Source organism: Microtus oregoni, unplaced genomic scaffold (genome assembly GCF_018167655.1).
Source record: "Microtus oregoni isolate MIOR12 unplaced genomic scaffold, Mior012 000092F_000, whole genome shotgun sequence".
NCBI lineage: Eukaryota > Metazoa > Chordata > Mammalia > Rodentia > Cricetidae > Microtus > Microtus oregoni.
In genome coordinates this window covers 264,589-381,545 of record NW_024544601.1, presented here as the reverse complement: position 1 = coordinate 381,545, position 116,957 = coordinate 264,589, and the positions used below count along the sequence as shown (strand labels likewise).

General features: G+C 45.6%; 5 protein-coding genes and 1 pseudogene across 11 annotated transcripts; all 6 read left to right on the top strand.

Annotated features, from left to right (window-relative positions):
* Positions 1–7,234: 7,234 nt before the first annotated feature.
* On the top strand, positions 7,235–8,178 carry LOC121442546 (annotated as a pseudogene).
* Positions 8,179–17,157: 8,979 nt separating this feature from the next.
* Positions 17,158–29,818, top strand: LOC121442545 (protein-serine O-palmitoleoyltransferase porcupine-like). 3 transcript variants are annotated; one of them, XM_041644125.1, is made up of 15 exons: positions 17,158–17,290; positions 17,947–18,115; positions 19,472–19,664; positions 20,038–20,081; positions 20,332–20,513; positions 20,593–20,723; positions 20,839–20,856; positions 22,209–22,223; positions 22,318–22,443; positions 22,601–22,701; positions 24,184–24,260; positions 24,348–24,411; positions 24,518–24,603; positions 25,616–25,726; positions 29,410–29,818. In XM_041644125.1, the coding sequence occupies exons 2-15, from the start codon at positions 17,980–17,982 to the stop codon at positions 29,509–29,511; spliced, it is 1,386 nt and encodes a 461-aa protein (XP_041500059.1). In that variant the 5' UTR covers positions 17,158–17,290; positions 17,947–17,979; the 3' UTR covers positions 29,512–29,818. The 3 variants fall into 3 exon arrangements, with proteins under 3 accessions (XP_041500059.1, XP_041500060.1, XP_041500061.1); XM_041644126.1 differs by lacking the exon at positions 20,839–20,856; XM_041644127.1 differs by lacking the exons at positions 20,839–20,856; positions 22,209–22,223.
* Positions 29,819–30,751: 933 nt separating this feature from the next.
* Positions 30,752–37,292, top strand: LOC121442536 (3-beta-hydroxysteroid-Delta(8),Delta(7)-isomerase). 2 transcript variants are annotated; one of them, XM_041644117.1, is made up of 5 exons: positions 30,752–30,874; positions 33,203–33,562; positions 35,508–35,544; positions 35,668–35,798; positions 36,802–37,292. In XM_041644117.1, the coding sequence occupies exons 2-5, from the start codon at positions 33,262–33,264 to the stop codon at positions 37,023–37,025; spliced, it is 693 nt and encodes a 230-aa protein (XP_041500051.1). In that variant the 5' UTR covers positions 30,752–30,874; positions 33,203–33,261; the 3' UTR covers positions 37,026–37,292. The 2 variants fall into 2 exon arrangements, with proteins under 2 accessions (XP_041500051.1, XP_041500052.1); XM_041644118.1 differs by having other exon boundaries at positions 30,760–30,874; positions 33,244–33,562.
* A 10,413-nt stretch (positions 37,293–47,705) lies between these two features.
* On the top strand, positions 47,706–71,221 carry Tbc1d25 (TBC1 domain family member 25). The gene is made up of 6 exons (XM_041644177.1): positions 47,706–47,836; positions 49,595–49,704; positions 51,448–51,602; positions 68,562–68,689; positions 68,829–69,017; positions 69,262–71,221. The coding sequence occupies exons 1-6, from the start codon at positions 47,714–47,716 to the stop codon at positions 70,621–70,623; spliced, it is 2,067 nt and encodes a 688-aa protein (XP_041500111.1). The 5' UTR covers positions 47,706–47,713; the 3' UTR covers positions 70,624–71,221.
* A 7,259-nt stretch (positions 71,222–78,480) lies between these two features.
* LOC121442562 (RNA-binding protein 3) lies at positions 78,481–81,821 on the top strand. 4 transcript variants are annotated; one of them, XM_041644137.1, is made up of 7 exons: positions 78,481–78,607; positions 79,173–79,290; positions 79,488–79,594; positions 80,229–80,334; positions 80,426–80,519; positions 80,852–80,930; positions 81,258–81,821. In XM_041644137.1, exons 2-6 carry the CDS (start codon positions 79,188–79,190, stop codon positions 80,907–80,909), a joined length of 468 nt encoding a protein of 155 aa, XP_041500071.1. In that variant the 5' UTR covers positions 78,481–78,607; positions 79,173–79,187; the 3' UTR covers positions 80,910–80,930; positions 81,258–81,821. The 4 variants fall into 4 exon arrangements, with proteins under 4 accessions (XP_041500071.1, XP_041500070.1, XP_041500069.1 ...); XM_041644136.1 differs by having other exon boundaries at positions 80,852–80,934; XM_041644135.1 differs by having other exon boundaries at positions 80,849–80,930.
* An 11,545-nt stretch (positions 81,822–93,366) lies between these two features.
* On the top strand, positions 93,367–102,920 carry LOC121442565 (WD repeat-containing protein 13). The gene is made up of 9 exons (XM_041644147.1): positions 93,367–93,866; positions 94,497–94,737; positions 96,162–96,271; positions 96,391–96,521; positions 97,043–97,350; positions 98,112–98,292; positions 98,384–98,525; positions 100,065–100,183; positions 100,553–102,920. Exons 1-9 carry the CDS (start codon positions 93,826–93,828, stop codon positions 100,735–100,737), a joined length of 1,458 nt encoding a protein of 485 aa, XP_041500081.1. The 5' UTR covers positions 93,367–93,825; the 3' UTR covers positions 100,738–102,920.
* Positions 102,921–116,957: the final 14,037 nt, after the last annotated feature.

Here is a 116,957-nt window from a genome sequence, read left to right as displayed (position 1 = left end):
CACAGTGAAACCCTGTCTCAAAACAATAGTCTAAGTTGTTCTCTGATAGTCACAGTTATAACTCCTCAAAACACAAATTAATAAATAAATAGGCAAACAAACAAAAGTGATTTGCTGGGCATGGTGGCAAAAGCAGCTAATCCCAGCACTAGAGAGGCATAGGCAGGTGCATCATGGTGACATTAAGGTTAGCTGAATCTACATAGCTACATAACAAGTTTCAGGCTAGCCAAGACTATATAGTGAGACTATCTCAAAAATTAAAAAAGAAAGAAAGAGGGGCTGGAGAGATGGCTCAGTGGTTAAGAGTACTGACTGCTCTTCCAGAGGACCCGGGTTCAATTCCCAGCACCCACATGGCAGCTCACAACTGTCTGAAGATCAGTTCCAGGGGATCTGACACTTCACACCAATGCACATAAAATAAAGTTAAATAAACCATAAAAATATTAAAAAAAAAGAAAGAAAGAAAGAAAGAAAGAAAGAAAGAAAGAAAGAAAGAAAGAAAGAAAGAAAGAAGAGTCACAACCAGATAAGCAAATAAAGAGAAAGGGGACAGGATTTCATGGTACAGACCTATATTCTCAATTTCTAAATTCTGAGGAGGCAGAGGCAGGAGGATCACTACAACTTCTAGGCCAGTCACAGCTAAACAGAAAGACACTATCTTTTTTTAAAAAGGAAGCAAATGATTGTGTGTAGGAGCTAGGTCCAGTAATGTCAGTACTTGAGGTGGAAGACAGGAGGATTAGGCGTGCAAGATCATCTTTGGGTACATAGAAACTTTGAGAAATTGTCTCAAAAAAATCCAAGGACGGGAAGACAGAGGATACTTGATTTTTGGTCTAATTTTGCCTTTTGAAATCATCTGAATGTTTCATATACTTTAAAAGTAAATAAAATAGCCAAAGTTGAGGGCTGAAGGGAAGTTATTAGTAGTAGAAATATAAAATGGTATAAGAGCTATGGAAAACATTATGGAGCTTCCTCAAAAAATTAAAAATAGAGCTGCTGGGGCTGGAGAGATGGCTCAGTGGTTAGGAGCACTGCCTGCTATTCCAGAGGTCCTGAGTTCAATTCCCAGCAACCACATGGTGGTCTTACAACCATCTGTAGTAAGATCTGATACCCTCTTCTGGCCTGCAGGCACACATTCAGACAGAACACTGTATACATAATAAATAAATAAATTTAAAAATTAGAGCTGCTATATGATCTAGCAATCCCACTAGCATACATTTGTAATGGTATTGGAAGCAGAGACTTAAAGAAATACTTTTAAAGTCATCTTCATAGCAACAGTTTTTACAATGTCCATAAAGTAGAAACAACCCAAATGCCTCTTGATGCATGAATGGATAGACCAGGTGCCTTGTGGGTCTATGATGGTATACAGTCCAGCTTTGAAAAGGAAAGATAACTTTAGAGGACATTACACTAAGTGAAATACAACAGTCCCCAAAGTACAAATATCATGATTCCCTGAGATGCTTAGCATGGGTCAAAATCTTGGACAGAAAGTACAATGTAGGGGAGCAGGGGTGGCTGCAGAGGACCTGGGTTCAGTTCCCAGCACCCACATGGTGGCTAACAACCATCTGTAACTCCAGCTCCAGAAGATCTGATACCCTTCGCTGACCCCTCAGGATACTACATGCACCCCCAAATGCATAAAATAAAAATAAAATTTTTTTGTTTTGTTGTTGTTTTTCCAGGGTGGGGTTTCTCTGTGTATCCCTGGTCAACCTGGGACTGGTTTTCTAGACCAGACTGTTCTGAGCTCTGGTATTAAAGGCGCGTGACACGCAGCCTGGCTAGTAATTCCTTTTTATAACATACAGTGCGAATTAGCAGGGGCAGAGGCTAGAGAGGCTGTGAGGAGGTGTGTAATGGCTTAGAGTCAGTGTGTGAAGATGAGAGTTCTGAAGGTGGGCGGTGCTGTGGCTTACATAATAACTGTGCCTGCACTGCATACCTGGTCTCCAAGCTCCAGGGTAGCCGAGGCAGTAGGATCATGAACACAGGCTGGGGCAATCAAGCGCCTATCTTAAAACCAGTATGTTTTCTGAGGCTGGGGTGGAAGCTCAGTTAGGTACCATCTCCAGCACTGAAAAAGAATACACTGTACTCAGTGAAAGAGAAATACATATAAAGGATCCTAAATTGTGTGAGTACATCTCAGTCTGGGTTCTCGAAAAGAAAATGATAGAATGAATGATAGCTTATTACATTGGCTTCTATGATATGGGCAGGTGGTGACCTGTACCCTGGAGAGGCAAGAATCTAGTATCTGCTCCATCCGTGAGTTTGGGTGCCTTAGCAGTCCCAATGTGGCACTGATAGCCTGGAGATTACTGAAGAGCCACTAGTCTTCAGTCTGCTTTGGAGGCTGAAGCTGGGTTTCCATGGCATTGAAGGACAGCAGCAGCTGCAGGACAGACACAGTCACCGAGCTGATAAGCAGCACTACTTTTTTTTAATTAATTTTTTTATTTTACATGTATTGGTGTTTTGATCGCACGCATGTCTGTGTGCAGGTGTCGGATCCCCTGGAGCTGGAGTTACATACAGACAGTTATGACCTGCCATGTGGGTCCTGGGAATTGAACCCAGGTCCTCTGGAAGAGCAGCCAATGCTCTTAACCTCTGAGCTATCTCTCCAGCCCCAAAGTACTATTTCTTTCTCAGACCTCTTTTTGTCTGGTCTGCCCTTGTAGGACCCGATGTGGGAGAGACCCTTCCACACACACACTTCCAGAAAATGCCCCTCAAATTTCCAGAAAATGCTGTCTGTGGTAGTTTGAATGTAATTGGCCCCCTTTAGATCATAGGCAGTGGCACTATTAGGAGGTGTGGCTTTGTTGGAGTGGTATGGCCTTGTTAGAGGAAGTGTATCTCAGTTCACTTCCTGTTGCCTGCAGATCAAGATACAGAACTCTCAGCTCCTTCTCCAGCACCATGTCTGCCTGCATGCCACCATACTTGATAACGGACTGAACCTCTAAAACTGTAAGCCAGCCAGCCAAATGAAATGCTTCCCTTTATGAGGGGTGTCAGTGCTCATGGTGTCTTCTTCACAGCAACAGAAACTCTAAGACATCCTCACAACATACCCAGAGGATTACCTCTTATTTGATCCAAGATCAATCAAGTCAAAAATAAGATTAATTATCACAATTCCCTCATATAAAGCATTCAGAATAAACAAATTCATTGCCTGGCATGGTGACACATACCTTTAATCCCAGAATTTGAGAGGTGAAGGCAGGCTGATCTCTGTGAATTTGAAGCTAGCTTGGTCTACATGTTGAGTTCCAGGACAGTCAAGGCTATATAGTGAGACTCTGTCTCAAACGGAAGAAAAAATTTATAGATAGCAGTTGGTCAGTGGTGGCACAAACCTTTAATCCTAGCACTCCTGAGGCAGAGGCAGGAGGATCTCTGTGAGTTCAAGGCCAGCCTGGTCTACAGAGCTAGTTCCAGGATAGGATCCAAAGCTACAGAGAACCCTGTCTCAAAAAAAAAATTATAGATAGCTAGTGATTAATAGTGGCAGGGAATTGACTACTAATGGACATGAAGTTTCTTTTGAAATTAGATTGTGGTTAATTTGTTTTTGTTTTTTTTCCTGGCTTATACTTTGGGGTAAAATTAGGGCTCTGGGCATACTAGGCAAATGCTCTACTCCTGAGCTACATCTCCAGCCCCGTCCCCAACACTTTTACTTATTTATTTCATTCATTCATTCATTCATTCATTCATTCATTTATTTATTTAAGATTTCTGTCTCTTCCCCGCCACCGCCTCCCATTTCCCTCCCCCTCCCCCAATCAAGTCCCCCTCCCTCATCAGCCCAAAGAGCAATCAGGGTTCCCTGCCCTGTGGGAAGTCCAAGCACCACCCACCTCCATGCAGGTCTAGTAAGGTGAGCATCCAAACTGCCTAGGCCCCCACAAAGCCAGTATGTGCAGTAGGATCAAAACCCAGTGCCATTGTTCTTGAGTTCTCAGTAGTCCTCATTGTCTGCTATGTTCAGCAAGTCCGGTTTTATCCCAGGCTTTTTCAGACCGAGGCCAGCTGGCCTTGGTGAGTTCCCGATAGAACATCCCCATTGTCTCAGTGTGTGGGTGCACCCCTCGTGGTCCTGATTTCCTTGCTCGTGCTCTCTCTCCTTCTGCTCCTGATTTGGACCATGAGATTTCTGTCCGGTGCTTCAATGTGGGTCTCTATCTCTGTATCCTTTCATCGCCTGATCAAGGTTAATATTCAGGAGGATGCCTATATGTTTTTCTTTGGGTTCTCCTTATTTAGCTTCTCTAGGATTGCGAATTATAGGCTCAATGTCCTTTGTTTATGGCTAGAAACCAAATATGAGTGAGTACATCCCATGTTCCTCTTTTTGGGTCTGGCTTACCTCACTCAGGATAGTGTTTTCTATTTCCATCCATTTGTATGCAAAATTCAAGAAGTCCTTGTTTTTTACTGCTGAGTAGTACTCTAATATATATATATTCCATACTTTCTTCATCCATTCTTCTATTGAAGGGCATCTAGGTTGTTTCCAGGTTCTGGCTATTACAAACAATGCTGCTATGAACATAGTTGAGCATATACTTTTGTTGTATGATAGGGCCTCTCTTGGGTATATTCCCAAGAGTGGTATTGCTGGGTCCAGGGGTAGGTTGATCCCGAATTTCCTGAGAAACCGCCACACTGCTTTCCAGAGTGGTTGCACAAGTTTGCATTCCCAATATCAATGGATGAGTGTTCCCCTTACTCCACAACCTCTCCAGCAAAAGCTATCATTGGTGTTTTTGATTTTAGCCATTCTGACAGGTGTAAGATGGTATCTTAAAGTTGTCTTGATTTGCATTTCCCTGATCGCTAAGGAAGTTGAGCATGACCTTAAGTGTCTTTTGGCCATTTGAACTTCTTCTGTTGAGAATTCTCTGTTCAGCTCATTGCCCCATTTTATAATTGGGTTGATTAGCCTTTTACGGTCTAGTTTCTTGAGTTCTTTATATATTTTGGAGATCAGACCTTTGTCAGTTGCGGGGTTGGTGAAGATCTTCTCCCAGTCAGTGGGTTGCCTTTCTGTCTTAGTGACAGTGTCCTTTGCTTTACAGAAGCTTCGCAGTCTCAGGAGGTCCCATTTATTCAATGAGGCCCTTAATGTCTGTGTTGCTTCCCCAACTCCTTTTAAACATTTCATTTTAAATTGTACAACTGGAGTGTGTGTGTGTGTGTGTGTGTGTGTGTGTGTGTGTGTGTGTGTGTGAATAGTGAAAGACCCCCACAGTATAGACAAACAGCTAAGCAGCAGCAACGCCAGGCTTAAACTTTGGAGCAACACAAGTAACATTAGAGCAGGGAAGTTCGACTTGAGAACAAGGGCGGAGAAGCCAGGCAAGATATCTGCGGTCAGCCGGTCAGCCATCTGGCCCCAAGCGATAAGGAGCCAAACTAGAAACAGGAAAAATGAAAGACCCTCTGGACACCCCCCCCCAGAACCCGCAGCTGGCCTGCTCTCATGAGAACATCCTGTTCGCTTAAGACCCTCAGGACCCCCCCAGAACCCGCAGCTGGCCTGCTCTCATGAGAACATCCTGTTCGCTTAAGACCCTCAGGACCCTCTCAGGACCTGCAGCTAGCCGGCTCTCATGAGAACATCCCGTTTGCTTAGGGAAACAGGATGCCTATAGTCAGCACATGTGCCCAACTTAGAATATCAGTAATTCACAGAAGAGACAACTCCCCCTATGAAAGATCCCAGCTTGGCTGCTGTAACGTCATTTCACAAAGCTTTTGACGAACGACTGTAAGTGCAGAGTAAGGTCAGGGTCCCTGGCTGCAAAACAGGATATTTATATCCATAGATTCGGACAGGACATCAATTAACAGGATATCTGTTCCCATGCATCTGTGCTGGGAAAGGAAAAACCACCTGTGCCCCTTGCCCCATTCCAACTGACCACTAACAATGCATTTGCTTCTGTAATCTGCTTCTGCTGCCCTCTTTCCTATAAAAAGACCTTCCCCCAGTCTGCAGGTGCGCTTGTCTCCCGAGAGACTAAGTCGCCCCAGGTACCTGTGTACTGAATAAAGCCTCTTGCTATTTGCATCCGAAGAGTGACTCGCTGTTCCTTGGGAGGGTCTCCTCAGTCTGAAAGACTGCCCACCACTGGGGTCTTTCATTTGGAGGTCCCACCGAGATTTGGAGACCCCTGCCCAGGGACCACCGACTCACCACCGGGAGGTAAGCTGGCCAGCACAATTGTTTTCTGTCTGTCTTCTGTCTTTTATGTTTGCGCCTGCGTTTGTACTGGTTAGCTAATCAGATTTGTATTTGGCGGACCCGGGGAGGAGCTGACGAGCTAGTACTCCCCACTGCAGCCCTGGGAGACGTCCCAGTGGCGTTTGGGGGCCCGATTCGTGGCCCATTTGCAGTTTGTGAGTCGCGTGGAACTGGGACTGTTGGGGGCTGCCCCACTGTCTGAGGGATTCGTGACTCTTTTGGGAGACGAGGAGCCCGGGTCCTCAAAGTCTCCGTTTGAATTCTTGCTTTCGGTTTTATGCCAAAGCCGTGCTGCGAGTTTCTGTGTCTGTCTAAGTTGTATTTTGTTTGTCTGTCTAATTGTTACTGTCACCGCGGTTGAGAGAATGGGCCAATCTGTAACCACCCCTCTAAGTCTGACTCTACAGCACTGGCGAGACGTCCAAGACATTGCAAATTACCAGTCAGTGGACGTTCGGAAGAGATGCTGGGTAACTTTCTGTTCCTCGGAATGGCCCACGTTCAATGTGGGCTGGCCAAGGGATGGTACTTTTGACATCAATGTTATCTTACAGGTAAAGGCTAAAGTGATGGATCCTGGCCCTCACGGGCATCCAGACCAGGTCGCGTATATCGTGATCTGGGAGGCGATGGCTTATGACCCACCGCCCTGGGTCAAGCCTTTCGTCACCCCGAAACCCCCTCTGCACCTACTTTACCCCTTCCACTCCTTCCCACCCCAACGGGACCTCCGCCCCACTCCTCCCTGTACCCAACCCTCACCAAGTCCCCGGTGCCCAAGCCCCCTCCTCCAAAAGTCTTGCCCCCAGATGACTGGTGGACCTCCTCACGGAGGGCCCTCCCCCATATCAGGAGCCAGCTCCACGGCCTCCGAATGAGGCTGACTCAACTGAAAGAAAAGAAGAACAAGCAGCGCCAGCCTCTGCTGGTCCTTCTCCAATGGCCACACGCCTGAGGGGACGAAGAGACCAGCTGCATGCAGCGGATACAACCTCCTCACAGGCATTCCCTCTTCGCACGGGAATGAACGGCCAACTGCAGTACTGGCCATTCTCCTCCTCAGACCTCTACAACTGGAAAAATAATAACCCTCCTTTTTCTGAGGACCCCTCTAGGTTGACTGCTCTGATTGAATCTATTTTGATTACCCATCAGCCTACATGGGACGACTGCCAACAGCTGCTGCAGGCCCTGCTGACTTCGGAGGAATGGCAGAGGGTCCTCCTGGAAGCCCGGAAGGAAGTCCGGGGACCTGATGGCCGCTCCACCCAATTGCCTAATGAAATAGATTCTGCCTTTCCCCTTGAACGCCCCTCTTGGGATTTCACCACGGTGGAAGGTAGGAATCACCTAGCCCTCTATCGCCAGTTGCTCATAGCGGGTCTCCACAGGGCGGCTCGACGCCCAACGAATTTGGCTCAGGTAAAGCAGGTTATACAGGGGTCAGAGGAAACTCCCTCTGCGTTCCTTGAGAGGCTCAAAGAGGCTTACCGCAGATATTCTCCCTATGACCCTGACGACCCCGGACAGGAGACCAATATCTCCATGTCTTTTATTTGGCAGTCAGCTCCAGATATCAGACGCAAGCTGGAGCGTCTAGAGAACCTCAGGGAAAGCTCACTCAGGGATCTGCTAAAGGAAGCAGAAAAGATTTTCAATAAGAGGGAGACTCAGGAGGAGAGGGAGGACCGCCTAAGAAAAGAAGCTGAGGAGAGGGAAAAGGAAAGGGACTTAAGGAGAGGGACCGCAAGAGACATAAGGAAATGAGTAAACTTTTGGCCACCGTAGTGTCAGGGCAAAGACAGGATGGACAGGGGGGAGACAGAAGAGGGCTACCCCTCGACAAGGACCAATGTGCCTACTGGAAAGAAAAGGGGTCTTGACCCAAAGGCTGGGGCCCTGGCGGCGGCCAATAGCCTATCCTTGCGGAAATGCCTGGGACCAGACCGGACCTGACGGATCAACCCCTCCGGGATGCGGATGTCACCTGGTACACTGACGGCAGCAGCTTTCTGCGGGAAGGTGAGCGAAAGGCGGGTGCAGCGGTAACCATGGAGACCGAGGTGATCTGGGCACAGCCTCTGCCTGCGGGGACTTCTGCGCAGCGAGCAGAGCTTGTCGCCTTGACACAAGCTTTGAGGATGGCAGAAGGTAAGAAGCTCAATGTCTATACTGACAGCCGATATGCTTTTGCCACTGCTCATGTTCATGGGGAAATATACAGAAGAAGAGGGCTACTGACTTCAGAAGGAAAGGAAATTAAAAATAAAACAGAGATCTTAGCCTTGTTAAAAGCTTTATTTCTGCCTCGGAAACTGAGCATTATACATTGCCCAGGACACCAGAAAGGAGACAGCCCTGAGGCTCGAGGAAACCGGCTGGCTGATGAAGCCGCCAAACAGGTGGCCCTGCAGGCTCCGCTAGCCATACTGCCCATGCACCAAGATAAGAGAGACCCCCTCAAATATGATGAGGAGGATCTAAAGCTCCTGGCAGACATGGGAGCGGAGCAGGACCAGAAAACGGGCGAATGGACATGGAAGGGAAAAACAGTGATGCCGATGGCATACACTTATAAGATGCTTGATTACTTACATAAATTGACCCATCTAAGCCCCCGAAAGATGAAAACTTTGTTAGACCGGCAGGAAACTTTTTGCTATTTACTAGGGAGAGACAGCATCCTCCAAAAAGTTATGGACAAATGTAGAGCATGTGCACAGGTAAATGCAGGAAAAACCAAAGTGGGACAGGGGGTGCGAATCCGTGGACATCGACCAGGAGTACAATGGGAAATTGACTTTACTGAAATAAAACCAGGCATGTATGGATACCGGTACTTATTGGTATTTGTGGACACCTTTTCGGGATGGGTGGAAGCCTTCCCGACCAAGCATGAGACAGCAAAAATTGTGACCAAAAAGCTGTTGGAAGAAATCTTCCCCAGGTATGGCATGCCCCAAGTGCTGGGCACTGATAATGGGCCCGCCTTCGTCTCCCAGGTAATTCAGTTGGTGGCCAAGCTATTGGGGATTGATTGGAAATTACATTGTGCATACAGACCCCAGAGTTCAGGACAGGTAGAAAGAATGAATAGAACTATTAAGGAGACTTTGACCAAATTAACGCTTGCAACTGGCACTAGAGGCTGGGTGCTCCTACTACCCCTAGCCCTCTACAGAGCTCGCAATACACCAGGACCCCACGGGCTCACACCTTTTGAGATACTATATGGGGCGCCCCCGCCCTTCATTAATTTCTTTGACTCCAACATTTCAGACTTTGCTAATAGCCCCTCTCTGGAAGCTCATTTACAGGCACTCCAGATCATGCAGAGAGAGGTCTGGAAGCCACTTGCTGCAGCCTATAAGGAACAATTAGACAGACCAGCGGTACCTCACAGCTACCAGACTGGCGATACAGTTTGGGTCCGCAGACATCAGACTAAGAATCTGGAACCCCGCTGGAAAGGACCCTACACCGTGCTGCTAACCACTCCAACGGCACTGAAAGTTGACAGCATCGCGGCCTGGGTTCACGCCTCCCACGTAAAAGCAGCTCGTACAGAAGGAGATACAGCAGAACCGCTATGGAGGGTCCAGCGCTCTCAAAACCCTCTAAAGATAAGACTTACCCGGGGGCCCCATTGACTGGTTTATGGATCTTGTTGGGACTAGGGATGATAGTCCGGGGAGACAGCCCTCACCTGGTGGCCCCCACTTACCCCGGATTTCTGCCAGCTTGCAGCAGGATCAGAGATATGGGATATTCCTGATTTGCTACCTACACAGTTAAAGGACCGGGCAGGCAGCCGCTTTTCTCCTGGGGGAAAATTCGGCTGCGGAAGCCCTGAAGGAAGATGCTTCCTGGGGCAATTAGATTTCTATGTCTGTCCCCGGGATGGGCGGGAGCGAGACCAGGTCCGACGCTGTGGAGGATGGGAAAGCTTATTCTGTAATGCCTGGGGATGTGAAACAACCGGGGATGCGTTTTGGAAGCCTAGCTCCTCATGGGCCCCCTAATCGTTATACTTTTAATCTTGCTTTTTGGGCCTTGTATCCTAAATCGCTTGGTCCAATTCATGAAGGACAGGCTGTCTGTCATCCAGGCTCTGGTCCTGACACAACAGTATCATCAGCTTAGACAGTTTGATCCCGAAGACATGGATACCACAGCTAAATGAATAAAGGATTTTATTCAGTTTATAGAAAAAGGGGGGAATGAAAGACCCCCACAGTATAGACAAACAGCTAAGCAGCAGCAACGCCAGGCTTAAACTTTGGAGCAACACAAGTAACATTAGAGCAGGGAAGTTCGACTTGAGAACAAGGGCGGAGAAGCCAGGCAAGATATCTGCGGTCAGCCGGTCAGCCATCTGGCCCCAAGCGATAAGGAGCCAAACTAGAAACAGGAAAAATGAAAGACCCTCTGGACACCCCCCCCCCAGAACCCGCAGCTGGCCTGCTCTCATGAGAACATCCTGTTCGCTTAAGACCCTCAGGACCCCCCCAGAACCCGCAGCTGGCCTGCTCTCATGAGAACATCCTGTTCGCTTAAGACCCTCAGGACCCTCTCAGGACCTGCAGCTAGCCGGCTCTCATGAGAACATCCCGTTTGCTTAGGGAAACAGGATGCCTATAGTCAGCACATGTGCCCAACTTAGAATATCAGTAATTCACAGAAGAGACAACTCCCCCTATGAAAGATCCCAGCTTGGCTGCTGTAACGTCATTTCACAAAGCTTTTGACGAACGACTGTAAGTGCAGAGTAAGGTCAGGGTCCCTGGCTGCAAAACAGGATATTTATATCCATAGATTCGGACAGGACATCAATTAACAGGATATCTGTTCCCATACATCTGTGCTGGGAAAGGAAAAACCACCTGTGCCCCTTGCCCCATTCCAACTGACCACTAACAATGCATTTGCTTCTGTAATCTGCTTCTGCTGCCCTCTTTCCTATAAAAAGACCTTCCCCCAGTCTGCAGGCGCGCTTGTCTCCCGAGAGACTAAGTCGCCCCAGGTACCTGTGTACTGAATAAAGCCTCTTGCTATTTGCATCCGAAGAGTGACTCGCTGTTCCTTGGGAGGGTCTCCTCAGCCTGAAAGACTGCCCACCACTGGGGTCTTTCAAATAGCCCCTGTGTCAGTCATGGCACGCATGTGGAGGTCAGAGAAGAACTTATAGGAGCTGGTTCTCTGCTTCCACCACTGAGACCTGGGGATTGAACTCAGGTCGTTAGGATTGGTGGCAAGTGCTTTTACCCACTGCACCATATCACTGACCCGATTTGGAAACTCTTATATAAGTCTGTAGAGAGACTATCATTTCTTACCCTAATATAGGTGAATTTCATGGCATGGAAATGATACTGACACGGCAAGTCAATTTCAGGTGCTGGGCAGGGTCTCATGCATACTAAGCATATATGATAGCACTGATCAAGTGCTGGTAAAGAAGTTTAAAGAAATTAAGTTTAAAGAAATTCATTATCATATAAAACTTGTTAAAAAATGGTTTGTTCTGTTTTCTAAATAGAACTGTTTTGCCTGCATGTATGTGTGTACACCACATGCAGGCAGGGTCCAGGAAGGCTAGAAGAGGGGTGTTGGATCCCCAGGAACTGAAGTTTCAGACAGTGGTGAGCTGCCATTTGGGTGCTGGGAATGGAACCTGGATCTTCTATAAAAGCAAGATGGCTTAGCTCTTAACTGCTGAACCATCTCTCAAGCCCCTTCCCCCAAATTCAGGTATTTTTAAAGGGGGGATTTAAAACAGGAAAAAAAAGAACAAATGGTCTAGAGAGACTGAGGATCTGACTTGGAGACTTACATCTTCTAGCTGCAGCTCCAGGGGATCTAACACCCTCTCTTGGCTCAAGGGAACTCATACATATTTGGCTCACATATGGGTAGACATGTATAGGAACTCACTCTGTAGACCAGGCTGGCCTCAAACTCAGAGATCTGCCTGTCTCTGTCCAGGCAGCGCTGGGATTGAAAGCACGTGCCACTACAAAGGGTGGCTTTTTTTTCTGTTAATTTAAAACAAACAAACAAACCAAAATCAAGCTTCACAATGGTGACACATCTTTGTGGTCACAGATACTTGTAAAGCCAACAAAAAAGATAGCCTGAGCCTAGGAATTTGGGGCCAACCTAGCAAGATCTTATCTCTAAAAAGAAATAAATACTAGTTTTGACCTGTCAATTAAAATAAGATTTATGAGTGCTATATAGAAAGACCTTAAAAATTCCAGCAGTCAGGCAGTAGTGTAGGTAAAGGCTGGCGGAGCTGTGAGTGCTGGCCTGGTCTGCAGAGCGAATTCCAGGGTAGCGGAGCTCCCTGGAGAAACCCTGTCTTGGGAAAAAAAAACAAAGCCATCACAGGGCCACCATCAGATTAGTAATTCCCTCAGGCTAAAACCACCAATGGATACAAAACTTAAGTGTCTACTCTGGGATTGAGAAACAATTACACAATCTCCAGCCGGTATCTCCTGATGGTTGGATAACACCAAGGCAAGATAAGGAAACCTGCTGTGTAAAAAAAAAAAAAAACCTTCCCAGTGAAATACTAGGTACATGGAAAAGCAGAATCACCTCTGTGGAATCTTGCCCCAAACTCATAATCTAAATCTAATCATATCACATAAATTCATCATGAAGGACTTTCTTCCCACGAATTGGCCTTCATTCTTCATAAACAAAGCAAACAAAAACAAAACAAATGGGAAAACTCATCAAGATTATGGATCATGAAAATTAAGATCGAAGCACGTTTTCTTTTTTTTTTTTTTTTGAACTCTGGAGCTTTATTCAGTGGGTCTCTGGGTCTAGAAGAAGGTGTTAGGCCTCTTGGTAGTGAAGCGAGGCTTGTGTTGGCACCGCAGAAGGTGGGGCAGCGGGAACTTGATCTTGGAGTCATGGAACTGCTTGACAGTCGGCCTGCGACATTTGCGGGCGGCGATCTCTTCCACCTTCATGATCTGGATGGAGTGTGCACGGGCACGATGCCGGGCACCCATGTCTCGGTAGCACTGTGTGACAGCCCCAGCAGTGGTCAGGTCGCGGTACTCGCGGTACATGTTGTGTGTCCCACTGTGGGCAGGTATTCGAGAAGCACGTTTTCTTTAAAAAGGAGACCAAAACCAGAATAAAACTAATAGTATAACACAGGTCACAACTTAGACTCTCCTGTTTCTTATTCAAGCACGTGGGTGCTACGGGCAAGAGGATTGTAAATTCAAGTTTATCTTCAGCTACATATTGCATTCAGGCTGGGATATATGAGATCTTGTTTTTAAAAAAAGGGGATGGGGGGCAGCAGTCCTTTAAGCCCAGGGCTCCGGAGACAGAGGCAGGCAGATCTCTGTGAGTTCGAGGCAGCCTGATCTACAGAGAGAGTTCCAGGACAGCCAGGGCTACACAGAGTAACCCCATCTCAAACAAACAAACGAACATCAAAAGGAGGCAGATGGCTCAGAGGATAAAGGCACTAACTAGTTGCCAAGTCTGATTATCTGAGTTCAATCTCCAGGACCACGTGGTAGAAGCAGAGAACGAGATCCTGCAAGTTGGCCTTTGCCCTCCATCCATTTGTCATAACATTCTCCCCATCAATAAAATGTAATATTTTTTTCCCAAGACAGGGCTTCTCTGTGTAGCTTTGGAGCCTTTCCTCGCACTCACACTGTAGACCAGGCTGGCCTCAAACTCAGAGACCTGCCTGCTTCTGCCTCCCAAATGCTGGGATTGAAGGTGTGCGCTGATGAGGAAAAAAGCAGCTCCGCCAGCGCAAGAAATCCAATTAGGTCGAATCAAACCAAATCAGAATATCTATCGTTTTATTAAGAATGACTTACATAGATCTAATCTACATGGGAAGTAGAAAGTAGAAAAAGACAAGATTTCCTGAGTAAATCGGTAGCATGGGGACCTTGCAGGAGGATTGAAGGGGGGGAGGGGAGAGGCAGGGAGGGAAGCAGAGAAAAATGTAGAGTTCAATAAATATCAATAAAAACAATAAGAATGACTCTCTGGGTGGCCAGGCACAGGGCGGAAAGACAGTACAGCAGGGAGCCCATGCAGACCCAAAACCACAGGATTCTCCTCTAGGAGACCACTTAAATACCTTGTGGGAACGGTCCTGACCCCCTTCAGGGAGGGGTCAGGACCTGGCATGCTGGGATTTGGAGTCCAGAGCAAAGCAACTCTCAGGCCAGGGGTTGGGGCTATGCTTCCAACTTAACATACACCACTACCGCTTAGCGCAAATTTTTAATAAACTGAATGACAAGGGAAAGGGGAGCAATAAGTCAGTAGTTAAGAGTACTGGCTGCTCTTGCAGAGGACCTGGGTTCAGTTCCCAGCACCCACATGATAGCTCACAGCTGACTATAACTCCAGTCCCAGAGGATTCATGCACTCATCTGCCTGGCCTACTTGGGCACCAGGCACAGATGTGATACACAGACGTGCATGGTGGCACAACAGCCATACCCATAAAAAAGTAAATAAATAAAATAAAATGGAGCTGATTACAGCGGTGCACACCTTTAATACCAGGCAGAAGTCGCAGATCTCTGCGACTTCAGGGACACCCTGTTCTGCATAGCTAGAACAGCCAGGGTTACACAGTGAGGCCCCGCCACAAAACAAATAAAGAAGTGAATAAAAGGGATCCGGTGTGGTAGCACTCACCTCTAACCCCAAATTCTGGAGACAGAAACAGGCGAATCCCTGTGAATCCAATGCCAGCCAGGTCTACGGAGTTCCAAACTTGCCAGGGCTAGTGAGACTCTCCACTCCTTAACCCCCCCCCCCCCAAAAGGCATCCAGTTCATCTAGTTTATCATCTTGCAAATCCAGTTCAAATGTATAGACTTCCTGGAACAAGCTGCTGTGCTCCATCCCTAGCACCGAAGGAAGCAAGCACCACATAGTCTAGATGTGAAGCAGCTCACTGTTTGCACTCTGTCCATTGTCTGGTATGTTTTCTCCTTTTCATCCTTTTTATCTTTTCTTTTCTTCTTTTCTTTTTATTTTTCGAGACAGGGTTCCTCTGTGTAACAGCCCTAGCTGTCCTAGAAAACGCTCTATAGACCAGGCTGGCCTCGAACTCACAGCTATCTGCCTGTCTCTGTTTTCCAAGTGCTAGGATTAAGGGTGTGTGCCACCACCACCTGGCTCCTTTTCTTATTGATTTGTACATGTTTGTTATATGGCCCCAAAATATGGATATTAGTAGTTTCTTTTTTGACACAGGGTCTCACTATGTAGTCCTGAAAATCCTGGAACTCAGTATGTAGACCAGGCTGGTCTCGAACTCACAGAGATCCACCTGCCTCTACCTTCCTGGTACTGAGATTAAAGACATGCGCCACCACATCAGCTGTATTCTACTGTTTTTAGATTTATATATGAATATACACCACAAGAGTACTTGGGAGTTACAGATGGTTGTTGGCTACCCGTGTGGATGCTGGGAATCAAATCTAGGTCCTCTGGAAGAGCAGCAAGTGCTCCTAACCACTGAGAATCTAGCCCTGAATTCTACCTTTGAGGAAAGGACTTTAATATTTGTGCATCTGGCTTGTGTAAGCCTTCATTTGTATGTACAGAAACACATACCCTGTTAAATATTTTTCGCTTGTAAACATGACTAATAATTTAGTCCATTTAAATCAAAGTTAAAAAGTTCATCGGCTGAGCATTTACCTAGAAAGCACGGCCCCTGCGTTGCATCCCCAGACTGCAGGGACAGAGACAGGCAAAGAGTTTCTCCAAGCCAAGAACTGCTAATCCTGCCCTTTTGTTTAACAGAAAGGGACACCGCCCAGAGTGAATGGGCACAACTTCCTTAACTCCATACAGCCAGGCATTAATCTTATTAGAACCTGTTTTCCTTAGGTCCTGGGGTCAGGATGAGGTCAAGATTGACCTGGGCATGCTTCTCTGTTCACATTCACATTTGGAGCTAAGCCCCTTAATGCCCTATAAGTGCGCCTTAGGAAAAAAAAACGGGCTCTTCTTGGGGAGTTTGAGGTTTCATTAGCCTAGGAATAGAATTGAACGCCCACAACGGCAGCGGCAGCGTACTTTCGGGAGAGAGCCGTGCTGCACAAACCCTTTGTGTTGGTACAGAGAGCGGTACAGATCTTTGTCAGGGTCAATCTTTTAAGCGTTCCTTCTTAGCCTCTTTCTAGTTTACAGGAACACTTAGTTATCAGTTGAAGTCACCTTCTTTGCAGGGTCCAGTCTGGTGGCGGATTAAGCTAATCAGTTAATGATAAACCAAATGCCCACAGCTTGCCCTTAGGGGGTCGATAAGACACCTAGTGAGTGCTCCTAGGTGACAGAGTCATTACCTACAAAAGGTCCTGGCTGGTCCCTGAGGCTAAGGAAGACTGAAAATTCCTTCCTTCAGATCCTTCAAGAGATAGGAAAAGAGGAACCTCGGCTATTTGTCCAGCTGTTACTAGGGTCGTGCTAAAATCTAAACTAGAGGAACCGCAGGGGCGACCTTTTTAGCAGAGAAGGGGCTAGCTTCAACCCTTCCCTTATCTTTTCCATCTTGGTTCTTAAGGATTACAAAATAATCATTAGGAAACATTTTCTTGGAAGTTGAAAAATTCTTGTGCCTCGAACGTCTCGAACGTTTCAGAGCTGGAATAGCAACTGGCCTGAAAAGGGCACCCGCGAACCCTCCGTGCGCCGACGTGCTCCGGCGCCCCGCGCCCCTCAACCCTGCTGCTCCTCCTCGCGATGCTCTGGCTCACTCCTCCCGGTCCCCGCCCCGCTCCCGCTCTCCGATTGGAGAAACTCAGCCGCTGGCCCGCCCCGGGATTTAAAGGGCCCGCTCCGCCGCGCCGCCCTGGGAGCCACTGCTGGTCCCGGCCTTGCGGCCTGAGGGGGAGGCTGCCCGGAGGAGGTGGCGACAGTGGCAGCAGTGCACGTCCCCGGCCCCCAGGACCACGGCTTCCTTTCCATCAGGTAGGTCTCCAGTAGTGTGCGCGCGGCTCCCACGTTCCCATCCTTAAGCTGGCCTCCTGGGCAGGGATCTATACCTCCTGTCCTGGGACCTCGTCCGCATCACCTATAGGACTTCCCTCCCTGCTATGTCCCCTGCCAACACTTCCACTTTCCTGCAGTCCCTCGACCAGGGCAGGGCTTTGTTGGCCGCATTTTGCTGAGTGGGGTAAGATGAAGCTCGCGGAGGATACATCCATACAAGGAGAGATGCACACGGCCCCTAAGTGTCACAGGCTCCCCCTTTCTGCTCTCCACACTGAGTGACTACCTTGGAAACCAAGGAGCCCACTTCTTCCGCCCCATTTGATATATAGGTCTAGAATGCATATCATTCTATCATCATTGGACCAGACTGTTCGCAGCATTCAAGATACACGGGTCCTTCATTCCCTGCGGGTCACGGTGCATCTAGAACACCCGCTGATAGCACAGTTGGTGGCTCAGCTTGACGTACCTGATTCACATCCTCCCCCCCCCCCCCCCCACCCTCCCAAGCCTTCCAATACCACGCTGGGGATTTGGCAGCCCCAAACAGAAGTCCCGAGTGCTCAAGTCCAAACCTTGATTGTGGGTAGCCCCGTGGACAACTTACTGTCTCTGTGTCCTCCCTTTGGCAGATCCATCTGTCCATCCATTTGTGTGGATCCACAATGGCAACCTTCAGCCGCCAGGAATTTTTCCAGCAGCTACTGCAGGGCTGTCTCCTGCCTACTGTCCAACAGGGCCTTGACCAGATCTGGCTGCTCCTTACCATCTGCTTCGCCTGCCGCCTCCTTTGGAGGCTGGGTAAGTGCCTGCCACATTGTGTTCCACCACATTAGATTTTCTCTAATCTGCCACAATCATGAATATCAAGATAGACCTTACCCTGCCACATCCTAACTTGCCACATCCTGCCATGTCAAACCAGGCCCCTACAGGTCCAGCATATCCCACCACATCCATTAAGTTAAGCTCCATTCCACCACAACACCTTCTTGATGTACAGCCACCTCAAGCCACACTATGCCAAGCCACATCCTGTTAAACTAAGACATGACCTTCAGCATTCTTTGCACTCGGGGACTGTGGGATCCTCAGCTGTCTATATTCTAAGGTTATCTATCAATCAGATCCTTAAATGCTGGTGTTACAAGTATCATATTGCAAAGTATCATAGTTACGGGTTTAAAGAGTCTTGCCAAGTTGAAATTTTCACAGGCTGGGCTTCCAAAATGTTGACATTATGAATTTCTCTAATCAGGGCATGATGAAATTTCTGAGTTCTTAGATTCTATAGCTTCCACAATCATAGCAGGTCAATAGCCAAATGAGAAAGTTCGAATCCCCAGGATCCCTATACGATACAGAGATTTCTGAAAACCAAAGGTTCTCGTTCTTTTTCCTTTTCATCTTAAGTGAATTTTTTCCAGTTTTATTATTTTGGTACATATCAAAGCTACTGAAAAGTTGAAAGAACTTTTCAGAGACCACACACATATAAATTAATCACCAGGTTTTCCATAGCTCATATTTTGCTAGCTGGGCAATGGTGGCGCACGCCTTTAATCCCAGCACTCGGGAGGCAGAAGCAGGCAGATCTCTGTGAGTTTGAGACCAGCCTGGTCTGTAAGAGCTAGTTCCAGGACAGGCTCCAAAACCACAGAGAAACCCTGTCTCGAAAAACCAAAAAAAAAAAAAAAAAAAAAAAAAAACAAACCCAAAAACCAAAAAAAAGCTTGCTCTATCTTCCTACCTGCCCATCTTCCTGAGCCATTTCAGTAATAGTAGCATGATATTTCACCCCAAGTCCTTCAGTATATGGTCCCTGAGAACAAAAGCACACACACCCCCAGTCATAGCTTCAACCATCATCCCCCACCCCTGCAAAATTTTAATCTGGATGCAATACTGTCCAACATAAATTAATAATTTTTTTCTTTCAGGATCCCTGAAATGTCCCTGGTAGATGTTCCTTTTTAAATGCAGACCTTGCTACACTTGCAAGCTCATCAGTATCAGCTTTGGGTCCCCTTCATCCCCATCACATTCTAGGCCTTTGCCCAAAGTGGGCCCTGTTGCCCAAGTCCTCCTTTCTTTCCTGCCAGTCCACCAACCTCCCACTTCTTGTCCCCCCCTGTTTCTCTCTCCCTGTCACCTAAGGGTTACCGTCTTACCTGAAGCATGCAAGCACCGTGGCAGGTGGCTTCTTCAGCCTCTACCACTTCTTCCAGCTGCACATGGTTTGGGTCGTGCTGCTCAGCCTCCTGTGCTACCTCGTGCTGTTCCTCTGCCGACACTCCTCTCACCGAGGCGTCTTCCTCTCCATCACCATCCTCATCTACCTACTCATGGGGTATGGGTGTGCATCCTCACCCTCACCCTGAAGGCAGGCGGCTCCCCAAGGCCTCGATGAAGTGGTCCTAGATAGGATGGCATGGGCTTATAAGGAGAAAGGGAGGAGTCAGGGATCACCGTTCTCCAAAGAGACACCAGAAAGAGAGAGTGACTAGTGTCCCTGAAGGAGACTGGAACACTTGCTCCTTTCATGAGGCTGTACAGGATGGGTTGATCATGGGCTTCCCCTGGAGGGGGCGCTGGGAATTTTTTTCCCTTAGTATGTAGTATGCATCAGAAAGGCAGAACCTCTTCAATACCTTGATGCCCCCCCTGTAGTGTCCAAAGCCCTAGGAAGCATAGGGCCAAGACAGTCACCTTTTTTCCTTCAGTGAGATGCACATGGTGGACACCGTGACATGGCACAAGATGCGAGGTGGGTAGCTCTGCCCCCCTTCCCCCCCTCATCTCCTAAGAGCCCCCACCCTGATTCTTTCCTCCCTGACTTTCCCCCTTCCTAAACCACATACAGCGCAGGTCTCCCTCTCCCCTGGCATCTGTGTCTCTCTGTCTCTTTCTGCTTATCATCGTGTCTCCCTTTCCTGGCACCTCACACCTGGTACACCCTATCTTTCATTGTGACATGGTTTCTTGTCCATACACTTGACCATGGGCCCCACACATAGGGGCCCAGATGATCGTGGCCATGAAGGCGGTGTCTCTGGGCTTCGACCTGGACCAGGGCGAGGTGGGTGCAGTGCCCTCACCTGTGGAGTTCATGGGCTACCTCTACTTTGTGGGCACCATCGTCTTTGGGCCCTGGATATCCTTCCACAGCTACCTACAGGCTGTCCAAGGCCGCCCACTGGTGAGCTCCTGGGTGGCTAGGTGGGCAGGGACTGTGGGAGTCGCCATGGGGCAGTGTTCATGGATCCTTGATCCCACAGAGCCGCCGATGGCTGAAGAAGGTGGCCCGGAGCCTGGCGCTGGCCCTGCTGTGCCTTGTACTGTCCACTTGTGTGGGCCCTTACCTCTTCCCCTACTTCGTCCCCCTCGACGGTGATCGACTCTTTCGCAAGTGAGCACAGCCTTCAAGGCCCCTGTGTAGCAGTGAGGGGGTTGGGTAGAAGCCTGGGGTCTTCCCAATTCTGAGCCTGTCTCTTAATGCTTCTGTCTGTCTTCTGTTACTACAGCAAGAAACGCAAAGCCAGGTAAATGAGGGCAGGTGCTGAGGGCAAGTGGGATGACCAGGGCTGGGCCAGAGCCTTGGACCATATGGTTCCAGACATCTGAATTTGACTGACCATCTACCCCATTACTGCACAGAGACCAAGTGTCTGTCTGTGGATGTCTGTTTGACCAAGATTGGCTCAGTGACTCCGTGTATGACTGACACTCCAACACTACTGTGTCTGGATGTCCTTCTGTTGTACCAATAGAAACAAGCTATGTGACTGTAATGGAAAGCGGCAAGTGTGTATTAGTTGGTGACTCTAAGTTGCCCATGACTCCTGATAACAGAGTTGAATTGTTTGCCTGTGGCCACTGACTCTCTGAGTGTTGGGCTGAGAATCCTGACTGGCTTGCTGTGCATTGTCAGTGGTGGGCTTGTGTGGCTGTCACTGGCTAGAGTAAACCTGGGTCGGTGATTCTGGCTTATCTGTAATTCTGGTCTGCCTGTACAGCATGCAGTGTGCCTGCTTGTGATTGACTCTGCAGTTTGTCTGCCGTCTTAAACTGCTTGGTGCTATCTGCCTAAAGGATTATGACAAGCTATGAGCCTGTGCCTGTTTGACCAGGACTGTATCTGGCTGTTTGCTAGCCGTTTGATCGTATGACTCGCTACCCTTACTCACTGGCTCTTGGTTATGTCTAATACTAATGAGACTCCAAAAAGTGGCTAGGCGTTGCACGCCTTTAATCTCAGCACTTGGAAGGAAGGGCAGGCGAATTTCTGTGAGTTCAAGGCCAGCCTGGTCTACAGAGTGAGTTCCAGGACAGGAACCAAAGCTACAGAGAAACCCTGTCTCGGAAAAGAAAAGAGAATGAGACTGAAAAAAGTGAAGTCACTTGACCAGTGCCCCTGAGTTAAATTGTCGGGCACAAAGCCCAGGCCTAATTGAAGTACTTTTATGTTTTGGAATGCGGGGCACTATTCTGCTTTTGACATTGTCTGTGAAATTGACCGTGTATGTGTGCATAGTGGGCATTTAACTGTCTCTGTGTCTCACTAAGGTTTTATTTTATTGTCTTATAAGGTGACTGAATCTGGTTAGAGAGCTGAGAGGCTGAGAACATTTTTGTCTGGCCGTGTGGCCATTTTAGTGTGCAGGGCTGTGTCATATGCCAGCTCATGCATTCATTTGAGCCATGTGGAATCAATCAATCACCTGACTGTGTGTGTGTGTGTGTGTATGTGTGTGTGTGTGTGTGACCAACAGAGTCTGCCTCTTTTGCTACCGTGTTTCTGTCTTATCTATGAAGAACTCAGGCCAATTTCCAGGGTCTCTCTGACTCTCTTTTCTCTCCTCTCTGCTGCATTCCTGACCTCTGGGGGCCCTAGGGGCACCATGGTAAGGTGAGTCCACAAGGCCGCGATGTTGAGACATGGAGGGGGGGTGTCGTGTCTGGGCCTGGATGTAATACCTTCCTTCCTGGCCTTTTCTTCACAGGTGGCTGCGGGCCTACGAGAGTGCTGTCTCCTTCCACTTCAGCAACTATTTTGTGGGCTTTCTGTCTGAGGCTACAGCCACATTGGCCGGGGCTGGCTTCACGGAGGAGAAGGACCACCTGGAATGGTGGGGAGGATTTTGGGGCCCCTTCTCCCACAGGGTTTTGCCTGGAGGAAGTGTAGGGTGGTGGGAGGTGATCCTGAGAAGGAGCCAGTCAAGACGGAAGCATAGCAACCAGCTAGCTTGATACCAACTGTAATGGCATGTCTGTTTTGCCCACAAGGGACCTGACAGTCTCTAGACCATTGAATGTGGAGCTGCCCCGGTCCATGGTGGAAGTTGTCACAAGCTGGAACCTGCCCATGTCTTATTGGTTAAATAACTGTGAGTCCCTAAGTCACCACTCCAAAAAAGTTGGTAACCCAGACCCTTTCATACATTTTTACAGCAAACATTTAGTGGGCAACTGCTGCCATGGTGGGAGCTGAAGACACAGCAGCGGCTAGCTGTTAGTGTAGCCCAGTTTGCAGAGTGCTTGTCTAGTAGTCATGAGACCCAAGACACAGCAGCGGCTAGCTGTTAGTGTAGCCCAGTTTGTAAAGTGCTTGTTTAGTAGTCATGAGACTCAAGACACAGCAGCGGCTAGCTGTTAGTGTAGCCCAGTTTGTAGAGTGCTTGTCTAGTAGTCATGAGACCCAAGATTTTGATCCCTAGCACCACATAAAAACTGGGTGTGTGGTACCTGCTTGTAATCCCAGCTCTCTGGAGGTGGAGGCTGGAGGCTTGGAAGTTCAAGGTCATCCTCAGCTACACAGCTGTTTTAGGTCAGCCTTGGGTACTACATGAGGTCCTGTCTCAAAAACAAGGTATGTTAGGAACAATAACAACAAAAAAAAAAAAACTCACAACATTTGCTAACCTGGTAAAAGTGGTAATTGGGAGGGTGGATAATTAGGGAAAAAATACGCAGTAAGTCAGGTAGTGATAAATGCCGACGTGAGTAGTAACAGCGATGTTGAAAAAGGAAGGGACAGGGAGTGGTCTGGAAAGTACTTTATCCAGGGCAAGTTTTCCTGACACTTGAACAAAGATCTAAGGACACTGAAGGAGCAAGGAATGCAGATGTGTGGGGGAGGAATGTGACAGGGGGCGAGACAGCAGGTGCTAAGGCCCTGAGGTGCGAGTTTGCCTGATGTGTCGGAGAGACAGCAAGAAGGTCGTAGGGGACTGGAAACGTGACCCCAGGGTAGGGCGCGTGCAAGCCGTTCAGTTATATCCCCAGAATTGGAAGAACAAAGTGAGCACGGTGGGGTAGTAGCAGGACATGAGATCAGAGATCCTCAAGAGACTCCTGGACCATTGAGAGATAGTGTCTCCGGGCAGGGCTAGGATCAGAGGAGAGTCATTTGGGTTGGAACTGGATCCCCCTGGCCTTTTTGTAACTGGATCCCTTCGGCTAGATGAAGGCAAGTGGAGAGAGGGGTGACAGCAGCAAGGGGGCCGCTGGAGCTGCCCGGAGCAGCAAGAGTGGTGGCAACAGGCACAGGGAAATGTAGGGTTCTGGTGGATTCTGAAGGAAGAACTGATAAGATTTGCTAAGAGTGTAAGTGTATTGGGAAGGTTGAATTTTGCCCTGAGGACCTAGAAGGATGGAGAGTTGCCACTGACTAGCTAGCCTTGTGAAGTCTGGCTGAAGCAGGATGGAAGGAAGACTTGGAGTTCGTTTTCAGGCTTGTAACAGTTGAGGACATCATAGACTTTATCCTGAGGGCCCCAACAGATTGTGGTTATCTTCCTACCTGTCACTCCCTGCAAGGGCTAGTGGACATTCCGGACAATCTGAACCTGTATCTCTCTCGCCTGCAGATGTTTTCAAGAATGCTCTCCGCCTGGGGACCTTCTCAGCCGTGCTAGTCACCTACGCATCCAGTGCCCTCCTGCATGTGAGCTGGACAGACCTGGATGGAGGGAAGCTGGGCGGGGGAACCAGAGTCTCATCGCTCTCATTGTCTCCTTCCTCGACTCTCCAGGGCTTCAGTTTCCACCTGGCTGCGGTACTGCTGTCCCTGGCATTTATCACCTACGTGGAACATGGTGAGTGCAGAGCCTGGTAGAGTCCCAGTGGGAGGAAGGTTCATGGGAGGCCAGCTCCAGTGGTCCCAAAGACTAACCGCACTACCTGCCGTCCCACCCTGTCCAGTCCTCCGAAAGCGCCTGGCTCAGATCCTCAGTGCCTGCATCTTGTCGAAGCGTTGTCTGCCGGACTGTTCACATCGGCATCGCTTGGTGAGAGTTCATCATGGGTAACCTTGTACCCAACACTGCCCTTTCCAAAATGTCACTTCTGTCTCCATCTTGTATCTGTCTCCGGGTGCCCAGCCTCCTCTTCTGGTGCCTGAGCCATTCCTAAAACCTCGCCTCTATTCACTCGCATCTGTTTCTCTAACAGGCATTTATTGAGCACCTGCTGTATACACACCTGGCATTCGTTCCCCCCACTGAACATTTATTGAGCACCTGCTGGTTCTAGGTGCTGGAGACAAAGTGGTGAACAAAACAGGCCAAAGTCTTGGCCCCGTGGGACAAAGATTTTAATTGGGGAGACAGTAAAGTCAGTCAAGGCTAGTAGTAGTTTGTCAGGTTGTGAGTAGCGCTAAGCATAAGGGAAAGGGGATGGGAAGTGTGGCGGTGGTTTCCCGTTTTGTTGGGAAGATCAGGAAAGCCTCCGTAGGTGAGGCAACTTGTGAGTTCTTTAAGTAAAAGAGGTAAGGGAGGGGAGCATCTCAGGAAAAGGGGATACCCAGCATAAAGTCCCACCTCAACTTGGGAATCTTGGAGGAACAGTGAGGAGGCCAGTGTGGCCTGAGCAGAGTGATGGGGAGAGGGGAAAGACGGGCCCTCTAGGTCAGGGCGGGTTTTGTTTTGCTTTTGTTGTTGTTTTCATTCTGTTTGCCATAAGAAATGCAGACAACCTCACATTTGTCTCCCACCCGGCAACGATGCTCATCACCATAACCCCTGGCTCAAAGCCCTCACCACCATTCTTGCTCCTCTGCCTGAACACTCGCATCTCCCCCAACCTGGATGCCCTCGTGGTTACCAACACCCTCGTCCTTGGATACCTCTGAGCTCCCATAAGAGGCTCCTTGAACCATCTCTTTCCTATCTCGGGGTACCCTGGGCATCCTCATTCCTGGGACCCACAGTGCCTTGTGTCCCCCTGGGCTTCCCTGCACAGGTGGTGGTGGGGGACAGTGGGCAGGTTCAGCTGCTAAATATATCCATCTGTCCCCCACAGGGCCTGAGGGTACGAGCCTTAAACTTGCTCTTTGGGGCCCTAGCTGTCTTCCACTTGGCCTACCTGGGCTCCCTGTTTGATGTCGATGTGGACGACACCACAGAGGAGCAGGTGAGGTGGTGCCCTGGGCTGGGAGGTGGGCCAGGGATGGCACTTGGGAGAACCTTGAAGACCAAGGCAGTGAGGCCAAGCCAAGGTCCCGTGGTTTAGCTTGTACAAATGCCTTGCTCCATCTTTCCCATTGTCCCTCAAATTTAGTCACACTGCTGGCTCTTTCCTTTGAGTAAACTGCAGTATTTACTTATATACCCTCTAAAATCCATTCTTCTGAGATAGAATACAAAATCTGTTTAACTGTTAGGAACTGAACCCAGGTCCTCCCTCGTGTTATATACATTTGCTTTGCCTCCTGGCCCCAGGTTTTACTTTTGTGTATAACTTTGAGGGGTTTCATGTATTCCAGGCTGGCCTCAAACTCATTATTTACCTCCTAAGGGTTGAAATGACAGGCAGGCACCACCACAGCCCAGTTTTATGGGCTGCTAGAGATGAAACCAAGGGCTTGGTGCAAGGACATGTAAGCATTCCACTATGTTACACACTCCAGCCCTCCTGCACCCTCACCCCCCCATATCTGTGTGTGTGTGTGTGTGTGAGAGAGAGAGAGAAAGAGAGAGAGAGAGAGAGGCAGAGAGACAGAGACAGACACACACACACAGAAAAAGAGACACTCATGTAACCCAGGTTAGCCTCAAGCTCATTATTAGCCAGAAACAACCTTGAACTTCTTTCTAGTCATCCTGCACACACCTTCCATGTGCTAGATTATAGACATGTCTGTCCAGACTCAGGTTATGTGTGCTGGGGATGGATTTCAGGGCTTCCTGTATGCTACCGATCAAGCTACATCCCAGCCCTGGATTCTGCTTTAAAATTTATGTTCCTTGGAGTGATGATGCATACTTACAGGTGCCAGCGACTTGGGACACTGAGGCAGGAATGTGTGAGCCCGGGAATGTTACCACCTGGGCAACATAATTGAGACTTTATTTTTAGAAAAATCACCTTGGCTGGGTATTGGCAGCACACGCGTTTAATCCCAGCACTTGGGAGGCAGAGTCAAGTGGATCTCAGTGAGTTCGAGACCAGCCTGGTTTAAAAAATGAGTTCCAGGCCGGGCGGTGGTGGCGCACGCCTGTAATCCCAGCACTTGGGAGGCAGAAGCAGGCAGATATCTGTGAGTTTGAGACCAGCCTGGTCTATAAGAGCTAGTTCCAGGACAGGCTCCAAAACCACAGAGAAACCCTGTCTTTAAAAACCAAAAAAAAAAAAAAGTGAGTTCTAGGACAGTCAGGGCTGTTACACAGAGAAACCCTGTCTTGAAAAAACAAACAAACAAAAAACCTAAAATTTATGTTTTGCTTTGGAGACAGGGTTTCCCTGTAGTTTTGGAGTCTGTCCTGGAACTCATTCTTGTAGACCACGTTGGCCTCGAACTCACAGAGATCTGCCTGCCTCTGCCTCCCAAGTGCTGGGATTAAAGGTGTGTGCCACCACCACCCAGCCTGACTTTTAAATTCTTACCTAAAAATAAATTTTCATGGTTTTTTCCTAATTAAGAATATTTTAAAATTTTCATTCAACAGGCTCCAAAACCACAGAGAAACCCTGTCTCGAAAAACCAAAAAAAAAAAAAAAAAAATTCATTCAAAACAAAATCTTGGGTTTGCAGCCTGGCATGGCAGTGCACAACTTTAGTTCCAGCACTTGGGAGGCAGAGACAACTGGGTCTCTGTAAGTTCAAGGCCAGTTTGGTCTCTGTATTATAGTGAGTTTAGTAGAAAAACATTGACTCAAAAGAAATTTGGATTTGTTTGGTCCTGGTTTTTGTTGTTGTTGTTTCATTCCTGGATTCTGTATTAGTCCAGGCTAGTTTGAATCCTTTTTCTCAAATCTCAGCCTCCCTAGTGCCAAGATTACATGCCTTTAATCCCAGCAGCACTTTGGGAGGTAGAGGCTGATGGATCTCTGAGTTCAAGGCTAGCCTGGGATCTAGCTTGTAGATCTGGGAGTACTGCCAGGGCTACAGAGAAACTCTGTCTGGAAAAAAAAAAAGATTACATATCAGCTGTCATGCCCACTTGAGTTTCTTTTTGAGGTATATAAAAAAAGATTATCCTTGCTTCAGCCTCCCAAATACATGAGATTACAAGGCATACACCACTATGCCAGGCTTTCTTTAACATTTTTTTTGAGATTTATTTATTTATTATGTAAATGTTCTGCCTGCATGTGTCCCTGCAGGCCAGAAGAGGGCACCAGATCTTATTACAGGTGGTTGTGAGCCAACATGTCGTTGCTGGGAATTGAACTCAGGACCTCTGGAAGAATAATCAGTGCTCTTAACCACTAAACCATTTCTCCAGCCCTTCTTTAACATTTTTCAAAGCATTTTAGGAATGGGTGTGGTGATGAATGCTGCTAGTCCCAGCGCTCAGGGAGGCAGAAGCAGATAATTTTTGTGAATCTGAGGTCAGCCTAGTCTACAGTGAGTTCAAGGCCAGCCAGGGCTATGGAGAGAGAACCCATCTCAAAAAAAAAAAAAATAACAACCAAACAAAAAATACATTAGAGGTGGGACTGTAGAGCCCACAGTGGTAGAGCCCTTGTCTACCATGGTTGAAATGTGATCCTTAGCACCCAAAACAAACACAAAGTAACCATTGGAGATAGTCACTGCAAAATGCACAAACAAACATTTTAATTCATTTATTAACTGTCTTCCTCAAAGCATGTCAAACATACACACAATATATTTAATTAGTTTAGTTTCTTTCCTCCAGGTTTTTTCCCTAAGACAAGGTTTCTCTGTGTAACAGTCCTGACTGTCCTGGAACTAGCTCCATAGATCAGGCTGGCCTCACACTCACAGAGATGGGCCTGCCTCTGCCTCCCAAGTGCTGGGATTAAAGGCATGGGCCTCCACACCTTGCTCACCCCAGTTTTTTAAGCACATAGCATCTTCATTTTTTCCATTGCAAGAGTTCAACATGGTTTATTTTGTTCCTTATTGGTAGACGCTCAGATTTCCAATGATTTCATATTGCATCCAGCACATCATCTTGTTTTTATTTATTTATTTATTTATTTATTTATTTATTTATTTAGTATACAATGTTCTGTCTGTATGCCTACAGGCCAGAAGAGGGCGCCAGACCTCACCACAGATGGTTGTGAGCCACCATGTGGTTGCTGGGAATTGAACTCAGGACCTTTGGAAGAGCAGGCAATGCTCTTAACCACTGAGCCATCTCTCCAGCCCCTTGTTTTTATTTTTTTAAAATATTTATTTATTATGTATACAATGTTCTGTCTCTGTGTATGCCTGAAGGCCAGAAGAGGGCACCAGACCTCATTACAGATGGTTATGAGCCACCATGTGGTTGCTGGGAATTGAACTCAGGACCTTTGGAAGAGCAGGCAATGCTCTTAACCACTGAGCCATCTCTCCAGCCCCTCATCTTGTTTTTAAAATGGCCTTTTTGTTGCAGCTAGAAATCAAAACCCAGGGTCTCCTGCATAAAAACACACACCCTACATCAAGCTATACACTCATCCCCTTGAAATGATCTTTAAGGAATGAAAAACATTACCTGGTTACCCTTCATAAGTACCTAGACCCGTCTGTCACTTAGGTATACGAGGACATACCAAATATCCCTGGGCAAAAGATGGCTTTTCCTGAGAGACTCTGTCCTTGAATTTCAGAACCACGACCTCTTTCTCTCCTACAGGGCTACGGCATGGCATACACTGTCCACAAGTGGTCAGAGCTCAGCTGGGCCAGTCACTGGGTCACTTTTGGATGCTGGATCTTCTACCGTCTCATAGGTTGAAGCATATGACCCTCATAATTCCCTTCAAGACCCCTCCTTAGGGTACCAGCCCCCATGGGGGGATGAGGGAAGGCCCTTTCTCTACTCCTTGACCCTCTCCATTCTTGAGCCCCAACACCCCTATACATAACACGCAAACACACACAACCTTCCCTTGCCTGTCAATCCCCACCCCACTACCAGGCGGGAAGGGGGTGGTCCTCATTAGGGCCTAGAAGTGGATACTTGGGGATGCAGAGAGGAGCTGATCTAGGGCCTCCCCGCCTGCCTTCTCCCTTTTTATATGCAGTTTGTTATTGTCAAATAAAAGTAGAAATATGGAACAGGCTCATTCTTCACTGCTCAGAGGGGAAGAGGAGAGAGCAAAGAAGGAGGACCACAGATAAGGGTTTGGAAACTGAAACTCACAAGCGGGAGCAGATTATGATCTGTTTGCGGTGAATTTAAGATTGCTCATGATTGGCTGATACTGGTCCTGCTTGTGTGGAGCAGGAATAGATGTGGAGGTGGGGTGGGGTGGGGGAGAGGAGCACTAATAGTGAATGATAAAGAATTGAGTGACCCTTATTCTGATTGGTTGCTCAAATTAGGACAGACGAAGGGTTGATGCCTATAGGTCAGTAGGACTGAGTGTTGCAGGTTATAATTATGCTGATTCTGAAATGGGTGCTTTCTGACTGAATGCTGATGAGGTGTGATTGCCCACTGGTTTGGCGCCATGTTCTGTTTGGCTCTTAAGAACTGGCACGGCTGAGAGTCTCCACATCAATTGCTCAGCAGGAGTGAGGGTTTTGAATAGTTTCGATTTGAATTAGGGACTGGTGAGCGTGGCCGCTGCTGTCAGGGCTGGGGAGTTCTGAGCTCAGGTGGGCGCTAGGTTTGTGCGGAATGCGATCTACCTGTCATATTTTCTTTGCATTCGGACTGAGGATGGGCCTGGGAACTGATGCTGCCTAGAAAATTAAGAGATAGAGGGCCACGCAATGCCTATTCATTAGCAAATGTTCAAGATTTACCGCTTCGTTAGCTTCCGCGATTGATAAAGGGGCGGAGAAATTGAAGCCCAGACTAGCGTAGATTTCCTATTGGCAGAAAATGCCCACCGACCTTGGAGGATCCTGGTCTCCACCCCACTCCTGACTTAGTCTCAGCCAACAGGGAAGATGGCACCACGGGCGAGGACAGGGCCTGAGACGTACGGAGGACTCCTATTGGCAGAAGTCACCTCCTCCACTTCACTATTGGTTCGCTCCATTAGGCGGGGAGTAGCGAGGGCGGAACTGGGGCTATTTGGGAGCGCTCAGGTCTGCCTGGAAAGTCGCAAGCCTGTACTAAGAAGAGGCCCTGCGATCGTGCTGCCAAGGTGAGTGCTCTCTGCCTGCCAGCCTGCCCGAGTCCCCGACTTGTGCCCAGGCCCTCCACGACAGCCGCCTGCCTGGGAGCCCTGCCCTACCCAGCGCCTGCGTGGGACCTGGGCCCTAAAGCCATTGTCCAGACGACGGAAGACTCGCCCTCTCGTTGGGCAGCGGCAGTGGAAGGTTCTGGTTGTGATTGGTGATCTCTGGGCTCGGTTCCCCTTTTTACTGTTTAGCACCACCCGTGAGACCTGCCTTTCCTACTCCTTCAGACTTGTTGGCGGCACGGTACACTAATTTCCTGGAGTCTGGCTTTTGGAGCGTGGTGCATAGGGCTGTAGCTCTGATTGGTCATCTCTGCAGCCTCCCAACTGCTTTTCCTGGACCGTGCGGGTAGGAGTAGCTTCCAATTGAATGATCCTTGCCATTGTCTCCCGCAGCGAACCCAGGCTATCTATGTTCCTGTGTCTGTCTACGAAACTGAGCCCCAAGTGCTGGGACCTGGCTTGCTGACAGTGACTCTCCCACCAGAGTGTGACCAATGCGGGCCGTGGTCAGGACTGATCGCTGTGTGTCCTACACTAGATTGTGACCCCTGAGGGCTGAGATCAAGGCCTTTGGTTCTTTTGTTTTGTTTTGTTTTTCGAGACAGGGTTTCTCTGTGGCTTTGGAGCCTGTCCTGGAACTAGCTCTGTAGACCAGGCAGGTCTCTAACTCACAGAGATCCGCCTGCCTCTGCCTCCCGAGTGCTGGGATTAAAGGTGTGTGCCACCATCGCCCGGCTAAGGCCTTTGGTTCTTGTCACCTCCACCAGAGGTGACCAAGAGGACTAGGACCAGGACTTGTATGTGTGTCCTTTGCCATGTTGTGACCCCCCTTGAGGGCTGAGTCTGACTAATAACAAACAGGAAATACAACTCAGTGTAGCTTAGCAGTGCAGCCTGAGGATCCCTTGGAGCCTGGGGGCCTCTACTTAGGCTCAGGAGGCCTTGAAACCTGCCTGGTGTAAGAAAATGCTAGGATGTATCACCATGAAGCTAGTTAGTGAGTTTACTCCAGCAGAAAGCTGCACTTGGAAGAGTGTTCAGAGAGGAATGCACCTAGGTGCCCAGCAGAAGCTATATATCTAATTTAGGGGGCTGGGGAAGCTGTTTAGTCTCGAAGTTTGTTTGTATGTTTGTTTGAATATAGGATCTTGCTATGTAGCTCTGGCTACTCTGGAACTTTTTATGTAGACCAGGCTAGCCTGGAACTCATGGCAATCCTTCAGCCTCAGTTTCCAGAATGTTGGGATTTCAGGCATGTGTTAACCACACACTGTTATAACTACACACATTTGGCAAGGACACTGGACTTAAGTTTATTAGTCAGTTTTGACAGTTTTGTTTTTGCTGTTTCCCAGAAACGGTATAGTTCTCTTACAGGTGGACTGGTTAAGTATGTCAAAATCCCTGACACCATTACCAAGAGAGCGAGGAGGACCTTTTACCTTCTCATGCCCCCGTTTTTTCCTAGCTAGCTCTCCAGTCTTACCAGTCTCGAGCCAGGCCCATTTCTTATTGCAAGGCCTCCCAGAGACTTGGGACAAGCCTTTATTATTTATGTAGATTCGTATTTTAGTTACAGTCTTTTTAAAGATTAATTTTATTTTATATGTATGATTATTTTGCCTGCATATATTTGTATGTATCCAGAGAAGCCAGAAGAAGGTGTTGGATCCCCTGGAACTAGAGTTACAGATGGTTGTGAGCCACTGTGTGAGTGCTGGGAATTGAACCCAGGTCTCTGCAAGAACAAGTACATCTCTCCAGCCCTAGTTATATTCTTTGAAATGGCTCAAAATTAGAGTTTTTTTTCTTGTTTTTTTTTTTCCCTCTTTCTCCTTCCCATCCCTCCCTCTGAGACCGAGCGTCGTAGCCCTGGCTGACCTTGAACTCACTATGTAAACCAGGCTGGCCTCAAAGTCAACAGAGATCCACCTGCCTTCAAGTGCTGGGACTCTAAATGCCTGTGGTACCAGGTCCCGCTAAAATTGGTCTGTTTTTAATCCTCCAGTCTTATAGTAATTCTGTTAAATAATGGATCCATTATTTAACATTTTTTTGTTTGTTTTTTCCGTGTAACAGGACAGGGTTTCTCCGTTTAACAGCCCTAGCTGTCCTGGAACTCGCTCTGTAGACCAGGCTAGCCTCGAACTCACAGAAATACGCCTGCCTCGGCCTTCAGATAGGATGAAAGGCCTGCACCACCACCACCGCCCGGCTCATTTACATTTCTTATTGCAAACTATTTGGATTTGGTTTAATTATCTCACCATGTACTTTCTGTTTGCCCAGGTTTTTCTGTTCCTTTTTTCTCCCTGTTTATCTCCAAGCAGCCAGTGGCCCATAGCAGCATGACCACCAATATGGGCCCCTTACACCCATACTGGCCCAGGCACCTGAGGCTGGACAACTTTGTGCCTAATGACCTCCCGACCTGGCATATTTTGGCTGGCCTATTCTCCGTCTCTGGGGTCCTAATTGTGATCACGTGGCTGTTGTCTGCTCGAACTTCCGTTGTCCCACTTGGAACTTGGCGTCGACTGGCCCTGTGCTGGTTTACTGTTTGTACATTCATTCACCTTGTGATCGAGGGCTGGTTCTCTTTCTACCATGACATCCTTCTTGAAGACCAAGCCTTCTTATCCCAACTCTGTGAGTCCCGAGTTCTTGTACTGTGGGAGGGAATTTTTCTGGGTAGAGATTGGCTTTGATATTTAAGCACCACCCCCCATGCTTGCTTACTTTTTTCTTTCTTCCTTCCTTTCTTTCTTTTTTAGTTCTGTTAACTTCTTTTCAAAGCCTAAGCAGTTGTTATCTGTGCTGAGATTCTTTTTTGTTTTTTGGTTTTTTTAAAAGATTTATTAATTTGGGGCTCAGTGGTTAAGAACACTGGCTGTTCTTGCAGAGGACCTGGGTTCAATTATCAGCATCCATATGGTGGCTCACAACCATCTGTAACTCCTGTTCCAGGGGAACTAACACTCTCTTGTGGCCTCTGAGCTCACTGCACATATATACATACATAGAGAGATTTAAAAATAAATAAAATAGGGTTGTAGAGATGGCTCAATGGTTAAGAACATTTACTGCCTTCCTTCCAGAGGATCTGAGTTCAATTCCCAGCGCCCATATCAGGCATTTCACAAATGACTATAACTAGCTCCAGGGAATCTGACACCTCTCTGGCCTCCAAACACCTGTATACATGTGATACACACATGCGCGCACACACACACACACACACACACACACACAGCCTTAGATAGAAATAAATAAGTTAAAAAATACAATAATTTTCATTTATTCATATGAGTGCTCTTCCTGAACATGTGTGTGTGTGCACTGTTTGCATGCCTGTGGAGGCAGGGAAAAGGCACCAGATCCCTTGAAACTGAAGATAGGGATAGCTGTTCTTTTTTAAATCTTTTTTTAATTAATAATTTTAAATGTAATTTTTATGTGCAAAGGTGTTTTACCTACCTGTATGCAATTGGAACCCCAGGACTGGAGTTAAAGAATTTTTTGTTTGCTTTGTTTTTCGAGACAGGGTTTCTCTGTAGCTTTGGAGCCTGTCCTGGAACTAGCTCTTGTAGACCAGGCTGGTCTCGAACTCACAGAGATCTGCCCGCCTCTGCCTTCCAAGTCCTGGGACTAAAGGTGTGCACCATCACTGCCCGGCTTGGAGTTAAAAGAGGATTTTGAGCCACCATGTGAGTGCCCTGTCTTCCAGAAGAGCTGAACCGTCTCTCCAGCCCAAAATGCACACATGACATTCACTGCTTATTATAGACTTTTTTTTTTTTTAGTCTCATGTAGACCTGGCTGGCTTGGAACTTGCTATGTAGATTAGGCTGGCCTTGAACTCACACAGGTCGACTGCTTCTGCCTCCCGGAGAGCTTGCATTAAAGGGTATGATACCATGCCCCACCTATTTAGGGGCAGTTGTAAACCGCTATATGGACACTGAGCCCAGGTCCTCTGCAAGAGCAGCAAGTGTTTTATCCTCCACTGAGCCATCTCTCCACCTCCACAGGTTGTTTGTTTGTTTTGAGACAGATCTCACTGCATAGTTTTGGCTGGCCTGGAACTATCTCTGTTGACCAGGCTGGTCTTGAACTCACAGAAATTCTCCTGCCTCTGCCTCCCAAGTGCTGGGATTAAAGGTGTGCGCCACCACTGCCTGGCAGCCATCTTCTAGTTTTTTCCAGACAGTATCTCATGCAGTCTGTGCTGGCTTCTAAATATCTATGTAATTAAAAGATGAACTTGAACTTCTGATTCTCCTGCCTCTGCTTCTGCCTCTCAAGTGCCGGGGTTACAAACATGCAGCATCACACCTGACTCTCCCACTCCTCATCATCTCTGCCCCCTGTTATACCATGTGCCTCGAGTGCCATGCAATCCTAGCACCATCGTGTGTCAGTCTTTACACATGTTACATACACACACAGACCTTAGAATCAAAACTTTTCCCTCCATCATCCAGCTGAACAAACTGAGGCATGGGGATATTATAACGATTGTTGTCGTACAGTGATTATCACAAATATGAGTTCCTTTTCCTGACTTGATTCTTCATGTATCTGTTTGCCTCAGGGAAAGAGTATTCCAAGGGAGACAGCCGATATATCCTGTAAGTATTTTGCCTCTGTCAGTGGAAACCTGTACTGGTTTGGGGCAGTGGTGAGTTGGGGCACTAACAAGCTATTCTGTGGGCAGAGCACAATGATGCCAGTGTTCATCTTTTCTCTTGCAGTAATGATGACTTCATCGTCTCTATGGAGACTATCACAGCTTTTCTCTGGGGACCACTCAGCCTGTGGGTAGTGATTGCCTTTCTCCGCCAGCAGCCCTTCCGCTTTGTCCTACAGCTTGTGGTCTCTGTGGGTGAGGAGAAAATTTACACCTGGCACTACAAGGGTTATGGGGGAATCTCTAGATACAGGCACATCCCTGTGGGTGAGACTGCATACATATCCAGTAAGGGGTAGACATGCTGAATTATAATCTCCTTGGTATTCTGGAACATCCAAATCTCTCTCTCTCTGAGCTTACCTCTCCAGGAGGAATGTGTATTTCTCTTCTTTTTCCATCAGCATCTCCTATGAAGGTTACTTGATAAAGTTAATACTGCCCAGGATCTCTGGGTCCTCCAGGATCAGGACCTAAAGTGTTAGCTTTTCTTTCGTTTGCATATATGAGCTCTCTTTAGACTCTTTGGTCCTGAAATGCCAAGTTGTCATGAATTCTAGGTTTTTAAACTTGCCTTCAGTTCTAGATCTCTAAGGTCTCCTGAGTTGTATTCTCTATGCTCTTTCTTTTTTTTTGGGGGGGGGTGGTTTTCGAGACAGGGTTTCTCTGTACCTTTGGAGCCTGTCCTGGAACTAGCTCTTGTAGACCAGGCTGGCCTTGAACTCACAGAGATCCACCTGCCTCTGCCTCCCGAGTGTTGGGATTAAAGGCATGCGCCACCACCACCCGGCTTGAATTCTCTATGCTATTGCTTGGTGTGGAGGTACATGCTTGTAGTCCTAGCATTCAGAAGACTGAGGCAAGAGAATTGTGAGTTTGAGGTCAACCTAGGCTACATACCAACTCTCTCTCTCTCTCTCTCTCTCTCTCTCTCTCTCTCTCTCTCACACACACACACACACACACACACACACACACACACACACACACACAGTGGGGGGAGGGTTGAAGGGAATTCCGAAAGGAAGAAAAAATTACCCAAACTCTGACTTTTGAAATTTGTACTTTGTTATCTCAGATTTGCAGCTTCAGTTTCAGAATTTGTTTTGCCCTCTGAGTCCTGGCAGATGCCATGGAAGAGAGTCTGGCTTAGCTTCCTTGTCCTCACAAGGGCTTTTCCTTCTCTTGCCTCCCACAGGCCAGATATACGGGGATGTGCTGTACTTCCTGACAGAGCAGCGCGATGGCTTCCAGCATGGGGAGCTAGGCCACCCCCTTTATTTCTGGTTTTACTTTGTTATCATGAATGGCATATGGCTGGTGGTACCTGGAGTCCTCGTGCTTGATTCCATAAAGCATCTCACTCATGCCCAGAGCATGCTGGACAGCAAGGTCATGAAAACTAAAAGCAAGCATAACTAAAGAGCAGTAGAGTGGGCCGGAACACCGTTGCTGAGGCGTTCTGCCCACCTCCCAGAAGACCCAAGTCCTCCTCCCACAGGTTGGAGGGTCAGAACTATCTGATTAGTCACACTCCAGCTGAGGAGTAAGCACAAAAAGAGGCAGTCAGGAAAGGTAGAGAATGTGTGGAGCTACTGCCGGGAACCATTGGGGAAAAGATGTAAGGGGGAGGGGGTCCGTGATGGTGGCAATTTTCAAAACCAAAAAATAAAATATCTTTAATTATAACACTGAGAGACATTTAATTCCTAATCCTAGCGATGCCATGTAACTAACCCCATAGACCTCTCCCGTCCCTTGGTCATTCATAGCTTCCATCATTGCAGAAATAGCCCATGTCTGGCCTTACAAACCCTTAACACTGACTCCACACACTCCCGTGATTTACCCTATAGAACCTTGAACTCACTACACGTTCCCTCCATGATCACCCTGTGACTTATCTCATAAATCCTGCCCATAACCCTGTAGTTCCCTTATTAGCTTGGGCTGCCATAACCAAATGCTATCTAAACAGCAGACATGGAAGTTCTTAGTACTGGAGCTGGTCAGTCGAGTGTCAGAAGGTTTGGCTTTCTCTTTCTGAAGCCTCTTTCCTAGCACTGCATTCTGTGTCCTCACATCTCCCTAGGTGCCGAGCATCTGCTGTTTGCCTTTTCCTGGCGCACCATTTGCATTGGATTAGGGCCCATCATACCAGCCTCATTTTCAACTTCATCCAAACTGGCCACTTTCTACATTTCTGGGAGTAAGGACTTCAATATATGAACTTGAAGAGGACACAGTTCAGTCCCTAACATTCCTGCCCTCTGGTCTCCCTAAATTCATGTCCTTCTTGCATGCAAACTTTGTTTATCCCCATCCGTCATCCTCAAATCCTTCACTCATTCTGAAATTAACTTTTTCTGGGGTGAAGTTGGATTGCTGGAGATCAAAGAGAATCCAAAATCTTAAATAAGGCTCCACCCCTAAGCCACATTCATCACTCATGAATGAACTTTGGTTTTTTGTTGTTTTTTTTTTTTCCTTCGAGACAGGATTTCTCTGTGTAGTCCTGGCTATCCTGGAACTCACTCTATAGATGAGGCTGGCCTTGAACTCACAGAGATCCACCTACCTCCGCCTCCCAATTGCTGGGATTAAAGGCATTTCTTTTTGTTTTTTTAATTCTGTTTTGTTTTTTGAGTCACGGTCTCATTATATAACCCAAGCTAGCCTGGAACTCACTGTGTAGTTCAGGCTGGCAGCATTTCAAATGCTAGGATTGTAGGTTTGTGCCGCCAAACCTAGCTTTTTTGATTTATTGATTGATTTGGAGACAAGAAATTACTATGTATTCCAAGGTGGTTTTACCATGAAGGCTAGGCTGAAGTTGAACTGGTAATCCCGACGCCTCTGGCTCAGCCTCTCCAGTGGCGAAAGTGCAAGCATGTGCTCTCATGCTCAGCTCTTTGCATGGATTTTTTTTTCAAGACAGGGTTTCTTTGTGTAAGGGCCCTGGCTGTCCTGGAACTAGCTCTTGTAGATCAGGCTGGCCTTGAACTCACAGAGAAACGCCTCTCTCTGCCTCCTAAATGCTGGGGTTAAAGGTGTGGGCCACCACTGCCCTGTGCATAGATTTTTTTTTAAAAAAATTACCTTTATCTTATTGAGTATGGCTATTTTCTGTACACTATGTGTGTGTACTGTACAGGCCAGAAGGAGGCATCAGATCCCCTGGCACTGGAGTTAGAGATGGTTGTGAGCCACCATGTAGGTGCTAAGCAGTCAGTGCTCTTAACCCCTGAGCCATCTCTCCCTTGGCATGAATTTTTAATACTAAATTTCAACTAATATAAGGATAACCTCTTACACCAATGAAATCTTTATGCTTTTAGAGTGATGTTTTATGATCTTGGCCTTCTGTGTGATACTTAATTTAAAATAGTGATAAAACATTTTAAAAAATGATGTAATGCATTTATCATCATCCAAATCGTACAAAGAACAAAATCCAAAATAACACTGCCCTGAAAACAGATGTCCAGAAGACAGTATTTTTGCTGCTATATGTGTTAAGTATTATTAAGGAAGTATTTTATGTTCTGTGTTATCTAGAGTACTGTTCCTGTTATTTCTATCAGAAAAACATTTTAAGCATATAAATATTATAAAAAAAATAAATAAATAAATATAAGGATAAGACTTGAGGTATGATTCATTCTTAGGCAAGAACTCCTACTTGCTGTGAACCTGTGAAACCAGATGAGTTTTCTGTTTACAAAATGCAGTGGCAAAGCTGAGAATTGGGGCATGCCTTTAATCCTAGCACGAGGAGGGCAGAGGCCAACTCGTTCTGCATAGTGAATTCCAGAGCAGCCAGAGCTACATAGTGAGACCCTGCCTTGAAAAAAAACCGCAGTGGCAGGGCTGGTGGATCCCATTCCACAATGGACAACTTGTGGAATGGGATCACAGGATCCAAGTAAGTTAAAATTCCATTCAGAGTTACATTCCCTTGGCTTGATGCTCTGTCTTCCAGATAGGGGTCTAGCCTCTGAATCTGCTCAGCCCTGGATGGCAGCTTTCCCCACTAACCAAGGAATAGCCTTCTCAGAACTAAGAGGCACATCACAGCCTGAGAGACCTATTGTTCTGTCCTAAACAATTGAAGTGGGACAACATACCTTTATTTTACCCTTTCCTTGTCCCCCTCAGTCTCAGCTGGCAGTGTCTGTGCTGGTGTCGCCCCACCCGCTCCCGGATTCTGATAAAATGGCTGGTGAGATCAACGAAGTATACCCAGCCAGCGGTGATTTTTATAGATTGTCCAGCCATCCAGCCATGCCCTTGCTGTTTCCTCCATAACACTTTCTTTTTTGTTTTTTTTTTGTTTTTTTTTTTGTTTTTTTTTTTGTTTTTTTGTTTTTTTTCGAGACAGGGTTTCTCTGTGGTTTTTGGAGCCTGTCCTGGAACTAGCTCTTGTAGACCAGGCTGGTCTTGAACTCACAAAGATCCGCCTGCCTCTGCCTCCCAAGTGCTGGGATTAAAGGCGTGCGCCACCACCGCCCGGCTTCCATAACACTTTCTTGCACTCTGAAGATAAGCTGCAAATGTTCTAAACCTCCTTGTTCCTTTCTTTCAAATACTTCTTTTTTTTTAAAATTTATTTGTATTTTGTTATTCGAGGCAGGGTTTCTCTTCATAGTCCTGGCTGTCCTGGAACTCACTCTGTAGACCAGGCTGGCCTTGAACTCATAGAGATCTCAGAGTACTGCCTCCTGAGTGCTGGGGTTAAAAGTGTGTGCCACCACTGCTCAGTCAATTCTTTTTCAACTGCTCTATTCCTGATCATACTTTTCTGTTAAGGAGCAAGAAGAAAATCGGGTTACAACACTTTGTTTGCTTGCTTGCTTGCTTGTTTCCTTTTGTTTTTCAGATAGGTTTTTATGCTGTAGTCCAGGCTGGCCTGAAACTAATTACGTAGCCAGAATTGCCTAAAACTCAGGGCAGTCCTCCTGCTTCAGCCTCTTGAGTCACGGTGCGATTACAGGTATGAGCCATCACTCCCAGTAATCTTCAATGCATTTCTCAGAGATCTTAACTAAAAATCAAAGTTTACCTCTCACAAAGTTCTCCCTTTACTAGAATAAATTCAATCAAGTTTATTTATTTATTTAAAGATTTCTTATTTATTTATTATGTATACAACATTCTGCCTCCATGTATGCCCGCACCCCAGAAGAGGGCGCCAGATCTCATTACAGATGGTTGTGAGCCACCATGTGGTTGCTGGGAATTGAACTCAGGACCTCTGGAAGAGCAGGCAATGAATGCTCTTAACCACTGAGCCATCTCTCCAGCCCCTCAAGTTTATTTTTTTTTTTTTGCCTTCCGGTTTCCTTGTGTTCCTTATTTCCATGTAAGATCTCAACAGATGCACCTAGGATATCCATATTATTACTGTCTTTTTATTCTTTTTAAATTAGTTTTTACTGTTTTATGTACATGGTATTTTTGCTTGCATGTATGTCTGTGTACATGTTCATGTAGGGCCCACTGAGGTGAGAAGAAAGCATTCCATCCCCTGGAAATGGAGTTAGAGACAGATGTGAGCTGCCATGTGAATTGAACTGTGCTGTGTAGCTGGGAATTGAACCTGGGTCCTCTGGAAGAGCCCTCTCTCTTCCCCCAACAGACAGTCTCTTAAGGCAGTTGTCTTGGTCTTCCAATACAGTGTAAACTGGGTGTCTTACAAACAACAGAAACTTTTTTTTTTTGGTTTTTCGAAACAAGGTTTCTAGCTTTGGTGCCTGCCCTGGAACTAGCTCTTGTAGACCAGGCTGGCCTCGAACTCACAGATATCTGCCTGCCTCTGGCTCCTGAGTAATGGGATTAAAGGTGTGAGCCACCACCGCCCAGCTCCAGAAACTTCTTTAACACAGTTCTAGAAGCTAGTGCTAACAAGTGAGGGCCACTTTTCACTTTTTCACTGTGTCCTTACATAGTTGAAGCTTTAGAACTCTGGTCTCTTTCTTTCTTTTAATCTTTCGAGACAGGGTTTCGGGTTTCTCTGTTTAACAGCTCTGGCTAGCCTCGAACAACCTCTATAAACCAAACTGGCCTCGAACTCAGAGAGCTGCCTGCCTCTCTCTGCCTCCCAAATACTAGGATTAAAGGTTAAAGGTCTAAAGGTGTGTGCCAGCACTACCCAGCTTCTCTGGTCGGTCTCTCTCTCTCTCTCTCTCTCTCTCTCTCTCTGTCTTTTTTTTTAGGGGGGGGGGACAGGGTTTCTCTGTGTAACAGTACTGGTCATCCTGGAACTGTCTTTGTAGACCATCAGGCTGGCCTCGAACTCACAGAGATCCACCTGCCTCTGCCTCCCACGTGCTGGAATTAAAGGCGTGCGCCACCACTGCCCGGCTCTCTGGTCTCTTCTTATTTGGCCACTAAATCCTATAACCACCTCCTTGTCACACTGAAGATTAGATTTCAGTTTAGTAATGGGGTGACACAATGTTGAAACTATAAAAATCAAGGTTTTTTAAAGCATATACGTCAAAACCTTTTCTCTACCCATTATCCAGTTAGAAAACTCCCTCCACATCTTTAGATGTCACTTACAGTACCTCCATCCTTCTCAGTATCAACTCTGTACTAACAATATGCCATAGATAGAGAGGCTGTGGGATGGAGGGGTATATGTAGATAGTTGTTCATATAACTGATACTGACCTTCAACTCCTGATCTCTTGCCTCCATTTCTTTGTGTTTTTGTTTTTGGAGACAGGGTTTCTCTGTGTAGCTTTGGAGCCTGTCCTGGCACTTGCTGTGTAGAGCAGGCTGGCTTCGAATTCACAGAGATCCACCTGCCTCTGCTTCCTGAGTTCTGGGATTAAAGGTCTGTGCCACCACTGCCCGGCTGTCTCCATTTCTTTTTTCTTTCGAGACAGGGTTTCTCTGTAGATTTGGAGCCTGTCCTAGAACTAGCTCTTGTAGACCAGGCTGGCCTCAAACTCACAGAGATCCACCTGCCTCTGCCTCCCAAGTGCTGGGATTAAAGGCACACGCCACCACTGCCCGGCATATCTCCATTTCTTTTTTTTTTTTTTTTACAGTATCAAAATTCTCTGTTTATTTTCCATCTTTGTACGACTTTATTTTAACTCTATTTGGTTTATTTTTACTTTTTGAGACAGGTTTTCTATATATCTTTATCATCTTTATCCTGGAATAACTCTGTAGACCAGGCTGTCCTTGAACTCTTAGAGATCCGCCTGTCTCTGCCTCCCAGGCATAGGGATTAAAGGCTTCTGCTACCACACCTTGAAGTCTCAGAGATCAATCTCCCTCTTCCTCCCAAGTGTTGGGATTAAAATTGTGTACTACCACACCCAACTACTCTCTTCCTTTTTTTTTTGTTACTTTAAGAACTTTAACTTTTAACCTGCATATCTTTTTTTTTTTAAGTACTAGGGTTACAGGTGTTGTTCCTGGCTTCCAAGTGGTTAAGACAACAGGAATTTCCTGGGGCTGGTGGAGTAAGCTACTTGATAGGCTAAGGCAAGAGAATCTCAAGTTTAAGGTCAGCCTTGGCAACTTGGTGAGACCCTATCTCAAAAAGTAAAAAGAGAGCCAGGTATGTCCTACACTCAAGAGGCAGAGGTAAGCAAATCTTTGGGTTTTGAGGCCAGCCTGATCTGCATAGCAAGTTCCAGAACAGTCAGGGCTTTATGGATGGATCCTATCTTGCAAAACAAAAACAAGCAAAAAATGAGGGATTGGATACAAATCCATGGTAGAGTACTGAGCTAGTTTGTGCAAGGTCCTCTGTTTAATCCATAGTACAAACAGCAAAAACCATGTTTTCTCAGCTCTAGAGGCTGATGGGTCACGTTCATTTCGTCAGGTTTGATGGTTGTGAAGTTGCTCTCCTTGGCTTGCACATAGTTATGTCTCACTGTGTCTTCATAGGGTTGGCCCTCCTTGTAAACCATGTCTATGTCCTAACTGCTTCTTATCAAGACACCAGTCAGATTTTCATTAGCTCTCAACCTATTGGCCTCATTTTAACTTAATCACCTCTTTACAGGCCCTACCTCCAAATATACTTACAAAATAAGTTACTGGGAATCATTTTTATTTTAGTTTTTCTTTTCAAGACAGCGTTTTTCTGTATAACAGCCCTGGCTGTCCTGGAACTCATTCTGTAGACCAGGCCGGCCTCTGCCTCTCAAGTGCTGGGATTAAAGGTGTGTGCCACCACCGCCTGGTTTTCAACATGAATTTGCTTGGACCTGCATTACCCTGATTACTCAGCCTATATCCTCAGCACTACTACACAGAGCCAAAGAACCACTGTAAAATTCCCCACCACAAAGTCTAAATATCCCCAATCTCTAGCCCTACAGAATCCCTCACTCACAGACCTACCTCATCACAGCCCCATGGGCCCTATCACTAATTACATATCCTATTCACCTCACAGACCTTTCCCTGAATCATTTAGCTTCCTGGCCCCTAATCATTCATTCCACAGACTCACCCATCATGAACCCTATAAAACTCTCACTCCATGGGCCTTTCCATTCACCACAGAGACCCTGTCATAGTTCACTTTTCTGCCATAGTTCACTCAGCTGTACCGTTATTCCCCAAGCCCTGCTCTCTCAACAGAATACCCCACCACTCACCTTACAGGCCAGCACAACAGTGTCTGCAGATCCCCATTAGTCTACACAGCCCCTGGCACCTGACGCCACCTCATCAGTCACCTACAGATTCCTAACCACTCACGCTAAAAATCAACTACAGTTCTCTACAGACTCATGCATTATTTGCCCCATAGGCATCACTAACTCTGTCCCTTACATTTCAACGCCCGGCATTGGCTTCGCTGCAAAGACTCTCCACCAATGAACTTATCCATCACTACCCCATCACCCAGCTTCCCGTCTCTTGATCACATCTAACACTTGACCCCCACAGACGCTTGTTATGCCCTGTGTGTGGAAAGTGGGACTTCAGTTCAAGTCCTGCCTTTATTCAGGCTTTCACTGTAAATTTGGAGAAATGGGGTTGGGGAGATGGCTCAGAGATTAAGAGCACTGGCTGCTCTTCCAGAGGTCCTGAGCTCAATTCCTTGCAACCACGTGGTGGCTCATAACCATCGTAATGAGATCTGGCGCCCTCTTCTGGCCTGCAAGCATACTTGCAGGCAGAATACTATACATAATAAACCTTTTTAAAAATTTTGGAGAAATGTCTTTCTAAATAAGTACATTTCAAGAGGCAGCAGGCATGGCAGCAACAAGAATTCCACCAGCAGTCAAAATAATGCCTGGCCAGCCAAATGTTAAGACCAGAGTCCTGCATAATTTCACCCCAATTTTTTCATTTCATATGCTGTCACTTAATGCCTTGCACTATTTGAAGACATGCTCCATCTCACACACTAGACACAGTACCTCTGTACTCCCTACTGTTGGTGTTATTTTGCCTTTTGACCTTGAACTTATTTCTTCACAGCCTTCAATACTAATACTTCTCAGTGGTGAGTGATAGGTAAAATAAATACTACTGTTAATAGCATCTACATCATTGCGTTTTGAATATGGTTAAAAAGGATTGATGTAGGAAGTCTGTCTAGCATGTACACTATTATTTGTTGACTAGAAGAATGAATAGACATAATATTAGCAAGGGCCTCCTTTTTTATCTCCTTGTTTCCAGTATCTTTCTGTCTAAGCCCTCTGCACACCCAAGAAGAGACATCTTCCTTGTCAAAAAGGTGCCCCAATGCCTTCAATGCTAATGGGTTAGTTGATCATTCCTCTCTAACATAACTGAAATGAGAAGGAGACCCGGATTCTTTCCCAGCAGAAAAAAACAGTAGTGAGCCAGACGTGGTTGTGTGATTGAGTGACGGCTAGCGTGCACAAAGCCCCGAGTCTGATGAACCCAGGAAGCCAGGCATGGTGGCACAACCTGTAAAAACGCCGTTTCAGAAGCTCAAGGTTTTCTCCAGCTATATAGCAAGTTCAACGCCAGCCTGAGCTACGTGAGACCATCTCAAAAAAGAAAAAAATTTAAGGCCCCATGAGATGGCTCCATGCGTAAAAGTGCTTGCTGTCAAGACTGATGACCTGAGTTTGACCCACAGTATCAATATGGGGGAGGGAGAGAACTGACTCTTGCAAGTTCACCTCTGAGTAGCACATGCACACTGTGGTACATGCACACACATACACAATAAAATGTAATAACACACAATAAAATGTAATATATTTTTTAATTTTTCTGCTGTACATGGTGGTACACACCTTTAATTTCAGCACTCAGGAGGTACAGACAGGTAGATCTCTATGAATTCCAGGCTAGTTTGGTCTACATGGAGAGTTTCAGGACTATCAGGGCTATATAGTGAAAACCTATTTTTTTCTCAGAGGCTAAAATGCCAGGCAGTGGTGGCACATGCCTTTAATCCCTGCACTTGGGAGGCAAGGGCTGGTGGATCTGAGTTCAAGCCTGGTCTACAAAATGAGTTCCAGGACAGCCAGGACTACTAAGAGAAACTCTGTCTAGAAAATACAAGGGGGAAAAAGTGCCTAAGATGTTTTCAAGTAGCAGGGCAGTGGTGGCGCACGTCTTTAATCCCAGCACTCAGAAAGCAGAGACAGGCAGATCTCTATGAGTTCGAGGCCAGCCTGGTCTACACGAGGTAGCTCTAGGGCAGGCTCCAAAGCTACAGAGAAACCCTCTCTCATAAAACAAAACAAAACAAAAAAGATGTGTCCAAGCATTCAACCCATATTTAATAGACACATGTTTTTACTGTGATTGTATGCTGTGGGTCTCCTGTATGCTAGACTATATGATCTACCAATGAGGTACACCCCAGACAGACAGAGCTCATAACAGGCCTGACCTCAGTAAGTTGTAAGGATTAAATAAAACAAAGACAGTGTAGAGCCAGCAATTTCGAGATTAAGTCTGAAGAGTCAAAACAGCCTGGGCTACATGAATATGTCTCAAAAATGAAATTAAACCTGGAAAAAAATTTCTGGAGAAAAGTAGGACCTCCAGAAAGCATCATATGTTTGCATTGGGAAAATTACTTAATGCAATATAGCAAGAGCTCAGAATGTGTAAAACTCTTTATGGACAGTTTCTTGGATGTTTTTTTTTTTTTGGTTTTTCGAGACAGGGTTTCTCTGTGGCTTTGGAGCCTGTCCTGGAACTAGCTCTGTAGACCAGGCTGGTCTCGAACTCACAGAGATCCGCCTACCTCTGCCTCCCGAGTGCTGGGATTAAAGGCGTGCGCCACCACCGCCCGAAGTGGATGTTTGTTTTGTTTTGTTTTTTGAGACAGGGTTTCTCTGTGTAACCCTGGCTGTCCTGGAACTCACTCTGTAGCTCAAGTTAGCCTCGAACTTAGATTCGCCTGCCTTTGCCTCCGGACTGCTAGGATTAAAGTTATGCCAGTTCCTTGAATTTAAGTGAAGATTATTTATTAAGAGACTCTGGAAGGTGGGCACTGGAAGGTGGTTCACACCAGTAAGCCCCTGGAAGTCTGAGGTTAAAAGAAAACAAAATAAAGAAAAACCCTTAAGTTCGAATTAACCCGGGAAAATGAGCAAGATTCAGTAAAAACAAACAAAAGAACTAAATACAAAAATCTTGAAGATCCCCACACACACACACTTTTCAGGGGATCCATTTGAAGGGAAGTTTTTGAAACCGATGACATCATCTGTTACCCGAGGCACGTGGCAACTCTAAGCGGGTTCTGGAGCGTTGACATCACCACGCTGTGGCTTCCTCCCCGCCCTCTTTTCTTTCTTGAACCCGTCGCCGGTTCGTGAATCCGGAAGTAGACTGCCAAAACAACAGCGCCACGGGACCAGGACAGGCGGGACCTAAGCAGGCACTACCTCACAGGCAAAAAAACGCTAAATTCACGACTTTGGGGGGCGGGGTTCCTGGCAGGAGCCCTCTAGGCGCATGCTCAGAGGCGACCTCCAGGCCAGGAGGAGGGGCAGGGTTCAGAACCCTGTGCGCCTGCGCTCTGGTGCAAGGTGGGGCCGCGGGCGCCCGCACTGTAGGGTGTTCGTTAGGGTAGGGGGCAACTGTCAACTGTCACGGAGACAGAGACGACAGTTACCGGCGGGATGGCAACACCTTCCGCAGCCTCGGACTTGGCTTGCTCTGCAGCGCCCTCGCCCGTCGGGGGTGCCCAGGCGGCAGCGGCGGCAGAGGAGGAGGAGCGAGAGGTGGTACGGGTCCGAGTCAAGGTGAGGCTGGTGGCTGGTCGGCCAGCCTGCCCGGGGCACCCAATAGGCGAAAAGATGGTGGCTGCCATAGGATAGAGGGCAGGACCTGAAATCTGGGGCGTTACTGGGAGACGGGGGGGGGGGGGGGGAGGGGGGAGGTTTGAGAGCAGAATAATGGGAGAATGAAGACATGGGTCTTGGGGACATATCCTTGGGTGTGTAACTGGAAATAGAGGGGAAAGGGCTGCTAAGTGGAGGGGTGGAGTCTACGGTAGAGAGGTTGGTTGGAGGGTTCGAGGAGGGGCCTCTGGAGTCCAGAGGAATGAAGGAGGTGCTGTTGCTGTCAGAAGAGGGAGTCCTAAAGTCAGTCAACATTTTGGACAGTGCACTTTCGTGCATGTCCCCACCCCTGAGCCCACGTGCTGGGGGGGGGGGGGGCAAAAACAGTTCAGTGATATGTTTTGGACACTGGTGAGTATCTTGAGAACATAATAGGAAAAGTTAGATTCTAGGGAGTTCTTTACACAAAGTCGTGTAGGAAAATTCCTCAAAAGGGATTGAAGTCACAGAGACCTGAATAAAAGAGTCACCTATGTATATTTAAAGTGGGTGAAGAGTTCTAGGTAGAAGAGACAGTAAGAGAAAAGGCTAGGAGGTGGAGACTAGTTTGGTCTGTTCCTGTGGGTTCCCATATTGTTGGAGAAGGAGGACTGAGGGCAAAGTGATAGGACAGTCGGGAGAGAGAAGGGCAGGTAGGTGGACAGCATACTCTGAGGAAGGAACTTGTTGCAATAATTCGAGCAAGCTCACACTGGAGTGGTGGCACTGGCAGTGATGAAAAAGTCAACAGATCACTTCCGCATAATAGGCAAAGATGTAGTGAGTGAGCCAGATGAAGTAGTGGGAAGGATGTTCACAGCAAGGGAGATAAGCACACACAAAGGGCTGGAGGAAGAATGTAGTCAAGGTAACTCCCAACAGTTTGCTACTACTAGAGCATAAAGTTCAAAATAAATCTGAGTGGAGAGAGGACTATGTTGGGACCCCAGGTTTGCTGTTGAAAACTTTTGTTTCTGTTTTTGTTTTTCGAGACAGGGTTTCTCTGTATATCCCTGGCTGTTCTGGAACTCACTCTGTAGACCAGCCTGGCCTTGAACTCACAGAGATCAGCCTGCCTCTGCCTCCCTGGGTGCTTGGATTAAAGGTGTGCGCTACCACTGCCTGGAAGCTCTTGAAAAACATTTAACCATGGGGGTGTTAGAGGTAGATTTGCTAGATTGATTGCAGTATAGGAGACTGATTTTGTTGTGGTGAGACTGGACATGGTGATTCTGGCAACCATAGTTAAGGGACTCTTGAAGGATTGGACACCTGGACTATTGCGGGAGCTTTGTTCCTGCTTGTCTGTTCCTGTCTTTTTTGGGGATGGGGGAATTTTGAGACAGGGTTTCTTTGTAGCTTTGGAGCCTGTCCTGGAACTCACTCTGTAGACCAGGCTGGCCTCGAACTCACAGAGATTCACCTGTCTCTGCCTCCTGAGTGCTGGGATTAAAGGTGTGTGCCACCACTGCCTTAAAATTCTAAGGACACATCCATTCTTTCTTTGCCCAGAAACTGCCTGTGCCTTCCCCTTAAGAACAAAAACAAGAGTCTCCACTATGGCCAAGAGCATCCCATCTAAATTTGGTCCCTGTTTTCTGCCACTCTGTACCTCACCCACTCTTCTGAATGGTGCTGTGGCCCCTCATGGCCTACCCCTTCCTTGTCTTCTTTCCCCAGAAATGTGAGAGCTTCTTGTCACCTGAGTTCCGCTCTTTTGCTGTAGATCCTCAGATCACCTCACTGGACGTGCTGCAGCACATCCTCATCCGCGCCTTTGACTTGAACGGGTGAGTGGGCAGATGAAGCAGGCTGCTCATCTCAACGGCAACTGTCTGTCTTTTGTGGGTTTGGTTTTTTTCAAATAATTCCACGATGAGTATATGTATCTTGCTGGGAGTATTGGGGAAATGTCATAAGATAAACTAGCGGAAGTATTTTGGGCTACAGGGCGTGTGTTTTTAAAACTTTCAGGGAATGTTTCCAAAATGGTTCTCCAGACACGTTTTACCAGTTCAGCCTCAGCAGCAGTATAGAAAATATTTTTCCTAAATGTGGTGGTCCACACCTTTAGTCCTAGCACTCTGGAGGCAAAGACAGGCAGATCTCTGACAATTCAAGACCAGCCTGCTATACGTGGTGAGTTCCAAGACAGCCAGGGATACACAGAGAGACATTCTCTCAAAAAAAAAAGTAAGGTTTGTTTCACCAACCATGGTGATACGTACCTGTGATCACAGTACTCTGAAGGCTGAGACAGGAGAATCAAGGCCAGTCTAGGCTACATAATGAAACTATCTCAAAAGGAAGAAAGAAAATAATAAAGTTGTTTTCTTCATGCCCTCCCAAACAGTGGTTATTATAAGACATTATAAAATTTGTCAGTCTGGTAGCTGAGAGTTCGTATCTCATAGGAGCAGATGTGATGTTTATTTTGTTGTGGTAGGTTATTCTGGAGGAATATATGATTGTGCTAACAATTTTTAAAATTTATTTAACTTATTTATTTTATGTGCATTGGTGTGAGGGTGTCGGATCCCCTGGACCTGGAGTTACAGGCAGCTATGAGCTGCCTTGCGGATGCTGGGAATTGAACCTGGGTCCTCTGGAAGAGCAGCCAGTGTTCTTTACCACTAAGCCATCTCTCCAGCCCTGTGGTAACAAATTTAAATAGTATGAAATTCAGGGGGGCTGGAGAGATGGCTCAGAGGTTAAGGGCACTGACTGCTCTTCCTGAGGTCCTGAGTTCAATTCCCAGCAACCACATGGTGGCTCACAACCATCTGTAATGAGATCTGGTGCCCTCTCTGGCAAGTAGGCATATATGAAGACAGAACACTGTATACATAATAAATAAAAATCTTTAAAAAAAAAGAAATTCAGCTGGGCATGGTAGCCCATGCCTTTAATCCCAGCACTAGGAAGCAGAGGCAGGCAGGTCTCTGCGAATTTGAGGCCAGACTAGTCTACAAATCAAGATCCAGGACAGCCACGGCCATTACACAGAGAAACCATGTCTCAAAACATCAAAAAAGAAAAAAAAGTATGAAGTTGATGGATATTTAGGATGATTCTGGGTTTACAGTGATCATCACACAAAATACTTCTTTGTATTTGCACAGGTGTATCTGAAGAATAAATTCTTAGTTTTATTGTACATTTGTGCATTAACATTCTGTTGTGAAAAATAAGAAACATATAGACTGCTTTTTTTTAAATGTAGTAAGAAGGCTGCTTTCTTCCCACTTCTAACCCCCAGCTGCACTGTTAGCATCCCCAGAGGGGACCAGCATCTTACCAGTGTTCAATGTGCCCTCCAGATATAAGCAGGTGCGGATCTGTTTCTGTGTTCATGTAACAAAGTGGGTAGAAATGGCCTAACAACCTCAGGCTGCCTGTAACCCTTGGCATAGTTCCCAGCAAATAGAAGGAAGCTGTTTTCGGTACCTTTCACACTACCTTCCTTGTTTTGTAAACTGTTCCTGAAGTTGCTGGGGAACTGGGGATCCCAAGCCTTCATATCCTTTGTCCAGGAAGAAGAACTTTGGCATCAGCTACCTGGCGCGTGACCGGCTAGGACAGGAAGCTTTCCTCTCTCTCCTTTCTGATTGGGACCTCAGCACAGCTTTCGCCACTGCCTCCAAACCTTACCTGCAGTTGCGCGTAGACATTCGGCCCTCAGAGGACAGTGAGTACCCAGTGCCAGAGGACTACTACCTTGAGATCCAGCTTTTCCCATAGATAATAATCCTACCCCTTATAGTACACTCCTGGCAGGCCACAGGGACTCATTTCTTTTAAATTATGTCTGAAAACCTGGGTTCAATCATTACTAACACCCCAAAAAGTTTGTTATAATGATGGTAGTTAGATATTTTAAAACTCAAGTTCAAGGCTAGCCTTAGCTACAAAAGCAACCCTATCTCAAAACAAAACTACTACAAAATAATTCAAGTTTTGGGTTTTGAAGATTAGGAATATTCAGCCTATATTATCATATTGGCAATTAATTTGAAAACATGGTGGCACAGTAATGTTTTCAGGGCTGTTGAAGAAAAATATTCATGCTCTTGGGGAAAATCCCATTTAAGTAGGAAGTAGTGAAGTGCATGGTGTCTCCAAATAATTTTACAAAAATGTGTTTATATGTAAAAGAAATGAAATAAAGCAAATGTGATTTTAAAAAAAGTTAATGGGTTTTGGATGAGGGGCTGCAGGTGCAGGGTGTTGTGCAGTCTTGTCTTTTTTGCAGTGCTAGACATGAAAGACAGGCCCTGCTCACTCACGTTAGGCAAACCCTGTGCCATGGATGCCGTGAAGCCACACTTCAGCTCCAGTGCATTCTGGTAGTCTTTTGGTGCTAGTAGTGGGGGGGGGGGGTTGTCTGTTTGTTTTGTTTACATATAGGATATTTTGCCTGCATATATGTCTATGCACTGCATGCATGGTTGGTACCCGAGAAGGCCACAAGAGGGCATAGGATCCCCTGAACTGGAATTACAGATGGTTGTGAGCCACCTTCTGCATGCTGGAAATCAAACCCTGGTCCTCTAGAAAAGCAGCCAGTTACTTCTGAGCCATCTCTACAGCACCACTCAGTGTATTCTGTCTTTAACATTATTATGGGTTTGAATTTGGCTTTGGTTTTGAAATTTTTTGAATTAATTATGGAATATAGCCCTGGATAGCCTAGAACTTGCCATGTAAATGTGGCCGTGGCTGGCATCAAACTTACAGCGATCCTCCCATCTCTGCTTTTCCAAAGGACCTGCCTGTGTTGCCATGTTGTTAGTTTGTCTTTCTTTCTTTCTTTCTTTCTTTCTTTCTTTCTTTTTTTTTTTTTTTTTTTTTTGGTTTTTCGAGACAGGGTTTCTCAGTAGCTATGGAGCCAATCCTGGCACTAGCTCTTGTAGACCAGGCTGGCCTAGAACTCACAGAGATCCGCCTGCCTCTGCCTCCTGAGTGCTGGGATTAAAGGTGTGCGCCACCACCACCCAGCTGTTAGTTTCTTTTGTTACTAAGAATTGAATGCCAGGCCATGTTTGCTAGGCAGGTGTTATACCACCAAACTGCACATTACCTTTTTTTATTTTAAAATAGGTTTCAGTAAGTTTCCTAGGCTGACCTAAAACTTACCAGTTCTTCCACCTCAGCCTTATTAATAACTGGGAATACAAGCGTGTGCCACCACACCCAACGACATTCAACACTCAGCAAGTGTTTTTTTTTTTTTTTTTTTTTTTTTTTCCGAGACAGGGTTTCTCCATAGCTTTTGGTTCCTGTCCTGGAACTAGCTCTTGTAGACCAGGCTGGCCTCGAACTCACAGAGATCCGCCTGCCTCTGCCTCCCGAGTGCTGGGATTAAAGGCGTGCGCCACCACCGCCCGGCTTCTCAGCAACTTTTTAAATCACATTTTGATGTGTGTGTGTGTCTATGTGTCTATGCATGTGCACACTTGCACATATGTGGAGGTCAGAGAACAACTTGTTTTTTTGTTTTTTGATTTTTCGAGACAGGGTTTCTCCATAGCTTTTGGTTCCTGTCCTGGAACTAGCTCTTGTAGACCAGGCTGGCCTCAAACTCACAGAGATCCTCCTGTCTCTGTCTCCCGAGTGCTGGGATTAAAGGCATGCGCCACCACCGCCTGGCCAGAGAACAACTTGTGGTAGTCAGTTCTCTCCTATCATGTGAATCCTGGGGATCACACTCAGGTCATTAGGCTTAGCAGCAGGAGCCTTTGCCCACTGTACCATCTTGCCAACTCAGCAAGGTTTTTTTTGTCATAAAAATGTTATGAAGTCATATAGTTTGTAGCCTTAGAGAACTTTTGTACCCATTTGGGATGACTGAGGCATTTTATTCACACCATAATAATCATAAATAGCTAAATGGGCCATTTAATGAATATACTTAATTGTCATGATAATCTTAGCTAGGTGGTGGTGGCGCATGCCTTTAATCCCAGCACTTGGGAAATAGAGAAGGCAGATGTGTGTGAGTTCAAGGCCAGCTTGGTCTCTTAAAAAGAGAAATTATTAGTTTTCCATAAAATAGATGAAGAAACACGCCTAGGAGGGTATAAGATTTGGGCATGTCACATAGATGGTGGAAGACCAAGATTTAAACTTGGGCAGTTGATGATCTGGCTCCAGAGATTTTTTTTCCCCAAACAATTTGACTCTGTGATTTTTTTAGACTTGTTTAGACTGGCAAGGGCCAGGCCTGGTGAGACATAATTTTAACTGCAGAACTCAAGAGGCAAAGGCAGGCAGATCTCTATTAGTCTGAGGCTAGCCTAATCTACATAGAGAATTCCAGGATAGCCAAGGTTATGAGACAGGGTTTCTATAGCTTTGGAGCCTGTCCTGGAACTAGCTCTTGTAGACCAGGCTGGCCTCAAACTCACAGAGATCCACCTGCCTCTGCTTCCTGAGTGCTAGGATAAAAGGCGTGCACCACCACTGCCTGGCAAATAAATATTTTTTTAAAAAGAAAGAAAAGGTGTGGTTGTGAAAGATGGTTCAGCAGTTAAGAACTCAGACTGATCTTTTTTGAAGGATCTGAGTTTGGTTCCCAGCACCCCCAATCTAGCAGCTCACAACTGCCTGTAACTCCAGCTCCAAAGGGTTGATGCTCTCTTCCAGCCTCCTTGGCTCTGTGTGCGCATGCATGCACACACATATATATACACACAAACACACACATAAATAAATATAATAAAATAAATTTTAAAAAAACAGAAAATGAAAAAGAGGTTGGAGAAATAATGCCCAGTGGTAGAGGGCTTTTTTAGTATATTGATGCCCTAGGTTCAAGCTGTAGAATGGCCAATAAAATAATAACAATATCAGTAATAATAATTTAGTCAATTATGCCAACATCACTTGTTTTAAAAAAAAATCACGCTGAGATAGTTCAGCAGATAAGAGCATTTGCTGATGTTGCAGAGAATCTGGGTTCAGTTCTAGCACTCATAACAATCTATATAACTCCAGTTCTAGGGGCTCCAATTGCTCTCTTCTGACCTCCACAGGCACCAGGCAAGCAAGTGGTTCACAAACACTCATACACATAAAATATAATTTTTACTGCCGAGCGGTGGTGGCGCACGCCTTTAATCCCAGCACTCGGGAGGCAGAGGCAGGCGGATTTCTGTGAGTTCGAGACCAGCCTGGTCTACAAGAGCTAGTTCCAGGACAGGCTCCAAAACCACAGAGAAACCCTGTCTCGAAAAAAGAAAAAAAATATATAATTTTTAAATAAATAAAAAAAAGCAACACTGATTTGAAATGCCACTGTTTTTACAGATTGGGTTCCCATATATACTTAAATTTAGTCCTGGACTTCCTCTTGCATTCTGCTGACTCCATTTGTGCTACATTTAACACTACGTGTGTATGTTTTCATTTTTTATGTGTATGGAATGGGGATTTTGTCTTTGTATGTATATCTGTGTATTGTGTACATGCCTGGTGTCCTTGGAGGCCAGAAAAGGTTATCGGGATCCCCTAGAATTGGAGTTACAGATGGTTGTGAACCACCGTGTGGTCACTGGGAATAGAAGCCAGGATCTCTAGAAGGAGAAGCAAGTGGTCTTAGCCATTGAGCCATCTCTCCAGCCATATATATATTTGAGATGAGGTCTCACTGTGTAGCCCTGGCTGGCCTCAAACTCAGAGGTCCACCAGCCTCTTCCTCCCAAGAGCTGCAATTTAAAGCATGTACTACCACACAGGGATAATACTATTATTTTTAATGACAGTGATTTTGTGGTTAGTTTTAATTTTAAAAAAGCTTTTGCCAAGTTCCTGATGTTCTTTTTCTTAGCTATTCTTAAACATGAATTGGTTCTTGTGAACCTTAAAATAAGTTCATCCAGTTTCAGGAGAAAAACATTAGAACATTAGGTTGGATTGCACTGGATGTATATATTACTTTAAGGTTTGGCAAATTTGACAACTTTATAATGAAGAATGTAGTATGTATCATATATAATACCACAGACAGAAGCCCATAATGAAAAGCTTGGATGTGTCTGCAGGAAATGTGTGTGCATTCACCCAAGGTGGATTATGTAAAAACTATTTCTAGCCTCATGTTGGTCCATGTCAGGTTTTGTGTTTACAGAAATCCTTTGCCTGTTTCTAAATGTGTTTTCAATTTTCCTATTGTTTATCTGTATATAATAGAATATTTTTCCTGTCAACTACTTTTAGCCTTGATAGCTCATATGTTTTCCTCTCCCTTCTTGGCTCCTTTCTCTCCCTCCCCTCTTTGTCCTCTCCTTTTCTCTTTTCCCCCCTTCCCTGCTCCCTCTCTTGGTCTCAAATAGCCTAAGCTGGCTTCGAACTTCTGATTCTCTTTTCTCTACCTGCCAAGTACCAGGATTATAGGTGTGTGCCACAACACTGGGCTGAGTGGACTCTCTGTGCCATTCATGTTGTTGCTGTGCCCTTCTGTTTGTTTGTCAGGTATACCACCACCCCTAGCCGCTTGATATTTGAGGGGGGCTCTCACTATAAACCTTTTGCCAGCTTTGGATTCCATGTGTTCCCCATGCTGGCCTCAAACTTGTGATAGTCTTCCTAACTTCATCCTGCCAAGTTCCAGGATCACAAGCATGAGCCACTCCACACAGCTTAATTTTTTATATGAGTTTATTTGTTTTACGTCCCAGCTTGAGTTTTCCCTCCCTCCTCTCCTCCCAGTCCCTTCGCTCCCACCCCTCTTTGTTCCGCCAATCCACTCCTCCTCTGTTGCTGTTTAGGAAAAGACAGGTCTCCCATGAGTATCAATAAAACATGGCATATCAAGTTGTAGTAAAGCTAAGCACCTCTCCGTGTATTAAGGCTGGGCAAAGCCACCCAGTATGAGAAGTAAGGTTCCAAGAGCCTGTAAAAGAGTCAGAGACAGCCCCTGTTTCCGCTGTTAGGAGTCCCACAAGAGGACCAAGCTACACAACTGTAACATGCATGTAGAGGGCCTAGGTCAGTCCTATGCAGGCTCCCTGGTTGTTAGTTCATTCTCTGTGAGCCCCCATGAGCCCAGGTTAGTTGGTTCTGTGGGTTTTCTTGTGGTGTCCTTGACCCCTCTAGCTCCTACAATTCTTTCTCCCCCTCTTCTGCAGGATTTTTCCTGAACTCCACCTAATGTTTGGTTGTAGATCGGCTTCTGTTTCCATCCGTTGCCGGATGAAGCTTCGCTGATGGCAATTAGGCTAGGCACCAATCTGATCACAGGAGATGGCCAGTTCATGCTACTTACCCACTATTGCTAGGAGTCTAAGCTGGTGTTATCCTTGTAGCTTCATGGGAGATTCCCTGGTATCAGATTTTTACCTGACTCCGAAGTGCACCCCCTTTCCAGTAGTGTCTTTCAGTACTCTACCCCCCACTATCACTCATGTTCCCATCCCCACCTGCCCTCAGTCCACTCACAAAATCTCTTCTATTTCCCCTTCCCAGGGAGATCCAGGTGTCCCCCATTGAGCCCTCCTTGTTCCTAGCCTTTCTGGGTCTGTGGATTGTAGCAAGGTTATCCTTTACAGCTGATATCCACTTATGAGTGAGTACATGCCATGTTTTTCTTTCTGGGTCTGGGTTACCTCACTCAGGATGATTTTTTTCCAGTTCCCTCCATTTCCCTTTAGATTTCCTGATGTCATTGTTTTTAACAGCCGAGTAATATTCCATTGTGTAAATGTATCACATTTTCCTTATCCATTCCTCGATTGGGAAACATGTAGGTTGTTTCCAGGTTCTGTTTATTACAGATAAAGCTGCTGTGAACACAATTAAGCAAGTGTCCTTGTGGAATGACTGAACATCCTTTGGATATATGCCCAAGAGTGGTATAGCGAGGTCTTGGGGTAGATTGATTCAACAGTTTTCTGAGAAACTGCCATTCTGACTTCCAAAGGGGCTGTACAAATTTGCACTTCTATCAGCAATGGAGGAGTGTTCCCCTTGCCCCACAACCTCTCCAGCATAAGTTGTCATCAGTGTTTTTGATCTTAGCCATTCTGATAGATGTAAGATGGAATCTGAGTTGTTTTGATTTGCATTTCCCTGATAGCTAAGGATGTTCAACATTTTACGTATTTCTTGGCCATTTGAGAATATTATTATTATTATTATTATTATTATTTTATTGCTTTAAAAAATACCAATGCAAATTCCCAGTTCCTCCCCTCCTCCCACTCCCCTTCCACTCCCTCCACACACCCTTCCCCCAACCCCTGTCCAATCTTAAGAGAAGGCAAGGCACCCTGCCCTGTGGAAAATCCAAGGCCCTCCCCACTACATCTAGGTTGAGCAAGGTACTCATCCAAAGAGAATAGGGTCCCAAAAAGCCAGTACATGCAGTAGAGACAAATCCCAGTGTCATTGTCATTGGCCCCTCAGTCTGCCCCAACTGTCAGCCACATTCAGAGGGACTAGTTTGATCCCATGCTCGTTCATTCCCAGTCCAGTTGGAGTTGGTGAGCTCCCATTAGCTCAGGCACATTGTCTCAGTGGGTGAAACAACCCCTCATGGTCTTGACTTCCTTGCTCATACTCTCCCTCCTTCCCCTCTTTATCTGGACCTTGGGAACTCAGTCCAGTGCTCCTATGAGGGTTTCTGTCTCTGTTTCCATCTGTTGTTAGACAAAGGTTCTATGGTGATATTTAAGATATTAAGATATTTAAGATGGGCTGGAGAAATGGTTCAGTGTCTAAGAGCTTTGCTGTTCTTCCAAAGGTACTGAGTTCAATTCCCAGCAACCACATGGTGGCTTACAACCATCTGTAATGAGATTTGGTGCCCTCTTCTGGCCTGCAGGGATACATGCAGGCAGAACACTGGGGTCATTCTTGTGGATTCTGGGAATTCTTCTAGAGCCAGGTTTCTTGCTAACTGCAAATGGCTTCCTCAATCAAAATATCTCTTTCCTTGCTCTCATATCTGTCCTTCCTCCATCTCCTCAACTATCCCATTCCCTCAAGCTCTCCCCAACCCTCCCCTTCTCCTCTCCTCTTCCCTTTCTCCTCCTGAAACTGAGAAGCTTCTGTAAAGCAAAGGACACTGTCAATAAGACAAAAAGACAACCAACTGAATGGGAGAAAATCTTCACCAGTCCCACATCAGACAAAGGATTGTGCTCCAAAATATATAAAGAACTCAAGAAATTAGACATTAAAATTCTAAATAACCCAATTAAAAATTGGGGTATGGAGGGCTGGAGAGATGGCTCAGTGGTTAAGAGCATTGCCTGCTCTTCCAAAGGTCCTGAGTTCAATTCCCAGCAACCACATGGTGGCTCACAACCATCTGTAAGGAGGTCTGGTGCCCTCTTCTGGCCTGCAGACATACAGACAGAATATTGTATATATAATAAATAAATAAATATTAAAAAATAGGGTACTGAACTAAACAGAGAATTCTCAACAGAAGAATTTCAAATGGCCAAAGATACTTAAGGACATGTTCAACTTCCTTGCTATCAGGGAAATGCAAATCAAAACAACTTTTTTTTCCTTTTTTTATGATTAATAACTTATTTTTAAAAACCTTATTCATTTTATTTATTCATTTATTATGTATACAATGTTCTGTCTGTGTGTATGCCTGCAGGCCAGAAGAGGGCACCAGACCCCATTACAGATGGTTGTGAGCCACGATGTGGTTGCTGGGAATTGAACTCAGGACCTTTGGAAGAGCGAGCAATGCTCTTAACTTCTGAGCCATCTCTCCAGCCCCAAAACAACTTTGAAATACCATCTTACACCTGTCAGAATGACTAAGATCAAAAACACTAATGATAGTTTATGCTGGAGAGGATATGGAGTAAGGGGAACACTCATCCATTGCTGGTGGGAATGCAAACGTGTAACTACTTTGGAAATCAGTGTGGTGGTTTCTCAGAAAATTGGGAGTCAACCTACCTCAGGATCCAGCCATACCACTCTTGGGAATATACCCAAAAGATGCTCAATCATACTACAAAAGCCTTTGTTCAACTATGTTCATAGCAGCATTATTTGTAATAGCCAGAACCTGGAAACAACCTAGATGTCCCTCAATGGAAGAATGGATAAAGAAAGTGTGGCACATCTACACATTAGAGTACTACTCAGCGGTAAAAAACAATGATATCTTGAATTTTGCATGCAAATGGATGGAAATAGAAAACACTATCCTGAGTGAGATAACCCAGACCCAAAAATATGAATCTGGTATGTACTCACTCATTAGTGAATTCTAGCCATAAACAAAGGACATTGAGCCTATAGTTCTTGATCCTAGAGAAGCTAAGTAATAAGGTGAACCCAAAGAAAAACTTATATAGATCCACCTAAAAATTGGAAGCAGACAAGATCACCTGACAAAATTGGGAGCATGGGGGTGGGAGGTAAAAGGAAGGGGACAATTGAGAATCTTCTGTTGAGAATTCTGTTTAGATCTGTACCCCATTTTTAATTGGATTATTTGATTTGTTGATGTCTAGTTTCCTGAGTTCTTTATATATTTTGGAGCTCAGCCCTCTGTCGGATGTGGGGTTGGTGAAGATTTTTTTCCCATTCTGTAGGCTGTCGTTTTTGTCTTATGACTGTGTCCTTTGCTTTACAGAAGCTTCTCAGTTTCAGGATGTCCATTTATTAATTGTTAGTTTTAGTGCCTGTGCTATTGATGCTCTGTTCAGGATGTTGTCTCCCATGCCAGTGTGTTCAAGGCTATTCCTACTTCTATCAGTTTCAGTGTATCTGGATTTATGTTGAGGTCTTTGATCAACTTGGACTTGAGTTTTGCAACCAGCTTAATTTTAAGTCTTTTATTTTTAAATATTTAAAAATATATAATATATAATATTTTAAAATATTTATTATTTTATAAGTCAGGTGGTGGTAGTGCATCTCTTTAATCCCAGCACTCAGGAGGCAGAGGCAGGCGAATCTCTGTGAGTTTGAGGCCAGCCTAGTCTACAGAGTGAGTTCTAGGACTACCAGGACTACACAAAGAAACCCTGTCTGAAAAAAAAAACCCTCCAAAATATTTATTATTTTATGTGACTGTATATGTGCTTGAGTGTATGTGTGTATGTATACCATGTGCATGCAGGTATCTGGGATGACTGGAACATGACCCTGGAACTGGAATTATAGGTGGTTATAAGCCGCCTAATGTGGGTGCTGGGACCTGAACCCAGGTTCTCTGCAAGAGCACCAAGTTCTATTAACCACTGAGCTGTCTCTCCAGAATTGTCAGCTTTCTTAGTTGGTTTTAGGTATAACTTTTTTAAAGCGTTGAACCCAGGGCTTTGTATATGCTAGGCAAGCACTCTACTTCTGAGCCACCTATCCACCACTTTTTTTTAGGGTCTCTATGAGTCATTTTTCTGTTATTGTGATAAGATGCCATAACTAAGGTAACTTAAAAAGGAAAGTATTAAGAGTCTGTAGAGATGGCTCTGCAGTTAAGAGCACTGGCTGCTCTTCCAGAGGATCTTGGTTCAATTCCCAGCAACCACATGGCAGCTCACAACTTCAGTTCCAGGGTACCTAATACCCATGGAAAAACATCAAGGTGGGGAGGGTTGAAGGGAGGAGGGGAGAGGCAGGAAGGGGAGCAGAGAAAAATGTAGAGCTCAATAAATATCAATAAAAAAGGGAAAAAACATCAATGGATATTTAAAAAAAAGACTCACATTTTGGTTTTGTTTGTTTTTGAGACAGGGTCTCTTTATGTATTCCTGGCTGGCTTCACTATATAGACCAGGCTGGCCCAAGACTCACTGAGATACACCTGGCTCTGCCCCCTATCAAATGCTGGGATTAAAGGCGGCCACTATTATTCCCATCTTTTTTTTTTGTTTGTTTTTTTGAGACAGGGTTTCTCTGTGTAGCCCTGACTATCCTGGAACTCACTCTGTAGACCAGGCTGGCCTCAAACCCACAGAGAACTGCTGGCCTCTGCTGGCCTCTGCTGGCCTCTGCTTCCTGAGTGCTGGGATTAAAGGTGTGCACCACCACCGCCCGGCACTACACCCATCTTAATGGATGCATTTTTAAAGATTTGTTTTAATTTTACATGCATGTGGGTTTTTTTAAGGTTTTTCAAGACAGGGTTTCTCTGTAGCTTTGGAGCCTGTCCTGGAACTAGCTCTTGAAGACCAAGCTGGCCTCGAACTCACAGAGATCCGTCTGCCTCTGCATTCTGAGTGCTGGGATTAAAAGTGTGCACCACCACTGCCCAGCCCGTGCATGTATTCTTACATGTATGTATGTGAACCATGCACATGCCTGGCATCCAAGGAAGCCAGAAGAGGACATTGGATTCTCTAAAACTAAAGTTTTAGGCAGGTGTAAACCACCACATGGAGGCAGAGAACTGAATCCTAGGTCCTTTACAAGTGCTCTTAACCACTGAGCCATCTCTCCAGCCCCAATATTTATGCATTTTTAGATGTTTGACAGTGAATTTCTATTTGTTGTTTTGAAACAGGGTTTTGCCATATCTTAGGCCGACTGGCTTTTAATTCACTGTGTAGCCAGGCTAACCTCAAACTCAAAGCAGTCATCTGGCTTCAATCTCCTGAGTATTGTGATTATAGATATGTGCTATCATGCATGGTGGTTGCTAAACTTTGATTTTTAAATAAATAGAAGTACACTTTAATGATAAGTATAGTATAATATGCCTGGCTTGATGGTACATGTCTATAATCCCAGCACTGAGGAGGCAGAACCAGGCAGCCTTTGTGAGTTTGAGGCCAGCCTAGTGTATATAGCAAGTTTGAAACCAGCCAGGGCCGCAGCCCTGGTTGTCCTCACTATGTAGACCAGACTGGCCTCAAACTCGGCAATCTGCCTGCCTCTGTCTCCTAAGTGCAGAGATTAAAGGTATATGCCACCACACCTAGCCTAAAATGATCTGAAGTTTTGTTTAACTTTTTTGAGATTTATTTTATGTGTATGGGTGTTTTGACTGCATATATCTGTGCACCATATGTGTACAGTGCCTGTAGAAACCAGAAGAAGGGCCGGGCGATGGTGGCGTACGCCTTTAATCCCAGCACTCGTGAGGCAGAGGTAGGCGGATCTCTGTGAGTTCGAGACCAGCCTGGTCTAGAGAGCTAGTTCCAGGACAGGCTCCAAAGCCACAGAGAAACCCTGTCTCAAAAAACCAAAAAAAAAAAAAAAAAAAAAAGAAAGAAAAAAAGAAAAAAGAAACCAGAAGAAGGGATCCGATTACTTGGAATTGGAGTTACAGATGGTTGTGAATTGCCATATGGGTGCTGGGAATTGAACCCCGGTCCTCTGGAATGGCAGCTAGTGCTCTTAACCACTGAGCCATCTCTCCAGCCCCTTGGTGAGTCTTTTTTTTTTTTTTTTTTTTTGGTTTTTCGAGACAGGGTTTCTCTGTGGTTCTGGGGCCTGTCCTGGAACTAGCTCTTGTAGACCAGGCTGGTCTCGAACTCACAGAGATCCGCCTGCCTCTGCCTCCCGAGTGCTGGGATTAAAGGCATGCGCCACCACCGCCCGGCTGAGTCATTTCTTTACTTCAGAAAATTTACATTATACTTGTTGCCTGTTTAATTCTAAGATCTTCACCTGATCTTTTATTCTCTTCATTTTTTTGGTATTTGCATATTGGATCTCCCAAGCTTGAGTTCCAGGTCTTTTTACATTTTTGCCAAAATCGTGTAACCTTAATTCTTTGTTTGTTTGTTTGTTTTCCAAGGCAGGGTTTCTCTGTAGCTTTGGAGCCTGTCCTGGAACTCACTCTGTAGACCAGGCTGTCCTCGAACTCACAGAGATCCACCTGCCTTTGCCTCCCAAGTGCTGGGATTAAAGGCGTGCACCACCACTACCTGGCCTGTAACCTTAATTCTATTTTACAGTAGTTTCTTAACTTGGTAAGTAGTATAGCCTTCATCTCACCTGGAAAGTGTTAAAGGCGTGTGTCACCATGTCTAGCACGAACCCTGCCCCCCCCTTTTTTTTAAAAAATATTTATTTACTTATTTATTATGTATACAATATTCTGTGTGTGTGTATGCCAGAAGAGGGCACCAGATCTCATTACAGATGGTTGTGAGCCATCATGTGGTTGCTGGGAATTGAACTCAGGACCTTTGGAAGAGCAGGCAATGCCCTTAACTGCTGAGCCATCTCTCCAGCCCTGGAAAGTGTTTTAATGTTTTAGCAAGACCACCCTGGCAGCTGTTGGGGTGTGAGGCACACAAAAGGAGCTGGTTAGGAAGTAGCAGTCTGAGGTGTCTGGGGTAGGTGGCTCACAGAGGGTCACAAGGTGGACGAACAATGAGTTGGTGTTGAAATGTGTTTTACATATATAAGCCACAGGTCTTGGGGACTTAGGGACTGAGGGAATGGGAGGGGCCAGGGATAGGTCAAGGTTACTGGCAATTGAACAGTTGAAGGAAAAGGGAATGGCTGTACTGGGAAGGGCTCTCTGCCTCTCCTTTGTGGCCCCTTAGTTTTGTACCCTCAGAGATACTTATGCAGAGACAGTGGCTTTAGATGTGACTTTTTCCTTTAGCTCTGTGGAAGAAAGGACTATGAGTCATGAAAATGCTACTTAGGGGTGCCACTGACCTGCAAACGGCAGTGACAAAAACACATAGTAGTTGATTTGTTTCATGTAGTTATATGCTTCATAGAATTATCCATATAACGGAATTGACCATTGGATGTTGTTAGCTTTTGCAATACTGTGCTGTCAGTTGATAGCTAGTACAATTCTTTTTTGTCCTTTGGTTTTTGAGACAGGGTTTCTTTATGTAGCCCTGGCTGTCCTGGAACTCACTCTGTAGACCAGGCTGGCCTTGAACTTGGAGGTCCACATGCCTCTGCCTTCTGAGTTCTGGGAATATAGGCATGCACCACCACATTGGGCAATAAACGTAATTTTAAATTTTAAAAATGCGGCTAGAGAGATGACTAACTGGTTAAGACCAACATATTGCTCTTCCAGAGGCCCCAAGTTTGTTTCCCAGCACCCTTGTCAGATGACTCACAACTGATAATTCCAGCTCCAAGGGATAGGAGACCTCCTGAATTCCTTGGGTATCTCCACTTTACATGCACATACCCCAATGCAAGTACACATACATATATAGAATTCAAAAGAAAATAAATCCTTTTTAAAAAGAGTGCTTGCGCCGGGCGGTGGTGGCGCACGCCTTTAATCCCAGCACTCGGGAGGCAGAGGCAGGCGGATCTCTGTGAGTTCGAGGCCAGCCTGGTCTACAAGAGCTAGTTCCAGGACAGGCACCAAAGCTACAGAGAAACCCTGTCTCGAAAAACCAAAAAAATAAAAAAAGTGCTTGCTTTTCTTCCTGCGTTCAGTTCCCAGCACCCACATATAGTGGCTCACCACCTCTAGCCCCAGGGGACCCCAAGACTTCTGATTCTGCAAGCACCTACACTTATGTGTGTATACCTCCAAAAAGATACATACTCCAAAGAGACACATAATTCAAAGGAAAAGTGAAAGAAAATCTTGCTGGGCTGAAGACTGCCTTCTATGGCGCTAAAGCAGTTTAAGAGTGCTGGCTGCTCTTCCAGAAGACACAGGTTCAATTCTAAGCATCCATGTGGCAGCTCACAACTGTCTGTAACTCTAGTTCCAAGAGATCTTTTTATTTTATTTATTTTTTTATTTTTATTTTTTTTCCAAGAGATCTTGATGCCCTCTTCTGGCCTTCCTGGGCACCAGGCATGCATATGGTACACAGATATACATGCAGGCAAAAACCCATACACATAAAAATACTGTTTTTAATTTTAAATTTAAAAAAGGATTTTTGAGCCAGGTGGTGGTGGCACATGCCTTTAATCCCAGTACTTGGGAAGCAGAAGCAGATAGATCTCTGTGAGTTCGAGGCCAGCCTGGTCAGTCTGCAGAGCGAGTTCCAGGACAGGATCCAAAGCTATATAGAGAAACCCTGTCTCGAAAAAACAAAACAAAAAAAAGGATTCTTTTTTTTTTTAAAAGGTCAGGCTTGATGACACAGGGTTTTTTTTAATATTTATTTATTTATTTATTTATTATGTATACAATATTCTGTCTGTGTGTATGTCTGCAGGCCAGAAGAGGGCACCAGACCCCATTACAGATGGTTGTGAGCCACCATGTGGTTGCTGGGAATTGAACTCAGGACCTTTGGAAGAGCAGGCAATGCTCTTAACCTCTGAGCCATCTCTCCAGCCCAAAAAAAAAAAAAGGATTCTTGAACTTAGCCCACAGGTGACAATTGCTGCTGTAGCCACATCGTATCTGAAGTGAGCAGAGAGATGAGGAAGAGCTCTTAAGGGAATGGGGAGGATAATAGAATACATGTGACATGGAAACAGGAGACCAGCAAGAGGAGGCTGGGGATAGGGGAGGGCAGCGGGAAGGGGGAGGAATAAGAAGAAAGTATTTTCATAATCTGTTTATGGAAATGTCATAATGAAGCCCATTACTTTGTGTGTTAACTTAGAAAACTTAATTTAAAAAAGAAAAAGGGGATCCCAGCACTTGGGAAGCAGAGGCAGGCGGATCTCTTTGAGTTCGAGACTAGCCTGGTCTACAAGAGCTAGTTCCAGGACAGGCTCCAAAGCCACAGAGAAACCCTGTCTCGAAAAACCAAAAAAAAAAAAAAAAAAAAAAAAAAGAAAGAAAGAAAGAAAGAAAAGGAAAAGGGGGCCTAATGTAGAGATGGCTCAGAGGTTAAGAACACTGCTGTTCTTCCAAAAGACTCAGGTTCGATTCCCAGCGCCTAGATGGCAGCTCACAACTGTCTGTAATTCCAGTTCCAGGGGACCTGACACCCACGGCAAAACACCAATGCACATTAAATAAATAAATAAAATTTAAAATATTCCATATGAAACTGTAAAAAATATTAGAAGATAAGAAAGGAAACTACAGTGAACAAAACTGCAAGGGGAAATAAAGATAGAAACAGAAAAGTAAGAAATCTCTGCTGATGTCATGGACCAGGAGTGGCTACGGTCAAGCATAGAATGGTTTCCTTTGTCAAACATATACAACATCCTTCTCCACTAACACTTTTTCTAAGATATGTCTAGGCTATGGGGTAAGGTTAATGAGGCTATGATCCTAGAAATAGGAACCTACCATTTCCCAGCTATAGAATCTTGATCACTAGTTGTTCCAAACCTTTTTGGTCATTTTCTGTTAAACTGGAATGGTAATAGCACCTTCTATCATTTTGGTGGCGAGAACTATCATTGATATAAGATCTGGAGTGTATGCTCTCAGACTTTGGTGTTGTAAGGAGACTGCTTGTTTGTTCCCAGCTGCTCAGCCCCAAAATAACCACACAGAAACTGTATTAATAAGTCACTGCTTGGCCTATTAGCTCTTGCTTTTTATTGGTTAGCTCTTACATCTTAATTTAACCCATTTCTATTCATCTGTGTATTACCACATGACTGTGACTTACTCGCAAGGTTCTATCTGGCGTCTGTCTCTGGTGGGGCTACAAGGCTTCTCTCTGACTCTGCCTTCTTTCTCCCAGCTATTCTGCCCTGCGAGGTCCAAGACAGATTCTTTATTAAGCAATGGTATTCACAGCATACAGAGGGGAATCCCACATTACTTTGGGCCTGGGCTTCATATTCCACTTCTTTCTTTCACTAGGTATGGGACCTTGAACAAGTATCTATAGACCTATTTCCTCATCAAAAATAAATAAATCCAAGAGGGGTGGCCACACCTATAGTCCTTTAATTCTAGGTATTGGGGAAGCTAAGGCATAAGTTGGTTCAAGGCCTGCCTGGACTAGAATAAGTTCAGGAACAGCCTGGGTAACTTAATGAGATACTGTTTCAAAAAAAGGTTTTTTAAAGAGGTCTCATGATGTAGCTCAGCAGTAGAGCACTGCATAGAACATGTGATGCCCTGGGTTTGATTTTCCAGGACTATCCCATCCACACGCACAAATAAATATATTTTAAAAAGAATACTAGCTAGTATTTCCATAGAACTGAGTATCTGAAGGTCAGAGGACAACCTCCATCATGGCATTGAACTTGGGTTATCAGACTTGGTGGCATGTGCCTTTACTCACTGAGCCCTCTCACTGACCACCAGGTTTATTTATTTATTTTGTTTTGAGACAAGGTCTTACTATGTAGCTCTGGCTGTCCTGGAATGTGCTTTGTAGACCAGGCTGGCCTCAAACTCACAGAGATCCACCTTCCAAGTGCTGGGATTAAAGGCATGCACCACCAGGCTGTCAAGTATTTTTTAAAAATGAGATAGAATCTCCTAGCCCAAGCACTGGCCTTGAACTCTCCATCTTCCTACCTCAGCCTCCAGAGTAACCGAGATTACAGACCTGCACTCCCAGGCTCAATAGATATTATTTTTTCTTAAGGTTAATCTGTTGCTTCAGTGCCTTGCAATAAATATTACTCAAATCATTGAAATATTAAAGGCTTCCCTGCCATTTTGTGAAACATTTCTCATGTAAGAACTATTCATAGCTGATTTTTTTAACATTATTTGGATGATACAGAGAAGAGGGAATAGACATCGTTTATTAGCCGGCATGTAGCTAGGCTTTAGAGGAACCCAGCCCTGTGATCTGGGTTCACATACCTGTTCTTATAGTGCTTCACTCTGTGTGCTCAGGCCCATTGCTGGAGGACTGGGACATAATTAGCCCCAAAGATGTCATTGGATCCGATATCCTACTGGCTGAGAAGCGTTCCTCACTGACGACAGCTGCCTTGCCTTTTACACAATCCATCCTGTCTCAGGTGATTTCAGGAGACTGGGGGGCCCCAGCTGGGGTTGGAGGGAAAAGCCCATCTGGGACTCCTATTCCAGAGTGTGCTGGTTGGCATTTGCCCTAACCTGCACAGAGACCTGTAGCTTCTTTTCTTCCTTCCTTGCCAGGTGGGCCGTACATTGTCTAAGGTCCAGCAGGTGCTGAGTTGGTCATATGGGGAAGATGTCAAGCCTTTCAAGCCCCCTCTGAGCGATGCTGAGTTTCACACATACCTGAATCACGAAGGCCAGCTCTCCCGTCCTGAAGAATTGCGTTTGCGGATCTATCATGGTGGTGTGGAGCCTTCCCTTCGAAAAGTGAGCCCCCTTGGTCACTCATCACTCTGTGGTGGCTCATGAGAGACATTCAGTGGAACACACTGTCATAGGTAGGGTAGAGAGAGTCCAAGGACAGAGGTTCTATTTCAGGTAGGTCAGTGGCAGGAAGACAGACTACCACAAGGACAGAGGCCATGAGAGACAGGGTGGATGGTGACTAAAGACATGGGTATGGCAGATCCCTAGTTGAAGCTCAGCCTCATCTCCTTTTGTTTCTGGCTAGGTGGTGTGGCGGTACCTCCTGAATGTGTACCCAGATGGACTGACAGGCCGTGAGAGGATGGACTACATGAAACGGAAGAGTCGCGAGTACGAGCAGCTCAAAAGCGAGTGGGCCCAGCGAGTGAACCCTGAGGACCTGGAATTCATCCGCAGCACAGTCCTCAAGGACGTGCTTCGCACAGACAGAGCCCATCCCTACTATGCAGGGCCTGAGGATGGCCCACACCTACGGGCCCTACATGACCTGCTTACTACCTATGCTGTTACCCATCCACAGGTATCATACTGCCAGGGCATGAGTGACCTGGCATCACCCATCCTTGCTGTCATGGACCATGAAGGGCATGCTTTTGTATGCTTTTGTGGCATCATGAAGCGCCTGGCTGCCAACTTCCATCCTGATGGTCGTGCCATGGCCACCAAGTTTGCCCACCTCAAGCTGCTATTGAGACATGCTGACCCAGACTTCTACCAGTACCTACAAGAAGCAGGAGCTGATGACCTTTTTTTCTGTTACCGCTGGTTGCTGCTGGAGCTTAAGCGCGAATTTGCCTTTGATGATGCTCTCCGAATGCTAGAGGTCACCTGGAGTTCACTGCCCCCTGACCCTCCTGAACATGAAGTCGAACTTGTTGGACCTCCAAGCCAAGTGGCAGACACTGGCTTTGGTAGCCACAGGGGACGGCCAGTACGTCAGAGGCACATGCTGAGGCCTGCTGGTGGAGGAAGCAGTGCTTTTGAAGATGCTGTTGTCCACTTAGCCACATCTAGCCAGGGACCGAGTGGTGGGGGACGTCTCCTGAGACAAGCCAGTCTGGATGGTCTCCAGCAACTCAGGGATAACATGGGCCCCAGGAAGGACTTTCTAGTCCAACTAGCCCACCCAGCTACCCTCATTAGCTCTAAGTCCCTCTCTGAGCCCTTGTTAAACTCCCCAGACCCACTCCTCTCCTCTTCTTCTCGGCCTGATTCCCCATCTTCTTCATCTCCTCCATCTACACAGGAGGCTTCTCCTTCTGGTGACATAGCTGTAGGATCCCCCTTGATGCAAGATGTAGGATCTCTCAGAGATCCTGGGAAATCCCCACCACCCCCACCTCCAATGGGCCTTCCCCCACCCCAGGAGTTTGGCCGAGGGAACCCATTCATGCTCTTCCTCTGCCTGGCTATCTTGCTGGAGCACCGTGACCACATCATGCGCAATGGGCTAGATTACAATGAGCTAGCCATGCATTTTGACCGCCTGGTGCGGAAACACCATCTAGGGCGTGTCTTGCGCAGGGCCAAGGCTCTCTTTGCTGATTATTTGCAGTCTGAAGTGTGGGACTCTGAAGAGGGGGCTGAGGCCACAGCTCCATCTTGATTGTAATCCTTCCAGCTTTCCAACCCCAATGGTACTCCATTCTTTTGTCATGAGGGTCTACACAGGGAATTATTCCCTGCCTACCATCCCCAGACATGTTGGAGCCTGGGGCCCTCTCACTGGGTTTGAGTGTGTGTGGCTCAGTGTTGGCACTGCCCACGGAGGCTATGGCCTCTTCTGCATTTGTTGTTGTTTCTAAACTCTACACACACAAAGATCACTGTGGCACGTGTATTTTTCTACTTCCTGGATATTATAGAAGTTACTGTGGGCTCTTTGGTTGATGGGACTGAAATAACTCAATTGATTTAGAGCGGCTCCTGCTTTCTCTGGCACAGGGGAGTAGCTAGTGAAAACCAGGTATTGGTGAACCTGGCCCAGGGACTGCTCTAGAAAAGGCTAAATCTATGTTTGTTTGATTGCTTGGTTGGTTTTGGGGGTATATCTGCCTATCTAGAATATAAAGGTCGATTTGATATCTGTGAATGTTATTTCAGGACCAGGCACAAAAAGATGAGGAAGAGAGAGTTTCTAGCTTAAAAAGAGGCAAGGTTTAAAAAAAGGGGGGGGGGCAGGGTTCCTGCTAGAGGTTCGTGCTGAGAGATGGCTCAGAGGTTAAGAGCATTGCCTGCTCCTGAGTTCAATTCCCAGCAACCACGTGGTGGCTCACAACCATCTGTAATGGGGTCTAGTGCCCTCCTCTGGCCTGCAGGCATACACACAGACAGAATATTGTATACATAATAAATAAGCAAATAAATATTTTTTCAAAAAAGGGGGGGGGGCAGGGTTCGTGCTAGACATGGTGACACACTCCTTTAACCCCAGCACTCAGGAGGCAGAGACAGGTGAATCTCTGAGTTCAAGGCCAACCTGGTCTACAGAGAGTTCCAGGACAGCTAGAGCTATTATACACAGAAACCCTGTCTCAAAAAAACAAAAACCCAAGAAAACCACACACACACAAAGAAAAGAGGCAAGATTTACTACAAAAACTGGGAATTTGTGGCCTAAAAAAAGAAACATTTCGGCCACTCATCATTTCTAGAATCCAACTCTTTTCTGGGGGCTTGTCCAGTACATGATGCTGGCAGCCCTGGGCAGAGGTCTAAGCCTTCTACGTGCTTTGAAACCAGCTTGAGGGACTGCTATGCCATGCTTAGAGCTCTAAGCTATGTTTCCAGCAGATGGATGCCTATCCTAACCATTTCAGCATATTGCCACTAACATGGATCAGAAAAACCAAGCACTGATAAAACTTGAGCCCTAAAACAGTTTGCCTAAGTCTTTGCAAGATAATGATAAAAATCAGGTCCTTGGGACTGAGTGATGGCTCAGTTTCTAAGAATACTCATTACTCTTGCAGAGACCTGCATTCAGTTCTGAGCACTAACATGGTGGTTCACAACCATCTGTAACTCCAGTTCCAAAAGATCCAATTCTCTTAGGACCTCTGTGGTCACCAAGCGTGCACATGGAATATATACATGCATGCAAGCAAAACACTCATTTGTGTAATAAGATAAATCTAAAAAAAAGGTCAGGTCCTTGCTCAGGCTGCAGTGGTATGCACATAATCCCCAGCTACTTGGGAGATGATAGGATAATCACAAGTTCAAGTCTAGCCTGGGCTACAGAGTGAAAAATGTGTCTCATAAAAGGCAACCCCTCTTCCCTACTTACCTAATCAGAATGTGGAGGAGCTTTCTCTCAAGGAAACTGTCCTGTACTAAGGATATGATAGATGGTGGATGAGCTAACTGGGGTCCCCACATTATGACCTAGCTATGCCAGGTCTGACTAGAAGTTATGCTGCCAGAGATGATGGAACATCAAGAAAAATATCTTAGCTGCTTGTCCCCTACCACATTGCCATGTGGGTGAGGGTGACCCTTAAAAGGTTCTTATCCCCTAGTATTGGTGGGGAAGGAGTAGTCACTTGAAGACCAGGACAAGGCTATCTTTTTGTGTGCAGGGTATTCAAACAGTGGATCTACCAAGTATGCACCGAATAAGGGGCTTGGACCCCATGGGGCTATCCATAATAATAAGAATGTAAGGACTTTCTGGGGACTCTATATATTCCTTTCCGCAGTAACTAGCCAACTCCCTATGGAGTATGTTCTATTATTAATGAATTCCGGTTTTTGTTTTGAGACAGGATCTCTAGCCCTGGCTGTCCTGGAACTTGCTTATGTAGACTGGCCTCAAACTCAGCTGTCTGCCTGCCTCTGCCTCCTGAGTGCTGGGATTAAAGTTATGTGCCACCATGATTAGCTTTAATCTTATGTGTATGGTTGCCTGCATGTATGTCTCTGTACCATTTATGTGCCAGATGCTTGCAGAGGCCAGAAAATGGTGTCAGATTCCCTGGAACTGGAGTTACAGATGGTTGGAGCTCCCATTTGGCTGCTGGGAACCAAATCCAGGTCTTCTGGAAGAGTAGCCGGTACTCTTAAAACAGTGAGCCATCTCTACAGCTCCAAGTACTGATATTTAAAGGGTCATACAAGCCAATTCTGTATATGACAGCTTGGACCTTAGAATGCCTTAGAATCCATCCTGTGAGCAGGAGGCTTGGGCTCTGACAGGCAGAAACCTCTATTCTTTCTCTAGTATACTTAGACTTTCTGGTCCATTCCAAGATAGCAAGTGATATAAGCGACTAAAACCACTACTAGAGAAACAACAGAGGAAAACAGGTTCCAGAGCTGACAAGGTGGCTCAGTGGGTCCAGGTTTGCCACCCAGCCTGATAAGCTGAGTTTGATGCCCAGGAGTCACATGGTGAAAAGAGAGAACTGACTCCTGCACGTTTCCTCTGACCTCCACATGTACCCCCCCCCATTACACAAAATTGCATAATCTAATAAAAAAAGAGGTTTTTTTAGAGCCAGGCAGACGCATAAACTTTAATCCCAGCACTCGGGAGGCAGAGGCAGGTGGCTCTCTGAGTCCACCCTGGTCTACAGAGCAAGTATCAGGACAGCCAGGGCTATGCAGAGAAATTCTGTCTCAGAAAACCAAAAATGTGCACGTATATATTTTTATGTATATTATACATATGTGTTTGATATTTGTGTGTATATAATATATAAATATACACATGCATAAAATACAAATATATTTTATATTTATACACACACACATTATATATATTCACCTTGTAGACCAGGCTGGCCTCAAACTCATAGAGATCTGCCTGCCTCTGCCTCCTGAGTAGTGGGATTAAAGGTATGGACCACTACCACCCAGTCTTTTTTGTTTTGTTTTTTTGGATTTTTGAGACAGGGTTTCTCCGTAGCTTTTTTTTTTGTTTGTTTGTTTCCTGTCTTGGAACTAGCTCTTGTAGACCAGGCTGGCCTCGAACTCACAGAGATCCTCCTGCCTCTGCTTCCTGAGTGCTGGGATTAAAGGCATGTGCCACCACCGCTCGGCCAGTTTTTTTTTTTTAAGAAAACATGGGTTCCAGAAATTGTAGCACAGCTCTGAGACCCATGAGGACATAAAAAGCAGTCTTTTTTCTTTTTAATAGCAATCTTTCTTTTATTCAACTTTTAAAAATTATTTGCTTTTAATACAGTGGTGTTTTGCCAGCATGTCTGTGTGAGAGTGTTGGAGTTACTAGAACCAGAGTTACAGACAATTGTGAGCTACCATGTGGGTGCTGAAAATTGAACCTGGGTCGTTTGGAAGAGAAGCCAGTGCTCTTAACTGCTGAGCCATCTCTTTAGTTCCATAGGAGGCAGTCTTGAACTGGTATGTTTTGGGAGACAGGTGGCTGGAGGCAGCAAATACAGTCTATGTTAGGGGGAAATGCAAGTTATTATGGCTCCTACCCTTTCTCCGTGTTGCGTTGGAGAAGTTTTTGCCTGTTCTCTCTTACTGAAGAAATCTAGTGGATAAAGGCTCTTGCTGGAGGACCAGAATTCTAAACCCAGGACGCACAAGGTAGGAGAGAACATTACTTCCTGAAAGTTGTCCTCTGATGTCAACATGTGTTCTCTCTCTCTCTCACTCCCTCCCTCTCTCCCACACTCCCTATATCTCTCTTCATCTCTCATACACACACACAAAATTACAAGACAGTGAAGATTCATACAGATAAGGAAGGTATGTCTACCACAAACACATTTTAAGCTTGAGATATAGAGAGCTATAGATACAGTAATATTGATATATGTGTATCAGATCTATCTTAATTTGCTTTCTATTGCTATATTGATAAAGACGATGGGCAAAAGCAACTGAGGAGGAAAGGGTTTATTTCACCTTATAGCTTTCATCATGAAGGAAAATCAGAGCAGGCACCTGGAGCAGGGACTGACGCAGCGCTTCTCGAGAGGAAGCTGCTTTATTAGTCAGGGTTCCCTGAAGTCACAGAATTTAGGGATTACTCTCTCTATATAAAGAAGGATTAGAATGGTTTACAGGCTGCAGCCCAACCGGCTGGGAATGGAAAGTTCAAGAACCCAGTAGTTGCTCAGTCCGCAAAGCTGCCAGTCTTAGCTGGTCTTCAGCATATACTGGGGTCCTGAAGAAGTAGGCCCTAATGTTAGTAAAGGAATGGATGGTCTTGCTTGCAAGGTGAAGGTAAACAGAGAACAAAAACTTCCTTCTTCCACGTCCTTATACAGGCTTCCAGCAGAAGGCATGGCCCAGATTAAAGGAGTGTCTTCCCACCTCAAGACCCAGACATGTATCTTCCAGCCTCAAGATCTAGATTAGAAGTGGACCTTCCTACTTCAAATTAAGCAAAACTTCCCCTACTGGTGTGCCCTCCATTTTGTATTTAGTTCATTCCAGATGTGTTCACATTGTCAACCAAGAATAGCCATCACAGCTTTTACTGGCTTGCTCTCTATGCCTTGTTCAGCTCATACAACCTAGAACCATCTGCCCAGGGATGGCACTGCCCACTGTGAACTGGGCCCTCTTTCCATCAATCATTTTACAAGAAAAATGGCTTGCTTACAGGCCAATCAAATGGAAGCATTTTCTCATATGGGGTGCCCTCTGCCCAGACGACTTGTCAACTTGACCAAAACAAAACAAAACAAAAAACAAAAACAAAAAACAAAAAAACCCAATATATAACTTGAATGGAAAATGTGCCTTTTATATTAACAGTTTAAAACTTAGATACCAAGTTTTTAGGGCACAAAGAGCATCAATATTAAAGGTTGCAGGTGTGGCTAAGTGTTAGAATATTTGCTTAGAATGTACAAGCCCAATTAGAGCCTCAGCACTACGAAAAGTTGTGTATGTGTGTGTGTATTCTCTAACCATATATAATAAAACTAGCAATAACAAGACACTAGAAAAAAATAACTCCCAGTTTTGAGACACTAATCCTTAGATGAAAGACAAAAATAAATATTTAAGATAATAAAAGTATTGCATACAAAATTTGTGGAGTAAAGAAAATTTATATAGTTTTAAACACATTCATAAAGAAAGGAGGGGCCGGGCGATGGTGGTTCACGCCTTTAATCCCAGCACTCTGGAGGCAGAGGCAGGCGGATCTCTGTGAGTTCGAGACCAGCCTGGTCTACAGAGCTAGTTCTAGGACAGGCTCCAAAAAGCCACAGAGAAACCCTGTCTCGAAAAAACAAAAAAAAAGAAAAAAGAAAGAAAGGAGGGGCTGGAAAGATTGCTCAGTGGTTAAGAGCAATGGCTGCTCCTCCAGAATTTAATTCCCAGCACCCACATGATGGCTCACAAGCGTCTATAACTCCAGTTCCAGGGGATCCAATGCCCTCTTCTGGTCCCTATAAACACCAGATACATATGATGCACAGACATGGATGCAAGCAAGACACCCATACACATAAAAATAAATACATTTTTAATTTTATGCCCTATTTTATTTTTATTTTATTTTATTTTTTGTTTTTCGAGACAGGGTTTCTCTGTGGCTTTGGAGCCTGTCCTGAAACTAGCTCTGTAGACCAGGCTGGCCTCGAACTCACAGAGATCCGCCTGCCTCTGCCTCCCAAGTGCTGGGATTAAAGACGTGCACCACCACCACCTTACCCAAGGTGCCAAGGAGCAGCATCAGTGTGCAGATAGCTTAAAACCACAGATAATGTCATGGTATTATACCCAGGATCTTTACATAAAATGCAATCCCCCAAAAAACCCGCCCAATTTCTGTTTGCTTGTTTCAGTACAGGGTCTCACTATGTAGCCAAAGTTATTTTGGAACCTGTTAAAAGCCTCAACTTCACAATCCTGCCTCAGTTTCCTGGCTCAATGGCACAGTAAAAACCAGACACAATTCTCCCTTCTGCTGTGATATAAGTCAAGGAACTTTCACATACTAGGAAAGCACTCTACCACTGAGCTAAACCCTATACAAGGGTCGAGGACCTTAAACTAAAAGCAAAACAGGAAACTAAAAGCTAACAGAATAAGGTGTAGATGAGTATCTTTCAGTCTTGGCGGGGAAAGGACTTCTTTAAAAAAAAAAAAAAACAGAGAAGTTGGTTGTGATTCTAGCACTGGAGAAGCTGAAGCAAGAGCTTTATGAGTTTCAAGCTGTCCTGAGCAGTGAGGTGTAGCTTATAGGGTGAGAAATGATTAAATCAAAAATTAAATGTATTTAAGTAAGGATACTACTTAAAATTTAATAACACTATAATCCGTGAAAATCCCTGAGAAATAAGGAATAAGCCTAACAGGAACCATAGGTGAATAGCATCTGAAGGTGAACAGATCTATTTGTGTTGGGGTTGGTGGTGGAGTGGGGACAGGACTTTACAATGTTGAACAAATTCATTCTAGGAGTGAAAAATGTAGAGTCCCTGAAGGCAAGCAAGTTATTATTAGACACTTGAAGGCCAGGAAAGACCAAATTGTTAGGCAGTGGACTCAGACACTACATGCTTTGGATTTCACTACGCATTGCAAAACTCAGTCTTTTGGATCAAGAGTATTACCCTGAATAGAGAGCAAAATTGATTCAGTGGGTTGCATTTGCATGCAGCCTTTGACGACAAAATACCTGTTTTGCTGAAGCTCTATCAGGCTTAAAGAGGCTATCAGATAATGATGTGAGCTGAAGTCAGAGTTGAGAAGGACATCAAGGGAAAGGGTCCCATAACATGGCTGGGTGATGGGCAGATGATAAAGGGGTAATAGAGGTTAAGCCCTCAGAAATGTACGGTCTGACTTCAAGAACTCTGAAGGTGATAACTTTAGGGACATGGAGGGATAAAACATTGGGCCCTTGAGGGATCCGAGGTTAAAGAAGTAGAAAAGAATTTAATTGGGGATCTTGCTGTCTGGAGCCAGGAGAGGTTCTGAGAAGAAAGCTAGGGCCCCGAGCGCAGGTTATCATTAAAATCTAAAATAGAAAAAAAAAAGAAAAGAATTTAATTAAGATTGATTGCTGGCCGGGCGATGGTGGCGCACGCCTTTAATCCCAACACTCGGAGGCAGAGACGGGGATCTCTGTGAGTTCGAGACCAGCCTGGTCTACAGAGCTAGTTCCAGGACAGGCTCCAAAGCCACAAGTCTCAAAAAACCAAAAAAAAAAAAAAAAAAAAAAAAAAGATTGATTGCTGTTCATTGGCACTGATTTACTGTCAACTAAGACTTCCTATCAAAGGAGAGACATGACGTCGGGAAGGAAAAGGCTATATGGATCAAACCGTTTGTGGAAGGAAACGGGGGTGGGGGGCGGGGGGCAAGTCTAAGCTAGTATGCAGGCGCTTACTTAGGATGCACTGCGCATGTCAGAAAGTTCGTCTCTATTCCCGGAAGTGGCAAGGCGATTTGCTTCCCCCGCCTTCCTCTCCCTTTACCCAACCCCCCGCTGGCCTTAACCAATGAGCACACACGCCAGGGCGCGCTGGGGCACGTTCCGTGACGAGCCGGCTACGCACGCTTTATCAGGCGTCTTCCCGCGCGAGTGCCTCTCTGTTCTCCCCGTTCCTCAGAGCTCGCTGTGTCTCCGGCCTTTTGGCTTTTAATTTTTCCAGGTAAGCACCGTTTGTCTCGCGCATAGTGGTCGTCCCTCGCCTCAATTTCCTTGTCGGCAGGGGCGGGAGGCGAGAGTAGGAAGACTAGAGGCTGACGAGTAGGCTTGAGCTTCTCCAAGGAGGGCGAGTCCCAGGCTCGAGGGAGGAAAAAAAAAACCAAACTCCCAATTGGGAGACTGGCGTGCTGCCTCCGAATGGGAGGCTGGGTTGGTGGCGGCAGTGACCACGCGACAGTCTATGCCGACAATCTGCCGGCTGGCGTTTCCCACGTGACCTCCGCCATCTTGTTCTGCGGGGAAAGAGGAAATGCAATGCTGTTGTAGGCCTGCGCGACCGTACAAAATGACGGGTGTGGTGGCATGGGATGTGGGCACGCGCCGTAGCGGTCGTCAAATGGCGGACGGGTTCGTTCTGCTTATTAGTTCCCGCCTTTTCTGTTCCCGAGTCTTTCCATTTGATTTATTGCTCTTCCTCTTAACCCGCTTTCTGTGTTTGCTGTAATTTTCAGTCTTCCGGCGTTTGACATTTCACTATTTCCCCAATATTCCACATGTTCGCCCTATAGGATTTACATTCTGCCATGTCTTCTGAAGAGGGGAAACTCTTCGTGGGAGGGCTCAACTTCAACACCGATGAGCAGGCACTCGAAGACCACTTCAGCAGCTTTGGGCCTATCTCTGAGGGTGAGCCGTGGTCACGGGTTGAGGGTTGCCGGATAAGAGCTAGTATAGTCTGGGGATTATAATTATAACCTTAACTTCCCATGTTCCTAAGGTAAATTTAGGCTGAGAAAAAATCTAATTGCATACGGGACTTGGCCGTCTTGCTTGACACTTAAGTGTTAGGGCGTTAACATTTACATTTCTGTCCCTTCTCCCAGTGGTTGTTGTCAAGGACCGGGAGACTCAAAGATCCCGGGGTTTTGGCTTCATCACCTTCACCAACCCAGAACATGCCTCAGACGCCATGAGAGCCATGAATGGAGAGGTGAGGCCTCCTGCCTGCAGAGAAGCCTTCTCCCTGTCTGCCACTTTCTTCGTTCTTTCTGTTTTCCCTCTGTCTGCCAGGGGCAGCGTGGCCACGAAGCCCCGCAGTGTCCACTCACAGGAGCATGACATGCCTTCTGTTCTAGGGGGTGGAGGGCAGCGGCACACAGAGCCGGGCTGCCTGGGAGGCGACGACTGGTCCTGCATGAGGCCGAGAAGCCACCTGTGGATGGTTGACCTGCCCTGGGCTTAGGTAGTAGAGTCTGCAGACCTGTGGGCCTGGCCCGGAGAGGACCTCGTGAGTCTTCTGGGATGGACTCTGAAGCCTCAAACCAAGAGAGGTGTCTAGCCCTAATAGTCGGGCAGCTTAGAGGAGTGGGGAGGAGAACTCAGCCTGATTCAGTCAAGATGTAAGTAGTAGCAGGGGAGCACGGTGGATTCAGGTCGTTTGTGGGATTCTGTAGCTCCTGGTGAAGCTACTCTGGTCAGAGGAGCTTTGTTTGGAACGTGGCACCCAGAATTTGGTGCCCAGCAGGAAATTCTGGACTCTTGTCCACCTGCCTGTGCCCATTCTTCTTTGTCTCTACTCTGACTGACTGACAGGCCCTCCTTGTCTGTCTCCTTCCCACACCTAGTCTCTGGATGGGCGCCAGATCCGTGTGGACCATGCAGGCAAGTCTGCCCGGGGAACTAGAGGGGGTGCCTTTGGGGCCCATGGGCGCGGTCGCAGCTACTCTAGAGGTAAGTGCTGTGGTGACTTGATTATGAGATGAGGTAGAAAGCTATTTGTTAGCCTGTATCTGAACAACTGCTCCTAAATCTTTGCGTGTAGGTGGTGGAGACCAGGGCTATGGAAGTGGAAGATACGACAGTAGACCTGGAGGATATGGGTACGGGTATGGCCGGTCTAGAGACTACAGTGGCAGGTGGGTACTGAGAGATTGGGATACTGCTGGTACTGGAATTCTTAATAATTCTGTAGCCTAATATTCATACCCAGCTTATGCTGAAAATGGTACTTTTCACTAGTGTTCATATATTTCATGTGTTCTGATCATACTTTTTTAAAAGTATTGTGTTCCTCAGATGTAACAAAGATAATCACCCTGCTTGTTCCAGGGCCTAGTTTAACCTTCCATCACCGCAAAAAAGCTTCTATTAAAAGTTTCTATTATGAAATGGACATGTATAGTTTTTAATGTTACTTTCTGCCATGTAGAATACATTCCTGTAAATCAATCCCGCTTTTTCCCAGAAGCCAGGGTGGTTATGAGCGCTATTCAGGAGGAAATTACAGAGACAATTATGACAACTGAGATGGGGCATGCACACATAATGTAGGTGAGACCTAAATATTTGTACTGAGTCAAACTGTTCTTCAAACCCTCCTGTCCTGACCCTTTTGTTTGTCTTCTGGCCACACTACCCTTTACCTTGGTATCTTAACCTGTCTATCGACACCATTTGACTGCTCTTGCTGTTTGGTGCATGCCAGAGCTAGTTGTGGGGTGGGGGCTGGGGGTGTCCTTAAAGTAATCTGCTCTGTGGGGCATGGTAGAAATAAAGAGGTGGTGTGCAGCATCTATAGAAACTCGGGAGATGAGCATGTTATCAACCTGTTTTCTTCCTGACATCAAAATTCTACCCCTTCTTACTATTCTCAGATACACAAGGAATAGCACTTCTGATCCAGGATCGTCCTTCCAAATTGCTGTATTTATAAAGATTTTTGGAGCTGCGCTGAAACATCTATTTAGTACATCAAGTTCTATTTTTGAATTGAGCTCCCAACGTAGTTTGATAAAGACCTCTTAGAAAGCTCCATGTGTTTAAACATATTTTTCCTTTTAAAGACAAATTTTAAGACATTGGTTATGGTACCAATATTCCTTTATGCCCAAAAAAAGTTGTTTATTTCTGGCCAGAAAGGTAGTCAAGCTAATGCTTTGAAAATTAATATGTATTTAGGGACTTTTTAAAATAGTTGTACACAATGTTTATTATGGACAGAAAGTGATTTCTGAATGTACCTATGAGCAATCTGAATCAAGATCATGACTACCTAGACATGTTTTTTTATTCAAGCACTGTCCTGGTTATAGAAGAGCTTCTTTAAAATGTTTGTGAATGTCATTTTTTTAATACTGGAAGAAAAGATATTCTGTTGTGTTTGATGTGTTTAGGATGTCCTTTATGGAGCTAATTAAAACATGAAACCTGAACACAAATCAATACTGATAATGGTTTTTCCTTATTTTCCTTACATTTTAGAACTAGAGGCAAGGCAGGTGGGTAGAAGCTTGGAAATGTAGTGGTTCAGGCAGGAAAGTAAAGTTTAGATTCTGGGTGTTTGGTGAGATGAAGATTGGATACAGATAAGTCAGTTCTCTTATGACTAGAACTGGGTTTTCTGAAGTAGTCCTTTCACAACTGTTGTTTCCTTAAGTTTACTTTCCTAGCACAAGGTGTACCCTACTTGCAGAATTGTCCTGAGAGCATAAGCACGATTATCTCATGATGTGGGATACACGAAATAGTGCATGTTCCTTATATGATGGGGGCTGTAGGGATAGAGGTATACTGAACAACTTTATGTCAGGCATAAGGGAAACCTGGTTAGAAAACGGATTAAAGGAAGTTCAGGGTGGTTTCAGAGTCCTGAGTTAACGTGTGGGCTCTACTACTCCCTGCTTTTGGTGAGTCATTTGACTCCTGTTTTCCATAGCATAGAGTGTTCCACATCTGGGGAGGAAACTCAAATGACTTAAGTATATAAGGCCACTGAATACAGTCACAGAGGTTGTCTTGAATGACAAGCCATTTGTGGCTCTTTATAATTTTTTTGGAGGGGGTGTCTAACATTAGCCACATAGTTCTGCCTCTAATGTTTAGTGAAGGTTCTTTTGGATCCCATGAGTGTTAGTCCTCTATTCAAAGTTAGGATGGGAAAATTAGTTTTATCCATGGTTTCACCTGGTTAATACCAAGCCAAATAGGTTGCAGACTCCAGAACGTTATTCTAAACATTGCTTCATCCTTGGCCTGGAGGCATCGCCTCGGTCTCGCTCAACTAACAGGACAGGCCTCAAAGATGCTTCTTTCACCCACACAAATGGTCATGAATTTGCTTTGGCAGGTGGATGAAGACTCAGGAACTTCCCAGAATTCTGCCTTACCCACTGAGCCAGGCCCAGATTATGGGGCATTGTGGCTAACCCCCACCAGGTGGGTACTTGGTCCGAGGAAGCATTTTCTATGCTGGGCCTTTGGGGAAGAAAGGTGGTTGGAACTGCCTTGAAGGTGGGGGGATGGGAAGGAAATGCACTCAGTGTCACCTGGGGTAGTATTAAATAATCAGCCATAAAATGACTTCAACTGAGTGATTTTTCTGTGGGAAGGTGTCTATATATGATCAACAAAGGCCATAAATAAAATAAGCCTCTGATTCTATATAACAGTTGCTCCACTTTCCACATAGTGAACTGTATTGTAATAATTTAGCTGTGGAAAGTCTATGTCTCAGTGCTAATTGATGGGAAACAAAGGGCCCAGAAGGCCCACTGCAGAACAGAGTTTGATAAAACTCAGATTTGAGGTTCAAAACTCAAATCCCCCCTGTGTAAGGGCTTAGACCTAGAGTCAAAGTAGCAAATGCCATAGTCAAAGCACCTCGGTGCTGGAATTATAGTAATGTAATATACCATTCTGGGGACTGAGCCTATGGCTTGCTGCACACTAGGATAGCTGCGTTCTATGAACTGAGCTATATCCTTCCAGCTTCCAAAAAATAGTATTTCTAGGCCCTGCTTCTCAGTTTTCAGCATTTAAAATGGAAACTGCTTATATCAGTAGGTTGGGTTTAAATGGAAAAGTGTCTAAAATGGACATGCCCCTTGCCCACATTTTACATTGAGGGGATGTAGAATGTATTCTATTTTTCTTAAGGCATTGAATGAAAGTAAGTTCTGTGATTACTTAAGGCATGTGAAAACATTTGATGACAACTGATACCCTGATTTTTGCCTGTTTATCAAAATGAAGCCTCCTAGGCCCTTCTCAGCTGCAAGCCTCTCCCCTTCTTCAGCGAAGGCTATCCCTTATTTTCAATTCATGGTTCACAAAGATCTAAAATATACTTCAGGAGGTAAGACCGGACAAGGGTGTTTGTAACCATTACCCACTTAGCATGATTACAGTAAGGCTCTTAATGATGGTTTTTTGAGGAACTGCCCTAGATCCTGTAGATTAAAAGGCGGGACTTTACCTTGTTAAATAGTGAAATCCCAAATAAAGCTTTCTTAATATATTGGTGTTTTTCATTTGGGGGACGGTTTTGCTCGAGGTTGAATTCAAGGCAAGGCCTTGGTATGTGTGAAACCTGTCATTTTACTAATCTTGTACTGTATGAGTGGAAAATAATCAGGAATTGGGTTTCTGTGTGGTTTTTATTTACTATGTATACAGTGTTCTGCCTGCATGTATGCCTGCAGGACAGAAGAGGGCACCAAATCTCATTATGAATGGTTTTGAGCCACCATGGTGGGTACTTAAATTGAACTTAACACCTCTGAGCCATCTCTCCAACCCACGAATTTGTTATTTAACAGTAAATTAGCATGTCCTTGAGAAACCATTTGGTAAAGGAAGAATACAACATTAATGTGCATTGAAATCTAAAACTTGTGGGCTATATTTACTTTGGTTTAGTCCCCTTTGGGAATTCCCAAAAAGAAGTTATGTTTGAACACACTGGGAAAGGAGAAGAGGACACTTTAGAAAATGGGATTTTAAGACAGGCGGTGGTGGCACACACCTTTAATCCCAGCACTTGGGAGGCAGAGGCAGGCGGATCTCTGTGAGTTCGAGACCAGCCTGGTCTACAGAGCTAGTTCCAGGACAGGCTCCAAAACCACAGAGAAACCCTGTCTCGAAAAACCAAAAGAAAGAAAGAAAATGGGGTTTAGAAAAGCACTTTGAGCTGGCTGTGGTGGTGAACATTTTAAACCCAGCGCTGCTCTGATTTGATTGACAGGTGCATAGATAGTTAGGAACTATTAACAATAGAAGAGTAAGTCCTTACTAAATTAATTGCTCTTTATAGCTAGCTGTTCAGCCTGCTTCATTATAGTATTCAGGAACACCAGCCTAAGAGTGTTACTTCCCAGAGTGCCCTGGGACTTAAGCATCAAGACAATTTACCATGTCAAGAAAATACTTGAGAATTTTTTTTTTTTAATATTTATTATGTATACAATATTCTGTCTGTATGCCTGAAGGCCAGAAGAGGGCGCCAGACCTCTTTTACAGATGGTTGTGAGCCACCATGTGGTTGCTGGGAATTGAACTCAGGACCTTTGGAAGAGCAGGCAATGCTCTTAACCACTGAGCCATCTCTCCAGCCCCCAATACTTGAGAATTTTTCATGCAAGATATTGCAATGTTTTTTTGTTTGTTTTTGTATTTTGAGACCGGGTTTCTCTGTAGCTTTGGAGCCTGTCCTGGAACTAGCTCTGTAGACCAGGCTGACTTCGAACTCAGATTTGCCTGCCCCTGCCTCCCAAGTGCTGGAATTAAACGCATGTGCCACCACCACCTGATTGAAATAATGTTTCTGGTGTTTGGGATAGGGTTTCTCTGTTAGCACTCTTACCTATTCTGGAGCTCTGTAGCACAGGCTGACCTTGAATTTAGAGATGGGTCTGCCTCTGCTTTCTAGACCAGGAGCCACACTCACTCTTCAGCTAAGGATTGGAGCTCTTGAGCCCTTCACCGTGCTGGAATTGATCAATTTAAGTGAATGCAGATAAAGAGCTATAAGTTGATTAGTGGTTCTATTCTGTCTAGACTACAGAGTTCAGTCCTACAGACTTGGCTCTTAAAATCTTTATGCCTTTTCTTTGGAGGAGGATTTTTCCCCCTAGACTATAAAGAAATTTATTCTCTGTACTTTGACTAGTTTTTGTGTTAACCAGCATTTGCTGCCCATGAAGAAATGGTAATGAGGGCTGCACTAATTAATATATGAATAATTTAGAGGTTTTTTTTAATGTGTTTTCAGGCTATGATCATAGTTTTTTTTGTTTATTATGTATACAATATTCTTTCTGCAGGCCAGAAGAGGGCACCAGGCCTCATTACAGATGGTTGTGAGCCACCATGTGGTTGCTGGGAATTGAACTCAGGACCTTTGGAAGAGCAGGCACCTCTCCAGCCCGAGGTGTTTTTGGGTTTTTTTTTTTTTTTGAGACACCGTTTCTCTGTAGCTTTGTTTGGTTCCTGTCTTGGAACTCACTCTGTAGAGGCTGATCACTGCCTCCCAAGTCCTGGGATAAAAGGCCTGTTCCACCACTGCCTGTGTAAAACTTTCTAGTAGTAACCAGCAGGGAGGAACCTTCTGATCAGTACCAACTAGATTCCTCCCTGTCCTGGTATCTTCAGCAAAAAGGTCTTACCAAGAACAATGGCAAAGACATGCATTGTTGGGGCAGGTTCTGTGTACATTCCTATGAGTTGTTTGGGTTTTTTTTGTTTTGTTTTTTTTTTAAATCTATTTATTTATTATGTATACAATATTCTTCCTGTGTGTATGCCTGAAGGCCAGAAGAGGGCACCAGACCTCATTTCAGATGGTTGTGAGCCACCATGTGGTTGCTGGGAATTGAACTCAGAACCTTTGGAAGAGCAGGCAATGCTCTTAACCGCTGAGCCATCTCTCCAGCCCCTGTTTTTTTTTTTTTTTTTATTTATTTTTTGAGACAGTTTCTCCTTAGCTTTTGGAGCCTGTCCTGGAAATTGTTATTGTATACCAGGCTGGCCTCGAACTCAGAGATCCGCCTGCCTCCCGAGTGCTGAAAGGCATGTGCCACCACTGCCTGGCTCCCCTGTGAGTTCTTTATGTGGTTCAGATTTGTTCACATGAACCTTTATTGATTATCTTGTGTATGTGTGTCCTGTGACATGTATATGAAGGTTGGAAAGCATGAAGTAGGTAGTTCTTTTGCCTGCTTGGCCATCTCACTGGTCTGTAACTTTTCTGTATGGGGATGGGACACCCATGCCAACATACACATATGGAGGGTAGAGTAATTTAATCAGTTTACCTTGCACCACGTGGCTTCCTAGACTCACAGGTCCTAGGAAATCCTTTTACCCAGGGAACTCACAGGCCTTTTAAACCTCAAAACTTTAGAAATTTCCCTTGTGGTGGTTGCTATGGTGGGGTTAGAAAACAGGATTTTACTCATCCTAGTCAAGTGGTATATGTAAGTTTAAAAATTTCCATAAAGTATCCCCAGGACTTTGGGGGCTGAAGCAGTAAAATCCCTAGGTTTAAAACAAGCTAATGAAAAGTATTAAGGAATAGCATTTATCTACCACAGTGGAATGTGATGGATAACTCGTATTTCTCCCATTTTCACATGTGTCCCCTAAAGCTCTCAAGGGGATGGGAAAATGCTTCCTTCTGGAAAGGTTCACTGTATAATCATAACTGAGTTTGGGTGACATAAACAAGGCATAGCTGGGCACACACCTAATCCTAACACTGGGGAGGTAGAAACAATTCTGCTTTCTTGCTAAATTAAGCCCACGAATTTGATGAGAGCACCTGTCTCAAAAAACCTGATCCTAAAGTACAGGAGTAATGTTGTCAGCCCTAAAATATATGCATGTGAGTAACATGCACACTTGATTTGGAAAAGGGCGAAAAATAAAATTTAAGGGATGGTGTATGATGAAATTACTAGATTTTTTTTGCCTCTGCACATAAATGGTTATGAACGTATATGTTCATCTGTTTTCTTTAGGAAAATGACAGAAGTCCTACCATCCACTCTTCAATCCCAGTAATCTGTGATGACAGGCTACATAATATACCGTTTAGGAGTAGGAAGCCTGAAGTAGGCCAGGGTAATGCCTAAGAGGAGTGTGAAGAAAGCCCTAGGACATTGGTTTCTTACAAAATCAAGTACATCCTAAACTACTGAGCAAGCATCTGAGATCAGATGAGACAAATGTAAGGGGGCTGGGGATATGCAGAGGGAGAGCACCGCTAGCTGGCTACCAGAGGCCCTTAACTTTGATGGTCCAGAATAAGGAACTGCCTAATTTGGTTGAGTACTGATTCGTTGGTCTGCATCTGTGACTGTGAGCAGTGAACCTTTTCAGGCTTCAGTTTTCTCATCTTTAAAGTGCAGCACAGTTGAGTGATAGTGCACTGTGTAATATCAGCTGCTAGAGAGGCAACAGTATTCATTGGAGCCATCTTGGATTATGCAGCAAAAGTTTGTGTGAAAGGAGTTAAAGGCATTTGTTGCTCTGGTAGAGATACTGAGTTCATTTCCAAATTTTTTGCGCCCTCTTCTGAACTTCATAGGCACCACTCATGCATATGGCATGCATACAAGCAAAATGCCGTATACAGGTCTATATAAACCTTTTTTGATTTTTGGAGACGGTTTCTCTGTGTAACAGCCCTAGCTGACCTGGCACTAGCTCTGTAGACCATTCGGGCCTCGAACTCAAAAGAGCCACCTGCCTCTATTCTATCTCCCAGGTGTTGGGACTAAAGGCATGCACCACAACCAAATAACTAGATGGAGTTATGTTAAATGCTTGTCTCCTTAAGGCTGTGATAGATACATAAGAGAAATGTAGTGAGGGCTCAAGCTGGTCAGGTCCTTTAATCTTAGATAGGGACGTGGTATGCAGAGTAAATAGAGTTTGAGGCCAGAGACGGCTACACAGAATGTGTCTACAAAAAAAAAAATAAGGCTTGGACTGATGACAACTGAGTGGTGCCTATCATAGGAAAATGTGCTAACATTTGTAAAGTGTCCCAAACAATCCTTCTGAACTAGTGAATGAGAATAATTCTCTAGGTGGGATGTAGTGGCACACACCTTTAATCCCAAGATCTGGGAGGCAAAAGCAGGTGAATCTGAGTTTAGGGCCAGCCTAGTCTACACAGCAAGTTCTAAAATAGCCAGGGCTAGACAGAAACTGTCTCAAAAAAACAAAGAATTAAGTATCTCCTCTAATTACACCACAGTTCTATTGCTCTTTCCAGTTTGGGACCATTCCATGGTTCTCAAGCCACCTAGGTAGGCTTGCCTTCAAATGTACCACTCTGTCCCCTAAAGTTAGTAAATTTCAGCCAGTGATTGTCATGAAAACTACGCAGTCACTCCCCTCTTCTAGTGCAGTCCTATGCTTTTCTTTGCATTCTTAAGCTTTGCAGGTCAAAAAGGCAGGAAAGATGAAGGGAGATGAAGGGAAGGTGAATCTGGACGATAAATGACCTCTTGCACCAGTGGAGTGAGTGTTATTGTCGTGAGCATTATCTTCAAAAAGAGTTGTGGCTTACCTGTCTTCGATCTACTTTGCCTGTGATCTTAACTCATCTTACAGTAAAACTGTCCTGGATCCTGCTTAAAGTCAGGGGCCTGGAGAGATGTCTCAGTGGTTAAGAGCACTGCCTGCTCTTCCAAAGGTCCTGAGTTCAATTCCCAGCAACCACATGATGGCTCACAACCATCTTTAATGAGGTCTGGTGCCCCCTTCTGGCCTGCAGGCATACACTCAGAATATTGTGTACATAATAAATAAATATTAAAAAAAAAGATGTGGTGGCTCACACCTTTAGTACTAACATTCAGGAGGCAGAGGCAGGGGATCTCTGATCTCTGTGGAGGCCAGCCTGGTCCATACAATGCCTTCCAGTATAGCAAGAGCTACATAATAGACCCTGTCTCAAAAAAAAAAAAAAGATGGGGGGGGGCATGCCTTTAATCCCATTACTAGGGATGCAGAGGCAGTTAGGTTTAAAAAGTGACTTCTAGGGTAGCCAAGGCTGCACAGAGAAATTCTGCCTCAAAAAAAAAAAAAAACCAATAAATGAATGAATTAATGAAGGAAGAAAAAAATGGAAAGGAAGTGTGTGTGAGTTCCTGTAGAGACCATAAGAGGGCATTAGCTTCCCTAGAGCTGGAGTCCAGGGAATTATAGGCTGCCTGGCATGAGTTTAATTTGGTAAATAAAAGCAGCAAACCCACTCTTAAATGCTCAGCCATCTCTCTAATCCCTAAAAACTGAATATTGCAGAGTAAGTGTAAGAGGTGGTTGTTATTGATACAACCTCTGAACCTGAAATACCTTGACACATGTGCAGTTAAGTTTCATTAAAAACAACAGAAGCGCAGTGGTGACACATGCCTTTAATCCAAGAACTCGGGGGGGTCAAAGAGCAGGTGGGTTTCTATGAGTTTGAGGCCAGCCTGGCCTACAAAGATAGTTCCAGGATAGCTAGGGCTGTTCACACAGAAACCCTTAATTGAAAAAAAACAAATGTGAATAAAGGTGATAAAACTGAAAGGACTATGGGTGAGGGAGAAGAGTTGTTAAGGAAAAGGGTTACTGGGCAAGGAAGGGTACAGGAGGAAGCAGGTATTGGGGAGAAGCCAAAAGGAGGAGTCAAGAAAATTTATATTAACTTTATGGGTGTGAATACCACATGTGTGCAGATGCCCTGAGAGACCAGAAGTGACAATGGCTCCTTTGGAACTGGAGTTATAGACAGTTCTGAGCCACATGATTTGGGTGCTGGGATTTGAACTCAGGTACTCTACAAGAACAACAGTACTCTTGATCACTGAGCCATCTTCCTAGCCCCCAAGGGAAAAATTATATTTGAAAGTGTTATAATAAAGCTTAATATATTTTATGCTAATTTTAAATTTTTTAATTAGCCTAACCATGATAGTCAATTTAGCATCTATTCCGAATATTAGCCAAAGCTTTACATGTATTGACTCATCTAACCCTCATACCTGTGAGACAGGTTTTCTTCAGATGGAGAGACTGAGTCACGAACAGGTTGTATGACTTGCCTGAGATGATCAGAAGAGCCTCTCCTAGTGCCCACGTTATACTGTCTTTTGAAAAACTACACTGCTGCTTAAAACAATAGCAAATGTTCACACAAAAGCTAACAAACCTTTTGCATTAATGACCAAGTCACACCCGATCCTATCATTAGATTGTGGTATCTAATCTGGAGCTTCCTGAGAGACACTCTCAAAAAGCGAAAAGCCAACAAGGTGGCTCGGTGGGGAAAGGCCCTTGTAGTCAAAGCTGAGGATGAGAGCTTCGTCCCCGAAACTCAGAGCTGACAACTCTGTCATCCAGACATCCACACATGCACTGTGGTATGGGTATCCCCTCCCAAATCAATAAATGTGAAATTTAAAACACATCATAGATAGCATTCTTTATGACAAAAAGAACATGAAAATATAGTGTGGATCACAGGTGAGGAGCAGTTAAGCAGAATGTCACCCACTAATTCTCTGATGCTTTATATTTGCTCTATAGACTAGGAATGGTAACAATTCACAGCATTTCTATTAAGGTTTAATTGGCTGGGTGTGGTGATGAATAATGTAATCTTGGATACTTAGGAAGATTGCAAGGTTCAGACCAGCCTGAGAAATTTAGCACGACTAAGACTCAGAAAAAAAAGATTTGGGGCACGGTGGCACAAGTCTTTAATCCCATCAGTAGGATCGGAAGTTCAAGGACATACTCAGTTGAAGGCCAGCCTGGACTACTTTTTGTTTCTGTGTTTGGTTGGTTATTTTTCTTTTTTAGCAACAGGATTTCTCTGTGTAGCCCTGACTGTCCTAAAACTTGCTCTGTACACCAGGCTGGCCCTGAAATTCACCTGCCTCTGCCTCCTAAGTACTGGGATTAAAGGCTTGAGCCAACACCAACCAACCTAAAATAATGCCAATCTTTTGTTCGCTTGTTTGTTTTTTGGTTTTTTGAGACAAGGTTTCCTTGTAGCTTTGGAGTATGTCCTGGAATTCGCTCTGTAGTGTAGACCATACTGGCCTTGGACTCAGATTGCCAGCCCCTCCCCCCCTCAAGTCTCTGCCTCCCGAGTGCTGGGGCTAAAGGCGGGCACTGCCACCACCGCCTAGCTCAGCCTAGGTCCTATCTCCTGAGCTGTAAAAATATTAGATTAATACATGTAAACTACTTAAACATTGTCCGGCACTTTGTCCAAGAAATATCTCTAGTATTGTTAAAGCTGTATTTTAGTAGTTATATTACAGTGGATATTTTACAACACTGATACAGTGACAAAGGAGATATTGTCAATAGGATTCACCTATTTTTAAATTTTATCTGAGTTACCCATTTTTCCTGGGTTCACCTATTTTTATTCCTCACACAGGCAACCTTAGATGATGGCTAGTTTTTTGTTTGCTTTGTCTTTTTTTTGGGGGGGGGGGGTTCGAGACAGGGTTTCTCTGTGGTTTTGGAGCCTGTCCTGCAACTAGCTCTTGTAGACCAGGCTGGTCTATAACTCACAGAGACCTGCCTCTGCCTCCCGAGTGCTGGGATTAAAGGCGTGCGCCACCAACGTCCGGCTCTTGTTTTGTCTTCTTGACACAAGTTAGAGTCATTTGAAAAGAGGGAATCTCAAATGAGAAAATGCTTTCATCAGATTGGCCTGTAGGGCATTTTCTTGATTAGTGATTGATTTGGGCAGTGCTACCTGTGGGCAAGTGGGCCTGGGTTGTATAAAGAAGCAGGCTACAACAAGCCTTGGGGAGCAAGTCTTCCTTCATGATCTCTGCTTCAGTTCCTGGCTTGATTTTTCAGCCCTGACTTCCCTTAGTGACCTGGGAATTTTAAAGTGAAATAAACTTTTTCCTATCCCAAGCTGCTTTTGGTCAGTGTTTTAACACAGCAATAGAAAACCAAACTAAGACAGGTGATTGTATTTATTCTGAAAGTCAGTTGTGAAAATTGGGTCAGCTGCTATAGTATAGTAAGAAACTGTATTACACCTAGAGTTTCTTTGCTTGCTTTTAAAAAAACTTAACGTGTATGCCACAGCACACCTGTGGACGTCAGAAGACAACTTCAGGGACTGGGTTCTTTCCTTCCACCTTTACATGGGATCTAGCGAAAGGCTTGTGCAACATCTCCACCCTGCTTGCTTGCTTTTTGATACAGGCTCTCACTACATAACCCAGGGTGGCCTGGAAGGGAGGCCAGGCTGGATTCACACTCATGATCCTCCTGCTACACTTCCCCCCCCCCTTCCTCTTTATAGGATGACCATTATGCTAGACCCCGAGATGAATATTTGCGGTACAGATTCTAGCTTAAAGTGAATTACAGAGAAGTGGGGTAGTTCCCTTGGGTCAAACCCCCCAAGGCTTGTTTTTCCTGATTGCATCTTGTTATTTAAAACCCTCAAGTTTCAAAGTTTCCTAGGGGCGACCATTCCAAGTCCAGTTAGTTACTCCCCGTGAACACACACACGCGGATTCTTCTCATCACATCGGTTTCCAGGATTCATCACTGCTCTAAGAACTAGTAAATACTCTAGGAGTCAGTCCCTGCATGTATGGTCAGGTTCTGCATATACTTTATTCAAGTTTTACCTGGCCAAATTTGTGCTGCTGAGAAGCAGCCTAAACCACTTTCACAAGAAAGTCATTATTTCTGATTTTTAGCAAGTGTTTGACATACATACTCACTCTGTTCCTCTGACCCCAGTGCTTTACCCCTGTGTATAAAAAAGGTGTCGGGGGAAATGACTAGAACTCAAGGGGTGGAGCCTCTATCCTTTTACAGGAAACTACAATCCTTTAATGCGCCTGCGAGGCTCCCACGCCCTGGGAAAGGTTCCTATCGATTTGCTCTGTGCTCCGCAGCTCTTTCTGGCTGCAGGCAGCCATCTTGCCTGGAGCTTGAGACAGGGAAGAGAGAAGGAATTGGTGACACCGGGCTCAGGGCCGCCCCGGGGGCCTCGGGAGCCAGGGGCAGCCCCGGAGGTGGTCCTGGGTCCTGGGCTATGCTCTAGGGTCACAAAAGGGAGGGGCAGAGGACAGAGGGCTTGATGGGTGGGGAATCAAACAAGATTTGCTGGGTGGGGGAGGGACGTTGCTGAGGCAACTGGAGAGGGCGGGGTCATGTCTGAATTGCTGCTGTGAGTCACCGGAGTGCTGCCCAGGAAAGGCAGGGCTGGGGTGATGACCATGCTAAAGACCCAGTGGGATTTCGCGACATCACCTGTGTGGAGGGACTTCGTGTCTATGGCAGCTGTCACCTGGTGGAAGGGGCGGAACTAGATTTCCTCTGCCTGCGACGCCGGCATTCCAAGCACTTGTCCTGCAGGCTCCCGCAGGCAGACGCATCATAGAAGGAAGCCAGGGAATGGCCGCGGTGTGGCAGCAAGTCTTAGCAGTGGACGCGAGGTGAGGCGTGGGGTTGGAGCCCATGGGAGCGGAACCTACTGTGGTGCATGAGCAATGGCGATCAGTGAGGCTGGGCGGAGAACTTGGCTGGTGAGGCTGCGTGAGCATGCGCAGTTAGCTTGGTATCTGATTCCCGCGGTGAAGTGGCCGGGCCAGAGAAGGTTCTAAAGAGCATGCTGGGAAATGCTGTTAGATACGGACATGCGCAAAGAGACTTTTTGCGTGGGTAGTGGAAGTCAGACCGGTGACTTCCTATCTAGCTCTTATTGCCTGTCCTCTTCCCCAACTTTTCTTGATACCACTACCCTACTATTATTACCCAATTGCTACCCCATACTACATGACCCTAACCTCCATTGCTGTACTTTCCCAATCTGACGTTTGTCATCATGCTAGACTGATAATATAGTTGGCTCCGACTGACCACAGCAGAGCTGCAGATTGACTATATTATCTCCAGATTGACCTTTTCATCATACCCGTTATTAATCAGAATCGCCCCCATCACAGTACGATCACTCTTACCATCCCAATCACTGCCTAACACCTCATTGCACTACCCTATGCCTTGAGCTGATTTATTCCCTCTGTCCTGTGCCTGCTGCCTGCCCTGCCTCCTGGACCCTACAGGTACAACGCCTACCGCACACCAACGTTTCCACAGTTTCGGACCCAGTATATCCGCCGGCGCAGCCAGCTGCTGCGGGAGAATGCCAAGGCTGGGCACCCCCCAGCACTGCGGCGGCAGTACCTGAGACTACGGGGCCAGCTATTGGGCCAGCGCTACGGGCCACTCTCTGAGCCAGGCAGTGCTCGTGCCTATAGCAACAGCATTGTCCGCAGCAGCCGCACTACCCTTGACCGAATGGAGGTGAGCTCCTGGCTGCACCACCTGCCACATATCTCCTCAACATCCATAGTTACCACGGCCTTTTGTCAAACACGGTGATGTACAAAAGTATTGTTCCATTGTCCGTAGAGGACTAAAAGATAATATAGCAACTAAGTCAATAAAAATAAGGGGGCTGGAGAGATGGCTCAGAGGTTAAGAGCTCTGGCTGCTCGTCCAGAGGTCCTGAGTTTAATTCTCAGCAACCACATGGTGACTCACAGCCACCATAATGAGATCTGGTGCCCTCTTCTGGCATGCAGGCATACATGGAGGCAGAATGTTGTATGCAAAATAAATAAATAAAACTTAAAGAATTTTAAAAAATAAATAAGCATGATAGACAGGTAGTGAATTAGAAAAACACGGAGCAAGTCAGATTAATGAGTTGATAATTACCATGGTATAGCAGGGAATGCTATGATAATCACATAAAATGGACTTAGGAGACACAAAAGAGAGTTTGGTGCAGGGATGTAGTTCAGTGATAGAGGGCTTGTCTAGTATGTCTGAGGCTGATGGTTCTATTCCCAGCAAAGAAGAATGTGAAAAGCCACGGGCTGGAGAGATGGCTCAGAGGTTAAGAGCACTGACTGCTCTTCCAGAGGTCCTGAGTTCAATTCTCAGCAACCACATGGTGGCTCACTACCATCTGTAATGAGATCTGGTGCCTTCTTCTGGCCTGCAAGTATATATGCAAGCAGAACACTGTATATGTAATAAATAGATAAATAAATAAATAAGTCACTACTTTGAGCTAATGGAGGAAGCTATGTTTATTTTTTTTAAACTTTACTTAACTTTATTTCATGCGCATTGGTATAACCATGTCAGATTCTCTTGAACTAGAGTTACAGACAGCTGCGAGCTGCCATGTGGTTGCTGGGAATTGAACCCCGGGTCCTCTGGAGGAGTAGTCAGTGCTCTTAACCACTGAGCCATCCCACCAACCCCCGGAAGCTATGTTTAATAGGGAAGACTTCTCTGAGGAGGTAACAGTGAAACCTGACTGAAGTGAGAGACTAATTCAAGTGGTTTCCTGAAGGAAAATAGTTCTTCTTTGTGCGGAAAACATGTCTGTACTAAGGATGTGTTGAGCAGGACAAGGACAGAAACAGGTGCTCGTGAAGAAACTTTTGAAGCAAGTGAGCAGTGATAGTGGTGGCAGGTGCCATGTGTGGTGAGAAGGGATCAGGTCTGGTCATATTTTGAAGGCTCCAGACATTGGTGGTTCTCAGAGACTAATTTCTCTTCTTTTTGAGACAGGATCTCACCATGTAGCCCAGGCTGGCCTCAGATTCACCATGTAGCCAAGGCAGGCCTTGAGCTCAGTGATCTTTCTGCCTCAGTTTCCCAAGCACTGAAATTAGAGGTATGCACCATCCCTGACCCTGTCTTGATTTCAGGACTTTGAAGATGACCCTCGAGCCCTGGGGGCCCGAGGACACCGCCGATCTGTCAGCCGAGGCTCCTACCAGCTCCAGGCACAAATGAATCGTGCAGTCTATGAGGACAGGTACATACCAGAGGCAGGCAGAGGGTGGAGGTTCCTAAGGAAGAGAGGGGCCCTGGGATATGGCAGTCTAAACACCCACACCTACCTCCTATCACCCCCTACTTCCTGTTGGGGCTCAGGCCTCCCGGCAGTGTGGTACCCACATCGGTGGCAGAGGCAAGCCGGGCCATGGCCGGGGACACATCGTTGAGTGAAAACTATGCCTTTGCAGGCATGTACCATGTTTTTGACCAGCACGTGGATGAGGCAGGTAAGCTAATGGGTGGTGGGACCAAACCAAACATTTGTTCGAACAGCTACTACCCAAGGCACCTGGCACCACACCTCAGAAGGAGAAATTAACCTCTCATAAAACCATTAGCAAATGCAAAAGCCCTCTGCAAAGTGCTCTGCAAAGTTGTTATATTAGGTACTGCAAAGAGAGCCACAGAAACTCAAGAGAGCCCTCTTTAGCAGACTGCCTGAGCTCATGAGTCACTTGGAAGAGTTCAGAGCCTTTGCTGATGATAACTTCCTTGCAGAGGGCATAGTGGACTACACTGTGAAGGTTTTCAAACCCATGAGAGCTTGATTATTGTAAAGTACTCAGTAATGTAGTGCGAGCTTATTGCATTGTTCAAAGTGCCATTAAGATTTAGAGAGCATGTTGGTAGTAGGTGTTCTAAGTTTACAACTGCCTTTGACGGCCAAGGAAAGCCTTTTGTGGAGGCTACCATTCCTTGTGCTCAGTGAGTATGCTGACTCCCTCAAATGGCTCCTTGGCATTTGCAGTCCCAAGGGTGCGCTTCGCCAATGATGACCGACACCGCTTGGCCTGCTGTTCACTGGACGGCAGCATCTCACTGTGCCAGCTGGTGCCTGCCCCACCCACTGTGCTCCATGTGCTACGGGGCCACACGCGTGGTGTCTCTGACTTCGCCTGGTCCCTCTCCAATGACATCCTCGTGTCCACCTCCCTCGATGCCACCATGCGCATCTGGGCCTCCGAGGACGGCCGCTGCATCCGTGAGATCCCTGACCCTGATGGCGCTGAACTGCTGTGCTGCACCTTCCAGCCCGTCAACAACAACCTCACTGTGGTCAGGCTCCAGAACACCTGCTCACCAAGGGCGGGCATGCTGGGTCTGGAGAGCTGTTTGGGGGCACCAGAGTATAAAGTTTAATACCCCCAAGTCCTATCACAGCAGTCCTGTGGTCAGACTCAAAGGGAAACAGACCAACAAAAGCATAGTTCATGGTCAGGGAAGGCCTTGCTGTAGTAGATAGACTTCTGGGCTAGGCGGGGGGTCATGGCCCTGGGATTCCTAGGGTCTCATCACCACAGTCTTACAGTTTTCTGTCTATAGAAGCTGCTGCTAGGGAGCAGGATGATGGGACTGAACACTCATCTAATCTATCAGGGGCAGCCCTACTGTGGTCAGACTCCAGGACAGACTGGGCAGAGGGCAGAGGAAGGACATGGAAAGTCTGGCATGGCCTGGGGGTAGGGAGTTGCGATATAGGGTAACAACAGGCTATGAGTAAGCTAGTGCTTGGGGTTCTCTGGCTCATTTCAATGGTAGCAGCTTTGGGCTCCAAGAGGAAGCAGGACAGGGTGCAAGGAAAAGATGGAAGGGTATTATAAGCCCAAATTTTCAGACTGGCCAAAGGGCAGCATTTTGGCTCTGAGACTACCTTCGTCTCATGAGCAACTGGCCTATTGTGGACATATTGAGGGGTTAGCTAGGAAGTAGGAGTTAGGCCTGGGTCACCTTCCAGTGTGCCTGCCACAGTCCCACTGTCTTAAAGTCAAGGAAGGACTAGATGGGTCAGAATGATGGTGTATGTATTCCACTCACAGGTGGGGAATGCCAAGCACAATGTGCATGTCATGAACATCTCCACAGGCAAGAAAGTGAAGGGTGGCTCCAGCAAACTGACAGGCCGTGTCCTTGCCCTGTCCTTTGATGCCCCTGGCCGGCTTCTCTGGGCAGGTGATGACCGCGGTAGTGTCTTCTCCTTTCTCTTTGACATGGCCACAGGTAGGCAGGCCATAGACCTATGTTTTGGTGCCCTTTTTTGTATTCTCCACGGACTTGGTCCTTGTCCTCACCTTTGCCTCCACTGATTCAGGGAAGCTGACCAAAGCCAAGCGACTAGTGGTGCACGAGGGCAGCCCTGTCACCAGCATCTCTGCCCGATCCTGGGTCAGCCGGGAAGCGCGGGACCCCTCACTGCTCATCAATGCCTGCCTCAACAAACTGCTGCTCTACAGGTGGGTTCCTCCCCAACTGGGGCCATCTGGGCCTGCAGAGCCCATCCTTCCATCGGAGTGGAGGAGAAAGGCCCATCTCCAGCACATTCATTTCACCAAGGCTGGGGCTCTGGCCTCATAATATGATGAGAGTAGAGGTGGGGACGTAGCTTAGTGGCAGAGTGCTTGTCTATCCCCAGAAACAGACACACACACACATAATACATAGTATGGTGATACATGGCCTACAATGTACATAGTGTACAACATAATCATATCAATAGCAACATAAATAGGAATAACAGTAACAAGCCCCTATATGAACATTGCTATGGCCAGACCCTGTTCAAGGCACTCCATACATATCACTGTATTTAATCCTCACAACAGTCTGGGAAGTAGTTACCGTTATTGTCTCCATTGTATAGTTAAGCAAACTAAGACAAAATACATAAAGGACTGCGAAAGTGGCTCAGTGGTAGAGCACTTGCCTAGCCTAGCATGTATGAGACTATGGATTCCACTCCCAATACTATAATTAAAGAAAAAATACCAGCTCTTTGTTTTGAATTTTTTCACATTTATTTATTTGTGTGTGTATGTGAGTGCTCACATATCATGGAGCATATATGGAGGTCAGAGGACAGCGTGTGAAAGCCTGTTCTGTCCTTCCATGCAGGTTCCAGGAAACAAACTCAAGTTGTCAGACCTGGCAGCAAATGTCTTTTCCCACTTGAGTCCTCTCCAGTTCCCTTTCTTTTTCTTCATTTGGTGCTGGGAATTGAATCCAGAACTTTGTACATGCTAATAAAACTCTACCACTGAGATTCACCCACAACCTATATTATTTTGTTATTTTGATTTGGGAACAGAGTTCATTCTTCCCACCCATCTTTCAAAAATGATGCTTTTTTAAAGCTGGACATAAACTCATGCCCTACCAGGCATGGTGGCACATGTCTTTAATCCCAACACTCGGGAGGCAGAGGCAGTCGGACCTCTGTGAGTTCGAGGCCAGCCTGGTCTACAGAGCAAGTTCCAGTACAGGCACCAAAAACTACAGAGAAACCCTGTATCAAAAAAAACAAAGAAAAAAAACTCCAAGGGGCTGGGAGATGGCTCAGCAGCATTATCAGATGTTGATCTTATAGATGACTGAGGTTCAGTTCTCAGCATTCACAACTGTCTGTAATTCCAGTTCCAGGGGATCCAGCACCTTCTTCTGGTCTGCTCTAGTACTATACATTCACAGTGCACACACATACATGCAGGCAGAACACCCATATACATAAAATGAAAATAAATAAAATGAAAAAAATGCTAGGGGTGATGATAGACACCTATGGTGCCAGCAACTCTAAGGGCTGAAGCAGGGGATCACTTGAATGCTTGAGTTTAGAGATGACTTGTCCAACATAGTAAGACTCTCTCCAAATGCAAAAATAATTCATGAACATTGTAAATATCTCGAATACAGGATTCAGACCATAAACTGCCCACCACTAGTCATCTCCTGGAGCTTAGGCTGTGCCCTGACCCTTTCTTTTGCCTTCTCTTCAGAGTGGTGGACAATGAAGGTACCCTGCAATTGAAGAGAAGCTTCCCCATTGAGCAGAGCTCACATCCCGTGCGCAGTATCTTCTGCCCCCTCATGTCCTTCCGCCAGGGGGCCTGTGTGGGTGAGTGCTCAGGAGCAGGGGACCTGGGTAACTGGGAAGAAGCAGAGACCAGTGTAGCTGGCATGACATCCTGATGCCATGACTTCCTGGGTCTTGTGCCCTAACAGCCTTATACCTAAACACTTTAGACATGGAGCCACAGACAGCTTGGGAACTTCATAGCTGAGACACAGACCCCACACTTCCTAAAACCTCACATACTACCCACAGAAGCAAAGGAGGCAGATGAGCTCCCATTTAGACTAACAGGTAGTTCCTTTTAGACTACCCAAAGCTACATGAGGCCCTCACACCTCATAGAACCTCAAGGCCCTCCTACTGAGGACACCACAGTAGCCTTCTGATGCTCTCTCCCTCTCATCTGGACAGTGACAGGCAGTGAGGATATGTGCGTTCACTTCTTTGATGTGGAGCGGGCGGCCAAAGCTGCTGTCAACAAGCTGCAGGGCCACAGTGCGCCTGTGCTTGACGTCAGCTTCAACTGCGACGAGAGTCTGCTGGCTTCCAGTGACGCCAGTGGCATGGTCATCGTCTGGAGACGAGAGCAAAAGTAGGGTTCTGCCAGCCCTGCACAGCTCACTGTTCCCTCCTCTCTAGTCTTGTGTTGTAAATAAAATTTCTGTGGTTGTGTTGAGGGGCAACTCCCAGGTCTCCCACAAGGAGGCACTAGGGAGTACTTCGCCCTCCAGTGGATTGGGGACAGCTTCCTCAGTTGTGCAGTAATGTGTTCATCCATTCAACAAGCCCTGAGTATTTGCTGTGATGTGTCACGTAGTTGTGCAGTCAGTAGACAGGAATGAGAGTACCAACTGTGATGTCAGGAACTGTTCTGAAAAGGAAGGATACAGCTGTGGCCTCAACCAACAGAAATCCTGCCCTTGTGGGCTTGCATCCTAGGAGAGGCAAGCATTCGGTAGACAAAGTACGGCCATTCCTCGGAGTATAATTTGCTTTATAATTTTTCAACTTTTTGATCTTACATTGCTACAGAATCACACACATATACCCAGTCTTGTTTTCTACTTTCAGTGTGGTGTTCAGTAAATTACATGAGCTAGTCAACATTTTGTTATAAATTAGACTTTACATTAGGTAAGTTTGCCTACCTGTAGAATAATGTCAGTGTTCTGAGCGCATTGAAGGCAGGTGGGCTAAGCTAGGGTGTTTGGTAGGTTAGGCACGTTAATGCGTTTTCAATTAAGACAGATTCATCAAGAAGCATCTGTATAAACGAGGATAGTTAAAGATGAGTGGCGTGAAGAAAAACAAAGGGAGGGAAGGAGATGAGGTTGCAGGAATGGGAGGAGTGGGAGCTTCTTTCAGCAATGCCATCAGGAAAAATGTTCCTGACAGGATGGTGTTTTAAAGATCTGAATGAAATGAGGGAGGTAACAGAATATCCTCAACAGAAAGAGGCACCGAGACTGGAATGTCAGAGGATGACCAAGCCGAGTATGATAGGTGACATTAGACAGGGCTTTAGGGCTTCTTGGACCGTGGTGAGGAGCTTGACTTTTCCTGATCCTGAGTGAGGGAGGTTGGAGTGAGGAATCAGACAGCCATAGAGAAATTAGGAGAGGAATGTTGAGTTCAACCCCAGCGGCTTCATCAGATTAGGTTGTAAAACTTCCCAAGATGACAGCTTCTGTGTGGATGGACCCCACACTTATCTGTGGCCCACAAACAGGGAGTAGAAGTGTTGAGTTCTTTGAGTTCTAGGTTGGCACGCAGGCAGCCATGGACTCGGGCTGAGCTACAGCCTCTGCTGTGGTGAGGAAGAAATAGAAAATCTGTAAGTTCACCCCTATCTCCTCCAATGTCCCTCCAGGGCCCCAATTTAAGCCCTGGACCAGGTCAGAGACCAAATGCTAATCTCTAATATTGGGTATTAGCAAGGAAATAAGTTCCAGACTTATTGTCCATGATTAGAATCATGAAGAATTTTCAGTTTGAAGAATCACTAGGAGCTCTTAGAGCTAGTTCATCCTCCCAGATTCATATGCTGCTACTTTTGCATCAGGTGGAACTACGGCTAACATCTTGGGACCTCAGTCACCAATCTAGTAGCACAGTGTTGCTGAGCTGTGGAACTAGCAGCAGATCTTTGATGGAAGGAGATAATTCCTTGTTTGTTTAATCTGTTTATTAGTGTGATCACTTGTAGCCAAAAGCATGTCTGGCTCCATCAGGCAGATCTTAGGCAAATGGTTATGAGATAAGGATATCTAAGTGAGCTGGACTGGCCGTGTTGTGTCAAAGTCGTGGAAGTGTGCCAACATTCCTAATCCAGCTTCAGGGTCAGTGATTTCCTATGAGGACTGTACAGTACAGCTGAAAGATAAAGGGAAGTGTAGCAGGCACCAATTAAATGCTGATCTTTAAAGGGACCCTCCCAAGACAAGCAGTTCAGAACTGTGCTAGCTCTTTCCTGTACCAGACAGATTCACGGCTTCAACCAACCAAGCTCTATAGGTAGCAAGATAATTGGGGGAAATACCAGTTTTCTCTAACTTCTGTTTCTTCATGCTCTTCATTTCCTTTAATGAGTCTGGTTTCCGGGTGATTAATGATGAATTTTGTTTGCATGATTTTGGGGGTTTCCTCCTTGTAAAATTTTTGAGGTGGCAGAGTTGACATTCCACTTTAAAGTCCTCTTGGTGGCACTTTTGACTCACAATCTAAAGGAAACTAAGCACTGAGTAAACAAGGAAGAATAAAAATAATGTTATTGGTCAAACTTGGGCCTCTCTTCATTTGTCTCTCATCACTGTGCCTCTGGCTTGACATCAGAATTCTGTTCATCATTCCATCATCAATGCTGCTTTACTTTCTTTTCAGATCTAGTCCTGGTCTACACCCTTTGTCTGATTTTGACCCTGGGTGTTTGTCAACTGCTACACTAGCAAGAGCAACTCGGGGCTAAGCCTGGAGCCAAGCATTTCTTTAATTATCACCCCACTGATGTGTGCCACTAGTCAAATCTGAAACCTGAGCTACCACTAATTGTCTATTGGTCTGAATCTGAACTTGAATATGGACTCCTGTTAATTTTGTGCTCTGATTATTATCAATCTTAACCATATATCCGGAACTCTATTATTGTACCATCAGTTCCCTTAATGTTATTCATTTCAACCTCTATACTAACAGTAAATGATCATGTGCTCCAATCTTAAGCCCAGGCCTCTGTCAACTATTCCGCCATTACTATGTCTTTGGTCTGGCCTCAGATCTGGGCATTTGTTTAGTTTTGTTTCTAGGGAAGGAGCCCAGACCTGCATGCTTAGCAAAAGTTATACCCCTGAAGCATACACCTGTTCCTGGGCATTTCCTACTGTTTCCTTCACCGATTCCTATCTACTATGGCCTCAGACTCAAACACTGTTTTGAGATAGTCTCTGTGTAGCCCAGACTACCCTCTAACTAACGACTATCTTCTTGCTTCAGGCTCCCAAGTGCTGGATTACAGGCGTGCACCACCAGGCCTAGTCAGATAGTTTAGATTATTTTTTGTTTCAATTTAAAATATTTTTTACTTTATGTGTATGGTTGTTTTGCCTGTATGTATGTATGTGTGCCATTAATATCTGGTATCCACAGAGGCCAGAAGACGATGTCAGATCTCCTGGAACTGGAATTGCAGACACATTTCTAGGCCACTGTGTTGGTGCTGGGAACCAAACCTGGGTCCTAGTGTTCATAGCCAGTGAGCCATCTCTCCAGCCATCAGATACTTTTACATTCTACTACTGTTGATGTCCGTATGGCCTGCTCTGAGACCTGGACCTCTGTTAATGCCTCCACCATCGGGACCTCTACCTTTAGCTTCAGTTCCCATCAGTGTCATGGTATTCTAGACTCCAACTTGGAACGCTGTGGGTCCACTCTCAATACATCTTTCCAAGACCACTGAATCCAGAGCTGGGTTAACTCATGAGCAATGGTCTTCAGGTCTAAAACCTGAAAACTCGAGCCTCTTAGTTTTTCCATACTCAGTGCTTCTGGAAGCTTGGGAAAGTAGTCCCCTGTTGATTCTTTTCAGATCTTCCCTCCAACTCTGGCCTCTATTTTCTCTGTTTTTCTCCCCACTGCTCCATGGCCTTTCTTTTTTTAAATTGTTTTTATTGCGCCACTGGCATTTATTTTCTATTCCTCTATAACTACTCTGATCTTGATCTTAGGCAAAATCAGTTCCTCTTGGCATGCCTCACACTCTTGTGTCTGTTAACTATTCTGTGACCTTTTCTCCTTGGTTCTAATCCTGAACTCCTCCAAACTGTTTCACCATTAATGCCCTTTTAGTATTGAAATTCTGGATGAATATTCTTTGGCTCAATCTTGAATCTAGGTCTCTGGTTAATACCCCACCACCTCTGACCCTTTGCTCCAGCTGGGCCTTTGTGAATTCTAGCACTATGAAGATATCTCTGGTCTGACCTTGAATCAGACTCCACACAAAGCTCCTTTGGAGGGCTGGAGAGATGGCTCAGTGGTTAAGAGCATTGCCTGCCCTTCCAAAGGTCCTGAGTTCAATTCCCAGCAACCACATGGTGGCTCACAACCATCTGTACTGAGGCCTGGCGCCCTCTTCTGGCCTGTAGGCATACAGACAGAACATTGTATACTAAATAAATAAATATTAAAAAAAAAAAAAAGCTCCTTTGGAGGCTGGAAAGACTGCTCAGAGGTTAAAAGCCCTTGCTGCTCTTCCAGAGGACCCAAGTTTGGTTCCCAGCATCCACATCAGTTGGCTCATAACCACCTGTAACCTCTCTCTCCAGTGGACAGTCAGAAGTCAGTCCTTTTGACTTCTGCAGACACTCACACATAGCATATACATACATAGACATACACACATTTACAAAAGTAAAATCTTTTTGTTTTATTTTGGTTTGGTTTTGGCTTTCTGAGACATGGTTTCTCTATGTAGCCTGGTTGTCCTGGAACTTACTTTGTAGACCAGGCTGGCCTCAAACTCAGAGATCCGCCTGCCTCTGCCTTCCAAGTGCTGGGTCTAAAGGCATACACCATCACTGCCCACCTCATAAAATCTTTTTAAAGAAGTATTTAAAAATTTTTGTTTATGTTTTTCATTTTTATTTTATGTATATGAATGTTTTGTCTGCACATGGGTGACTGGTGCCAATGGAGGCCACAAGAGAGCATCAGAGTCGCTGGAACAACAGTTACAGATGATTGTGAACCACCATATGGGTTCTGGGACTCAAACCTGGGTTCGTTGCAAGAGCAAAGGTCTTGCTAACTAACTATACAGCTACTGCTCCTCTGACATAGACTTGAACTCAGGCTTTCATTAAATAATCTAGTTTAATTAGACACTGGGGTTGACAGAGTAATGATTCTTGTGAGGCAAGAAGGAAATCCGGGGTCGGAGAGATGGCTCAGTGGTTAAGAGCACTGGGTGCTCTTCCAGAGGACCTAGGTTCAAGTCTCAGAACCTACATGTCTGTAACTCCAGTTCCAAGTTATCTGACCCCCTCCTCTGACCCACATGGGCACTGTGCATGCACAGACACATGCAGACAGAACACCCTACACATAAATAAAATCAAAAAATTAAAAACAAATGAAAAACTCACACCTGACCTTGAAATCTAGACCATTAAAGCATCAATATTCCCAGTCTGTTCTCAAACACAGGTTCTCTCTCTCTCTCTCTCTCTCTCTCTCTCTCTCTCTCTCTCTCTCTCTCTCTCTCTCCCCACCCCTTTGGTTTTTTTGTGTTTTTTTTTTTTTTTCAAGACAGGGTTTCTCTGTGGTTTTGGAGCCTGTCCTGGAACTAGCTCTGTAGACCAGGCTGGCCTCGAACTCACAGAGATTCACCTGCCCCTGCCTCCCGAGTGCTGGGATTAAAGGTGTGTGCCACCAGCCTGGCGAGGGCTCTCTTTTAAAGTCATTTCACCATCAGTGTCATTTTGGTTCCTATTCAGAGTCTTTCTTGCTCTTTCTTCTGATTCCTTAGTCAAGATTTGTTTACGCAAAGAGCTGGTCTAGTAAACTAACACAGCCATTTTTTTTTTTCTAACACAGCCATTTAACTATTCTAAAATCCTTCCACTGCAGGCTTGTACTTAAACCAGCTCTGGTTTGGACTTCTTGTTAAACTTATGCAGTTACTTTTTTCTTTTTTCAGACTGGCCTGAATTTGTCCTTTTTTAAAAAACTTATTTATTATGTATATAGTGTTCTGCCTGTATGCCTGAAGGCCAGAAGAGGGCACCAGATCTCATTACAGGTAGCTGTGAGCATAAGGGTGCTGGGAATTGAACTCGGGACCTCTGGAAGATCAACCAGTGCTCTTAACTGCTGAGCTATCTCTCCAGCCCCTTATGGTGGCTCTTCTGCCTTCACATTTTGACTGCTGGGATTGCAAGTGTGAACCACCATGCCTGGTATATTGTTCTTAATTCTCACACCAATGCCCGTACATAGTCTAAATTCAAAGTCCAAGCTGTTTTCCTACTCTGGAATCTAATGCCTTCTTGATTAACCTTACTTACACCCAAATGTTTATTGAGTTATCTCCACCCCTTCTTCTGTGGTCTGGTCCCAAGCCATGGTCCCTGCTAACTACTGTTCCATGATTAGCTCTTTAGTTTCAATGTAAAGATGTACCAACTAGTCCAGTATCTGCACCTGCATCTCATCTAGCTATTCAAACAGAACAGTTGTTAACTAATTAAAAATCCTGCCTCTTCTGGGAATGGTGACACATGTATTCAATCCTAGCACTTAGGAAGTAGAGGCAAGCAGATCTCTATGAGTTCAAGGCCAGTCTGGTCATCCAACCTCAAATTGGAGCATTTTATTCCATTTGTTTGTCTCTCCTGTCCCATAGGTTTTTCCTTCTATTTATTTTTCCTGCCCACCAGCCTTTCCTATCCTTTTTCCTGCCTAGCTATTGGCCGTTCAGTTCTTATTAAACCATCAGGTGTTTTAGGCAGGCAAAGTATCACAGCTTCACAGAATTATATAAATCAATACAAAAGAATGCACTATATCCCTGCATCATTAAACAAATGCTCCACAGCATAAACAAAGGTAACACTTCTTTTTTTTTTTTTTGGTTTTTCGAGACAGGGTTTCTCTGTGGCTTTGGAGCCTGTCCTGGAACTAGCTCTGTAGACCAGGCTGGTCTCGAACTCACAGAGATCCACCTGTCTCTGCCTCCCAAGTGCTGGGATTAAAGGCGTGCGCCACCATCGCCCGGCAAGGTAACACTTCTTAATACTATATTCTATAACAGGGGTAAATATTTTTTTCTTTTGGGTTTTCAAGACAGGGTTTCTCCATGTTGCCCTGGCTGTCCTGGAATTAGCTCTTGTAGACCAGGCTGGCCTTGAACTCACAGAGATGTACCTGCCTTTGCCTCCCAAATGCTTGGGATTAAAGGTTATGACACCATTACTCCACCAATTGTTTTTTTATTTTTGAAACAGGATCTCTCATATACTGCAGGCTGGGCTGGTATAGCCAAGCATGACCTTGAACTTCTGATTCTCCTTCCACTACCTCCTAAGTACTGGGATTGCTAGCGTGTGCCCCCACATTCATCTTTATGCAGTGCTAGGAATGGAACCCAGGGCTTTTATGTGTGCCAGGCAACCACTCTACTAACGGAAGCCATATCCCCAACTGGCTCTCACTATGCATAGCCCAGGTTGGCCTCCTTTTTATTGTAGAGCACAAATCCTGGCATATGTTAACTAATCTTACTTTCTGAGTTTTATTATGTGGTGATTCAAACCTGAGCTTATGGCAAATATCCCAAATGTTAGTAACTTTCTGATATGAATTCAAATGTAGAGATGAAACTACAGAAGGTGGCAAATTAAAAGTTACCTTTTGGTCAAGCACATGCCTTTAATTCCAGCACTTGAGAGGCAAAGGCAGGCGGATCTCTGAGTTTGAAGCCAGCCTGGTCTACATAGTGAGTTCCAGGCCACCCAGGACTACATAGGGAGACCTTGTCTCAAAAAAAAAAATCTTAAAAAACAAATGTTGTGGGCTGGAGAGATGACTTAGCAGTTAAGAGCACTGGCTGCTCTTCTGGAGGACCTGGGTTTAATTTCAGCACATGACAGCTCAAAACAGTTTGTGTCTCCAGTTCCAGGAATCTAGCACCCACCTATACACATAAATGCAGGCAAAACACCAATGCACATAAAAACAAATAATGTTTAAAAATCGTTTAAGTTGCTTCCCTGTGATGCCGGGGATGTATGGAATCAGAATGGTGAAGAACAGACTCTATCCCAGCCTATACATGCCGTGGCAGTCATAAAGCAAGACTGTGGAAAGGGCTGGGCAGCACACAACCCCAGCTGTAGCTCCTGCTACTGGAAGGGGAAACAAGCCTAAGGCAAGAGATAAGCTAGGTGGGTTCCGGTTAAAAGAAGCCTGGTAGTCCTACCCATGAGCCCACACCCTTCAAAGCCTCCAGTTGGAGGATTTGGTGATGTAGTAGTTCCTTCTGCATGATATGATGGTCAGCATTTGAGAAGATGTCCATTCTATCTTCATCATAACCCAAAGGGCCATGGCCAGGTGCCTTCTCCAGAGGGAGCATGTTGATTAAAACGGAGCTACTCTGAGGTCGAGAAAACAAGACAGGAAACCCTGGGGGACAACCTGCCACAGCCTGTGGATGGGGACAGCTGTGAAGGTCAACCATAGAAGGAGGGGAGTCCTGACTCATGCTTACCCAAAAGTTCAGATGGCAAGGCTGGAGAGATGGCTCAGAGGTTAAGAGCACTGGCTGCTCTTCCAGAGGACCTGAGTTCAATTCCCAGCACCCACGTAGTGGCTCATAACCACCTGTAATGGAATCTGATGCCCTTTTCTGTCAGGAAAAAAAGTGCACACTGCTCTTGTAGAGGATCTAAGTTTGGTTCGCAGCACTACATCAGACAGCTCACTGCCTATAACTCCTGTTCCCACAGGAAACTCACACCTGTGACTTCCAAGGCCACCAGTACTCATGAGTGCACAGTGTGCCCACACACATACACACACCTTTAAATAATAAAAAAATCTTTTTTTTTTAAATGGGCTGGGCAGTGGTGGCACATGCCTTTAATCCCAGCATTCGGGAGGCAGAGGCAGGCGGATTTCTGTGAGTTTGGGGCCAGCCTGGTCTACAAGAGCTAGTTCCAGGACAGGCTCCAAAGCTACAGAGAAACCCTGCCTCGAAAATGCAACATAAATAAATAAATAAAATTTGGATGGCAGGAAATTTGGCTCAGGCATTGAAGGGTATACTGGTCACCATCAGCAGCCCTATTCTCTGTAATTGGGGACAGACCCTGTTACCTTAGGGTAACTTCAGAGACTGATAATTCCAAAGGGTCAGCACATAGCCCGACTTCCAGACCCATCTATCTGACACACAGTTCACTGCTAGTGGGACTGAACTCTGAAACTCCAGCAGACTTGCCTTCTGCGGCCTCGCTCCCTCCATAGAAATATTTAAGGCTTCATATTATCTATTTTTTATTTTTTCAAGACAGGGCCTCTCTGTGTAACAGCTCTGGCTGTCCTGGTACTCACTGTAGGCCAGGCTGGCCTCGAACTCACAGAGATCCTCCGGCCTCTGCCTCCCAAGTGCTGGGATTAAAGGAGTGTGCCACCACCACGCGGCTTTATTTATTTTAAACATTTTTATTTGGTTTTTTAAGACAGGGTTTCTCTGTAATTTTGGAGCTTGCCCTGGAACTAGCTGTTGTAGGCCAGGCTGGCCTCAAACTCACAGAGATCCATCTGCCTCTGCCTCCCGAATGCTGGGATTAAAGGTGTGCGCCACCACCGCCCAGCTTTAAACATAAATTTAGCAGGACACACTCCAGCAGGTCATAGATGTCACAGATGATAGGGTGGAACAATAGAAGGCCCAGGATGTGGATCTGTCTGGGTGGTAGCTGACTGGTCAGTCCAGGCTGGTGGGACCACCCCTCTCAGACAAGGTGTAGAGATAGCTCTCCTAGGCCCATGCCATAGGGGCCAGCTCCCCTGCTGCAGTGTCCAACAGTACCTGGCAACTATACCAGGGACAGTGAGGGGCAGAGCCAGCCCAGCAAGGCCCTCAGATTTCAACGTGCATGGTTCCTATGACCCCCTATGGCAAATATCCCATCACAGACCCCAACTACAGCAGGACCACGGATTCAGATATGGCCCTCGGTAGCAGTTTGGGCCCAGGTCTCACCGTGGCCCTGGTGGCAGCACAGGTCACCCAGATCAGTATGGCCTTGATGGCAACAAGGCTCTCAGACACCAACATCGTCTCATGTGGTTGTCCAGACTCCAAGCATCCACATCTCTCAGTGACAACAGAAGCCACAGACATCAACCCGAGTGGTGGCCCAGACCCTCAGCATCAGCACTGTCCTTGAATGCACCAGGAGCCATGGACATCAACACAGACCCTGACATGGCCCTCAGCAGCATCCCAGGTCCAGACAGTACCATGGCCCCAGGAGACAGCTCAGACCGCTCAGATTGACATGGCCCTGGCAGTGGCAAAGCAAGCACCTGGATGTCAACATGGCCAGAGGACATGACCCAGACTCTGGGCATCCATGTGGCCTTTGATGGCACTGCAGGACATGGACATCAACACAGACCCCAGCTGTGGTAGGACCATGGATTCAGATGTGGCCCTCATCAGCATCCCAGGCTCAGGGGTTCACAGTGGCCCCAGATGTCAGTGCAGGTCACTCAGATCGGCATGGTGCCCTAGGCAGGCTACATGGTATTTAAAAGCAGATCTCAGTGCTGCATTTGCTTCCCCAGTTCCCAACAAACTGGAAAGTCTCTGAACCATGAGAGAACCTGTTCTGTCCACAGGTTGCAAAGCCAAGTGTGGCCATCAGAGGCGCTTGCTATGCACAAAGAGATAGCTTCTAAGGAGAAGACAGATGTCAACATCTGATACTTTGCCAGTGTAGACTTGGTACCAACCTAAATAGTATGAAAGTCAGGAAACTTCCAAAACATCAACCACCCACCTCTCCACCTGCAGACTCCATTAGAGGACCCAGAGAGATGCTTTCTCTTCTTTTACCCAACATCCAACATTTTTTGCTTCTTTTATTTTCCCTTTTCCTGTGACTTTTATATTATTTTTATTTCATATTTCAGTCTGATGTTTTTATTTGTATTCATCCTCTAATGTCTAATTTGTTTGCATATTTTTCCTTTGTTATGCGATTTTTTTTTTTTGGCACTGGAGATTGAACTCTGGGCTTCTCACATGCTTGGTTAGCCCTCCACTACTAAGCTATATAGCCAGACTTTTTAAGATTTATTTATTATATATACTGTTCTGCCTGCATATATGCCTGCAGGCCAGAAGAGGGCACCAGATCTCGTTACAGATGGTTAGAACCCACCATGTGATTGCTAGGATTGAACTCAGATCCTCTGGAAGAGCAGCCAGTGCTCTTAACGGCTGAGCCATCTCTCCAGCCCTAGTCAGACATTTGTGCTTTTCTTTTGAGACAGGGTCTTGTTAACTTGCACAGGCTGGACTTGAATTCACTCTCTGGGTTTGGCAGGCCTTGAACTTGTAATCTTCCTGCAGAGCACTTGATTTCAGCATCCTCATTCCTGTCTCAGGGTACTTAAGGCTGAAAGGGATGGGTTACAGGCCTGTGCTGCCAGGTCTGACTGCTATCATGTTCTTTAATCTCTTACTCTTTTTTCTCTATATTCATTACATTATTTTTATTTAACCTTGCTCCCAGCCCCCGCGCCTTTTCCTGCCTCCTTCCTTTATTTCATTCATTTACTACTTTTACCCCAAGTAACTTTTTTCTTTTTTCGATTTTTTTTTTTTTTTTTGAGACAGGGTTTCCTTGTGTAGCCATGGCTGTCCTGGAACTTGCTCTGTAAACCAGTCTGGGCTTGAACTCACAGAGATCCCACCTGTCTCTGCCTTCCTGGTCAGGGCTGGGATTAAAAGGCATACACTACCACCACCTGGGTCCCAAGTAACTTTTAATATTATAGCTAAGGAGTAAAAGCACTTGCCATGAAAACCTGATGACGACTTGAATTCAATCCCTGGAACCCACAGTAAAGAGAACCAGGTCTCAAAAGTTGTCCTCTGATCCCCACAGGTACTGTACACACACACACACACACACACACACACACACACACACACACACACACACACTTTATAAAGACATTTTTAAAAAGAAAACATCTGAGCATTTGGTGACAGACACCCAGCACTCCGGAGGCAGAGGCAGGCAAATCTCTGTGAGTTCAAGGCCAGCCTGGTCTATGCTGGTGAGTTCCAGGACAGCTAGAACTCTGTTACACAGTGAGACCCCCCTCCCCCAAAAATATAGAACTTCTAAGGTAATTTTTTTTAAAAGTGGAGTCTCAAAAGCCGCGACCAAACAAATAAAAAAGTAAAAGACTTCTAAGGCAATTTCCCAAATAAAACTAGACGAACTATCCATACCAATAGATGTACGAAGTGCAACTCCCAAACACAGCCGTGAAAACACAAGGTGGCCGGACACCACCAGAACAGAATTCAATTGCCAGATCCAAAAGCAGTGTATCTGTTGAGGCCAACGAATTCAAAAGTGATCAGTGATTGGGGCTAGAGAGATAGTTCAGTGGTTAAAAGCACTTGTTGCTCTGGCAGAGGACCCAGGTTCAAGTCTCAGCACCCACATGGTGGCTCACAACCACCTGTAACTCCAGTTCCAGGAAATTCGATGCCTTCTTCTGGTCTCTTAGGGCATCTGCACGCATGAATGCACAAATGGCTTCTGCTTTTTTTTTCATCTGCACTGCAAAGACTGAGTGGTTGGATGGCAGACATGTGCTCTTTGGGAAGAAAGAAGGCATGAGCATGGTGAAAGCCTTGGGGCACTGTGGGTCCAGGAAGAAGACCACCACTGTCGACCGTGGACTGCTCTAATGCTTTTGAGTTACATGCATCTTAACTGCCAGACAATTTCAACCTTATTCCAGGAGAGCACCTTTGCCCCATCTCACGACATCCCATAATCTTGATATTCTAACTGCCGTCCCTTGGGGTCCAATTTTTGCTATTTACCACCAAGTCTAGCTGGAATGCAGAGTTAAGCTTATGGTTATAGATACAAACTAAGGACAAACATAACATAAAAGCCAGTAGCTTTTCTATATATCAATAACTAACATGTTTAGAAAAGATTCAGCAACAATAAAAACCCATGGAGTTCATTTTGTGTTGGCCAGCCATTGCTGAGCATGGGGCTGCCCTGGGGTGTGGCTGATACACCCAGTGATACTCCACCATAGAAAACTTAATCCCGCCCCCTCTGCCTCCACACAGAAAAAAAAGAAAAGATTCAGAAAAAAAATCCCCATTGATAATAGCTTCAAAAACTAATAAAGTACTTAGGAATAAATCTTAATTATGTAGTGAAAGATAGTACAATTAAAACTTCAAAACATTACAGAGAGGAATTAAAAAGAACAATAGAAAGCCAGGCAGTGATGGTGCATGCCAGCATTCGGGAGGCAAAGGTAGGCGGATCTCTGTGAGTCTGAGGATAGCCTGGTGTACAGACTGAGTTCGAGGCCAGCCAGGGCTGCACAGAGAAGAGGGGGAGAGGGGGAAAGTATGTTGAGATTACATCTTACTCCAGTTGGAATGGTGACCTATCAAGCAAACAAAAATTACAATTAATGTTGGCAAAAGGGAGTTTTTTTTTTTTTCAGTATTTTGAGACAAGAGTTTTTCAGGGTAACGCTCTGGTCGTCCTGAAACTTGTTTTTTTTAAATATTTATTTATTTATTATGTATACAATATTCTGTGTGTATGCCTGCAGGCCAGAAGAGGGCACCAGACCCCATTACAGATGGTTGTGAGCCACCATGTGGTTGCTGGGAATTGAACTCAGGACCTTTGGAAGAGCAGGCAATGCTCTTAACCTCTGAGCCATCTCTCCAGCCCCTGAAACTTGTTTTGTAGATGAGGTAGCCCTCTGCCTCTAGAGTGCTGAGATGTGAAGGTGTGTACCACCACTGACCTGCTCTATTTTCTTTTTCTATTCTCTTTTCTTCTTTCTGTTTTTTTTTGTTTTGGTTTTGAAATGAGGGGTCTCTGTGTAACACATCTGAAACTCACTCTGTAGACCAGACTCACAGATACCCACCTGCATTATGAGTGGGATTAAAGGTGTGTGCCAGCACCACCTTGCAAGGGGTATACAGTCTTTACTCAATGCTAGTGGAAATGTAAAGTAGACACTATAGAGGTCCCTCAAAACTAAAAGCAGATCTACCTTGTGACCCAGGTATAGGACTCTTGGGTATGGTGTATACTTAAAGGAACCCAAATAAGCATACCGCAAAGTGTGTTTATTGTGGCACTATTTGCAGTAGCTGAGATATAAAACCAATGAACAAATGAACAAATAAAAAATGTGGTACATACACAATAGAATTGGGTTTTCTCAACCATAGAGAAGAATAAAACCATGTCATTTGCAGCAGCTAAAGATCACTATGCTAAATAAAATAGCTCAGATATTATGTATTATCTCCTGGAATCAGAGTTACAGGAGGTTGTGAGCTATCCACTGAACTAAACTGGGGTCCTCTGGAGGAGCAGGAAGGGTTCTAAACTGAACTGTTTCTCCAATCCCTTCCTTCCTTTTTAAATAGTTCACCAAGTCCAATTTGTGTTACCCATAAACTTAGTGATGTGGGTACTATGCACTGGAGCATGGCCAACAGACCAGGGGCCACACCCTTAAAGGAAACTGGTTCTCCCTCCCCCAGAAGCCACTAATTGTTAGTAACTGCTCCTCAGCTAGAGGTGGGGGACATATTATTATTTTAATTAAAATATAATTACATCATTCAACTCCTTCTCTTTCCTCCCACCAACCCCTACAGGGTCCAACCCATATATTTTTTTTATTAAGATGAGGCTGGCCTCAAACTTGCTATATATATAGCAGCCAGTTGGTGGCGGTACACACCTTTAATTCCAGCACTTGGGAGGCAGAGGCTGGCCTGATCTACAGGGCAAGTTCCAGGACAGCCAAGTCTACACAGAAAAACCCGTCTCAAAAAATAAAAATGAAAACAAATAAAACACTTACTATGTAGCTAAAGATGATCTCAAATTTATGATCTGCTTGCTTCAACTTTCTGAGTGATAGGATTCCAGGTCCGTTGTAGATGTTTGTTGGTTGATTTATTTATTTATTTATTATTTTGTTTAGTTGTTTTTTTGAGACAGGGTTTCTCTGTACGACAAGCCTAGCTGTCCTAGAACTGGCTCTGTTGACCAGGCTGGCCTTGAACTCACAGAGATCCGCCAGCCTCTGCCTCCCAAACTCTGGGATTAACTGTGTGCACCACCGCTGCCTGAAGGTTGGTTGTTGATTTTTGTTTTTTGTTTTTTGTTTTTGATTTGGAGTAGCTTTGGAGCCTGTCCTAGAACTAGCTCTTGTAGACCATGTTGGCCTCAAACTCACAGAGATCTACCTGCCTCTGCCTCCCGAGTGCTGCCATTAAAGGTGTGCGCCACCACCACCCAGCACAATTGGTTGTTTTTTAAAACAGATCCTTACTGCATTGCCCAGGCTGGTCTCAAACCTCTCTGCTCCTGTGATCCTTCTGCCATAGCCCCCGAGTATCTGGAATTATAGCCCTGTGCCACCATGCTAGGCTCCCAAGAGCTGTATTTCCTGGCTATCTTTATATATCTTTCCACAAGCATGTAGCAGTGCTGTTGCTTCTTGGAATGTTTGTATTAAAAATATATATAGATCTTCTTGCTTCTGTGCATCCCTTGTACCATTTATTTGTTTGTTTACTTGCTTATTTGTTTGTTTGTTTCTTGGTACAGGTTTTCTCTGTGTAGCCCTGGCTGTCCTGGAACTAACTCTGTAGACCAGGCTGGCCTTGAACTCACGAAGATCTTTTATTATCAGATAAAAGCCGTTAAAAGCCGTGCACCACTACCACCCAGGCAACCCTTTTATTCATTTTGAGTTACATCATTACAAGGATGCAGGATCCACTAGGTAGTCTGTAGATAATGGTCTGTGGAGGCCTAAATGTGTGAGCCTATTTCCACCTTGTCTGAAGGTCAGAGAGTTTTACCTTGTTCACAGTTGCTGACAACAATTGTGTCTACACATCCTGACCTAGGGTGTAGTTACTTGGTCGTTTTGACATAAAGATGGCCCACTTGAGTTCTGGGGATTGACAACTGCTGTAACATCTGGCTGGTCCCTCTGTACCATCTTTAATCTTCAAATTGACTTTTGAGAGCCGGCCTTCTTCCCTTCTTCCTCCCTTCCTTCATGTCCTTCTTTTCATTCCTTCCCTTTTTAACAAAGAGCTCTCCATGTAGTCCAGCCTTGCTTTTTAGTCCTGGGCTCCACCAGTCCTCAGGTATCAGTCTCGTGAGTGGCTGAGGTTACAGGCTCCAGCCACTGCTCCCGGTTTGATTCTTCTGCTGTGGCTTCTGCATCCCTTTTTGTCCTTTCTGGCTCCTTTTCATGGCTCTGGAAATGCCTTGACAACACAGTTTTGAAGCTTTCTTCTTGTTTGACCTCATTGCTTGAGATGCCTCATGGATTACTCTTGGTGGCAGTGTTGCCCTAGAAATGGGAAAAGCTTTGCAATCCTTCACCCACTCCTCAAATTGGCGTTCTCTCTTCCCACCCTCCGGGTATGAAAAAAATGCCAGGAAAGCAGGCAGGCTGTAGGGATTGGGAGTCA

Bases quoted from the DNA above. Each gene is read 5' to 3' on its own strand.
- LOC121442545 (XM_041644125.1), top strand. From the start codon at position 17,980: ATGGCAACCTTCAGCCGCCAGGAATTTTTCCAGCAGCTACTGCAGGGC. The intron at 18,116-19,471 runs GTAAGTGCCTGC...CTGTCACCTAAG, and splicing joins CCGCCTCCTTTGGAGGCTGG to GGTTACCGTCTTACCTGAAG. The intron at 24,604-25,615 runs GTGAGAGTTCAT...TGTCCCCCACAG, and splicing joins GTTCACATCGGCATCGCTTG to GGCCTGAGGGTACGAGCCTT.
- LOC121442536 (XM_041644117.1), top strand. From the start codon at position 33,262: ATGACCACCAATATGGGCCCCTTACACCCATACTGGCCCAGGCACCTG. The intron at 33,563-35,507 runs GTGAGTCCCGAG...TGTTTGCCTCAG, and splicing joins AGCCTTCTTATCCCAACTCT to GGAAAGAGTATTCCAAGGGA. The intron at 35,545-35,667 runs GTAAGTATTTTG...TTTCTCTTGCAG, and splicing joins GGAGACAGCCGATATATCCT to TAATGATGACTTCATCGTCT.
- Tbc1d25 (XM_041644177.1), top strand. From the start codon at position 47,714: ATGGCAACACCTTCCGCAGCCTCGGACTTGGCTTGCTCTGCAGCGCCC. The intron at 51,603-68,561 runs GTGAGTACCCAG...CTGTGTGCTCAG, and splicing joins CATTCGGCCCTCAGAGGACA to GCCCATTGCTGGAGGACTGG. The intron at 68,690-68,828 runs GTGATTTCAGGA...CTTCCTTGCCAG, and splicing joins CACAATCCATCCTGTCTCAG to GTGGGCCGTACATTGTCTAA.
- LOC121442562 (XM_041644135.1), top strand. From the start codon at position 79,188: ATGTCTTCTGAAGAGGGGAAACTCTTCGTGGGAGGGCTCAACTTCAAC. The intron at 79,291-79,487 runs GTGAGCCGTGGT...CCCTTCTCCCAG, and splicing joins CTTTGGGCCTATCTCTGAGG to TGGTTGTTGTCAAGGACCGG. The intron at 80,520-80,848 runs GTGGGTACTGAG...GCTTTTTCCCAG, and splicing joins TCTAGAGACTACAGTGGCAG to AAGCCAGGGTGGTTATGAGC.
- LOC121442565 (XM_041644147.1), top strand. From the start codon at position 93,826: ATGGCCGCGGTGTGGCAGCAAGTCTTAGCAGTGGACGCGAG. The intron at 93,867-94,496 runs GTGAGGCGTGGG...TGGACCCTACAG, and splicing joins GTCTTAGCAGTGGACGCGAG to GTACAACGCCTACCGCACAC. The intron at 96,272-96,390 runs GTACATACCAGA...GTTGGGGCTCAG, and splicing joins CGTGCAGTCTATGAGGACAG to GCCTCCCGGCAGTGTGGTAC.